This window comes from Lissotriton vulgaris, unplaced genomic scaffold (assembly GCF_964263255.1).
Source record: "Lissotriton vulgaris unplaced genomic scaffold, aLisVul1.2 SCAFFOLD_2582, whole genome shotgun sequence".
Taxonomy (NCBI): Eukaryota; Metazoa; Chordata; class Amphibia; order Caudata; family Salamandridae; genus Lissotriton; species Lissotriton vulgaris.
In genome coordinates this window covers 198,171-342,349 of record NW_028254948.1, presented here as the reverse complement: position 1 = coordinate 342,349, position 144,179 = coordinate 198,171, and the positions used below count along the sequence as shown (strand labels likewise).

The 144,179-nt window shown below is 45.9% G+C and overlaps 1 protein-coding gene and 1 pseudogene across 1 annotated transcript; one reads left to right on the top strand and one right to left on the bottom strand.

Annotated features, from left to right (window-relative positions):
• Positions 1 to 28,176: 28,176 nt before the first annotated feature.
• Positions 28,177 to 130,630, bottom strand: LOC147659366 (alpha-1,2-mannosyltransferase ALG9-like; the record flags this gene model as incomplete). The annotated part of the gene is made up of 8 exons (XM_086951797.1): positions 130,514 to 130,630; positions 127,837 to 127,975; positions 100,614 to 100,748; positions 85,245 to 85,315; positions 72,768 to 72,856; positions 64,069 to 64,204; positions 57,891 to 57,978; positions 28,177 to 28,282 (listed from the first exon to the last, which is right to left on the bottom strand). Coding segments are annotated over exons 1-8 (838 nt in total), but the record flags the coding sequence as incomplete, so codon positions are not given.
• An 11,201-nt stretch (positions 130,631 to 141,831) lies between these two features.
• The window catches only part of LOC147659365 (uncharacterized), a 2,388-nt pseudogene continuing 40 nt past the window's right edge, over positions 141,832 to 144,179 (top strand).

Here is a 144,179-nt window from a genome sequence, read left to right as displayed (position 1 = left end):
TGTTGCATGGCTATACACTTATAAGGTCCCAAAGGCGAGACCTATTGGCTATGCCAATGCTTGTTTCTTCTGCTTTGTTTTACTAGATGAACAGTGATATGCAGAAGGACGATATTAGGGCAACATGTTTATTTTTTGTGTACTTCATGTAATTAGTGTTTTTTTTAAAATTACTTATGTTAAACTGATATAAATATATTTTGCAACAAATATCTAACTGCTTTTTAGTGTGTTTAATTTTACAATACAGATTCTACTTTTATTCTCCACACCTGCACCCATACTATCTATTTCATATGAAAAAGCAAAATACCAAGAATATTTGAGTATTGTGGGAAGGCGAGTATGTGACCATGTATTATAAGAAAAAATTACACCCTGGCATTCATTATAGCGATATTGTAAGTTACCTCCACAACCTTATAAAGAAACTTTGCCTTCAGCCTCATTCTTCTATATAGTCATGGCACTTGTTTGTAACTTGCTAAATCCTTAAAATGTATAGTACTGTTATTTAAGCCATATGTAATATACCTACGTGTAAGTTTTCCAGCCAGCTTTTTTCATTCATCAATCTGCTGTTGTGTTATTCCAAGTTTTACTGCACCCACTACAGCTGTCAGCCCAATTCAGCCACAGGATAGATTCATTGTGAACAATGGTATTTGTTCATTTGACACGGAGCCTAAACTCACCCAAAGTAGTTCTGTTAAGTGCCAGCGAACTGCTGCGCAACTAATGTGTGCTTTCTCAGACCAAACATTATAGCTTTTAGCCAATATTATTATTTAAGACTGATGAGGACCTGCCAACTTCCCCAATATTAGTTTTCGCACAATTATTAACAGATCCCTTGAAAATTACAGTTGAGATTAAAATTATTCTGCCAAAAAAGATAATACAGCGACTAGGACAAAACAATTCGGAGGCAATTTCGCTATTAAAACGAACACAGGATTATAAAACGGTAACGTCCATTTGTGATGAGAAATGTATCTTATACTGCGCCGACTTATTCACGCATATGCTATAAAAAAAAAAACAGATGGGCGAGCCCAAGTACTCATGGGACAAGCTGAGCCAGACCTGAGCGGGGGGCATGGGGGTCGTTATGATGAGCTAAAAGGTAGTGCCTTCCTTCTTGGGTGTTTTTACTGTTTTAGCTCAATTCTGCTTAACAGAACCTGTGAAAGTGTTTTGGGCCAATCTGCTTTCGTGGCCTCTGAAAACCAGCATTTCATTTTTTCTTCTATTTCTTTTGTGCAGTTTTATTTAGCGCGAACTGGGCCTGAAGGTATTGGAGCTTTTTTCATGAGCATTCGCAACATTAACACAAGGCCCCATTCATTTTTAAGCACAGAGCGAATAGGTGATTTGCCCAGAATCACGGGACGTTAAGTGACACCAAGACTTGAACCAGGTTACCAAGGTCCAAAGTCAGCACTTCTGGTCATAACACCACATCCTCCCACCATATTCTGTTAAAACTTTTTTTTTAAATGCCAAGATGGGTCTTTTAGACAGAGCTGCTGAAGGCAGTGTGTTCCTGTTGGTGTTTTTAGAGTTGCGGCACAATGCTGCTTTTCATTGCTCGTGAAGACCAGCAAGCTGGTACAACTTTAAAAATACACCAACACAGGCACATTGTCTATTGGTAAAAGATGGCACTAGGCAATGTGTCAGTGTTTGTGTTTCTTGACTCAAGAAGGGTGTGGGCTCGGATCGTGTTAGGCTCAAGGGTCTATGAGGACCCCGAGTCAGAGCCAGGCATCTGTCTCGATCCAATCTCGAGCTTTAAGGGGCGTCCACCAATATGAAAATACTGGCGCAATGGGCGTTTGATAACCAAAATTCACTTTGATTTGTTTTTTTACACTAATGAACAGACACCTACTTGGGTAAAATACAAACCTGGGCACTTGTTAGAGTGAAACGCAGCTACCCATGGGATCATCTGCCTTGCACGAGAGACCTGAACATCACTCCGGGAGCTGAGAACGCCCCGTCAGTTTATAACAATCACTGCTCCAGCACACACATCACCACCCTGATATACTCTAAATAAAAAGCTGTGCATTCAGTGACCCCATGCAACCAAGTGAGGAGTGGGATCCCAGCATGCAACTGACAACTTGGGTTAGATGCACTTTACTGTAATGTAAAGTGCATTCTGAAAGTGCTTCAGTGCAGGCACAGCGCATGCATAAGGTGCTGTAATAGGCCCTTTGGTTCCCAGCTCCTCTAGGAGTAAACAGATTTTTAGCATCAAAATCAGGGACGTTCCACAACAAAGCAGGAGTACACCTGTGGTTCGTTCGAGGGGTACAGAGTGACACCTGGCCGCCCACATAACCACGGAAAGCACAAACAACGAAGATCCGGGTAATGATATTTAACGTTCACACAGCAGCATCTCTTAACTGAACTGCTTTCTGATCAGGGCTGCCACCTAATCCTCCCCAGGAAGGTATGAAAACTTGCCGTCCTCGATACTGCGTCGACCTTCTGCAAAAAAATGACGACGTGATACATTTACTGAAATTTACTGAGACAAAATGGTGAAAAAATGGTGGTGAAAAACGGGGAGTGCCCTTAAACACGGGAGTCTCCTGGTTTACCTTTGTTCCACCTCTAAATGGAAAACAAGTGCTACAATCCCGAATATATTTTACACCACAAAAGGAATACCCCATAGACCTGCCCCGAATTAACCTCCCATGAAAATAAATGTAAACAAGGCAGGCAAGAATAAGCCTGCGAGTCGTGCGAGCGAGAACGTGCACCAGGCAATCTGTTTTCAATTATCGCACCCGCCTCTGGGCACAATAATTTAAAACAAATGGTGTCCTTGCACGTAACCGCAAGCCTTAGGCTGTGGGCTGTTACATTGGCTGGGAAAGGTGGGACATGCGCCCATCTTTACCCACTTGCGTGCTGTCTTTTAAGGAAGACGCACGAAAACACCAATAGAAATATTTGTGGAAAAAATGCCACAAGCTTGTTAAAAGTCCTGGTCAGCTGCAAGTGGCCGTTTTCCTATTGCAGCGCATGCACGCTGCTATAGGTTCGACCTAAAAAACGATCCCTGTTGCAAATGTTGGGAACATGCCAGAATAGATTGCAAAAAAGGTCCTAGACTTATGCAGATGACGCTGTGTGCAAAATTAAAGGTGGGGACCATGAAAGCTTGGTCCTGGTCGAACGGGACGAAACCGTTTCTATAAATATATGTACCCCTTCTCATTTCTATCAATTTCAACCAATTCAAATTGTTCTGTGTTTTTATTTTGTATGTTAATTGTGTGTTTCCCCAAACACAAATTCGAGTACAAAATCCCAGTACATTGTAAGCATTGAAGAATTTTCACCCCTGATGTGAATAGCCGCCTTGTCTATACATTCTATATCAGCCTTCTGCATTTTTGCTTGATGATTTGCCAGAATCCTCCCACCCGGGGGTACACTTACTTCCTATTACTTTACTCTTCTCATAATCTTAACGTTTTCACCTCCTTGTTTATATCCCCTTGAACACGTTGCTATGCCTTGGTGACCGCTTCCTTGACTGATTTGTTCACACTGACGATAGCAAATGCTCCCAAACACGCCCTGCACTTTTGTACTCGCTCAAATACCACAAATTCTGACTGCAATCCATTATTAACTTGGTATTATCAGTATGTTATTCCCGTCATGGTACCTATTTCATCACTCTTGATTTTGTTAATATTACCCGTTAAACTCTTTCAGTGTTTCTGGAATGGGTAACTTAAAGTTGTGGCTATGTTCACAGTTCAGTCCAGTTATGTTCAAAAACCTATATTCGAATTTTAAATAAAATCATGAAAGTACATTAGCAAAATACATATATGTCTATAAAATAGAATTGCAGGAATCTTAATAAAGTTCATAAAAAGTATACAAGAAAACGGCCTACACAGCAGTTCAAAAGAGCCAAATACATTTGGAGGGAATGCAACAAATCCCTCCATCAGCAACAATTAAGACGTCCAAAACCAGCAAGTCCACAATGAACACGGATGTACCTTAAGATCTAGTTATTAAAAAAATCATGCAAAAAGCCTTAAAGCCGTAGGGAATAATTCGTTAAAACACCAAAGAAATTGCAAATAACCAATTGTCCTTCCATAGATTTGCGTACTCTTACCTCAGCTTTGAAGAAAAAACTGACTCTAAAACACACCTCTGCATTATCTAAAAGTTGTAGGTGGGGTAACGATATTCTGAACAGCCTGAACGCTAAATGCTTTAAAAGGCTTTAAATAAAATTAAAATAAATCTTAAAATATTTACAGAACACATAAAATGTCATGGATATGAAGGAAGCATTATCACATGGAACACTGGCAGGCTGCTACTATACACGCCAGGCCCTAAAGCGAAACACAATAATAGCCAAACTGCCCCAGCCCTAAAGCGGGCTGACAAGGACCTTTCCCATCGAGCCAAAGGGAGATCGAAATAAAGAACCCTAGCACTAACTTCTCTGAGATGAATGTAATCCCTAACTGAACTCTTGTCCAGTTTATCCCTTAACCTCTCAGGCCAGCTGAGTCCCAGAAAACTAAGCTCAACCTTAACCAGCCGTTTATCTTTTTGCAGGCGTTTCACAAAAATTCGAATACCAGGCCTGTTTACATGATTTAAGCAGGCCACAGTATCCTCAATCCATGCTCACGTGATAAACAGTCCTCTATGATATTCCTATTAAGACCTGCCTCCCAAGAGGTCCAATGAGATACCCGAACCGTCAAAAGAGCAAGACCCACTAAATCTGAAACATACAGAAGTGACAACAGGGCCGGCCCTAGGCATGTGCAAAGTGTGCACCTGCACAGGGTCGCCAAACCCCAGGGGCCGCCACGACGAGGATCGTCGTGGCGGCCCCTGGGGTATTTTCATCCCACTTAAAGCCCTGCTCTTCAGTAAATGTCGCTAATGCTACCTAAAAAGCGGAGGTACAGCAGATAAATTTGAAGAATGGGACGCATTCAACCAGAGTAAAACAATTAAAAAGTGCAGTTGCGTGCTAATCACTAACAAACTCTTCAAGTCTCCTTAGTTGAGACAGACAAACAGACAGTTTTTTGGGAGACGCCTCAGTATGTTCATCACACTTAAAGCCCTGCTCTTAACAATCCGTTAAAAATAACAAGGACATGCAAAAACATGAGGGCACAGCACTTCAGTAAATGTCCTAATTAATACAAGTCTATGCAAGGTAAAGTGCGAGTGCATACACTCTTCAGCAGGGCTTTCAGTGGGCCGGGTCCTGCCTGTGCTCAGCACCTTCGTTCTAACAAGCAGGTGCTGAAACGGGTTCCTATCGGGCTCTCCATGTTTACCCTCGCCCTCAGGAAGAAAAAAAATCTGAACTTTGCAGCAGTACCACTGCTTAAAGCCTTTGATGTCACTTCAAAGAGACTCATTTTATTTCTTTCTGTCTCATCATTTCAGAACAGAAGCATTTTCAATCTTATATACCATGAAGCCATAGTTCTTGTTTATTTATTTTATGCAACTAACAACAATTGACAAAGCCAATAGCCCTAGCTTGTTGTAGTTATGTGACTTGATGTATCATATTTCTGGATGCAATCACAGAAACAGCATAGAAGCAGTATAGGAGAGGAAGGGGTCCTAACTTCCCCTAGACCATCTCCGATGTTTTTCTTTGAATCCTATCCAGGGACTCCAGGAATAAAAACAATTGGAAAGGTATCTCTGAGTTCGTTTTACACTCGCACAATCACTGTCTTTTCATTTTTTCAAATGACTGCATGGATCCCGACACATTTTATGCTTGTTATGTCCTCCCCTCTCTTTGCTCCATCCCAGACATTGCATGGATGTTGTAGCAGGCCTCTGATGAAGCATGCCACTATTTAGTGGGTGAGAGCAGTCTATTAATGAACCCCAGGTTTTATAAAGAGAAGGGTGTTATCTTGGCCACCGTCCTCTCCCTCCTTCTCATTTTATGGTTACAGTATGAGCATTACAGGGAGGATGGAAAAAGAGCAGTAGCTCTCTCCCCTTCCTATTTGAGTAATGATTTAGAAACCGCAAAATACCAGTCGGACGGCACACTATGCTAAGCACAGATTTTTAGCGTAGGTGTTTTTAAGCCACGCCCTTAATTACATCGGCCACGCCCTTTTGAGAGACGCCTCAGTATTTTCATCCCACTTAAAGCCCTGCTCTTCAGTAAATGTCGCTAATGCTACCTAAAAAGCGGAGGTACAGCAGATAAAACTGAAGAATGGGACGCATTCAACCAGAGTAAAACAATTAAAAAGTGCAGTTGCGTGCTAATCACTAACAAACTCTTCATCAAGTCTCCTTAGTTGAGACAGACAAACAGACAGTAAAGCGCTGGTGCATGGAAGCGCAGATGAGTAGCCTTTAGGACAGTTCCTCCATTTGATGGTACGACCTCTTTAAATTGTTGCTCCACAGTGATAGTAAACTTTACCAGGCAAGCTATTACTTGTGGGCTCCGGCCTTGCAAGCAGAACAGCGAGGCTTGGCAGCATGTTCTAACTCCATTAACATTAAAGGGGTTGCGTAAAAGCTCTCTGCATGCCTGTTGCAAAATGGGCCATATGCATAATATGTGCAACAAAAATCCGTCCGGCCCCTGACACAGCCTGCATGACGGTGAAGTCGGCTCTGGGGCCCAAGGAGGCATTGCATCCCATGGCATCGATATTACTGTTTCCGGGCAAAGAGCCACTGATTATTTCTCTGTGGGGGGTTGTGGGGGTCCGGTGCCCCTGTCATGGCCCTGGCACTGCAGCTGTCTGTGCGCCCAGTCCCTCATGTCGTGTGTCACAATGCCCTCCTCCTCCTAAATTGTATCGTTCTGAGATGAATTCGGAAGGGTAGGAGCAGCCGCAGGTGCTGGTCATCTAACGACTTTTCTGGACGTATTATTAAAACACCTTCCTGAGCTCCGCCCCATCCGGACCCCCTCTTACGGGGCCCCCACCTACGCTCCCTGCACAGGGCCACCATGAGCCTAGAGCCGGCCCTGGTGACAACTCCAAGTGTGAGCTGGCTGGTGGGAGGGAAGGGACTCGATGTTCCTCATACTGGAGCGAAGAAGATTTAAAATAACCCCAAACACCTGCCCCATACAGGGACGCTAGGATACATTGAGCTTTATAGATTTTAAGAAGAGGCTGGAGGCTGCAATGATGCGCGACCTTGAGGCTGCAGCAAAGGACGCCTGTTGATTTTGACATTCTCAAACAGGAATTCCTAACCTGAGCATGCAAGTACCTAAGGAGTCGAAGAAAACTCCTAGGTATGGAAACTAATAAGCCTGGCCAAGATCTTACAGCCAATGGGTGCATTTGGAAAATAGATTCTTCCCGCGCCGCAGGCCATGCTGTGAGACATGCTAGAATTCGTAACCAAGCCCAATTTACATATAAAAGATACAGAGGAGCCCACCAGCTTGCGGAGAGCATTAGGTGTGAGGGCCATAAATGCATATATCAATATTATAATATGTATGACGTTTTTAAATGGTTGAGCAGAGGCGATAAATACATACATAATAAATAGATACTGATGTACATAGACATTGACCATTATCAATAGTATTGCTGTCATGCTGTTGCCTGGTAATCTCTGGGAACAATGTTCAAGAAATAAAAACACACTATTGATATTAGAGTTGTCGCTGAAAAGCTGTATACATATTTCTTTTATTGGTATAAGGTTCAAATAAAAGTCCTCGTTCATACCGCTGCGTGTTTTTTTAATAATCGAAATATATAGTTTTCAAACCAACCTTTCCAATCAATATTTTACGATTCAAGGACTTCAACGTGAAGAACTTAACACGGAAGCTTGGCATTATTCGAAACGCAAGACTGACATCTTGTGGTGAATGCCATTAAGTGCATCCATTTTTATTTTGTGAAAAATGCTCATTACGCTTCAAACACAACATACCATCATTTAGCTTGTAATTTGTTATATCAAATTATGGAGGTGCACTGTGCGAGTCCAAACTTCATTCTTGCTTGGATATCTGAGCACCTTTGAAAACATACTTTCCAAGCCAACGGAGCGGACGGACAGACAGATGGGCCGGCAAATAACCTTTTTATCGAGCTTCTCTAGTTATGATTAGGTCAGCGTTTCCGGAGAAAATACGTTTTCTGGGTTCACACAAAATTATGGAAATGCACACTAATAATATTTGAGGAAAATGAGCTGAAAGATATGACCAAACATGAATCAGACCATTTTAACATCTGACTGCCATTTTAGTAGTCAGATATCTGGTGCTTTTCCTGGAAATAGACACTTCACTCAAGAGGTCCCCTCTACGTGGAGTATGATTTTTTCCATTAACTCTGGGAATTTCTGTACAGTTAGCTATCCTGTCCATACTCCATTGTTTGCCACCTTCTAAGACTACTATATTGCGTCTCTCTTTCAGAATTCTTAATAGTTGAGAAAAGTTGTTGAATATCGTTTGACTAATAAGGGACTTTTAATACAACCCACTGTCCTACTCTCCATATCTCTTATTTCACACCCAACTTCCTATCATACCAATCTTTTGACTTGATTTGGTGAGTTTTACCAGACTTGGCAACAGAATTAATGTCTACCCATACTGGTCGTCTTCCATCCAACCTACTGGGAGTGAGTTTGGATCCTGGTTTCCCGCCTTTCAGTGAAATTAATGGAGATATCCCTGTTACAGAATTAGGTGTCGTGTGGTAGGACCACAACATATAAACAGGTTTATCTGTGGCATGTGCTAACTTAATGGAATATTTCATCAATATATTTACTATTTTAATTAGTTTATTAGCCTTAGGTCAATATAGGGGTGTTCTCATGTGACTGATGGCTAAACGTGTTAAAAACATTTTCATCTCATCTGAAGCAAATTGTATACCGTTGTCAGTTACACCGGAATTTAGGATACCTTCCTCTGAAAACATGTGCACTAGAAATTCGATGAACAATATAGTGTTTATACTATTCACAAACCTGTTGGGAAAGCCAGTGTGAATGATAGGTAACCAGGACAAATACAAATTTGAGATGAATTAGGGGAGAGGAGTTGGCCTAACGGCTCGGGCGGTCAACCTCGCATTTGGGGAACTGGATTCGAGTCTCGGCAATGATGCTGAACAACCTGTGATTCTGGGCAAATCACTTAATCTCCCCGTGCCTAAGAAAAATAAATGTGTCCTTATGTAATGCAACTGGTGCTATGTAAAGCGCTCGGATACCCTACTCGGGTCAAGTTTGCGCTATATAAAACTTAACTACATTATTTGGGCCTACCATGTCTAATGAATTTTTAAACATTTTTCAATCATTCCACAAGCATGACAATCTCTTACTTTAGTTTATATGATATTGTCCATGTACGAAAACCAATAATCAGCTCTGATTTTACTTTTAGTCAGGATTCTTCCTAAGTGTCCTTCGTGGCCTATATCCAGGATACGTTCTCTGATATTTGCCAGAGTTATGATTTTATTGGCATTTAACAAAATGTCACTGCTGTTAAAAATTCATTTCTTACATTCGAATATGGCTGTAGACACTCAGATAATACCTTGCAACTTTATGGCCAGCCATGTAGGATTTTCTCTTTAATAGATAAAAGTGTTTTGTCCATTTCCATGTCCTTTTCCCACTTTCCTTTTAGGGTTGCAGGAATGTGAATAGATAACATGGTTTCCTCTAAAGGGGAGATATTTTGTTTAAATTCTGTAACCGGTAATCTGGACAAACAGTCAGCCACGTGATTTTTAATTCCTAGTACATATTTCATCTTGAAATTGAATCCTTGCAGGCCTAAAATTCATCTAGATATTCTTTCAGTGGTGTTTTCTATATTTTTGGTGGATAACACTGGGATCAGTGGTTTATGATGGGTCCTCCATCGAAAGGGAAGAGTCCACCAATAAAATTTGAAATGATGGATACTCCAGAAGCAAGCAAGTGCTTTCTTTCTACTGTAGAGTAATTTAACTCCGCTCCTTTAAGTATTCTTGATGCAAAAGCCACAATGTGTTCTACTCCATCTGCTGCTTGAGACAATGTGGCACCAAGACATGTATTAGTTGCATCTGTAGTTAAAATAGTTTTATGAATCACACTGAACTTTGCCAATGTTTGGTACATTAACAGTGGCTTTTTTTAGTCTGATAAAGGCGTCTGTATGAACAGTCTTCCATTCAAAGGTGGTACCTTTTATTGAGCAGTAATTGTAGGGGTTCAACAATATCAGATTTTTTTTGTGACCAACTTGGACTTGTATTCTGCCAACCCTAGAAAAGATAATTTTTTTCTTTGCTAAACTGAACATTTTATATAAAGTCAATTAAGTTTAACTTGTGCTTTATTCCTTTGTTAGATAGTGTGTGTCCTACGTAATTGACACAAGTCACACTTATCTTGCATTTTTCTGTTTAATTGTTAACCCCATCGCTGCGGGGCTAATTCCCCCGCGATGCAGTGGGGAGGGGGGCAGCGCGCAGCGCTGCGGTGCTTGTGTCGAGCTTGGCTCGTCATGCAGCACGGTGGCGCTGTGCTCATGACGAGCTGAGCTCGTCATGACTCCGCCCACTCAATGGAACGCCCCGCACAGGAGGGGAATTATCCCCGCGTGGGCGTTTGGCGGCAGTCATGACAAGCTCAGCTCGTCATGAGCACAGCGCCACTGTGCCTGAGCACCCAAAGTGTTAACTCTGCCCCGTTATGGTTTGTTAATATTGTCCTCAAGATATCATAGTGCACTATCTTACATGATAAATAAATCAAAATGTCGTCTTGAAAGCACATGCAGCCATGACAGTCTTTTAGAAATGTGTTGTATCACCTTCTGAAACACTGCCGCTGCATACACTAACCTGAAAGGCATTCTGCAGTAACAATATGCCCCAAAAAGAGCAGTAAAAGAGGGTAGGGATTTGGAATCTGACTGGAGGGTCATATGATGGTACACAGAAGAGAAAGCTAGTACAGTAAACTATTTAGCATCTTTTATAAGACTTTACATTTAATTAGTTTTGGAAGTGGATACCTGCCCACCCAGATGTAGGAGTTAAGATCTCGCAATTCAGCACATAAACACATTTCTTTAGAAATATTTTTCATTGCTATAACAATAGGAGCTAACCACTTCGAGCGTTCAATCTTTTTGTTGACTCCTTGAGATTCTAATTTATCCAGTTGCTTTTTAAGAAAAAACCTAAGGGTACTCATCAAAAAATATCCCTGACCACAATGGATCTGTCAATAACCAGCACTTGCTCATCATTATTTGAATTGTATACCTAATCATTATGGTGTTTTCATCCTAATAAACTTGATCCTTGTTTAGGTAGGCATTTCCTTCCAGAGGTATGGGGTCTCTATAGTGACCCCCCCCTTCCCCGGTATGATGTTGGGAGTTTCCAATACATAGTTCTTTCCTGCAAATGTGTCTTGAAATGTTTTCTTATCTATAAGAGAATACTGACAGCACGAGTCTGCGTAAACATTGAAATGTATTCCATCAAGAGCTATCTCACAAGTGGAATAATTTACAGCTTCACTCTTCTCCATGGAATGAATTCACACAGAAAGTTTTTTTTGTCTGATTTCTCCTCATTAATCAAAGACCTGATTACATCTATTTCTTTGCTTTCAGATCTCTACATACCTTGGCAAAATGTCATTATTATTGCACTTCCTGCAGACTACACCTTTTGCAGGACATTTGGGCTTATTAGCTAACCTATAACATTTAAGTCTGTCAGATCGGTTAGATTTTGTTTTAGCCTTTTGTAGTTGTATATTCTTTATTTTGTTGACTTCGCTAGTAACCTGTATTATATTGACAGCATTTTTATAATTGGGACTTTCTCGAAGGACTTTCATCTCTTTTATGCACACGGCAGTGTGTTCAACCCCTAAGCTAAACCTATAGCTTCTTGTAGATTGGGATTCATGATGAGGAGTTTTTCTTGAATCAGTAATCATTAGTGCACCTTACTAGTTGGTCCCCTATTAATGAATCCGTAAAATGTCTAAATTCACTGGTGGAGGATAGTCCTCTTAGCACAGCAATATAATATGCCAGTTTTTCATTCTTTCCTTGAACCCTTCTAAAAACGTATGCCTCTCCAACACTGCATTAATCTTTTCCCTGAAGTAGTTTTCAAGAGTCTTGAAGTTATTTAATATATTTTTTGTAGGGCTTCTCCATCTTCCCCTCTTTCCTTTATTGTGTATGTGGAGAGATTTTCATATATCTTTCAACCCTGAATTCCAATATTCTGTAACAAAGCATATTGTTTTCTAATCAGACTAAACATTCTTTCCTCCTATGGCTATTAAATAGGTTCCGAACAATTTAATACATCTTTCCTAGGGTACATCTGTCTACCCTACTTCATTGAGAAAAGGTGGAGGTTGACTCATGCTAGCTGCTGTCATGACAGGGAGGACTGAGAACCAGAAAAAAGAGGAAACATAATGAATATGCAATGTACAATATTACAGGATTCCAAGTTGACAAAAAAGTAATGAGAAATACAACATTATAGGAGTAGTTATATAAAGGAGTGAAACTCCAATCAGCAAGTAGCAATGCTACAACAATTAGTGGTATCAATATAGAGCTACTGATTATATTGAAATATGTAATTAAGAAAGTTCCAAGTATACGATTACTAAAAGTTGTAAATGTACATAAATTGGTATAGGGTTGTTCGCATATACAATATTGAGATTAAGACAAACCTGAAAAGTAAGTGTTACACATTTATCGTTTAAAAGCTATACTGGCATACAATACGTGGCTGTCAAGTTGAAAGTTGAAGCTGCAGCTTGTTAGTATATAATATTCTGTGATATTTAGGCAAAATCTGTAAAGTTAAACAAGCATTATTTTAATTTATTCGCATACAATACTGAGATGTCGGAGAAGGTTAGGGTAGCAGCATTGAAAACACCTACAGAGGAAGAGGCTGTCCTTTAGAAGTTGCTGCAGCACGTTCTTCCGATGAGAACACCCGAGAAAAAGAGATCAGCATTACCTCAAAAAAATTTGCGCCACGCTTGTAAATGCAGCTGAAGGAATTGGCAAGAGTTCTTGGCCACTAGAGATTAACCAAGAAAGGGAAAATTCAGGCCAACCGCAGCAGCCCTTAGGAAGAAGCCGTAACACACTCCTCTGCTGGAGAAGACCTGGGGAGAGAAGAGGGGCGTCCCACCAAGAGAAGTGAGCAGCACTCCTGTGACACCGTAGATTGAAACATTGGGCAATTTGTCAAGAGAGGGGAATCCAGATGAACGTAAGAGGCCAAGGAAGTTGACGCCACAGGAGCTCCAACCCAGATGAATTTCTAAGGGTCGGCGAACCCAATGCAGTGGGAGCGCAGAAGAAATAAATGTCTCAGATGGAGATATTCCAATGGTGCAACCTGCAGGCAGTATCAGTTTGACCGTAAGTTCCCATCAACAAAGGGTCTAGTGAAGGAATCGACAAGTACTTCAGTCACTGGCTCCCAACTATGCTGGAGAACAACTCCTGTAACCACGTTTGCTGTGCAGGCTGCGAAGGTGTCTTGAGCAGAAATGCAATCCACCAAGGCAACAGTTCTGTACCAGCTCAGAACAAAGAATGAACGAGGTGCATTCAAAGAGATATGACCGCGAGTGGAGGGCAATTCAAGGACCCCAAAGGAGACAAAGAATACTTCCTTGGAGAGGTAGAGTACGGTGAGGAAGTCAGATTATAGGGGTGAAGACACCCCGCTGTCTCCCATCTTTGTTGCCAGTGAAGAGAAAAAGCAAGTAAGCCAGATGAAGTAAGCAGCTTTATTCAGTATTTAGGTTAAGTGTCTCCAGTCTCACTATGCAGGGTAGATTTACAGTCCACCAACATTTTAAAGCAACTCCAACAGGAATGTTCCAATACAACTGGGAGAGGGGTGAGGGAAAAGCCAATTAAATGATTTGCAGGGGACGAGGATTACTGCTGTACAGATAATGTGAAGATAAAAAGCACAACTGTTCTGAATGGCAAAATTGTGCATAGTTGTAAGAGGCCGGGTTAAAGGTGGGGTCAAGAAAGAGACTAAAAAAAACAATGAAACACCATTGGACAATGGAGCTTTATCTTCAGTCTGTGGGTCTCCAAAGGGTAGCCTGCTCTACGTGCAACATGACCATCTGTACACACACTTAGTTTAGTAAAGTCACCATGAGAATGGTCACTTTGCTACCTCCATTCAGTCATGCAAAGTATGTGAAAACAGATTCACAAAAGAAGTGCTAGAAATAGCCTGGAGTCGCTAGACTGTGTAACCGCTAACGACAGAGAGGAAGTTTGTTATAAACATACATTAGCAACCCTGTAGCCAAGGAGAGCAAAGGCTGGAATGAGAGTAAATAGAGGAAATGGTCTAGTTTGTTGCAGACAGTGGGAGTAGTGTGTGCATGTATGTAAGTGTATTTGTTTTAAATTTCAAATCTGTATACGTGCATGAAAGCATGTGTGTATGTGCCTGGCATTGCGCCCCTCCTTGAAAGTCATTCTTTCAAAATGAGAGTTATTCCTGGTGTCAGAGAACAAAAATCCAAACACAAACCAAAAAATGCCCCTTGGTACTCACAGGAATTACGTACCCTAAAAAGAGAATGTAAGAAACTGGAACGGAAATGGCGCCTTGATTATTCAAACACCAGCAAAACTGAATATCGAGCGTCTATAAAAACCTATAAAATCGAGATAAAAAAAGCTCAAGCCACTTTCTTTGAAAATAAGATCAACGAAGCAGCATGCAAACCCAAGGAGATCTATCAGATCGCTAAAAGCTTGCTCAAACTCCCGGACAAACTACCAGATCCTCTGACCGCACAAACCCGCTGCAATGAGCAGGCTGACTATTTTTATAACAAAATAGCAACGATCTACTCCTCCTTTCCCCCACTTCCTCATCCACTTCCAGAACAGCAATACCCCAGACCCACCCCTCCTACCTCCCTGGAATCCTTTACACCTCTGGAGAATACCAGCCTAGAAACTATAATGCTGCAGGTAAAGTCTGGATCCCCCAGTGACCCAGCCCCAGCTCGCTTCCTAAGAACAATCACGCCCACCATTCTCCCCACTATACAGAATCTGATTAACAACTCCCTCTCAACAGGACTCGTCCCCCCGAAGTGGAAACAAGCTACAGTTAAGGCCCTCCTGAAGAAACCTAACTTAGATCAGATGAACCCAGGAAATTACCGTCCGATCTCCCTGCTACCATGGATTACAAAAAGTGCAGAAAAACATGTAAATAAATGCATCACTGAATTCCTGGAAACAAACAACTCCCTGGATACCTCGCAGACCGGGTTACGTCCCATGCATGGAACTGAAACTGCCTTACTAGCAGTAACAGAAAAAGCTAGAAGGATTGTGGATGAAGGTGGCACCGCAGCCATTATTTTACTGGACCTCAGTGCCGCCTTCGACACTGTGAATCATGACATCTTATGTCACAGAATGTCAGAGCTAGGGATAACCTCCACTGCGGCAGCCTGGCTACACTCCGTTCTCTCTGACCGCTCCTTCCGAGTCTGCGAGGGCAAGACCACATCGCCCAGCAAACCTCTCAGTTGTGGGGTTCCTCAGGGCTCGTCCCTGAGCCCCACACTGTTTAATATTTACATGCTCTCCCTCGCAGAAATAATACGCCCTTTTGGCGTTCAAGTCGTGTCTTACGCCGACGGCACGCAATTGGTAGTTACCCTTACCCATCCCTCCTCCTATTCCAGTGATCTCAGAAGCTGTATGGAAGCAGTCTGCACCTGGATGAGCCAGTCTTACCTAAAGCTCAACGGCGACAAAACTGAGCTTATGGTGCTGGACAGCTCCCCTCAAAAATCTATTGACTCACTGTGGCCGCCAGCACTAGGCCCTGCTCCCTTAGCCAGAGATACCATCAAGAGCCTGGGTATCTGGCTGGATAACGCATTAACCTTCGGCCACCAGGCAACCAAATTAGCAGCCACCTGTATGAGCATCATTAGACTCATACGAAAGATCCTACCACTCCTCCCTTTCAAGGCCAGACAGATCATGGTCCAGGGTCTAATCCTCTCCCGGCTGGATTTCGGAAATGCCCTATATTTAGGAGCCCCCGAATCCACCCTGAAAAAACTGCAGGTTATTCAAAACTGCGCTGCTTGGACTCTTCTGCGCATTCCCCGCCGGCAATCAGTGAAAACCGAACTAAGAGCCCTGCAGTGGCTGCCAGTAAAAGATAGAGTCAGTTTCAAAAGCATGTGCATCGCCCACAGTGCTTACTGGAGAAAAGGAGCAATTCTCAATCATACTCTGATTACCCCCTACCACCCCAATAGGCAGCTGAGGTCGACCCTCGCCTTTCAAGTCACCATTCTCAGGTTCAAAAGAGAAAGAAGTGGAGGAAGAATGTTCTCAACAAATGCAGCAAGGCTCTGGAACTCCCTTCCACTTTCCATCCGTTCGGAACCTAACATCTTGCCTTTCTGGAAAAAATTAAAAACCTTCTTCTTCAACAGATAACCTCGACCCGCCTCACGCTTCTGTATTTCAGCTAGAGCGCTAGGACGCCTGCGGGTAACTATCTCGCTATATAAAAATCTATTCCATTCCATTCCATTCCAATATAAGGAATACATTTCTGGCACAATTAAGTGTATTTCGGACATAACGTTTACACTGACACGTTAATTGTAAATCATGACATGCGCTGGCCATCCTTGGACTAATCATGCTCCTGGCTGACATGGTGTGGGGGTTTGTAGCATTATGGTGGGCACCAGTGGAATTATGTAGACATCTTTAGTATTATGGTGGGTATTCCTGGCATGGCATGTGGAACAGAATCTGCCTATGTGATGCATTTGTACTAGGGAAATCACAAGTGTACGTTTGGAAACCAGGCATGAAATCAGATTTATGTTTTAGGTATATTTTTTTAGAAAATTTACATTGAGTGTGCTAGCCCAAAATGAAAAGTGAATATTCGATAGAAAACCATGTATTTTGTGAAACTGATATGCTGATGTTGGAAACAAAATGACCAAAATTTTAAAACATATTTAAGCTGTGATTTTTATGATAATTTCTATAGAGTTGTGGGGAATTATAGCTTTTAGTATTTCCTGTGTGCCACTGGGAACATGCTGTGTATGTTGTTTCATTAGTCATGTGGAGGCACTATATTATGATAAATCACTTCCTTACAAAGCTATCAATAACCCCAACTTATGCTTTGGGGTTGTTGGTCTTCTAATACAATGTTGAATAAATATAGTCCAGCGAAAATATTGTATCCAGAATAAAGACTACCACAATATTAGAAAGGTAGGCATACATAATTAAGTATATTTTGATTGAATTCTTAACTCCAAATATATATGTGTGTGTGTATATATATATATGTGTGTATATGTATATATATATATATATATATATATATATATATATATATATATATATATATATATATATATATATATATATATACATACATTTATTCACATATGGGTGAATCGCCAGTCAATTTGACTAAGTGGCGAGAAACATGTCGACCCAGTCACACACCAGGTTAGCCTTGTATTAGGATACATTATTTCCCTACAAGTCTAGTCCTTGTTCAAATTTTAATTGGAGCCTAGGGACCTCCAGAATAAAATTGATCCTGGTACCCTTGCGCCCATTTTAATCCACTTTCACGTCTACATCCTCCTGGCCCCTCACCCGCACTTCACCCATACGGCAGTTGGAAAAAGATCTCCGCCAAAGAGCCCCTCTTTGAGGTGTTGCCCGTTGGGTATTGCACCGCCGACCCAACGAGGAGCATTGCCGATGATGAAGCATGACACTCGCAAGGGTGTGTGAGGCCATTATATCCAACAAAATGGATGCCCGTTTGTAGGCACCTCTTGTTGCCCTACAAAATCCCTAACCTGTCTCCGACTAACTAGCACTCCTTTAGGAACAGCCTGGTACCCCTCTTATTGATGGTCAGTGACATCACTAATGACATCACTGATGACATCTCAAATAACATCACTGATGACATCATCCAGTGACTGTGTGTTTCTGTAATTTTAAAATATGTTTTATATATATTGCTAGGTGTATTGGAGAATGAGTGGGTGTATAAGTGTCTGGATGGAGGATTTAGCAGGGGTGTGACTGATTGTATAAGAGTTATTAAATGTGTCTTACTGAATGCATGGGTTAGTGACTAAACTTTGTGAATGTCTGTATCAGTCTGTTTGTTGTTGTGTAAGCTGTTGCATGGGTTGGTCAGTAGCTACATGAGTGCCTATATGGGTTATTGATTGTTTGCCTGAGTATTTGTATGGGAGACTGAGTATGTATGTGGGTGGGTTGGAGGTGTGTGACTGTGCATAGATGTGAGAGTGGTTGATTCACTGGGTGTATGGGTTCAAGAGTGCATGTCGAAACAGCAGTATGGGTGCGCAAATGTGTGTATGGGTGTGTTGGTGAGTGAATGGATGTCTCAGTGGTATATGTCCTAGTAACTACATATGTAAAAGGCAGTGTATGTGAGAGTTGAGGTATATAAATGACTCTACATGATAGTCCGTGATTGTGAGACTGGCTTTATGCAGGAGTATGTACTTGTATCACTGATTATATAAGAGAGTAAGTATGCGTTAGTATGAATAAGTGAGGTGGTGTGTGTATAATTTTATAGGTGAGTAAATGGGAGTGTGATTGACTCTTGGCATGGCTGACTAGGTGTGTGAGTAACTGCATGGATGAGTGGCGTTGTGCGAGTGTCTGTCTAGGTGTATGGCTACATATGATAGTGTTGTATATAAGAGTGACTGCATGTATGAGTGATTGTATGGATGAATGAGTGGATGTGTGAGTGCCTATGTAGTAACTGGTATTGGTGTGTCAATGATTGTGAAAATGGTAGTCTGTGTTGTACAGTGGCTGTATCAAAGGTTATATTAGAGTGTGAGGAGGTGCATCAGATTTTCACGTGGATGATGTCATCAGAGATGTCACTGACCATGTCATGAATGATGTAATATGTGTCGTCATGAGCAGTGCATTGCGGGTGCGCGAGTTATAATTAGCTGAACTAACTATAATTGTGGAATTTCTATGATTTTGTAAGAGTGAAATGTCCAGCTAACTATAACATCCCTGAAACCTAAGGTTTTTTCAGTAAATTTCTAAGGTTTTTTAAATGCTAATTTCTAACTATAACGTACCTGAAACCTATGGTTTTTTCAGTGAATTGCAATGGTTTTTTAATTTTATTTATTTATTTAGGAAGTTTTATATAGCGCTAGCCTGACCGGAAGGTATCGGAGCGCTTCACATAATTACAGATCAGAAAGCAAAACACAATACAGTAAAGCGAGACATTCAGGATACGAATCGTAGTAAGGAGAAAGAAGAAGAGATCCATTATAGGGTCTTAGCATTCCGCATCCGGGAGGGGAGCAATGTCACTTTAGACTCTCCAAGCTGCTCTGATCTGTTGGATAAGGAGCGATCAAGGAACAGGATTTTGAGCTGACTTTTGAATTTAGGGAAGGAAGGAATAGTTCTGATGTGGGGGGATAGAGTTCCATATTTTGGGCGCATTTTCGGCAAAGGACCTGTCCGCGGTTTTTTGTTTTCGAGCTTTTAGCAGAATCAGAAGTAGGGTATTAGAGCTTCTCAGGTTCCTGTTCTGACCTGCTTTTTTAAGTTTAGACGCCAGATATTCGGGTTTGCCTGTGTGAAGGGCTTTGTGGGTGAGGCAGGCTGTTCTAAAGTCCGCCCGCATTTCTATTGGTAACCACTTGAGTTCTTTTAGTGCCGGAGAGATGTGGTCACTTTTCTTTATTCCAGTGACCATTCTGGCAGCCGCGTCGAGGATTGCTCTCAGAGGAGCAAGATGTGTTTTGGCTATTCCAGAAAGGATTGCATTTCCATAGTCAAGTCTTGACAGCACCAATGCTTGGGTGGCTTGTTTGAGATCATTGGATGGAATGAAAGGTTTTATTTTGCTTAGTAGCTTCAGGTTAAGGAAGGCGCTCTTCGCCAAGTTCTTGATGTGTTTGGTCAAGTCTAGTTTAGAGTCAAGCGTGATGCCTAATGATTTGACGGAGTCAACTAGGGTGAGGTTCCCATTGAGCGTGTCAATATCTTTTAACCACTCGATCATTTGTGGGTTCTCTTCTTTGTTCGAGATGAGGAGTAGTTCCGTTTTGTCCGGGTTCAACTTTAGGTGCTTGCTTAACAGCCAGCATTGCACTTCCTTTAGTGTTTCATTGAGTCTGTGAATATCTTTAGAAGAGGAGATTTCCAGGTAGATTTGGGTATCATCAGCGTAGAGGTGGAAGGGGATGTTAGCTGTTCTGAGTAGAGTGGATAGGGGTTCCATGAAAATGTTGAAGAGTTGAGGGGAGAGCACTGATCCTTTGGGCACTCCCCGCTTGACTGGGTGCAGGTCGGACTCAATGCTTCTGATTTTGATTCTTTGGGATCGGTTGTGCAGGAATGAGGAGAACCAGTTGAGGACCACATCGTCTAGACCAGCCCTTTCTTCGAGGGCTTAGAGGAAAAGATTGTGATCCACTGTGTTGAATGCCGCCGATAGGTCGAGGAGAATGAGGAGGCAGCATTGGTCTGAGTCCAGTGATTTGTGTATGTCATCAATTATGCTGAGGATTGCGGTTTCCGTGCTGAATCCTGACTGATGTGAGTCGAGGAGGTTGGTAATGTCCAAATGCTGAGTTAGTTGTTGGAGTAGACATCTTTCAAGGATTTTGGAAAGGAGAGGAAGGTTACAGACGGGTCTGAATTGTTGAAGTCATTTATGTCCAGGCCGTTTTTTTTAAGCAATGGGGTGACTTGTCCCACTTTCAAGCAGTCTGGGACGATTCCGGTTTTTAGGGAGCTGTTAATAATCCTGCACCACAGTGGGGCTACGGAGAGTTTCAGTTTTTTGTTAAGTTGAGCAGGAAGGGGGTCTAGGGTGTGAGATGAAGGTTTAGAGGGTGTGATAAGTTTGACTATCTCTTCTTCTACAATGGGCTGGAAGAGTGAGCAGGGTTTAGTAATGGGTGGGGGAGCGCTACCAAGCACCCCACCCAGGCTGCTATGGGGAGGAGGAGAGCAGTTGGTAACAAGAGAGCGCTCGATCTTGGAGATCTTATCATTGAAGAAGTTGGCAAAGTTGTCGCAACGTTCTTTGGAGGCCTGCCCCAGGGAGGAATCCGGTATGGAAGTTTGCTGTCTAATAATACTGAAGAAGTCCTTGGGTCTGTTTTCAGTGCTATCCAGAGCAGAGCGGAAATACATGACTACCACATCCCTATTAAGTCTCCTTGAATCTTGAAGGTCCCTGGTGGGCAAATAGCCCACCAGGTACATCCAGTAAGCGCCACAGACCTGCGTTTCAGAGAGGTGTTCTGAGGCCACACCCCTTTTTACACCACGCTGCTAATGCTGCTTCTGGCGCACTGCTGCTCAGAGGATGAAGTCCACTTGTGTCTTGAGGTACTCAGGACACAAGAGGCCCTAATTGCCCCACCAGCAGTGCACCAGAAGCTGTGTTTGCAGATTGGGGTAAAAAGGGGCGTGGCCTCAGAGCACCTCTCTGCAACACAGCCCTGTGGCGTTTACAAGAGGTACCTGGTGGACTAGTTGGCCCCCAGGGACCCTCAGGATTGAAGGTTAATTAATCCCCCAACTTAAAACGTGCCACAGGGCGCATTTGCACTGTGGTGCAGGGAGAGGGGCAGGGCCTGATGTGACAAGTGTACAAACGCGCCCTGTGGTGCATTTTAAGTTGGGTGATTAAGTCTCCTTGAATCCTGAGGGTCCCTGAGGGCGAGCTAGCCCACCAGCTACCTCCAGTAAACCTCACAGAGCTGCATTGCAGAGTGTTATAAAAAGGGGGCGTGGCTTGGACCACCACTCTGCAACGTAGCTCCCTGGCGCTTACTGGAGGTACCTGGTGGGCTAGTTGCCCGCCTTTATTTTTTTAAATGTTTAAAAAAAATTGTGAGGGGCGCCGCGTGGCCCCCTCCCGGGCCACTTCTAGCCCCAGGGACCCCATCCCCAGGCCCTATACGTTGGGAACCGTGAGGGGAGCCCCAATTCCCCCACAGTCCTGCCAGTTCCCCGTGTCCTGCAGGAGCCGGCATTGCTTTTCCACATGGGGAGCTGCTGATATGCAGCTCCCCATGTGGAAAAGAAATCTGCTTTGGATTTTGGAAGAGAGAGCAGGTTTCCCTGCTCTCCCTTCTAAAATCCAAAGCAAGTTTGCTATGACAGGACGGGAGCCGCACAGCTTCCGCCCTGTTATAGCAAACAGCAGTGTTCCGGCGGGTGGGCATCCCGGGACACTGCAGGAGCCGGCCCTAGGGGTGGTGGTCCCCAGGGTCACCAAGGGCTCCAAGAGGTGGGCCTCGCTGCCCCTCTCCCTAGGAATGCGAAGCCCCAGGGAGGTGGCGGTTCCCGGGGCATGTGGGGGGGCTTGAGCCCCCCACACAGATTTATTCATATTTTAAATGTAAAGCCCCTGGGGGTAGCGGTCCCCGGGGCGTGTGGGTGGGGCTTGAGCCCCTCACACAGGTTTATTCATATTTTAAATTTAAAGCCCCGGGGGGTAGCGGTCCCCGGGGGTAGCGGTCCTCGGTTGCGTGTGGGTGGGGCTTGAGCCCCCCCCACAGGTTTAATTATTTATTTAAAAAGCCCTGGGGGTGACAGTCCCCGGGGCAACAAGAGGCCGTGTGCCCCAGCAAATAATTAATAAAAGCCCCGGCGTGGCGGTCCCAAGGGCTTGGGGGGGCGGCCCCCACACATTTAAAAATTAGCCCCAGCAGAACCCAATCGGGTAGAACTTTCCTGTTTTTTCCCCACACATTACTTACCTGGTTATGTTGCCTTCTGGGAACTGCAGTTATTATGCAAACACGAGATCTGGGGCCAAAGTCACTCCCACCAATGAGAGGGAAGCAGGACATTCAAAGGCGGGGGTGGAGCAGCATTCCCGTTTAACAGCGGCATCAGATGAAGGCTAATAAGCCGAAATGCATAATGCCGGAGCTGTCATATTAAAGGTCTTCCAATTGTTTCCCCGAGTGGCCTCTAACTGCTTCTTTTACTGGAGGAATCCCGGAGAGGATATATATATATATCTATATATGTGTTTTCATACGTATATATAAAACACGCCACAGGGTGCGTTTGCCCCCTTCCTGCGCCACTGTGCAAACAAGCCCCCTGGCGTGTTTTAAGTTGGGGGTTTAAGTCCCCTTGAATCCTGAGGGTCTCCGGGGTCTAACTAGCCCACCAGGTACCTCCAATTAAGTGCCACAGACCTGCGTTGCAGAGAGGTGTAAAAAGGGGTGTGGTCTCGGACCACCTCTCTGCAACGCAGCCCTGTGGTGCTTACTGGAGGTACATGGTGGGCTAGATTGCCCCAGGGACTCTCAGAAACTAATTCCCCACCTTAAAACGCGCAACGGGGAGCATTTGCACAGTGGTGCAGGGAGGGGGTGGGGCCGCCGGCGATTTGTAGGTTCTTTTTTATTGCTTTTAAAAAAATATATTAATTGGGAGGGGGGCTGCGTGGCCCCCTTCACTGGGCCCCATTCACCGAGGGCCTGGCAGCCTTGTTTTTTTTAAATTATGCCCGGGGCCTTGCCATCCTTTTTATTTTTATTTTGGGAGGGGGCTGCGAGACCCCTTTTCCTCTGGGCCTGGCCTCTCCGTTGGGGACCGTGGGGGGAGCCCCAATGCCCCCTCCAGCTCCCCGCCTCCTGCGGGAGCCGGCATTGCTTTTTCACAGGGTGAGCTGCTGACATGCAGCTCCACTTGTGGAAAAGCAATTCTGCTTTGCTTCATTAAAAACCTGCTCTAGCTTCAATGTCGCTTCAATGTCAGAGTGGGAGTCGTGCTCCCACTGCGCCATAGCAAATGGAAATGTCCCGGGGGTGGGTACCCTGGGACATTGCAGGAGCAGGCCCTGGAGGATGGCGGTCCCAAGGGCCAAGGGCCATGAAGGGCTCCAGGAGGTGGTCCGTGCGGCCTCCCACCCACTGTGTGCAAAGCCCCCGGGAGGTGGTAGTCCCTGTGGCATGTGGGGGGGGCTGTGCAGGTTTATTTTAATAGATCAGAACTAGCTCACATTATAGACAAAGTTGGAGACCCCTGATCTAGAACGTGCAGTCAGTGGTAACATGGGAGATGTTGGCTCTACAAATGAATTGAACAACATTTACTTTATAGGCTATAGTCTCAATTTAGCGAAAAACGTTTGTAGCTAAAAGAATGGCCAGAGGCTTTCAACATTCAGCTTTGTAGATTAGGTATTGTTAGATATACATTAGGTTAAATTAAGCTGCAGACCAGGAATGCTGCATGGAATGCTTTCTTGCTTTCTCACACACTTTCCTAAGACAGCTGGCGATGCTTCCTGTGACAACAACAAAGAACATGTACACAGGCATAAGCAGACAGCTTTTATCTAGGGTTGTTGGTAACCTGGATATATTGTATGATATTCTTCAAGTAATCAAATTTATATCGATTAGCACAAATGTGATTTTACTATCACTGACGCTCGTTGGGCTATCTGCTGATAAATAAGTGTTTGGAGCATATGAAAGAAACTTTCTTTTCGGAGTAAAAGACCAGAGAAGAAAATATATTCACTGAATAAAATAAACACAAAGGAACAGTTTTCGCAGTCTTACAGAAAATTATAAACTTGTATGTTATCCAGTAAAGGTACTGCTGCTATTGACATCAAGGGGGTCATTAGGATGGCCCCGAGGAAGAGGGACCGTCCGCATGGGCAGCGGCGGTCCCTCCATGCAAATTAGGATGTGACCGCCACCCTGGCGGTCACATCCTGTTCCTTTAACCTCGCGGCGGGTGCTGCTTTAAGCAGCACCCGCGGTAAGGTTAAAAATGCATGTTTCACATTTACATGCACAAAGCGGCAGGCACCGCGCGGTGCCTGCCGCTTTGTGCATGTAAATGCTGGGGAGTACCACAGGTACCCCCCATGTGCACCCTCCACCCCCCGACACCCTGGGGGCCCGCAACGGGCCCCCAAACACCAAAGACCACATGCTTTTCCACAGCGGAAAACCCGCCGTGGAAAAGCATGTTTCCGCATAAATCCTAATATGGCTGGCGGTGTCTGATAGACACCGCCACCAAATTAGAGCTTTTCCGCCGCGGGACCGCGGCGGAAAAGCGGCAGACGGTCTTCACGTCCGCAGATGACCCCCCCTCTGCCATCCTAATCTGGTGGGGGGTCTTTGCAATCACCGCAGCGGTGAATCCGCATCCTCCGTGCCGGCCGTGGCTTGGGACGGCCCGGAGGATACGGATTCACCGCAATCTGGCAACGATAAGCTTATTAGTGAAGCAGACGTTTTGCACAAACAGTACTGGACTGATCAACTAGCTACTCTTTATGGAGAATGCAAGATTGAGTCTCTATGTGAAAGATTTGACATTGGAAATTGAAAAACTATAAAGGCTAAAAGGGAATATAAGGACTCTGGATGAAAATGCCAAAGAGCCTCTATGAAGAGCTTTAGATAGCTGTAAACACAACTGACTTGTTCACTCAATTTCATTTTATATACACGTCTACAGAGCACCTTTGCTGACTGATACATTATCTTTGCTACAGAAGAATTTGAATCATTCACCCCATGTTTACTCATGGTGTGTGAAAGGACAAAGAGCTTCGCTTGAAAAAACAAGGAAAGAGACAGGTATACAGATCACAGAATTTAGAGCGAATTGGGGATTTTATGGACAAGTAGAGGCCAGTCCATTACATTTATAAATATATGTGTCATTGGAATATCTGCAATAAATTAAAAAGCTAGGCTTCAGACTTTTGGGTTTGCATTTAATGTTATTCTTTATAAAGTCATTTATTTTGTATTCGTAAAACTTAATTTTAAAATGCTTTTTTATGTTGTCTTCATTTGCATTTGTTCGTATTTTTAATTTATTGTTTTTCTCTTGGTGTATTCTTATTGAACTGAGTGCAATTTGCATTTTAGAGGCATGTATCTACTGAGATCAGGTCAGGCTGTGCAGGTAATACCTCATTTTTGGGCAAGGTTATTTGTTGGGTTCATCACATTATTTTCAGCTGCGGACTCGGAAGTAAAAATCTCAAATTAATAAATTAATAGTTTGAGCATGAGCCTTTTGTAATCTTTATGTTGTGCATCTGTGTAATTTAATTCAGAGATGCATTTGGAAAAGCAAGTTAAGTTCCAGAATTATTTTTATTCCTACTGAATACGTTCCAGAGGAAGTAAGGAATAAGAAGGCCAAGTAAGTAACCTCTGAGGGGATAATCCATCCATCATCAACCAACCCCCACCCACGTATTTTACAAGTGTTTTCTTAAAATACATCACCAGATTTTGCTCGGTTTAGCATGCGTTTTTACTCCATTTTGGTCTATTCTGTCACATAAGATAAGTAAAGGTTTAAGTGGCTTTTCACACAGCCCAGCCCTGGCATGACAACCAACCATAAATGAACTTGGATAAACTGTGGCTTCTCGCAAATATAACTGAATGTTCCAGTGTAAAATTGACTAATTGAACCCATTTTTTAAACTTTTCTCTTGGGGAGGGCGTGATAGGGGGCAGCAACTTTCCAGACCACCCTTTAGAAAGTTGCTCAAATTCATATCACATACTACACTTGACATTAGCCATGTGATCTGCCCTGGAGATGGAGGTTGGCGGCATGGTGAAAGTGGATGACGCCAGTTGTGAAAGTAGACTATGGCCTGCTAAGAAATATTTCGTGCACCTGCTTTTCTTAACCAATTAAGCACTGTACATGCAATGCATTGCTTTAGACATTCAGGGCCCGATTTAGATCTTGGCGGACAGGTTACTCGTCACAACAGTGACAGATATCAGTTCCGCTGAAATGGAAATCCCATTATATCCTGTGGGATTTATATTTCGGCAGACGCAACATCCATCACTGTTGTGACGGAGTAACCCGTCCCCCCAGATCAAAGTCAGGCCCCTAAGTCTTGTTTATTATTAAGTAGATAACAAATATATCTGATGAAATATTGAGTTATGTGTAAGTCCTGCCATTAGAATATCATAAATGACTCTAGACATAATCTGGCACATGGCCAAGGTACAAGGTGCCTATATTGAGAAGAGCAGGAGGAAAGAAACGGTGTGGAGGTGCAGAAGGGGGAGCTAACATAAAGAAGCGGGGAAGGTGGAGAGCAGAAAACCGTTCAATGTGTGCAGCCCCTAAATAGGTAAAGCAACAGCTAAGACAACGATTCAATGTTGAATGTTCAATGGCAAACTAAAGGAGAAAGAAACTGTAAAGTAGAAACAGGAAAGTGTGTAAAAGCTCCAGACAGGGAGGCCAGCATGAGGCAACATTTTAAAGAGGTTCAAAGAAGACCGAAATAATCTGAAATGCGAAAGGTGAAAAAAATACATATATATTGAAAAATAATGCAAAAATAGAATTTACCAGTCTTCACTTATAACTATCGCTCCTGATAAAATACAATGGAAAGACAAAGTATGCTTGTCTTTCTGATTCAAATCCAAAATATTAATTTCACAATTTTAGTGTCGGGAGAAAACTTTCATCCTTGTCCTGTCTAACCCTTCAACTCCTCTGTGTGTAAAAAGGATGGTTATGAAAGGAGTATGTTTCACTAATACTTTGCATTGCTTTGTCAAGCGGAATTGTAAAAGAAGTTAGAAATAAAGTTCAAACAACAGCAGTGAAATACACTGTTGGTGTTGTTCCTAACCTAGCACCACAGCTGCGCTGAACTTTCAAAATCTTTTTACCCTACTGTGAGTTTTGCAATCACACAGAACAGTGTAAACCTTTAAAGGATGTAACAAGGATCGAGAGAATAGACACCAAACCATTTGTGACTTTTGGGTCAGAAAACTGTGCTGTCTATTAATACTGCAGCTACTTGCAATGGCAAAATGTCAAGTACAATTTTTGAAAATTGCTCTTCATTTCATAATTCTGTCTATACTTAGCAATAACTTTTGTATTTGTTCACAGCACATCATAGTATTGCATTAAAAAATGTGCCTTACCATACAGATCAGGTCCATGCGGTGTGAGGACATTATACACAACAATGTTGAGAGGTGCTACTACCAATTTGCCATAATAGTAAGAGTCAATAGCAACAAGTGGGGCCTAGAAAGAAAAAACATGTTTTTCAATTGAGATGTGCAGTGAATTGGATATACAAAATAAAACACAAACACTGATAGAAATTAAATTGGAGTGCATTCGGCTAGAAATCAGTGAATGTTATTTAAGCTTCTGTATTTATTTTAAACTTCATGGCCACTATAACCATGACATTTTGTGGAACTTGCATTCGCCTGTCTCCTTATAGTAATACAATGTTCACAATTCACCCTTATTTTCTTACTTTAACCCCTTCGATGCTCATGACGAGCTCAGCTCGTCATGAGGCACGGTTGAGCTGTGCTCATGACGAGCTGAGCTCATCATGTAAAAGGGGATTCATAGATTATCAGCACAGGAGGAAAATATCTCTAGCAGCCAAGGTGTTAAAACCATTCTTTAATGCTCCAACCACCTAAGGATCTCTAAATCTAAAAAAAAAATAAACTAAATAAACAGAACCCAACATCCTTTGTTCATCCTCTCAGGGTAATGTTCTCAACATTGTAGTCAGTGACACTGTAGGAACATTCACCTTTTTTTTTTAAGGATTTGCTGGTCTACTCGGACCTCTGACCACTATAGTCCAGGCCCCTTGATATACCTCCGTACAAAAATGGTTGTCTAGAGGTTTTAATTTTTGTTTAGATTTTTTGCATCATTAGTGAAGTAATTTAGCTTGGCTAGACATTGCTAATCCGGGCTGAAATTTTGTAGACGAAATTTTTTTAAACGGCAGATGTGTTGCAGTGATGATGTAATATTTCAGGAACCATGAGATCTATATACCTCATTTTGGTTTCAAAACATAGGTTTTGGGGGTAAAGTGGTCTTATAGAGACAAAAATAACTTCCCCAGAGCAACCCTTCCGCCATTTTCCAAAATGGTGGCTATATAATGATTTGTTTTAGTCATCATATTGGTAATTAATTTTAATATTGGTTTTGTTTCAGGTTTTCCATTGATTCAAATGCGTAAACATGAGCGAAGCATGTGGTAGCAGAGGATCTTTAACTCTTGACAGAGTGTTGCTAACTACAAAATCTGATGACTCCCTCAACAAAGAAAACTGTGTCATATGCCAAACTAATCTAAAAAGAAAAGCTATCATCAACTGTGGAAGGACAGAAGAGAGTTTGATATGCTTGAGAAATATGGCAAGACAAAGTTCACAAAAGATTGAAACTGATAGGTGAAGAGAATCAAATACTTTATCAACAAGTGCTACAAGTCGTATACAATGGACAATGACCTGGAAAAAATGTGTCAAAAGTAGCAGAAACTTGTGAATCACCACAAGAATCCGAGTCTTCTGAGAAAGTGATGACAATCAAACCCAATGCCCATCTACTTAGAAGATCGATGGCTAACCCTCGTCCACCTCCGACAACTGATCAGAAAGCAAACGATCTGCAATGTGGTATTTGTGGTTTAGCCAGAACAATGGCCAAAGAGATTGAAGAACAAAGTACAGAGTATGTGAGTCTCAAAGGACAACGTGTTTTTATCTGCAGCTAGTGTTTTCCAAGAGGAAGCTTTCCGTCGAGTAGCTGGTCTAAACAGTGAGGTGAATGTATTTGCAGTGGATTTGTGTGCCCGCCTGAACTGCATGCATGCATTCAAAAATATGAATGTACAATGAGCTCCCAGCAACAACGTAATTGCCAGCCTTCCGTTATGTTTGCACTCTTTGAACAAGCAAATTACATTTTAAAGCCTCTCTGGCTACGGGTTCACACCCAGTAAGATCAGAGAAATAATGGTCAACATTGATGAAACTGTACTGATCCATAATAATGAAATTAAGATTTTTCTAGTGAGAACGTACAATGACAGAATTCGTTTTTGTCAGTCTAACAAAAAGAATGAGTCACTTATAGTGTTTTAAGTTGATTTGCCTCCTGAACTTCTTGCTGCCAAAATAAGATCAGAGGGTGCAGTAAAATCAGCATCAATCATTTTAACACCTTCAATGCTATAGCAATTCCCCCCCGGTGCTGTGTGTACCTTAAATCCCATTGTTCATGACGAACTCAGCTCGTCATGAGCACAGGAGCACTGTACTGCATGACGAGCTAAGCTCGTCATGAGCATGGAAGGGGTTAAGAAAGGTCTTGCAAGATTTAGATTTTGGACTTAATGACACATTTTGTGAGGCACCAGAGATCCGCAAATCATAGGAGTCAACAAGAATGCCTGATGTTGTCTTTACATTTTTACATTATCATTTTATATCAGCAATGCAAAACTAAAGTTCTTGAGTTCGGAACAGAAGCCCACAACATTGACGATGGCTTTGGAGATATAAGCGAAGAAGTGGAAGACAATCCCATGGACAGGGTTATGCTATGCAAATGTACTGTCTTTTCCAAATCATGTTTTATGGATTACATCACAGTAAAACGAAAATTCTGCTACACATGATGACTGCCCACACAATCAAGTGCAAAAGTAGAGAGCTAGTCACTTCAATGAATAGGATTGGAGTATCAACAATTTATAATAACATAGTACAGAGCTGGAACTTATTAGCAGCTCATGCTGTACAATCTTGCGAATCCGACAGCACACCACTTCCAAGTCACTTTACCAGGAAAGGATTTACAATTGCTGCTCTTGATAATTTTGATTTTGAAGACAGCTTTCTTTGTCTGGAACATCAGCATTCATGATACTGCCATGGTGCTTTTTCAAGACTGTACCAATGCTATAGCTGCTGGAAAATAAGCTGTAGGCATAAACAAACAAAGCTGCTAACTTATAACCCAACTGCCTTGCCAACATGTGCAAAATTACAAGCCATCAACATGTCCCAGTCTACCAGAAAGTTTTAAAGTGGCTGAGGACATGGATCTACCTGATATTGGGGTCCGCAAAGATGATTTAACTGAATGTATGAAATCGCTTATTAGATGAGGACTGTAGAATGAAGAAAAGACAGTTCCTCCATGGGCTGGAATTCATGCTAAAATCTCCCAGAATACCGTACCACTGAAGAAGGTTGGATTTTTACCAGTAATACCAGCTCCAGTCACAAACTATGCAACAGTATATAAAGCTCTGAACAACAATCTGTTTATTACTGCATTTCTTAACCATTTATTTATTTGTTCATAATATATAATCAGTCCCTTACATTTGGTACCATACTGATAGTACCATGCTTATTCCTTACAACAACATGTTATTTTTTAAAAAAATTGTTTTGATACAAAATAGAACATAAACGTGAAAACGTTACTTTTTATGCACTACATCATTTTTTTTTGTTCTGTTCATTTTCATGCCCAATGCATTTTTGGACTGTAAGGTCCCTTCCTCAGGGGCATATCTCGGTGTATTCTATGACTATAGGCAGAGAAGCTCGGGAAGCGAAGTCATTGTGTATACCGAGTCCATGACTGTGTAAAGACCAGGTTTACATTCTTGGTGTATACTCATATCTTGGAGATTGGTTCTGATTGATTCTCTTTATCATTGACTAGCAGCCCGCCACAGCGTTGCCTGGGGCAGAAGGGGGCTGCATTTTTAGCCCGGGGCAGAAGGTGGCTGGGGCAGCATGTTGTCGAGCGGTGCACCCGCCCCCTGCCCCGACTTCCTCCCGCCCCCGCCGCGACTCCTTCCCGCCCCTCCGCCTCCCGCCCCGACTCCCTCCCGCCCCGACTATTTCCTTTCCTTACCTGACCCGCCGCTCCTCCTCTTCATGTGGCCGCCACACCTCACTGCACCACTGCACCGCCGCCCTGCCGCTCCTCCATGACACCGCCGCTCCTCACTGCACTGCCGCTCCTCCTTCTTCGTCATGACGCACGTAGCGTCGCGACCAGCGCTAGGTCCAGGCTGGCGCTACTTTCAGGGGACTACTTTGTTTTGAAAATTAATTTTTTTAATTTGCTTTTTTTTTTTATTTATATAGCCTATGTCCATCTACACACCCTGACATTTTCATCGATGTATCGGGTGTGTAGATTGGCGCTGTGGTTGCCGAGATTACCTTGCCAAAAGGTGCAAGTTCTCTCTTTACAATAGTAGTATAGATATAATAAACATCTTGAAGGTTGGATTCGTTTTTTTCCCGCTGCCTCTGCTGATTGATGGATGACAGTAAGTCTTGTCATTTGTTTTTCATCTGCGAGGTACAAATATGCAAAACTTGTTACTTTCAGAATTTTTTGTATTTGACCCTTATTTTTTTTGTTAAGGTAGTTCCAGTGGGTTCTTGTTGCTATAATCATTGTTTGGCCTCCAGAATTGTAAGAATTGGGTTCACTCGCCACATTGCATTCAAGACGGCAATAATTTAGGCCTCCCACTTTAACATGACACCAGCCACCCCTGCTTCTAAATTCCATGACTGCTTTTTGTTTTTCCTCCATGCTGACATCATTCTACTTATTTTTATGTCTTTCGACTCTATTTCGTGGTGTTTAGAATTACGTCTGCACACAATCCCTTTTTGATTCACCTAACAAATAAACAAATATGAATGACGGTCAACGATAACAGAAACTCAATGATCATGTTCCTCGGTTCTGGCAACTTCTGTAATCGGACTCCTAACCCCATTCCATTCACCACGCCCCTCTCGGAGCTCCACGGCTCACACACTTATAATAAATTCACTCTAGTCGGCAGGTATTAAGTACATTGAAAGATAACGTACGGGTGACCGATAAGATGGTTAATTCAGGCTGGCTTTCACAGACACGTGTTGGCATGTTGCTGTTAAAGGCCACAAGGTGGCAGCACATCCCTAGTTCTGGATGGGGAAAGCTTGCGAACAATGATATAACTGCTGCCCGATTTTCAGAATAAATGAGATCCTAATATAATTTCTGGCCAATTTTAAGAACAAACAATGTCCTCTTAGTATCGCCGCTCCTCCATGACGCCGCCGCTCCTCACTGCACTGCCGCTCCTCCTTCGTCATGACGCACGTCGCATCGCGGCCAGCGCTAGGTCCAGGCTGGCGCTACTTTCAGGGGACTACTTTGTTTTGAAAATTAATTTTTTTAATTTGCTTTTTTTTAAATTTATATAGCCTATGTCCATCTACACACCCTGACATTTTCATCGATGTATCGTGTGTGTAGATTGGCGCTGTGGTTCCCGAGATTACCTTGCCAAAAGGTGCAAGTTCTCTCTTTATAATAGTGGTATAGATACAGATCTTCCATTTGCATAGAATACCACAAAATGTGCTGGTTGAGGACATGAAGACAGTATGTCTTGAACAAAATAAGTAGGGCAACATACTGAAACCTATTTTTAAAAATATCACGGAAAGTAAGGTGTCCATTTCTTTACCTCTGATCTGGATTACACAATAACTTTCACTGTTTTCCATACTGCTATTACAACGAAGCAGTGCCTGAAGCACCAGCCACAAACTAGAACATGGGCTGAAATAAAGCATGCAGAGCTTATTGGTCATTAACATGCAACTTCTTTCTCTTTAAGGATATAGAAAGCTCGAAAACGGATTTAAATTTATGGCTGGTTTCAGCCATGGATCAGTCTGTGCCAGTAAAAAAACAAAAATCAAACAACAAATCACTGCAATGAAGGAGCTATGCCAAAAGCCCCAAGGTACTCAAAAGAACTTGTCACATGGGAGCACAAATCAATTCTTGCGCACTCTTGGAGCCTCAGCTATTCAGCTGCATCTAAAAATAAGTACAAATGCACCATTAAAGTATATCTGCTCAACCAGAGCCAGATACTATGCCCTTAAAATAAAAAGCTGCTAAAAATTATACGAGAGAACTATTCCAGATTCTTCATAGATTCACAGATCCATCAGCATGCAAAAATGTAAACCTGTCCTCTCAACATGAATAGGAAAGCTGGCTGCATGCATCCTCACCTGCTAATAACACCTCAAGAAAGTTAACAATATTTCAAAGCTTAGCGTTGATTACCAATCAATGCACAGGTTAATGCTGCAGACCTCTTCAGGGTTTCCATTAGATCTCTGTCCCATCAGTATCTTTTTATTTGCTCAAGACCTGCTAGCTATGTCTCTGATGGAACTGTGCAATCTTTCTATTTTTATCAGGCAATGTATAGATCAGTTGGAAGCATGCTGCGGTCCTTCCTCTACTGAAGAAGCACGTTGCTACACCTTGGGTTTAGGCTAACTACAGACCAATATCAATCCGGCCTTTTATTTATAACCTTTTAGAAGAAACTTGTTAATTTTATGCGAAAAGGTTATCTGGAAGCCAACAACTGTCTGGAATGCTCACAATCAGGTTCCAGAGCCACTCATAGTACAGGAGTCTGCACAGCATTTTGTAGCGAGGGAATCAGAGGCTCTGTTCCTCCTTGATCCTTTGCTGCTTTTGATACCATACCTCATTCAACCTTACTTCAGCAGCTTAACAACTCTGGCCTATGTAACGCATCATGGTTCAATTATTTTCTAGTCAACTGATCCCAACACATTCCACTAAATTATTTTTAATCAGCTACATTTCCATCAGTCTGTGGGTTCCCCTCTGAGCCCTACTCTTTGCAATGTTTTTCTTGCTCCTATTCTTAATTTGATTTATTGTTTTGATTTCAGTTTGAGCTCATGTACAGATGATACTCAAATCATTGTCTCTCTATCTGAGAACAATAGTGTCACACAGACCCGTTCCAGGATTGCAAGCTTTACTCTAACAAAACAGAGATTTTAATTTTCAAAGCTCCATCTCGTCACCTGCATGGTGGCCAGCAGAACTCGGCACTCCACAAACCTCTTGCACTTGCAACTTAGGCATCTTACTTGATGTTAAAATATCTTTTGCACTCCAAATTGCTAAAGTGACTTGCTTGTTTTATGATTTAAAAATGCTTCATAAGATACTCACATTTTTCACAATATCATGGTGAAAAAACATTGTCTAGGCTTTGATTTCTTCTGAACTCAAATAATATCTTCCCTTATAAATAGCACAGATTGAGGACAGAGAGAAATCTATACTTCACCACACTTAGAGGTGGGAAGAGGAAAAAGCCTATTTTTTATGATTCAGATTAGCTTTATTCGATTTTCATAGTATAAAATCATAAAAGCAACAATACATATATATATATATATATATATATATACACACATCTTAAAATTTTGTTTGATTATAAATAACATTTAGGATAAAAAATATTAAATCAGCATGTAATTAGTCAATCATATATCGAAATTAGCTAATCATTAAGTTGCGTTTCCTCAGGACACTTTTTAAAAAGCCAGTCATAACCATGGTACATATAACATTTCCTAACTGTTGTAGACTAAGGTACGCAGGCCTGCATTGCCGCCATGCTCTATATATCAAGTATTGCTTGATCCATCTACTACGTTCCTTCTCATACAGTTTGCAGAATAACACCACATGAAAAGTAGATTGTGCTGATATATTATCACATGGACATAAATCTAAGATTCTCGACCAATCGTTTTTAGTTGGAAATGTAACCAGACGGTGAAATAAATCAAACCTAAACCTGGTCAGAATAAAACGGTCAAAGCCCATGGTACAGAGGGTCAGATAAGGTTGTATTGCGTAGCAGGACAATGACAGTTGTTGTTGAGTTACAGTTTTCTTTATGAGCTCCGCTGAACATCTTAACAAGACAAAATGATCCATGCATAACCTTTTTAATACTTTCTTTGGAACTCCACGGATAAGGTCCGGGTTACTGAATAGCTCTGGCCTTTGCAGGTCAGTTAGCGTTTTCCTGACATACTCAAGCCAACGAATGCGCTTGGCATTGTCCAAGCCCATGACATCCCTAATAATATCCTGGTTTAGGCCAAGGATTTTGATACCCATACTCTCCGCCAGAGCAAGACAGGTTGCAGTTTGATCAAATCTGAAATATAGTCCATGCCTAGTTCTGCGTGACAATTAAAAACAGACGTGCCCTAAGGAAGAGCTAGCGGGTATCTAAAAAATGTGTTTTCTGCTATTTGCAGACAAGATGTATCCTGATACCCCCAGATTCCTGCCCCTTATAAAGCGATGCTTCTACATTTGGCCACATAGATATTTAACATGATTTCAGGGGGTCTTTTGCCTAGTTTGGTCGCAAAGTGCATCAGTGCCGCAATAGATCGTTTTAAGGATAGAGTCCTGTTCTTGACCTCAGGGCCCCATGAGCCCGAGCTATCGATTGTTACCCCCAGGTAGGGAAAGGTTTCAGTATGTTCAATTTTAAGTCCTGTCACTTTGAGGTGCTTACAAGAGGCGCGACCTTTACCACAGAGCATCACAAACAACCTTTTAGCGTTAATTCTAAGGCCCCTATCTTCCATAAATTCTACATACTTTAATAGAGCCTTCTGAGCACCCACCTTGGTTCTGGCCATCAATACCGCGTCATCCACATAGAGAAGGAGACAATCTGTTTTTTGCCATATCTCGGTGAATCAATTTTACTGGCCCCCAGTACCTCCTCCAAGTTGTTCGTATATAGGGAGAAAGGGGGCCAGCACGCAGCCTTGTCTCACCCCCTTCTCTATGCGGAAAGACCCCGTACACTCCCTCCTCATCCCGTGCCTCACTTTAGCTGTTGCCCCTGAATAGAGCTGCCGGAGGAAAAGCACAATGGCAGGCTCTACATTCATTTCCTCTAGTATTTGCCACAGCTTGACATGCTCCACGCAATCAAAAGCGGCTGAAAGGTCGACGAAAATTGCGTGCAGTTGGCCTTCCTTGGCCCGGGTATATTTCTCCTGCAACATTACAAAGTTTAGGACCTGCTCCACGGTGCCCATGCCCTCACGAAAACCATACTGAACGGGGCTTAATATGCCATGCTCCTCAGCCCACGTTTGCATTTTGTTTAATACCACTCTACCTGCAATTTTCATGACGTAGTCTAATAGGGATATAAGTCTATAATTAGCTGGACTCTCCCTATCCCCCTTTTTATATATCGGTATTATAACCAATTTGGACCATGCTTTAATGAAACCTTTAGCACAACAGGCTTCAAGAACCGGTGTGCAAAGTGGGGCCCATAATTCAACATTTGTTTAATATATATCATTAGGGATCCCGTCAGGACCCGGAGCTTTGTTGTTTCTACTGGCATGTATTGCTAGTTGTACTTCCTCTAGAGAGATCTCCATGGCTATCAGGCAATGACGGTCTACTGAAAGATACCCATTTACCACAACCTCATTTGCTATAGTCCCACCTGTATTCTTATATACATTAGAGAAGAAATCTATCCATGTTTTCTCATCTATTGCAATTTCAATTCTTGCTATATCTTTTTTAGTAAAGAAGGGGGCATTTTCTGCCTGCCAAAAGGATTTGGGATCTTTGGACTGTGAGGCCCTCAGCAAGTTCTGCCAAGCTTGCTCTTTAATTTCCTTTTTCCGTTGGCATCTTGCAGAGTTATATCCCTTTCTGCATGTTCTAATTGCGTCCAGGTCCCTTGGGTTGTTACTTAGAGCGGCCTTGAGGGCAGAATATGCCTTAGTGCATTTGGAATCAAACCAGCCATTACTTTTATTAGTCTTACTGGTATGTGCCCTAGTTAATGTTTCCTGAATGACAGTTGTAATATGGGAGAAAGCCTTCAGAGTTTCATCCTTAGTGGAGTTGTCATCAAGACAAACCATAATATGGGGTAGAGCCTTTGCCACAATTTCAGTTGATTTTTTCTCGGGGTCTACGATGCTCCATTTTAGAGCCAACCCTTTTTGGAGTGCCACTGCAATATCTTGAGTCCATACCAAAGACTCAATTGTGGAGGCATTATTACTCTCAGGAATGGTTATAGTCACGCTAAGGGGGGAGGTGATCTCTCAGGCCAATTATATGGGTCTCGAATTTTTCCACCCAATTGGAAAACCTGTTGGGTACGATGATAAAATCAGTAACAGATTGAAACCCCCTAGCTAAGAAGGTAGAGCTAAGATCAACCTTGGGGGAACACATCATGTTAGCAAAGCTGAGATCCAGATTGGCCATAATACTATTAATTTTCTCGCCTCTATCAGTGTGCGTAAAGTTTATTTATTTATTTTATTTGAGTCTTATATAGCGCATGGTTACCCATTGGCATCCCAGCACTTGTCAAGGTATCCGTCAGTCCGTTGCAAAGCCTAATCCAATGTATTAAGATGGAAAGAGATGAGTTTAGTAAAATATGTCCAAACCAAAAATCCCCTATGTGATTATGACTACTGCACACCCCTTTGGGTCCGATCCAGTCCGTGTTTTACGGAGAGCAGAGAGCAAGAGAGTAAGGAGAAGCTGGGTTCGAGGTGAGGCGAGCGGCTGACGGCCAAGCGGCTAAACGGCTGCAACTAGGAAAACTCTGCTGAAAACCCTGCTGAAAACTCTGCTGAGCTGAGACGTGCCAAAGCCTGCAGAAAGCTGCTGTAGCTGCCGATTGAAGCCCGCCCGCAGTCGCCTGTCCGAAACCGCTGCACATCGACCGCAATCCGGTGAGCCAGTGAGCCAGGGGCTGAACTACCTTCTTCAGCAGCGGTAAGCCCTGTGGATTTCTTGTGACATTCTGTGTCATTCTGTGCCGCGGCGGCGATTAACTCAGGCAGGAGAACGTCAGGATCACGTCTCCTCACCGCAAGCAGCAAGGAGCGGTGGGGAGAGAGGGTTGTGAGTGGCTGGGAGCGGGCTATTTTAATGAAAGTGAAAATCGGGTATTAACCCGGTATCTCTACCTGGCTGCCCCCCAGGCCCCTCCAGTGGCAGCATTCAACCCACCTGACCCTCTGTTCCACTGTGCCGGCTCCAAACACAACGGGAGCTAATTGATTGCGAATCCTTGCAAGTTCCGTGGCTGGTCACTGGAGGGAGCTCACGAGCTGGAGTTGGATTCAGAAAACGCCATATACGAAAAGACGACGTTCACGAGAGGCACATCATTGGAACACTCTCGCTTCTGCCCCCAGTCCTCTAGCTCTCCCACAACGGAGGGGGCCACGGCGGTGTAGCCTGCCTGTAACAAATGAGGAAGGGGGGACGGGGGAGATATTTGCCATACCAAGCATCATCAAACCAAATTAACGGCAATATCCTTCTGACATTCCTTATCATTCATGGCAGACCTTTGACAGAGTCCTGACTGAGTCCTGACACAATATTGGCAAACTAACTCCAGACACAGGGCTCCACTTGACCTTACCAAATACCAAATACCTGGTAAAACTGTCTTTCAAAAGTGTCTTTCAAAGCCATCAGTTACCACACCTTGCATGATACACCTCGCTAGACTCCGCAAAATCGTAACCGCACCTCGCTTTCCTCCCTGACGGCAGCTGATCCTATTAGAGGGATAGATAGGCTTGGGAGGTGGGGGAGTGCAGGTGGAGTGGGATTTGGAGGTGTAGTGGTAGAGGTGGCACAACGGACACCAGGATACCAAGTCACCAAGGTACCAGTCTGCCAGGTTTTCTATTTAATAGATCTAAAGAATGAGATCTGGAAAACTGCGTCTCAAAATAAGTGCAAGATCAAGAAAAGACGAAGAAGACCGGAACCAGGGCTCAAATAAGTCAAGTAAAAAAAGGAAGAGGATGGCACAACAAAGAGAGAGACTAGTGTCGGCACCTGAGCTATCAACCCCTAGCTCAAAACAACGTAATATAGGGATTCAAAAATTCTTTTCTCCAAAGGACCTCATGACGTCAATTTACGGGCGAACGCAGGAACAAGCCCTCCAATCAAGCCCAATCACACCGGCACCATGTGTAAAGGAGAATGTGCAACTCCAACCAAATAGTATAAAGGAGAAGAATAAGGATTCACAGGACACTCACAGTGAGAGTTGTCCAATTAACAATTCATCTGACAAGAAACAAATCTCTCAGTCTCCAGACAAGCAAAAAAGCAACATTGTCTGCGGCAATCTCATTGTGGCAATAGCCCAAATAAATAAGAACGCCTCCCAATCTCATGAAAGTGATAAGGAAATAAAGTCCATGGACAAGGGCAAGGTGGAAGAAGTAATACCAAGGAATAAATCGGTGGCGGGTCAAATCGCCGCTCAGGAAGACTCATGGCCAACTTCCTTCTCCCTACCTGACGACATAAGCTTGGACATACAAACAGGAATGGAAAAAATCACCCAATCCCAGTTACAAGTACATACAAAGCCCAGCCAAGGTCCACATGACACCTACAGATCACAAGAACATGTGAAAAACGGACCAGGGTGTAACGGAAGACTGGAATCTACACCTTTGCACCCAAGTGTCGACTCCCATGAACGGGACAAAGACCGAAACAAAAATATAGGATGGACCAACAACATCCTAAACCAGGAATCTCCAATTACGATATCTTCAATGAGCAGGACAGACGAAGATTTAAATGTCCAGGAAACATCGCCCAAAGAAGAAGACAAGTCCCCATGGAGTAAAACACTATTAAACACCTTAGACCAGGCAATCAAAGCACTAAACTTCCAGTCGGATAAAATGGACGTTCAAATCGACTTAATAAATCTCATAGCGAGCCATATCTCTGGCATAAACATCAGGCTGGACCACATGGCAACCCTGTTTCAAGGGAGGGCTGAGAAGGGTCTTTGTACAGAGATTATCCAGCCAAGCTGTGTTTGTGGCAAATTAGTGGATAATATGTCAAATTTACCATTAATATTAAATGACATACTAAGGGCGGTCCAGTCATCAATGGATACAAAACATAACACCAAAACTATGAGCAATACTGAGACAATAAAATCAGATGTGGAAATTGGAAGCCAACACATAGTAAGAGATTCCACCCAAAACAGCTATGTATAGGAAGAAATAAGCAAGCAGTGTAAAGAAAAACCTGACAACGAACCAGGTCAAAAAGAGGAAGCACAACACACAATAACCCAGACTAAAGTCAAGTTAACAAAAAGACAAAGGAAGCGTGCAAGGAAAGGGAGGGTTCAACTTAAATTCCAACCTTCAACAGATATTCATACCTATCCCATCTTTCATCACACCGCTAATAGGAAAGAGAAACCAGCACCTGAAGTAATTGTCTCAAAACATATCAACACGCCCCCGGTCCAATCAAACCAGTCAAATGCTGTGAATGGGACCAGCCTGAGCATAGAATCCTCACCCCTCCAAACCTCCTCAAAACCAAACCAGATACAAGGGATTACACAACCGAAAAGTCAGATAAAGAAACAAAAAAAAACCCCAGGAACACAGGACAAAGACAAGACGCAAGATGAGTCTGATGAAAGGGTCTTAACTAAAGAAGTCAGTGTAAATCAGATAGTAATGATCCACCAGACAGACGAAACGCAATCAGTCCAGGTCAAATCGACAAACCAGGAATCAAAGCACCAAAATGGCCCAATCTTCGTGGATACCGAACAAAATATAACAGATAAATATAATCAAAGTCAATCCATAAAAAGAGCAGATGAAAAGGTAAATAAAAGAACAGCAATAAAAATAAATTTAAACGAAGATGGACGAACCTGCAGTATTCATCAAACAAACAAACAAAGAAGGTGCATACACATACCACAAAACTCGAACATCGATAAAAATACGGACAGGATTAATGAACCAACCACCTATTTGAAAAGAATAGACGGTCCATACGAAGATCTAATAATAAAAACACTAAGCCAAGGGAGAAGAATAATCATAAAAGGGGAAACAACAGAAAATACAAACCCAGAAGAAGACACACAAGCTAAAACGAGCTCACAATTACAAGCAGAAACAAATAACAAACTGACATTTATACCGGAATACCAGACATCAGGACCCCAAGATTTTCTGAATAGAGGTAATATAATGAGGCTATTAAGAGAAATCCCAGAATTGAACGACATAGAATCTCAAGATATTTTGTCAGTAGAATTTAGGTGCACTAAAAATATGTCAGAGGTGGAAGAGTCCTTAACCACCTGGTCAACTAAAGAAATAGTTGATAGAATACTTGAAATGAGTTTGTCATTTGAAGACTGGGGCATTACACTGAGGCGAGACGATCGGAAAAAATATCCATTTCCACTTTTAAAAACTTTAACCATATGTAAAAAGACAAAGGCAGAGGGGAACAGCCAAAAATCATGTTTAGAAGGAGCGTGTGCGGTATCTCCGCAAAAAAAAACACCACAAAGTAGACACGAAAATGCAGTGGCTAAAGGAGGCGCCCATGAACAGGCAACTGATTGGACCTGGGTGGCTTCGGCTTTGAGCAAAAAATGCTCCTAACATGACGAGTCATTTAGAAAAAGATACCATGTTACACCCACGGATAATAGCTGATAATCAAGAGGAATCCATTGCTGCAAATCCGCACACGATCAGCCTCTGTTCCTGGAACGTCCACGGTTTCAACAGCTTGTGTCATGACCACGAAACTGCAAACTTCTTGGATCAACACGACTTAATACTGCTACAAGAAACCTGGAACCTGCGCCAAATCTCCATCCCGGGATATATCGAATTTCACGTCCTCGCCGAAAAACCCTCTAACTTTGGTCACCCTAGAGGAGGCTTATCAACGTATATCGCCCAACAACACAGATGGCATACGGAAGAAGTAGACACTGTGGTAAACTGGATACAAGTAATAAAACTCACGGAGAAGTTGGTCGCCGGTTCAGGTTCTTGTAATCTACTATTGCTCAACGTTTATGTTCATCCGGAAAAGAAGGAGAAAAATGAAAAACTGATTACTTTACTAACCTTGATCAGGGCCTTGCAAATCACTCATTAGACGTACTCCATGATTATATCAGGTGATTTTAATAGCAACCTAACAAAAGATGACAAAATAACGCAAGCTCTTGAAGAACTGGGCCTTTTTATCCTAAATAAGGAAGTCAGCGGGGATAGTGGTATACCTATAACCTTTTTAAGCGGTAACCGAAAGTCAACAATAGACTTCACAATACTGAGCAACAGCCTGTTATCAACGGTGAGTGCATTTTCAGTGGAGCAACGTGTGGAAAGTGACCATTTCCCTCTAATTACTAAAATGATAATGTAGGTTACCAAGACGGAAAAACAAAACACCGTCATCCAGTATACTGAAAAATTCAATCTACGTAAACTAAAATGGAGAGGAAAGGATATAAAACCAACAATGGATAAACTCAAAAATGAACTGCTTAGTTTAACACCGGAAGAAAAAGAAAATCTGGTAAAAACATGGGAACACCTATGTGAAGCAGTAATCCCCCACGTACAAATCAAAATTCAATATGATTCAATACTGGCAAAAAGCCTTGGTACACAACTACCCTGAGGGAAGAAAAAAGAAAAATTGCACGAGAAGTCCGCAAGCAGGCATTATTGATAAAAAGTGGAAAAAAATCAAATAAATCGGAATTGAAAGCTATGCGAAAAAAATATAAGATCATGCTAAGTAGCGCAAAATCACTGTACCAAGAGGAAATGTGGACTAACTTACTAATCGCTAGTAAACACAAAAATGCCAGAACATTTTGGGGTATTATCAATAAACTGACAAGGGGGAATACCCTAAAACAGGAGGCAGGTATCGGAGAAAGTATATGGACCCAGCATGTTGAAAACATGTTCAGCGATAGGACGGGAGGTGAAAAAAGGCACTGTAAACCGGAGTGCAAAGTATGCACTAGAAACTGCGAACATGCAGAAAATTTGCTAGGAAAAGGAGTTAATGCACCAGGAGACAAGCTGAAGCAATCGTTGGGTAGTGGAAACGAGAACAAACCTGAAAACTCACAGTTTAGCAAATCAGAAAAACTAGTGAATGCCGTGACCGACACCCTAGTAACAACAGACCAGCTTAAAGACAAGATAAATCGCCTGAAAAAAGAGGGTGCAGCGGGTCCAAACGGGCTTCCAAATGCTATCTTTAAATATTCGCCTGAATTTTGGGCAGAATACTTAACTCCACTCTTTAATGCAATCTACAATCAGAACAAACCACCAAGGTCCTGGAATGGGAGCATAATTCACCCCATTTTTAAACAAGGTGACCACAACGAGCCGGGGAATTACAGGCTGATATCTCTAATGGATGTCGAGGCAAAACTATATGGATCATGCCTATTATCACTCCTTCAGGACTGGATGGAAGATACGAACATAATACCAATGTTCCAAACTGGTTTCCGGCCAAGGACGGGTACACTGACAAACTTGATAACCCTGGCGCTCTTAAAAGAAAAAGCTGCAAAAAGGGGGACGAGACTGTATGCTTGCTTTATAGACCTGCGAGCAGCCTTTGACAAAGTGAACAGATCCCGGCTATGGGAAAAACTAAGATCATGGGGTATCCCGAAGAAGTTATTGGAGGCTATTATAGTCCTGCACAGCAACACCTGGGCTCGAGTAAAACTGGGAGACGGTAGCAGCGTAACGGCCGAAATAAGAACACAACAGGGCCTAAAACAAGGCTGTGTACTGGCCCCAAGTTTATTCAACCTGTACATGGCAGATATTGTCAACCACATGGAGATCGGGGAATGCCATCCACCCCACATGTCAAAAATCCCTATCCCTCTCCTGCAGTATGCAGATGATATTGTTGTTCTGAGCCAAACACCAATAGGGTTGCAAAGATCGATCAACAATTTGACAACTTATTTGGAGCACGAATGCCTGGAACTGAATAAGTTGTCCGCATTGTGGATCCAAAAAAACGAATATTCAAATGGTATGCAAATAGTTCCCCAATAAAGGAGGAAACATCATACAAATACTTAGGTTTGAAATTGGGGCGAGGGTCGACGAACAGAGAACATAAAACTGAGCTAAAAGCAAAAACACAGTCTTTGATCTATGCATACCGGCAATTACAAAAGAAACTAAGTTGTCCAAATTATACACACCTGCTGAAAGTGATAAAAGCTCAAACCCTACCATCCTTGTCATACGCACTGGCCACCTGGTGTGGCAAAGAAGCAGGGCTGTTAAACAGCCTACAAACAAAAGTATACAAGGCAGTTTTAAACCTTCCAAAATCGTCGGCACCGGCGCAGGTTCGTCTAGAATTTGGCCTTCTAAATAAGAAGTTTCGCAGTATGGGAACCTTTGTGAATAAAATACGCATGTCGGAAGCCAATTCATTGGACAACCTGTGCTGGAAAGAAATCGAAACCCAGCAGAAACAGCAAGTTCCAAACAGTTGGGGAGGCTACCTGTCTCAATCCCTAATCTGCATAGGAATTGAAGAAACTTGGGACACGAAGCCAGATAGATCCACTTTTGATAAAATTGTAAACAATGCGGTCAAATGGGAATCCTACCTTGAAGACAAGATAAATACCGCAAAAAGACGACACGGGTGGACCGTGATAAATTCATATTCCGGGATAAAACCACAGACCTATCTAGAAAGCCACTTTAACAGTTCGTTAAAACAAAGATATATAAAACACCGACTAGGTCTACAGTTCTCAAAGGACTTGCTACCAGCCTGGAAAAACTGTCACACCGACCCCCATTGTCGTCTATGTGGATACCGAAATGAAACACTAACGCACTTACTATGTGTGTGCCCGGCACTTAAGGTCTTGAGGAGACGGCTTTTAGGTTTAAAGCATTTTTATTAAGACAAAAAAACATGGGGAAGGGGAATAGGAGGTTAAGGTTACATACAGCATAGTAAGGAAGAAGCGCATCTCAGGAGCGTGAGCGAAAAGTAGTCCGGTGGTCCAGAAGAAAAATACAGCAAATGTAAGGCAAATAAGTAGTCTGTGTAACCCTCGCGCGTACCTCAACACCCCATCTAAAGCCGAGCGCGGATAGCCATCAGCGATTCATCAAAGCACAACCCAGTCCCTCCGATCCCCCCACCCCCAATAAAGGGAAAAAAAAGAAAACAACACCCCAACTCCCCCGTCCAATGGCCCTGTACTAGGATAACCCGCCCCAATCAGCCCACACCCCATCCCCTAAGATCCTGTCCCCTGTGCAGTCTAATCCACCGGGGTCGCCGGTGGCGTCAGCCTAAGAAGTCGAAGGTACCTCGGGCAGGTGAGCTCCCGGAATTCCGTGGACAGTAGTGCTAGGAAGGGTTGCCATAGCTCCTCAAATTGATCTACATCCCCAGCCACTGTAAGCGACATCTTCTCCATTCCCAACACCTGCCAGAGCCTATGCAACCAACCCGTAATGGAGGGGACAGTGGTGGTGCGCCAGTGGACAAGAATATTCTGGACCGCTGAGCCTAGCGTAATCGCAATCTGTCTACCCCTGCATGACTTCAACGGGTACATTAGATCATTAGGAAGGCCCAACAAAACATACGATGGGAAGCGCGGCAGCTCAATCTCAAAGTGCCTATCCACCTCATCCAAGACCTCCTTCCAGTAAGCGGTCAGCACCGGGCAAGCCCAAAGAATGTGTGAGAGGGTACCTTCCTGTCCGCATCCCCGCCAGCACCCCTTGTCAGTGTGTCTATGCATTTCATACAGCCTCTCCGGGGTGTAGTACCAATAAGTAGACACCTTAGTGAAGGTCTCCGTAAGTCCCGTGTGATATGCAGAGTGCCGCGCCCGATATGCAATTTTGTCCCACTCCTTATGGCTAAGTGTCCTACCCAATTCTCTGTGCCAGCGCTCCCTCCCCGGGTTATGATAGTGGAACGTCGGGGGCTGAAGGAATTTATACAAATCGGTAATTAGCTTGGCGTCCGAGGTCCGGGTCACCAACCACCGCTCATACGGTGTGATTTGGCGAGCAGCGGTGTCGCGCACCTGGGGTTGGAGAGCCCAGTGTCGGACCTGCATATAGCGCAGTCTGTCCATCTCCGTCAGGCCGAATTCCTGCCGAAGTTGTTGGAAAGGAATTACGCCGTCCGGCCCGTAGATCTGGAAAAGCGCCCTACAGCCCGCGCTCACCCAAGGGGAGAAGGCCCCCGGCTCCATCCCTGGGGCAAAGTCCGGGTTACCCACTATGGGTGTGAACGGCGAGGGGAAGGTGGTCAGGTCATGGGCTTCGCAAACCGCATCCCACACCCTCAGGGGGACCCGCGTAACAAAGGAGGCGTAAAGATTAGCAGGGCGATGCGCGCGGCGTAAGAACGGAACCTCCTGGAGGGTGCGGCCCGCCACCGCCTGGTCTTGAAAAAGCCAGTGTTTGTCGGACTCCCATCTGCTCCACTCCACCAAGTATCGCAATTGCGCCGCCTGAAAGTATTCACGGAGGTCCGGGATACCAAGACCCTCCGCCTCCGGAGCAAGCGTGGAGAGAGCCCTCTTCATCCGCGGCTTGCGGCCTTGCCAAACGAAGCGGGAGATGTCAGCCTGCGTTTGCCGTATCCAACCCCCAGGGGGTTGGAGAGGTAGAGCGCGAAAGAGGTACAGAATCTGGGGCAGCACCGTCATCTTAACCGCCGCGATGCGACCCAGCCACGACAGAAGGCCCTTGCTCCAGCGGCCAAGTTCCTCCTTGATCTTCCTGCCGAGGGAAGTGTAATTGGCTGTCACCATCTCAGGCAGTGTGGGCGCCAGCAGGATCCCCAGGTATGGCACCGTAGACGAGGACCACTGCATGGGGAAAAGGCGCTGAAGGTCCCTCCTGGTATCCGCCGCCAGTGACACATCCAACGCCACCGACTTGCTCATATTCATTTTAAAGCCGGCCACACGCGCAAAGGCGTCCAGTTCCTGGACGCAAGCAGGGAGCGACCTCTTGGGGTCGTCTAGGGTCAGCAGGACATCATCCGCGTAAAGGCTGACCGTGTGGACATATTGGCCCATCTTGACCCCAATAGCGTCCGGGTTGTTGCGAATCCTCTGAGCAAACGGCTCCATGTAGAGGGCGAACAAAAGCGGCGAGAGGGGACAACCTTGTCTCGTACCGCGTTCGATGGCAAAACTACCGGAGCTACACCCATTGACCCGCACCGACGCCAAAGGACTTTTGTAACAGTTGAAGACCATGGTGCGGAACTTCTCGCCGATACCCAGTTTCCTGAGAACCAGCTCGAGGTACGGCCAATGAACTCTGTCGAAGGCCTTCTCCGCATCAACTGATAGCAGCATCCGCTCCCCCGGGATCTGCGAGGCCTTCTCTAGTACATGCGTCACCCTCTTGGTGTTGTCCACCGTCTGTCTACCGGGTACGAAGCCAGCCTGGTCTGCCTCCACCAGTCCCGGTAGGTGTAGACCAAGCCTGGACGCTAGAATCCCCGTATATAGCTTGAGGTCGACATTTAAGAGTGAGATGGGCCTGTACGAACCACACAAGGCCCGGTCTTTCCCGGGTTTCGGGATGACCGATACCGTTGCGTTCAGGAGGTCCGGTGGGATAGCGCCAGGCTCGGAGAAGGAGTTAAACAGTCGAGCCAGGATTGGGGCCACAGCGGTGCAAAGGGTCTTATAAAACAAGGATGTGTAGCCATCCGGGCCCGGGGCCTTACCATGCTTCAGTCGCGCTATAGCGGAAATGACTTCCTCAACATGTATGTCTCTCTCCAGATGGTCCGCCTGGGCGGGATCCAGCACCGGGAGGGCCACTGACTCCAAATAGTCCTCGGCGTCTCGCGGCGAGGAGGGCTCCCCAACATACAGTGCTTCGTAGAAGCTGCGAAAAGATTCCGCCACCTCTGCGTCGCCAGAAATAACAACCCCGTCCGAGCCTACCAGTTCCTTCACGACACTACGATGCTGTGCGACCCGGAGCCGGTGGGCCAGGAGCTTACCGCACTTGTCCCCCCCTGAGTAAAAGGCATGCTTCAGGCGTAAAGCGGCATACTCCGCCCTATCAAGATCCAGTGCCGACAGGAGCTTCCTCGCCGCTTTCAATTGCCTCCAAACTCTCGGAGCCCCTGTGCGGCAATGGACCTGCTCAAGCTCCCGGACCTGCGCGGTCAGTTCGTCCCTCTTACGTTGCCGTTCCTTATTTTCGGCTGAGGAGATGGAAATAAATTCCCCCCGGAGGACCGCTTTCAAAGCTGCCCACTGCGTTGCTTGGGACGTGTCGGAGTTGCCATTGTGAATCAGATAATCCTGAATGACCTCCCCTATGCGCTTCACAACAGACTTCTTATGTAAAAGAGTATCGCGAAGACGCCACGTCCCCCGAGAGGGAGAGGCCCCCGGCCACTTGAAAATGCCGGAAACTGGCGCATGGTCGGACAGAGACAGGACCCCAATGTCCGCCGCTGTGGCGGCAGTGCACAGTGGCCCACTCACCAGGAGGTAATCCAGCCGCGAGTAAGTGCGGTGCGCATGGGAAAAGTAGGAGTAGTCCCTATCAGTGGGGTGCATAGAGCGCCAGAGGTCGTGCAGATCCATCTCCACAATCCGATCCTTCACCGCGCGGGAAAGTTCCCCAGTCTGCGGAAAGCGTTGCGCGGACCTGTCCATAGCAGAGTCGAAAACAATGTTAAGGTCCCCCCCCAGGATAACATGGCGGTCGGGAGAGGCAGTGACGTCTACCAACACTGAGTCTAAGAAACGATCCTGGTGATCATTCGGGCTATAAACTGAGCCAACCGTAAAAGCTATTCCCCCTAGTCGCATGCGATATGCAAGGAGCCTCCCCTTTTGTTCGGCATACTTGTACAGAACCTCGCCTCTAAAGGAGCTCGCTAAAAGAATGGCCACTCCCGCAGTCTTGGTCGCCGCTGAGGAGAAGAACTGAGTGGGGAACTTGGCAGAGCGCAGCCTATGGCAGTCCCTGGGCAGCAAATGGGTCTCCTGCAAGAGGCATATATCCGCCTGCGTCCCCTCCAGCAATGATAGGATCGCCCTTCGCTTCACGGGGTTATTCAGACCCTTAACATTAAGGGTCACTACCTTTAAGGACAGCATTCCTCCCGGGGATCAGAAGCGCTATGTAGCAAGCAAGGGATCAGCGGGCGGGGCGCATGGGGCAGGCGCGCGGGAAAGGCCAGGGCAGGCCAAGCGTGGGCATGGACAACATTGGACGGGACCCCCCCCCCAACAACAAAACAACCCTTACACCCTCCCAAAACACACTCATGGCAACTAGCCAAAAACAAATTTAAACACCCCATTGTCTCAGTCAAGCCCCAAAACGGGCAAGTCGGTAGAAAACAGCAAAGTGGACGTTCAGCCACTCACCTCCAACCGCCCCCCCCCCGACCCCCGGCCCCAAACCCAGCATCGTGGAGGCTAAGAATCTCTCCCCCCGGAGTGAATTTAGGCCGTCATGGCCACGCCATTGGAGTCGGCCAAGTCCCTGGCCGCCGCCCTCAAAGCATCAGCCATGTCCGCCCTGATAGTAGGGGAATCAGGACGACCTGCACTCGCTGGCGACTGTCTCCTCGTTGACCTCCGTCGGCTCCGTCTCTCTGGGTGCCTCCACGACGGTGTAGCTCCGTCCTCCTCTGTGGCCGTGAGCCCCAGTACCCCACAGATGTCTTGTAGGGAGCGCAGTTGGTGCAGCACCCTGTTCCACCTAAAGATCAGACGGAAAGGGTGTCCCCAGGAGTAAGGCGTCTCGTGTTCGCGCAGAAAGTCAGTGGCGATCCTGAAGGACCTGCGCTTCTGCAGCGTGATGGCGGACAGGTCTTGGTAGAGCGCTACAGGCCGCTCCCTGAAAGTTAAAGGCTGCTTCTTTCGGGCCTCCGCCATGATGCGTTCTTTCAGCGGGAAATCGGGCAAGAATGCCAAAATGTCCGGAGGGGGCGCCGATGACTGGCGCTGTCGACCAACCCTATGCGCTCTGTCAATGCGGACAGGGAAGTCTGCATCTTCCCCCAGGATCTCTCGGAACAGGTCCTATAGATAGGCCACCAAGTCGGTCCCCTCGTCCGCGGATGGGACACCCCGCACCCGGATGTTGTTCCGCCGGGACCTGTTCTCAAGGTCTTCAGAGTGGGCCTGGAGCTCGACACATTGCTCCCGGAGGCGGAGAACATCCTGTTGAAGATGGACTATCTCTTCATCCCGGCGCTGGGCCGCCGTCTCTACTGTCTCAACTCGCTCGCCAAGGCCCTCCACCTCCCTGCGTACTTCACGGACCTCACTGGCCACTTCTCTCTTCAGCGTTTGAAAGTCTTCCTTGAGGGAGCTAAACAGTTCCTCCATAAAGGACCTCGTGACCGGTGGCTCGCCCCCAGCCGCATCTGCCAAGGCCCGGGAGGATCCCGGCGACGGCTGTGTTCTGTCCCGCAGCTGCTGGGCCCTGCCAAGCATATCCGGCAGAGTGCGGTCCCCCTTCCTCGAGCCGCCCCTCCCAGTCATCGTAGTCGCTGCAATGGACGAGCGGGCTCAGGTCCGGCCACCTCAGAGTTGCCCAGTCGCCGGTGGGCGCCAGATGTGGGGACCGCTCCGCAAGCAAGGGTGTTGCGCCACAAGCGACAAAATGGCGGTCCGGTCCGGGCACTACCAGTCGCGACGCCCTGCCAGGGCGGCGATCGGGAGCCAAAGCAGGGGTCTCCCTTCAGCACATCCCACAGGAAGTTAGTTCAGTAGCGGAGGCGACAGCAAGCGCCCGCCAGCCAAAGGCACCGACGGAGGCCACCAACACCAGCCCTTCGGGGACAAGATGGCGGCAGGGCGGGGCCAGGTAGAGCGGCCCGGGCAGGCGACACCGCCGGCACCCCCTCGGAATACAGCGATCAGAGAAAGTCCGCAGCCAATGTCACACAGTTTTACCGAAGGGCCCAAGTGGGCCGATCCCAGCGTTGAGGCCCCTGGTTGTCGTTCACGGGGCCGGGGCCTGCACAGTGCAGTGTGTCGCCGTCGCTAGTCGGGGGGCCAAGGCACAAATCTCAAATCCAAAGTCTTCCGTGTCACCAAGACCCCGCCCGTAGGGCTCCGCTATCCTCCGGTACGCGGCGGGTCCGATCCCCTCCGGATCGTCAGCTTTCAGCACCAGGCTTAGCCGAGGCGTCTGGACAGCACTGCAGATCGCTCTGCCTCCCAGGCTCTCCTCCGTACCTCGATCTTTGACCAAACTTTTGAAGTGCTTCCTCCGGGGCGATTAGGGCCAAAGTGACCTCAATGTGCGCGCCAAGTGCTCCGGCACACTCCTCTCACTCGCTGAGCATCAGCGGGGGGAGAGAAGCGTAAGAAAGGGGGCTCGAGCTGAGCCGGGCCGGAGGAGCTACGGGAGGAAGCGTCCGCTCACCCCGCCATCATGGCCACGCCCCCGAGGAGACGGCTTTTAAAGAACATTTTTAACAAATTGAACATTCGGACTTGTAGGCAAGCCGTAATCCGATGGCTAGATGGATCATGTCCTATGTTGGCCTGCAGGGGGGTCACATATATGATGAAAGCCCAATCTCTCTTACAGCAAGCTGACCTTGGAATTATACCACCAAACTGAAATATTTGACACTTACTTTGCCACTTGACAAACAGTTTTATTTGCCAATATTTTAAAAAGAGTTTTATGTCCTATGATGATCTAGATGCATTTTGTAATGATTTTTAATAATTTTATACAATATAATTGACTTGACTTGACTACTGCACACCCCTACTTCCCGACCGTATTCCTGAAATCCACAAGTATCAAGATCACATATGTTAATATTAAAGTCGCCCACCCAAATCAATATAGCGTCTTTTCCTTTCAGTAAGTTTAGGCGATATAATTCCACTTGTAAGTTGGTAAGTACTTCTACATAATCTACGTTTTCAATGTTGTTGTAGAAGTTTACCATAACTAGCTCTACACTGGGATTTAAAGTAACACAAACCAATTGGTAATAGTGAGAGCAATTTCTACTGGCAATCTTCGTTACCTTCAGCAAGTTGGAAATGTAAATACAAATGCCTCCCTTGTGCCTACCATGCAAAGAGCATACTGAAAGGTCTTAAAACCATCTAGGTGTTTTTCATTTAGGAGCCAGGTTTCCTGAATACATAGAATATCAATATTCTGCAAAAACTCCCCCCAGATGGTGTTAGATATTTTACTCTCTAACCCACAAACATTCCAGGACACAACCCTCACTTAGACGCCCTGCTGTATAGGGGATTTTTGGTTTGGACATATTTTACTACACCTCTGCCCCTCTACCATCAAGCCCCCCCATTCAGCATCGTTCTTAGCCTTGCCATCGTTAATTTCAATGCTCACCAATACAGTACCCCTTTCATTCCCTGGTGTTGCCCTGGTCCTATGTTTATCATTATTTGCTATATTGTGTTTGGGCGTATGAGATATCATACGGCCCAGTTTGCACTCTATTGGTGGTTCCCATGCAGCATTTTTCGCCCGGTCAGCCTGGTATTTGAGTACAATCTGAGTGGGCAACCTCCAGACCGGGGGGGGGGGACATAGCTGAATTTATAGTTAGCAGTTGCTTTGGTTTTACCAGCACCCAGTCAGTCGCAGTCGTTCAGATCTGAGAGTACTGCAAACCTATTTAATCCTTCAAACACTGGGGTAGGGCCCTCACCCCCCTGGTTAATTTGATACGGGTGCCTCGTTATGTGATATACCCAGCCCTGCCGTGCTTGTTGATATGGTATCCTATTTTGTATCCACATATTCCATCCATTGGGTCTTGGTCTATTCAAGTCCCTATGAAAGTACTCTAATGGTAGAATCTCAATTCCTTGGCTCCGTGTCCCTACATTAAACATAACCTCCCTTAATATCCTCCCTACTGGTTCTGGGTTATCGAAGTTAATTACTACACAATCCCCAGTATTACTTTTCCGTGTCCTGCCCAACCAGGCCACCCTTCGGGCCATTATGACGTTTTGCCCTATCCTGCTATCCACTGTCGTGTTTTTTGCTAGCCAATAACCCACCTTGTTTTTTAGTTGGCCATAATTCTCCCTTGTTTCCTTATTTAAAGGTGGGACAATACCCAGCACCAATACCAGTGGTGAGCTTTCAGGGGATAAATTAATAACAGGTAAGGGAGCCCGATTATCCATACGTTCTGAGCTATCGCCACCCCCCTCGCCCTTGCTTTCTCTTAGTGTCGGTAGTGGGGTATACTCGGTGTTCAGGGTGTTTGTAATGATTTGTTTCCCTGCTAGAGGTTTGTGTACTAAACCACTGGTCAGTAACCTCTTGCTATTATCATGTGTCCTCAGATCATCAGGTACAGCCTTGGGCGCTGGGCAAGTGGTGACCCGTGCTTTAGGTCCTGGGAGTTTGCCACACTCCAGCTTCGTACCCCTATTTTGCACCAATGGTGCTAGATTGGCCAGCTTGCGTGTGTTCTCTAGGGTAACTTCACTCAGGACATCCAGTTTTCTGTTAATTTCCTTCAATCTTTCAATCAGGGGAAGCGTACATGATCTAAGTAAGTGTATCATATTGCTAGCAGTCAGTTCTACATCATTTGATATTGGTTGGGCATTAATTTGGGGCGGGTATCCCGGAGTGTCGGGTACTAAGGAGCCCATTGCTGTAGTAATAGGCATGGTGGTGGCCTTTCTAGGGGCAGGTATACCCAAATTTCCTAATAGTTTAGAAACTTTTGGTTTCCTACCCAATTGGCGGCCCCCTCCCCTCTTTCTTTTACCCAACTGTTTGGGACACGTGGCTGTTTTTGTTTGTAGATCAGTGGCCTGTATACTTTTCCTGGCTACAATGGGATAGAAGCCCTCCGAGGACATACTAGTACAAGAAGAAATGTTCAGAGACATTGTATCAGCTCCCCATATTAATGAATTTTCTTTATCAGGTGTTCGATTCTGTGGGCTAGAGCTAATCGTAATTAGTCTTTGGGGTTCAGCGTGATCCGGTGTAACAGCATTTTTCAGGTTGCCCAGCGAGGATCGCTTCGCACTTGTGAGTTCGAGGGATAGTCGTTTTTCCGTAAGGGCAATTTCCCTCTCGAGGACCCCGTCAGCTCTCGTAAAGAAATTGTCCAATGTCCCAGTTAAGCTTCCCCCCGGTTCGCGCGTCACACATTTACTCCCCTTTCCAGTATTGCGAGCCATAATCCGTAGAATGTAAATATTTCGGGTACAATACTGATATCTTGAGGAGCTCCACTCCCAAGCCACATAAACAGTCTTACCAGTCTTATGGCGGATTTTAGAGGGGTGGCCCAGTCCAGTCTTATACAGCCTTTGACGGCCGTAGACGGTCTGCCCTTTGCCCGGGCTTCGCCCGGCGCACTCCCGCGCGCTCCCAAGACGCGGGGGTGATGACGTGCTAAGTAAGCGCGATGTTCAGGTAATGCGGGCCAGGTGTGGACTTAGCAGCGTGCCCCCCTGGGAGTTGTAGTCCTCCAGTCCTTTGTTCCTCTGATGGCGGCAGCAGTGACCCAAACGGCGATGCGGCTCCCGCTGCAGCGGGAGCGGCGAGGCGCTAAGTAAGCGCGAAGATCAGGTAATGCAGGCCAGGTGTGGGCTTAACAGCTTGCCCCCCTGGGAGTTGTAGTCCTCCAGTCCTTTGTTCCTCTGATGGCGGCAGCAGTGACCCGAACGGCGATGCGGGTATTTTTTATGTATAACCCTCACCCACTCTAGTAGTGGCATGCTTCATAATCAGGTACACCCTGACTCCTGCAGGTCAGGGTGGGTTCAACTGTGTTCCAGGGAGCTCTTATAGAAGTCTTGAATTTTTAGGGGGGGGTTTACATATAATAAAAATCCTTTCTTCACCCCAAGGTATCCCGTTATTGGTGGGGTGAGTGGGAATAATTTAAAACTATGGGAAGGGGCATAAAGAATGTTGTGGTCCTATGACTCTAACTTAAAAGCGCCAACATGCGTCTGCCCCACTCTATTGGCCTATATAGGTCCTAGGCATTCTTCAGGGCGATACTAGAGAAAAAAAATCCCCTAGTGACGCAATCCTGCAAATTATACAGGTGAATGCGTAATGTGCTGAAGGTCAACTTCAGCATGCAAACAAAAGAAATGTGCTTGCTGTGTAAAGTAATTACCGGTGGACAGAAAGCGCAAAATGAAATTGTAGTGTAATTACGTTTATAGGTTGTTCATAACTACTTAAGCATGAAAAAACATCTATATTTTGTCATGTGTTGAGCCCTGTTGGACATATTCTCTACAGGCTAACAATTTCAAATTTCGCACTATACTTTGTTTGTGTGAGTGAGTCGGAATTTCAGACTAATCTCATACGTAGGCATCAGAGGATGCCATAAAAGAAAGCGAGTTTTAATCGTAATGGTATTCAATGTAACTGCTAAACAAAGACAGAGAGATCACAATTGTTGAAGGCGGTATGGCCGTTGACATGCACTATTACCACAAGACACACGTGAGGACATTAACACAAACATTTACTTGTATTCCATTGTTGGCTCACCCCAGCTGTAAATAAATTATACTTTCAGGGGTCGGAAGGGGCGGGCCCTGTTGTCAAACTAAGGAATACAGGTGTTTAGCAAAGAGAGATTTCTTCTTGCCTGGACTATTGGGAATTCTACTGGGGCTTACCCAAAATGTTAACAAATCATACTAAATGTGGCAGCTACGTTAATTCTATGAATATATAAGTCTACACAATCATAAAAGATTCAATGGCTCCCAATTAAGAAAATGTGCCGTTTTAAAAGCACTGTGCCTGTCCCATAAGGTCTTCTGTAGCTCAGGACAAAGTTATCTCCAACACAAACTAATTCCTTACATACCACCGAAACACCAGAGGACCAGCTAGGCCGCCCATCTTGTGGTACCTTGCATCATGCGAGCTCGACTAAGTGGCAGATTTTTTATTTTTCTTACAGCTAGGTCCTCAAACACTTTGTCTTTTTCACTGAGAGATACAAATTGGTTGATTTATTTCAGAAAATAACTGAAAACCTGGTTGTTTAATTCTGTGTAATTGAGCCATCAATGTTCTGCAGATCCATTTTTAGCACAAGGACACCCTCATGGGAAACAGTGCTCCTTATAAATAATGTTACTTCATCACAACTATGTAGTTTACCTAGTCCCAAACTGGACATCCTAATGTGCAATGTAGGGCACCTTTTGCATTCAAAACATGTTTTGTTTGATGTATAGTCATCAAAACAAATACACAAAGAATAGAATTATATCATATCAATTGGTCTTTGAATAGTTGGCAATCAATTGGTCTTTGATTATTAGCATTGTACAGCTCAGTTCATACAGGTTAAAAATGCAATGTGAAAACTATAATTTTGTTTAAGGTGAAACATGAGGACAGAAAGCAAAGGAAAAGAAAGTTAAAAAGAAATAAGGTAGTTCAGTATTCTGAAATAAAATCTAAAAGACAATAACATATACATTTCATTGAGCTGTAGAAAGATAAAAGCACATCTTTCGACATGCACAGTACCGAAGATAAATGTGTTATGCGCCCGGAGACCTTCATATATAAGGTGCTTTATAAACTAACTTTTTTAGTTTCTCACTTGCTGGAATTGTAATTAGTCTTTGGATCCAATGCTCACATAAATTATTTAACTTCCATAAAAACAATATCCTTGTCTCTTATCTAGCACCAGACAATACCCAATGTTAACCCCACCCAGGACCCAAATTCAACACCATTAAGACAGTATATGCTCTTAGCATACACATAAATTATTTTTCCTGTGTAGTGAATATAGGCAGCATAAAAACAACCTTCACTAACCCAGATTCAAATACAATATAATTACATTTCTCAAAAGTATCAGAGTTAGGACTTATTTCTTCGTATATTGGAGGCTACATTATGAAACACTAATGCAGAATGTCTTTTTTCAACAGGTTTCATACAGAGGGATAAAAGGTATTTCCACTTACCAAAAGCAATATTAGCGCCACCAAACACCAGTTTATAAAGCTCTTCCATTTCCTTTTCATTACTAGTAAATCAAAAGCGATGGGTAACCTAGAAAACACGAAACGTTACAATGCATGTTAATAATAAAAGGTACATCAAATGGAGAATTAACATTGTTGAAGCCACAGAAGGGAATTGATCATAAATTAAGATATTCTAGTTAGTGAGGGATTTCACACACATCAATATTATAGCAATTCTAAAATAATTCAACTGTAAGAAGCATTGTATTTCCATTTTGCAATTAACCATGACTTTTAATTGAATGTATCTACAGCAGCATGTATCTATTACCATGTATACATCTCATCTACTCCATACAGAAAACTAAACTGCAAATGACAAAGAAATACTATTTCTGAGGAAGTTAACCAGAAAATATTACATGTGTTTGGGTGGTAGTCATTTTCGCTTCCACTTGTGCAATCATGTTCACGATCCAGCATGTTTTGCAACTTGACCTATCTTCTAGGTAAGAACTTCTCTCTATCATTCCCTATCTCATTGATTGCTATTTCTAACAATACCGTTCTATTGCAAACTTGTGCAAATCTAATTTTCTTTCATAAAAGGGGTATTCTGTAAAAAAAAGTCTACCATTATTTACACACAAGCTTTGAGATTTGCTTACACTAGTGTGAAATAAGAAGGTAGAGGTACCCCTCTTCTTTTTTCTGAATAATTTTTTCAGTGTCATACTTAAAAGTAGTAGTCACCTTAAAAAATTTAATTTTTCATGCACTCTATAAATAAGGGAACGTTTTTACATTCAATGCAGGTCAGGTAAGTGTTTATTGTTACAGTGTTAAAGTGCTGATGTAAAGAAAAGAAAAAAGCATGGTGTTATATGAAACAGTTACTGTCTCAAGCTATGGATTAAGCAGAAACATTTGGGGGCTCACCCTGCTTAACTAAGGTTTCTACATTGGGGTAAAACTGTGCCACAGTAAAATCAATAGAAAAAAAACTCCATATCAGAAGAGGTTTACGCCTGCACATCACCCAAACAAGGGTGTGAGCTTCGCAGAAATAAACAACCTATAAATCCCCTTTCTATACAGGGTGCTTAATATTTCCAATAATCAAGCGATCAAACGTTGGTAGTCTAAAATATAGAAGATATCATATGCAGATAGCACAGCAATTTTGGTCTTGACCATACATCACAGGGAATACAAATGATGAGGCTAAAAGAGCACAACAGAAAGTACACCGAGTGTCAACCATAATGAAGTCCATGCTGTTCCCTTTGACAAGAAAAGGAAATAGGCTGTTTCAATAAATAGGCAGGCATAATTAGCAAGAGGTCAAATGGTGGAGTACCTGGAGGAACTAGTATTCCAATATCCACTTTTACTGTTAATCTGGCAGGAGCGTACAGCCATATCATTTGCCCAACTACCAAAGCGCTCAAATAGATACACCAAGGTAGCTGGATTTGAAAGTTTTACCAGACATTCCTGCAGTGTAGTGAACTACAGGAATATTGTAAGGATCCCGGGCTGCACTCTTTGGAAGCAGTGTTCCTCTTCAGGGTAGTTAATAAAAAAAAGACAATTGCCAGGAAGAAATAGTAAAAAAAGCAAACAAATACTCTTTGCAACCGAACATAATCGTCAAACAGATGAAAGGAACCTGGGTGGTTGAAGATGGAAAGGAAGACAGAGCAAGAAGTGCTCAGCGATGAAGCAAAAAAGCTGCAGGTACCACAGGAAGCCTGCTACCCAAAGTAACCGTTTGCAGCCCCCAGCACTTGATGTTTCTAGATACAAATGGGAAAAGGGCAAAAAAAGGACATTCAGTCAAAATTGTTAAACGGATTGGAAAGCATTCACACACTGCAGAATCTGGAAAACAGTGAACTATATAGAAGATCCATATCACGGAATCAAACAAATCCCAAAAACGTAAAGCCTCCATTAAGTGAGTTACCGATTGTTAGATTTATCACACAATCAAACTGGAAAGAGCTCAGACAGAAAAAGACCTGTTTTTCTTCCTTTCCCCAGACCCCCGAAAACTCAGAATATTAATTATTTTAAAAATTCATTGATTAATTCATCCAGACCTCAGTAAAGGTCTTCTAAAACTCTTCTGAAATCATGTATACTTCTATATTCAATGAAAATTCTGCACTTGATGTCCCTATCAAAACTGCAGAGGGAAGGAACATCTCATTCTATAAAGGTCAATGCCAAGCAAACCCTTAATTTCAGGGCAATGATCGTTGAATGCTTGCAGAATTAGGTATCAATGGAAAAATTGTACCCTAGGGAAGAGGTATGGGAAGGTTCCCTTCATTTGTACCTTTCGGTTTATGAGAAGGTTATCCCTATTCTACTTCTCAGAGAAATACCCTAAGACCGTCCAAAATATTTAACACAATCAATAACCTTGGAGTTATTTCACCAAAGGGCATGCTTTCTCTTAAAAAATCAAATGAATGTGAGTTGATGAACAATGAAAAATCAACTAATTTAATGTAAAACTATTCATTGTTTAGAGTCACTGGGATATGCACTCATGACTGAGACATAGGTTTAAAACCCAAGAACTATTTGGCAGATCTGCAAGAACAGATGCTGTAAATTTAAGGATATTCTCGAAATTGATTTACGTTGTTACGGGTGAATCTGTCAGTAATGGAGGTCAGACACAGAAGATATTTAAGAGTTCTAGAGATTGGCTAACTTTTGTGGATTCTGTTGAAAACTTCTGGGGGAAATTGTGCGGAGACATTGGATGGTGGAGACAAAAACCTAACGATTGGATGTGGGGGCGGAAGTGCAACACTATTAATGACAGCAGAATGGTGTTAATGCACTCATAGAGATGCTTTTAGCCTATATGTCAAATTTTTGTATGGAATAAACTGAGGAAATTTTGGTTAAATACATCAATTTGTGGAGTGATGGTCTTTAAGCAACTCAAGAAACAAAATGATGCCTTTGGTGCACAATCCAAGAAAGGGCAAAACTGCTAATGACTGCTGAACTCTGAATCTTAGTTATTGGGTGGCAGCCTGATAAACGTTGTAATGGCCTGATCTGTATTTGGTTTATAAAAACAATTTCAAAGCCTGCTTAACCAATACAGGAAAGTGCTATGACTGAAAGTGTTATACGCAAGAAATAAATCTAAAACACTAAGGCCCCCATTAGGATGGCGGGTGGACTTTGCCCGCCCGCCATCCTCGCGGAAAACGGGACCGCCCGCGAGCTGAGCGGCGGTCCCGCCTTGCATATTATGATGTGCCCGCCACAGTGGCGGGTGCATCATGCATTTATAACATTGCGGCGGGCGGTGTTTACACCAGCACCCGCCGCAATGCTATAAATGCATGGCATGCATTTGCATACACAAAGCGGCAGGCACCGCGCGTGCCTGCCGCATTGTGTATGCAAATGCAGGGGGGTACCACAGGTACCACCCATGTGCACCCCCCACCTCGCCTTCACCATGGGGGCCCACAAGGGGCCCCCCAAAGTGAAGACCGCCTGCCTATCCGTGGCGGCAATGCCGCCACGGAAAGGCATCTCCCAAAGCCCAGGCTAATAAGGCTGATAGACACCGCCACCATATACACCCTTTTCCGCCCCGGCCGCAAAGCGACCGGGGCGGAAAAGCGTCGGACGGTGTTACCATCCGCCACGGTCCCCCCCGCCATAGTAATATGGCGGGGGGAAATGGGCGGACAAGGATGTCAGGCAGATCGCCACCGCCCGCATGGCGGTGGCGATCCGCCCGACATCCTAATGGGCCCCTAAGAGTCCACACATTGAGGTCATTAACAAGTATTCTCAGATTACTGGGAGAGGTATGGTGGCCCTCCAGTATTGGTGGACTTACGCAAATGGATACACAACCCCCACACGATGCACGAAAGGGAGCTCAGGACACTATGGACTGAAATGTACTCGACTCTCTTCTTCTGATACAGAGTGCCCCAAAGGTGTAATAGATGTATTGTTGTTACTTGTACACAAAAAAAAGAGTCCACACTTTGAGGCCATGAACATCTATTTCTCAAGGTAGCCGAGAATTGGTTAACACCATCTTGAATCTAAATTTCCTCCTATACATGCATGCCAGCTTGTGTTTGATCCAAAAGATGCCTCAATAAATGTCTCTGGAGCAGCCATCATAATCAGTCTGACTCACAGGTTCTATGTTAGTCAATAGTTTGGTCCATGGAATCCCAAAAGGTTTTTTAATGTGTGGAAACAATAACACTCTTAAAAGGGCAGGTTTTGTGTATGCACGTCAGGTATTACAAGGCTTGCTCGTTGGCGGTGATCTGGTCATATAGGCTGTCAATGGAGACATGCGCTCATTAATAATGTTACATGCCTTAAGAAAATGTTTGCATGGTGCCTTGTTCACCATGCTCAAAGGCAAAATTATCTGTTCACACCGTACTTGAACGTATGTTATTTACGATGTTAATGACAGGCGTGCGTAAAGTGTCCTCCTTTAAAATGTAGATTACATAAATAACGACAGATAATAGTCAAATAACAAAATGCTGAATTTTAGATGGGTCTCTATCCTTTTGACAAAAAATGTCTCCCATACAAAAAGAAAAGGGTCCATTACGTTTGTTTCTTTATCTTTTTAGTATTTCATTACGGCCCAGGATCTCTCCCTTTAGTCTAATCTCTTATCAGTCTTCTGCTGTTCCATCCCACTCACCAATACGTGCCCTTGTTCGATGCTCAGACAGTTTGTCTCAGTCAATACCTTACACACAACTCCGCCACCACCAGTGGACTCTTGATTGTCTGCTGTAGTTCCAGTTTTCAGGCATGAACCCAAAGCCTTCAGCTTCTTTCTTGGGCACATAAAAAAGGTACATTTATTTAGAAACAAACTGCCAGAGTAGCTGGGCCTGCATCTCAAAGTTATCTTTCCGTTTGGTAGCTTGTTGCCCCTTGTTTTGCTTGACGAGAGCATCCATATCTGAGAACTCTATATTGCTGGTCTTGCAGTAACTTGTTGAAGTACGACAACTGATTTGAATGTCTCATTTTAGTGCAGTACAACTTTTCTACTGCAAACCGTTCCCGTCTGAGGTTTTATAGTTGAGATCTCAGCATTTAGAAAAGGGCTTCAGCTCATTCAAGATGATGCAATATTAATATAACTCAAACATACTCTAGACTGAAGTGGAAGAAAACAGCTGTAGTAAATTGAAAGAAATTACAAACCGACTACTTGTGAAGCCTAAGTATCTCATACAAATTACAAGGCAGCTAAAACATACAGATTATGTTGCATTTTTTAATGTGAAAGGGATTGAAAATTAGTATTGCTTGGTTGCAGACCCCTCAAAAATAATAAAAGACCCAACAACATGCCTATTAAAATCCATGTCAGGTTCCAAATAACAAAGAGCAGGTACACCTCTAGTCAGATTTGCACCAATAACAGAGAACCCTGGCATTGGTCAGGCCAATCAGATTTAAGATGAAACAAATTCAACACAGCGTCAAACATGTCTTGGCGATGGCTTATTGGCCTTACCCTAAAGCTCCACTGAAGGGATTAGAGGACCCAGGATTGTGCTTTTACACAGCAACATTTCTCTTGAAAGCGATTCATATTAGGAAATCAATGATCTTTGACTTTTGATTGTATGATCCATACGGCTTTTACGTAATTTCTCCACTTGCACTTTCTGGATATAGAGTATTTAAGTCCATACCGATTCAGGGGGAGCACATGAATCATATACCCAGGCTGTATTATTCCTCTTGTAAGAGATTCATATGAGGATATTAATGCTCCTTTGATATTTGATTGTATGATCAATAGGGTCTTTTAAGTAATTCTCGCATTTGCACTTTATGGATATGGTCTACTCATGTTTGTACCAATCTAGGGGGAGCATAGGAACTATGTATCGGGGTCTATTGCATTGTTCCCGCCATGTTTAAGATTTTACTTGATCAATATTTTAGCATTCTATGTATGGGTAATTCCTTTACCATTATTGCCTATTGTTGCGATTTATGATGTATGCTGTTTTTGCTTATATGGTTGATTCATTTAACCGAATAAAAGCTTTAAATCGAATCGAAGATGAAACAAATTCAACGCAGTGTCAAACATGTCTTGGTGATGGCTTATTGGCCTTACCCCAAAGCTCCACTGAAGGGCCAGCCCCAAATGGCTCCTGCGGCGATCCCCAAGACTGCTACTGACGTTTCCTCCATAAACCAGCCGGTCATTGCAATCATTGTGGTGTACATGCAGAAAGTGCTGGGGAGGTATGCTGAAACAATACAGGCAAGGTATTACTGCAGAACATGGTCTCTGGGTAATTCCAAATGTTGCACCGTTATTATTAATCGCTTTGCTCGACAGACGCAGACAACAGCAAGTGCCTTGATAGGCAAGAATAGCTGCCAAATGCATTACTTCTCAATACGCACTTCCATGTGATTTAATTGCACACATTTCCTATAAAATAAAAGCCAATGTGGAAATTTACAAGCATGCAATTTAAGTTAAAAGTGAACGTAGCATTAACTTATCAAATTCAAAACCATCTAAAATGTTTTGTTATTATCCAGGAAACGGCTTTGAATGGCCTCAACTTCACAGGAATAATGTACAATGCAGACAGATGTATACTTAAGGACTTTGTTTACAGCAAGGTAGGTCTGAGGTATCATAGTACACAAAGGATCTCCACCAATTGAACTAAATGGATCAGGAGGACCACTACACGTGGAAACACCACCTAACAGAGTACAGTCTGATCATGGGTAACAGATATAACAAAGACGGTTAAATGTACCGATGGTGGTGGCAATAATCGGCACCTCCAAAACTGATCTCAGGGAATGTCAAAAAGAAAGCACAGGTTTCACGTCCCACAGATCTAACAATTGGCTCCAATGATAATTATCTAAACAATTCTGGAGCAATCCTCATTAGAATTGGTTAATATACTGCCACAAAGACTTCAACTGCATTTTAACACACTGTCTTGAAAAAGCAGGCCTACCCTGGGAAACAGATGCCAGCTGGTTCTGTTGCATCTAAAGTGGACTGTTGGTACCTATACATGTATACAGAGATATGGTATATTTATTATGTGATGGCATGTACGGCTTACTCTCCAAAATAAAGTCTGTAGGAAAGACTAATCTACTACTGATCCTTTGATACTACTATAGAATGATGTTTGTGTTTAGGTGCCTGTAAGAAATAGTCCGTGTTAAATAATTTAGTAGCACCAGTCGATATCTAGAGCGTTAGTGGTGCACATATGTCAGAAGGCCTTGTACCCAACTACCGATCAACGTATGCGTATTGCGAACCACAGTTTTTTGGGTTTTTTATTTAAAGTGGACTCACAGTTTCAACAGAGACATTGAAATGCTTTTCTCAGGATTCATGCAGTAAAAACCATATCATCTTGTGGTCACGTAAATGTATTTTCCAGCTACTAAAACTTTATTGAAATGTCCAGTGACATGTGTGATAAAAGTGAAAAGACCCAAAGGTTGTACGGCGAGGCTGGTCAGTTCTCTCGGTTCTGTATTCTACCAACCTTGTTAAATCTTGCAACATTAACCAGAAGGAGTGATGGCTCAAAGTTTTCCAACAGCATTCTTACTTGTATGTATACATTTCTTATGGCATACAACTTTTTTTTTAGTCTTTACTACTTTTCTTAATACGGCGTAAGCCTACAATATTGAAAACATTTGCTGATTTATCCCTGAAATCTGTGTATGAATAAAATGTGCAGGAGAATGCTGCATGGTCTTTCGTTTTGCTTGTGTCATCTTAAGAGCAGTCACGAGGTGGGGAACATTCCGAAGTTAAATGTCCCCCGCGGTCTGGGTCAAAAGCCACTTCCTGGCTGTCACAGTGCGCCTGAACAAGACATTTACAGGTGTTTTGTGAAAAGCAGCAAGTAGTTGATCCCTGAAGGGATGAATGGGTGCGTTCCAGATCATGGAGGCGAGGCCTTCCGATGGAGCTGCATCCATGTTCAATTAATAGCCGCTTATTTTAGCAGATTATTATGGTCTGCACATACGAAATGCCTGATGGGGAGAAAATGGGAGCCAGTGTCTAAAGATAAACTGGACACTGTACCAAAAAACCTTATTGAAAATCCGCAGCATTTTGAAAGGTCTCTTAGGTTTCACAACCAGCCAATTGGGTTTTATTTATGGCGGGGTTTGTGTGTTCTTCTGTGAACACAAAATCACACTGAGACTAGTCATGTAACCTGTAGCAGGGATCTTTAACTAGTGATCCCTAATAATTGCACCAAATGTCCTCGCCTCACAGCGAGACCAGGGCTGTATTTGGGACGTGAATTTTCTAAACTGCTGTGAGCCGAGCTCCATGTTCATACAATTCAGACTTTCAAAAAACAGAGTAATGACGTCTTTAACAGCAATTGCATCATTACACTTTGAGGGTGTCTAATTTTGTCCACTCTGAATATTTAGCAGGGCAAAATCTAAACAAATCTCAATTAAATACGTTCCATCAGATGGATTGTGTATACTACTTGTCAGAAAGATACCTTGGGACCTAAGCACTGCTTTTAACACCAAAAATAAAGAGTGCATATACTGTGATGTCAGGTTGCTCTGTAGCACTAAAATAAAGAAATATACTTCTGCTTTCTCGCCTGTCAGAACATGTTTATTAGATGAATCTATGCCTGCCTCAAGTATGAACTCTAGAAGGAACAACTCAGGATTTTATCTTTTGGGGTAGAAAAAAACAAGTACCACTGAGTTGATTAAGAGAAACACCTCCAAGAGATAAGGCATGGTATAATATGCAACAGTGAGCTAAGTCCATGGATCAGAAAATGGGGTTCTGATGCATTCCCCATCAGTGCTGATTGCATTCCATTTAGGAAAGCTCTAGATAGGAGTGTACTAGAATATTTCTTATTTCGAACATCTGTCTAACTAGTCTGCTTTAATATTCCCATCTGTTTATGCACCGGATTAATAATGGTTCCTGGCGCTATCTGAATGTTAATATCCGAGTGGAGGGTTCCAAGATGTTAGCTGGAGCGAGCGCAGAGTAAAGGAGCTCTGCACCGAATGCCAGCCCGGCATCATCCTGCAGGCTCTTGAGTGTGGCAACGAACAACACAGACTCCCCTTGGTCTGGCTCTCCTGGTGGCAGTGTTTCCTCTGGCACCTCTGCTACTGAAAAGCCTGCTGAAGTGTAGCGGTCTGATCGGGCCTAAAGCCACAACCTCACACCATGCATGCGCCCACAATGGAAGGGGACTGCATGCATGCCACTGGCCGCTCCACCATCGACTGACTGAGACATGGCTGCACTGCTCGGATTTGCTGCAGCACCACACGAGGTGCACTACTGACGCACTAGGAGCCTAGGGCCGACGACAGAGGGCCCTGTTGAATCAGAGCGCAGACTCCTGCAGACTGGGCCTGCGCTGGCTGAATGTCATGGGAGCGCCACAGATCAATTAACGTAGCGGTGCGCTGTGCAAAAAACTCTGTATGACTGCTAATGAATGGTGCGTCGAGAGGAGCGTTGTGCCGCCTGGATAGCGGTGAACTGAAATTGCTCCACAGTGTCCTGCGAGATAGCGCCGAGAGCTGCCTGTGGTGGCCAAGCCAGTGTTCCTCACTTCACTTCTTTAACGCAACACAGCGATGACGAAACAGTGACCCACCAAGGCTAAAGGAGGGGGGTGCCTCCAAACTGTTCCCACCATTACACCTAGGGTGGATGGGGTAGGATTCTCTGCTCGCCCCACTAAAGCAAGTGGGATGCTTTGACGAACTACTAAGGGCCATTAAAGATGTGAAATCCACCCTAGACACCAAACTGGGCGCATTAGTGATTGAAATGGGATTCTTGCGAGCCGACCAAGTTAAACTCAGGGACAGGGTGGAGGCGAACTAGGTTGCCCTAGCTGGAATGAGCCCTGCAATGACCGAGATGCATTCACAAATCAAGGCCCTGCAATCAGAAGTAACCCAACGGAGCCAAAGATACGGAGGGCAGGTCGTGCCGGAAAAACATTCATCTGGTCGGCTTCCGGGAGGGGGCTGAGGGCCCCAATGTGGAACTGTTCTTGGAGACCTAGCTTCTGCACATAGTGCTGAATAGAAGAGGGTCAGCTTTTTCTATGGAGAAAGGGTCCATTGGGTTCCAGGCAGGGCTCCGCCGCCGGGCTCCTCGCCCAGGTCGGTGGTTGCGTGACTCTTTAACTACCGGCATTATGACCACAGAGTTCAAGTGGTAAGGGCAAAGGGCCAATGGCAGGTCGAAAATGAACCAGTGAACATCTACCTGGATTACATTGCAGAGCTTCAAAGGGTTAGCAGGTCCTTCTTGGCAGTTAAACAGAAGTTCCGACAATTGGGACGGAAATACTCTCTCACGTTACCAGCAAAATTGCGGGTCACAGACGATACTACCACTTTCTTTTTCAGCTAAGCTGCAGATGCCTGGGCAGGTCAGTTCGAAGGGGGTAATCCCGATACCTTGAAATGTACATCCAGAGGGCGGCAGGGCCCTACAGCGCCCATACACATGACAGCGAAGACCGTCCAAGGGTTACCTCACAAACAAACAGGTGGCGCACAAGCACGCCAGGATGGTGGAGCTTGAGTTGTGCAGCAACATGTCTCCAACATCGACTAATTCAGAGGCCGACTCGTCGAAATGCAACTTCTCCTATGCCCTGGAAAACATCCCTGAGGAAATATGATTTGGCCTAGACCTAACTCTGATGGCTGCGGATCAAATGACATGACACCTGGTGTAGGACAATGCCTTCCATAACTTCCATCTCCTGGATTGCAGAGGCGGAGAGTCAAACTCTCCTCGCCCAGCCCAGGGGAGGATCCTTCTTACAGTCATATACAGGCTTGCACTTCATGCAGTAATTATCAGTTACTGCCTGTTGAGGAGATCTCCTCCCTACTTTCAGACAGAACATGCTATTTTAACTCTAGTTATGGTTCATTATTGGTTGCAGACGTCTTACTGTTCTGCCCAGGGGGAAGGAGTTGGGGATTTTGTGTGGGTTTTGTTTCCATGAAGATGGAACAGCATGTTGAGCAAGACACAAGGGAGGTGATATTACTTTGGGACTGCCGTGGGTGGGTACGTGGGAGAACATGGGTTGGGCTGAGCGCACACTATGACAACACGCCCATTCGCCTACATATGTTATCACTTGGAACGTCTAGGGATTGGCTACCCCCAAGATGGCGTCACTTGACATACTTCTAACTGAGGTACAGACAGGCCCACATCGCCTCTTCACAGGAAACACACATAAATTACAAAGAGATGGAGAGGCCACATTTTTGGCACCATCTTCTTGGGATTCGCAAGGGAGGGGGCTCATCTAGATAGCCACAGGAGTACCGTTAACAGAGACTCTCACAGTGGTAGACCCCGGGGGCAGATATGTAGCGGTGATGGGGAAGCTGAACTGTGCCCGACTACTCTTCTAGTGCTCTATGCGCCTAACAGCAACCAGCAACAGTTCTTAGCAAATCACACCTCTGTGCTGATACACAACCTGATGGCACCTAGTATTTGGGGTGAAGATTTTATTATGGTGCACAATATCGCCCTGGACAGGTCATTCCAGAACAGACTAGCACGCCTCCGACGAGACTGGCTCACACATGGCCACCTACTTGACATAAGGCGATCTATGCATCCCAACACAAGGGAGTACTCGTTTTTTTCACCAGTTCACCAATTGCACACTAGAATAGATTTACTCCTTTGCAACCCCTATATGGCATCCTAGGTTGTAGCTACTGAGTTTCTTGGCCGCACTGTCTACGACCACAGCCCCCTGAAGATGAAGATAGACAGGGAAAGGCGGCAAGGACCAGTACCCTCCTAGCCACTATTTACCACGGCAATAAAGGACAGGTTTTTTGCGATACCTTGGGCACATACATCACAAATTACTTCCCTTCACAGAGGGGACCGGCACAGGATCGAGTGGGAAGCTTTTTCGAATGAGCCATAAAAGTGGTGGAGATACGTGCAGGGTACGCCGCACTGAACAAAGATGAGGTGAACCCCCGTAAAATGGAACACAGAGAAGTGGCTGCTCAACTCTGGAAACTTGACTATGCAGAGTGAGTGTCTAGGCAGGATACAGAGAGTAATAGGGCCTAAGGAGTCTTGATGTGGCTCTTGAGGTCAGAGACCCCTAAGAACCAAATGAATGCTGTAAGTTCCCTGACAGGGCAGCAGCTACACATGCAGACTGATATTAACCAAGCCTTTTTTGAGTACTACACCTCGCTTTACTGAGCGGAGGTGAATAGTGAGGGCCCCTCCAAATGTGAGTTCCTGGATAGGCTCCCTATCCAGTGGCTTGACCCCCCCACAGTGCCACACCTTAGATGAGGCAATGACAGTGGAACACATCTGCATTGCAACTGACCAGATGGCCCAAAACAAAACCCCTGGGATGGATGGTTTGCTGGAGGAATTCTGCACTACATATAATGCGACCCTCATTCCAAAATTGCATAAGAAGTACCAATGGGCACGAGACTAGGGCATCCTCCCAGCGTCCATGCAGGATGCAATGATTGTGGTTTTACCCAGGCAAGTACCTCTTGGATGTGCAGTCATAAAGACCGCTATCCTTACAGAATTCAGATTAGAAGATCCTAGTGAAGGTCATTACAAATAGATTACTACCCAGACCAGAATGGGAACACCTTCTCAAACCTTAGGTACCTCTTCCAACTGATGGAGGAGCACCCTGAGGTAGTGATGCCATGCACGGCCCTATCTTGAGAAGGCCTTAGATACTTTGAGCCCTACCAGATGAAAATGAAGATGAAAATGTTGAAGTGCATGAGATTAGCGCAGGAAATAGTGCGCTGGATAGCACTGATCTACGCCCTTCCAATGGCCTGGGTGCACACAGGTAGAGAGATCTCAACCACGTTCGAGATCCACAGGGGCACCAGGCAGGCTGCCCTCTGCCATCGATCATTTTTGCCTTGGCTACGGAGCCTTTCTGCATACAAAGCCCACAGTGGAGGATACAGAGTGGTAAATCCTGAGAAATAATCTTCCTATTCGCAGACGACGCACTGGTGCATCTCAGGGATGCTGAAAGAGACCTCTAACGTGTCATGGGAGCACTGGATGAATTTGGAAGTATATGAGAACTGCGGCTGAATTAGGCGAAATCTGGCTTGTTCCCTGTGCAAAAGCTAAATCAGCGGGAAACGGGAAGCATTGCCTAACTTGAAATTGAAATGGCACCATGACACCTTTTGATACTTGCCCATGAACATTTACCACTTTGATGAAGATCTTATACAAGGGAACCTGGGGACAGTGGAAACCAGCATATGCAGCTCATTGGCATTCTAGGGCTTCCTACCGTTATTGTTCATGGGCAGCGTGAAAATAGCCAAAATGCAGGCACTGCCCAGATTATTGTACCACTTCTCGGCTCTCCTTGTTAGCCTCCCTATGGTCTTCTTTAAAAAGCTAGACTCCATTCTCTTGGAACTGATTTGGGGAACTGGCTGCAGGAGGGTCACACTTTGCAACTTATATGTTGCCCTGGAGTGTGGTGGTCTGCCTGTGCCAAACTATGAACTCTAATATGCAGTGGCCCAACTGCCGTAGGCCTATGTGCTGGCTCTCGGTTGCTCCCAACCCTGAATTGTCGATAGTTAAATGGGACCTAGGGGGCGATATAATCATAAATTTGTTGATTGACTACGGACAGGCCACCCTCCTACCCAGCTGACTGATGGGAACTAATAAAACCTTGCAAAAGTATGCCCAGCTCTGGGCCCAGCCAACCCTACGCAGGGTGGCTAGGCTTTACAATGTCAGACCATGGAGAGACGCAGGCCTTTCCACACTGGGCAATCTATAAGTCCATAAAACTCTCCTAACTTGACAAGAACTTCACAATTAATACAGCATAGATGCGAGCCAATTCCTGTCCTATAACACGCTCTTGAATGCCGTGCAACACCTGTGGGGACCGTAGCGACTGAAGCTCGACCCCTTTCAGCCTCTGCAGGCACTGCTCACCCATGGGAATGCTAGGCGGGCTATTAGGGTGCTGTATAAAGCCATGTTCGACACTCAAGTCATGAACTATCCCATCCTTAAAGACAAATGGGTGACCACTATAGGTCAGGAACTCAATGCCAGACAATGGACCGTAGCCCTTGAGCAAGTACACAGGATATCTAGAACCCCAGGTTGAAGTACACACAGTTTAACTACCTGCACCTGACCTACCTCACACCTGTGCATATCCACTGCATGTCCCCGACCATAGCCCCCGGGTGCACCCGATGCCCATATCTTGAAGCGGACTACTACCATATGATATGGATGAGCAGCTCTAGGAAGAAGTAACTGTGGCGGTGTTAGACATTACTGGAAGAGCACTACCCGCGGACCTCTTACAGTGCCTATTGGGAATCAAAACGCGTAAGTACACCTCGAAATTTATAGATCGCCTGCCCCCCCATCCCAGACCCCTCCACGGATCCAGACCTTAGGTTGTGATATCAATATCTTTCCGTTGCGTAATACAACTCACCTCCAATTACTCCTTGTGGGAAAGAGAGTTGATTTACCAAACACACGAAGGACAAAGTAAGGCTGTTGTGTGAACATTTATGCATAGGTATTGCAGTTTCCTGTTCATATAAAACTCTCATTACATGTGAACATTAGTCTTTGGAAATAGCATAAGCTTCATTCTTTAATATAGCTTCTCTTTGAACTGCAAAAAGACTACACTCGCCCACCAACTGCTTCATCCCAGTAATCTTACTCACCTGCAGATGAGCAGTACATCCCAGTGCTGAGAACCAGGAAGGCCAGCATCAAACGGCCCACGTGCGAGCCAAACTTTTTGCACACAGCTCTATGAAAGAAGTAAAAACAAAAATAAAGAGCGCTGCATAATGAAAACCAACGTGCACATATATAACAGGACTACAGAACTTTAAGTACCGAAAAACATACACCAAGATTTATAGAAATGTAGTTTTATTGTTTAAATTCTTGTCACTTGGCTTTTTTTGTATTTTCATAGCACTTATATTGTTCAGTTTTTTAGTTTGTATACAAAAATTATTGTTTTTTGTTCACAAGGCTTGCATGACAAAACCACTTGTTACCTCATCACTAAATTCTGTATATTATGGGTGATAACATTCTTTATTTCAATGATGACAGAAGTACAAAGATAGCATAGCACATATACAATTTTCGCTGTCATTCCTCACTACAACAGAATCGTTTCTTTGAATGATCTGTTAACAAGCAAGCCCATGAAAAAACATAATTCAATAACCTCTCTTTAGTCCCCTCAAATCCACAGAAGCCAGTCTGTATACGATTTCGGCTTGACGCAAATAGCCAGATTGTCACCAAAGCATATTTTGAGCCCCAACAGACCTGTCCCAAGAAATATTTGCATTTTTCTTATGTACGAACTGAGCACTAATCAAATGTGAAAGACACAATCTGTTACACCACACTCCACACACAAAATGCGAGTAAGTTAAACAAGGTGGGAAAAAGAAGGGGTGTGGAAGTCAGTCCATATCATTTGGGTATGTAGAGCTGAAGCAACGGGATAGACCTATCAAATTAGGCGAAGCCCACGGAATATTTACTAATTCACATATGTGGCAAAAAGGAATTAGTTTTTGTTAATCTCCTGAAACGGACACAAAAACGTATTTCTTTGGGAAACCGGTGCTGTATGGCTGACATCAAGTGAACCTTTATCAAGACGGAGGTCCTAACTTGCATGTGAAATGACAACATTCAATTTTGACACCTTTGCAAAACTTCCCCATTTATTAAGTTGCAAAGATCCCCACCTTTCTCAAAAGTCAGCCCATCAATATTCTTTCTTGGAAATAATTAACTGAAGAGAGTTTTTCAAGGAAGATCATTTTGGGGGGAAAAAAGGGAGAACCCTCTTGCAAAACCTACTTTTGGGGAACGTCTCACCTAATATTAAAGAAACTTATACAAAACAAATGTGAGAGAATGTCGATTAGAAAAATCACAAACTGGAAAAATACAGCCAAAGCCTCCTTCCCCCATTGGCTCAACTGGGTTTCTAACCTCAGGGGTGCCGATACCATTGCACTTGCCTCTCACCCCTGGCGCCCACAACACAGGAAAATATGGGTCTCACTTGACGCTCACTTTGATCTCTTCAAACCTCCGTGAGACACCTAAAACTTTGTTGTGGCAAGCAATTTCTCAATATGTCATTTGATGGTTGTGATTCACCCTGCTGTGCTATATGACCGATCTGCCTGCTGACATATGCCTTCGTGTTGTACGGACTTGATGCTTGATTGTCATTTTCTTTATTTACCTGTTTACTTTTTTCCCCCTGCATGTTATGTTTACTCCATATTATGTTACTTCACCGCTTCTCGATTTATTATGTACTTGTACCATGGACTTTATCTGCTATTATTTGTTCTGTTCATATCAATACCAAACTCTCTCAATAAAAATTTTGTGAAATAAAAAAAAAGAAAAATCACAAAGTTCAATTTGATTCATTACCATCCGCACAGATGATAATAGAATGTCTATTGATGCCAGCTGCAGAAATCTGTCTTTTGTGTTTCTTTGGTCTGCTAGGAGCACATTAGGCACATGGAGCCATTGCTCATGGGTCGCTGATAGTCAAGGTCAATGTGCTTCAGGTGGACTTGGACAAAATGAATGAGCACCTCTGTTTACACAATTAAGGTGCCCATGTGCAAATAGCACACACAAAGTCCTTATTCAGCATGAAATGACTAGCTTTTCTGCTTTTTTTCTTGAATGTTTTTGGAATTAAAATCAATTGGAAATTTGGGCACTAAGCAAATCCAGACTTTAGGATCAACTCAATCTACCATATCAGTTTTCTTTGAAAATCAGGTTCAAAGCTTGGGGTTGCAGATCTTGTCTATCCAGACATCAACACTCAGGTACTCGCTCCCTTTGCTAAGCATGTAACAGATTGTCTGCAAAGTTTATAGCACTGGCTAAATCCCTCAGTAGCAGCTCATCATTTTTACTTGGCCACGCCCCTTGTGAATTTTACATCTAGCACCTTTGGGACTGATCCACCTAAGCCTTCTTCTTCTAATACCTCTATAAGTTTCGCTATATGCCAATAACTGATTGTTTTGCTTTGTGCTGTCCAGCTCATGGGGTATGCAGTGCAACAGTCTCACCATCAACTAAAGAATGTTCACAATTTAGATATCTAATCAAAGATACAATTGGACACAAGAATCCACTTGTAGGAGAGTAGGGTCTGCAATCCTATGATCACCCAGATTTTTTGCTTTTGTTTCACTGGTTTACGACTTTCTCTGGCTGTGGGCCTGCCAATCAGACCCACAGCCTGGCTGTTCTCTCTCTAAATTACAACGTGTACCCTAGGTGCATTTACCAATTGGTACTGGGCCACCTTATCAGACCCTGTAACTCAGGGCATAGGTGTACCCAGGGCCTACCAGGGGCTGAAGCATGTATTATGCCACCCCTGGCTGGCCTCCTAAATTTGACACAACTGGCTGCATGACAGCTGGGGCAAAGTCGTGTAATCACCCTTTGCTGTAGATATAGTATACCTATATCTAACCCTAAAATGGACACACAGATTCCTATCAGTCACTCCTATGGCAGGCCATGACAATCCTGAAGGCAGAGTGCTTGGAATCGTGTGAGATGGTGCTCTGGCATGAGCTGAGCCTGTCTGCAGCTTGCGGAACCAAGTCCTAATAGCTGTTCCATGATATTGCATACCATATACTCTTAAGTGCATTATAATCCTCGCGGTTAAATGCTATCTTTGGTATTGCTTTATCAAAACATGTTGAGTAAGGTGTCATACGAATTGGAATACTAACCCCTCGCCAATTCTGGCGACGGGGTTAGCATTCCACCCTTCTAGAGGGACACGACATGTATGTAACTGTGAACCCCGGTTAAAGTTAAACGAAGCCTCAGCTCCACAAAATGGATGCTGCCACCACAGACACGAGTCTGACCCCCTGCAGCTGGGAGTCCTTCCAGCGAGGGGAGCCTGGACAAAGGGTTTCCTGTCGAGGGCGGTGCTAGCACCGTCCCAGACAGGGTTTTGTGTATCCTGGGTAGGCAGGGCTTTACAGGAAGGTGACTGCTGAGTGGCACCCCGGTGCTCACTATGCACAGGCCGGTCAGAACCAGTTCCAGGGGCACACCAGCCCCTGGCCTGGGGGAAGTCCGGCATGGGAGAGGGGTGTAACCACCCCCCTCCTAGTCCCACCCATAGGCAGGACCTAGTCACCGGGTCAGCCCCTTTTCCTAGTATAAAGATAGGAGCGGGCCCCCTGTTCAAATTAGATCATCTTTGGAATCAAGACACGACTTTCTACGAAAGGACATCAAGATTTCTTCTTCAAGATTCTCCCTTGTGGCTAAGGAGTAGTCACCCTGCATCAAGCGGGCACCATCCTAAGAACACTGCGGTCTGCTGCAAGTCCTTCCTCCGGAATCCGACTGCCCAGTTCGACGAGACCCGGCTTCCCTGGCACCTCTGACCTCTACTCACCTCTACAGCCAAGCTGAGCAGCGTGAGTGCGACGAGACCTCGAGGGACCGACGATCGCCAAGACTGCACGACTTCTTTGCAACAAGCCCACCGTGTGCTCCACTGGTGAGTGCTTTGGGGTCCGAGAAGCCCCAACCCTGAGCAGCTCCAGCACCGAAGATCAGCCCTCCAGCATCTCCACGATCTGCGTGGGGCCCTTCTGCTTTTGCCTGCTCACCGCGCTGTGTGGCTACTAGCCGGCTGGCTTGTGGCCTTCTTCACGACGCCCGACGACATCACTGCTGCTGGTCTGGTTGCTCCAGACTGGCCCTTGCTTCCTTCTTCAAGAGAAGCACCCCGGACCCTCCTGGTCCACTCCAGAGGCCATTTTGAGTCCACCGCGTGGGCTTGAATTTGCCAAGGCTTTGTTGCCCAATCCTGGGTCCAGCGACGCCGACAGCTTCATCCATCGTGGGACAGCTCGCTCCTCCATCCTGGTCGCCGACAACGCCTCCTGGTCCGTGAGATCTGCGAGCACAGCGTCACCCACTCACCTAGTCGAGGTGGCTACCATCCGGTGCCCTCCTGGTGCCCACTGACTACTGGCTAGTAGTCTCGAACTTGGTCCCCTCTGCTTTCAGGTGTCAGCTGTCTTCAAGATCCAGGCTTGGATCACTTCGAACTCTCTTCACTGGTCGCCTGCCAGCATCTTTCTTCCAGGCTCCTGGTCCGTCTACGAGGATTCCCGACGTCTTTTGAGACCTATGCAGCTGCAGCCCCTGGGCTAGGTAACTTCGGCATTTCGGTGCCCCAGCATAGCCTCACTATCCAAGGGTCAGGATCCACTTTCGTTTTCCTCCTACCAGGTCGGGTTCGCCCGAGAACACTAACTTTGTCATTACTAGTTACCATAGACTTTGTCCCGCATCACGCGTGAGAGTGCACACTCTGCACCAGAGTCCCCTGGGTCTCCTAGAAGTAATCTAACGATTCTATAGTCAAGTCCTAGCGATTCCAAAGGCTATTAGTACTGTACTTACCTGCTAGTAATTTCGCATTCCACTTTCAGAGTATATGGTTTTCCGTGCCCCTCGGGCATTTGTATATACTGTGCTAACTTAAGTATTTTCGTAAGAGTTTTGTTTTGTGCTTAGTACCCTGTCCTCATAAAGAGTACAGGGCTGTTGTGATCTTAATAAATACACTGTTTATTTTCATAACACTTGTGTGGTGTCCTTTCACTGGGTGTTCAAGGGATATATGTGTGGTATAACAGCTGGCTTAACACGCCCTCTCGAGTCTTTAGCCTTAGACTGGTCGTATCCATGCTACTAGGATAGCTGGTCTATAAGGTTGACTTACAACCAATCATCAATAAGGGTTGCTGGACTGATACATAGTGTTCACTAGAATAGTGAGCACTGCATATCAGGCCACCTTCTCACACCACTCATCTCTTTAGTGTGGCTTTACCGTAACATTGTATGAAGTTTGCTACTTCCATTTGGGGTATGTTTGCCGCCATGTATGAGATGACAATCAACAGAGAAGGAAGTGTGGGCTCAAAGGCTTGGAAACAAAAACCGCTCAGGGCTCAGAATATCTTGCTTTGTATAATGCTATGCCCCATGCTCAACCCCCTCCTCCCTCGAAAAAATCCATTGTAGATATAAGAGTTGCCAAGTGGCAAAAAGACATGTTCGAAGCAACAAACTATGTAAAAGAAAAGGCATTTCTGTCGCTTTGAAGCTACAGAATCAACCAAAAATTAGAAAACTTCTTAATCACTCCATACTTTTTTTTTTTTCTGAAACAACATAACAATATTTTAAGTCAGTATTGTCCCGGGAAAAGCAGAAATTGTTTTAAAAAATACAATTTAGTAGTGCATATATATGTTTTTATACTTCCATATATGTATTTATATTGTTAAATGTTTTAGTGAAATTATGCTAGTTTTTCTCACTGCCCTACGCTGTGTTCGCTTTACGCGTCACTTCCTGTTACCAAGGGAAGGAGGGGGAGAACGAGAGCGCGGCCCGAGATTTACATTCTCGCGTGGACAAGGTGCAAGCTACTAAGGTATTGAAATCACTGCTCACACGCTGAATTTGCAACTGAGACCTGGGATTGACACAGACCTTCGACCGCCGTACCAAGGAACTCCACGCCTCCCCACCAAACCGCACTCGCTGGTGTGAGCGTCTTCTGCAATCGGCAGAAGCAGTCACCGCTCCCAGCTGAGTGCTCTGTGGGTTGAGGCTAGCGGGGATCTACAGGAGCAGGCTACCGACCGGGGGACTGCGTGGACCAGCATTCCCCAGTTAGCGCAGCTGGTGCCTCTTCCCCCGGCGGCCACGCCCACCGCCACCGGCTGAAAACCTTTCGCGACACCCGCTTCGCGGGTGCCGCTCACGCGCTGAATTTGCAACTGAGACCTGGGATTGACACAGACCTTCGACCGCCGTACCAAGGAACTCCACGCCACCCCACCAAACCGCACTCGCTGGTGTGAGCGTCTTCTGCAATCGGCAGAAGCAGTCACTGCTCCCAGCTGAGTGCTCTGTGGGTTGAGGCTAGCGGGGATCTACAGGAGCAGGCTACCGACCGGGGGACTGCGAGGACCAGCATTCCCCAGTTAGCGCAGCTGGTGCCTCTTCCCACGGCGGCCACGCCCACCGCCTACACGGTCATAAGCGACCAGAACATCACCGCGACGCGGGACGGAGCTCGGGGCGAAGACCGGGCAAAGAGCGGGCCGTTTGAGGCCTTTCGAGAACGTTAGAGACCGGACCGGGCCATCCCCTTAACATCTTGATTGTCCCCCTCTCTGCCTCTCCCCTTCATCTGGCCCCTCCCTGCATCCTTAAGACATATTGCTTATTATGAGTAAAATGGAGACGAGGAGCAAATCAAATTTGACTGTCACTGGACCCACGACGCCCGCTCCTACCCAAGGTAAAATTGATAATTACTTTTTAAAGGCGGGATCTCTGTTGATCGATGACATCACTCTCCTAGAAAGACGCATTTCGCAAGAAATCGAGTGGGTCCGGAGATCATCGATGGGTATCCTAGCGATGGCAAAAACCCCTGAGGATAGGCGGAATATAGACAGCTCGCAGCTTGGAGCTTGTGGAGGGGTCCAGCCACCTATCAGCATAGATCTCTCTGAAGGAACCCTAAGCAACCTCAAAGACATGAGTCTTCTCTCACTGCCATTGACACAAATCACGCAACCGCCTAACTTTACAAACACGGGAGAAGATACTGAATTAACTGTACAAAGCCCCGTTCCACCGAGGGAAGAATCTCCACCTATAACAAACACCCCAAACTTAACAGGGTTGTTAAACACAGATCGGGGCCTAAGGGAGGGTGCAATTCAAAAAAGAAAAATTGGGAAACAGAGCAATAAGGAAAAGAAGTCAAAAAAACCAAAGCCAGGGGCAACACACAATACTCTCAGCATCGACAACACTATACAGGATAGTTCTCCACTAGTGACAACGAAGGGCCCTCTTCTGGAACCACCTAGTAACACTACCACTGAGCTGCCACCTCCTGCACTAGAACATAACACAGAGACAGCTGAAGAAGACATAACACTAGCAGACATAGGAAATCTCCTCAAGTCAATCCTAAATCCCCTAGAAGCCCGCCTGATCAAAATAGAAGCGAGATTAATTAAAATTGAGAAAACCGCTTCACAGCTTATGGAGAGCTGAAAACCTGGGGTCCCTTGTCCTATAGTCTCCAATACAGACCCGAAACATAAAAAGAATCCTGACCCCCAGAAACCTGCAAAAAGCAACGAGGTCGCAACCACATCAACCGGTATTAAAAACTCTAAACCTGGCAGTTACCAACCACCCAACCTAAAAGTCAAACCATCTATACCAGCGACCCCAGCAGGTGCCTCCCACAAGCAACCCCCTGGTGCACAACAAACACCTGCAGTCACTGATACCACACATTCCCAGCTACAACACACAAACGCACCAAAATCTTTAACAACTACCAATCAAAATTCTCAGAATTTTAATAACACAGTGCCAAAATCACAAAAAACTGTTACTGTTAACCTCCTGCCAGTGGTTGCTCCATATACCGTTATTTTAGCTGGGGCACCTGAACTAAAACCGGCGGCAAGCGAGACAGGGGCCTCACTAAAAAACAAAGTAATCAACTGGTTATCCACGCATAGACCACTTCCCAGAGGTATGACCAGCGACATTCGCATGGTAAGAAGAGTCTCGTGGGTAGGAAAGAGACCTAAAACAATCAGTGGCGACTGCATACTGGTGAGTTTCAAAGAACCAGGAACAGTCTCATATATCTGTGGCTCCTTTCTAGAGGATGAGGGAAATAACATCCACCCACTCCCTCTTTCATTCTTTTACCCAACAAACACTCATATACCCAATGACCAGAGACGGGGACACCATCACGACTCACTGGGAAATTGGGGGGGTAACCAGGGAGGGAGGAGAATCCCCTATAACCAAATGCGAACACCTTTTGACTACTCGTCAACTTATGATGACCCCCAAGGTTGGGATACTGTAAATAGAAGAGGAATGGGAAGGGGTGGATTCGAAAGAGAAGTACCTTGGCCCCCTAGACACTACCAGCCACCGTTTCTACTGACCTTCAACCGATACGACTGTCTTGAAATGGTGGACTGACAGTTGGCCATTGAAGAAAGGGCACCTAGGCACACAACAAGGCATGACGATGGCACTCAAAATCCCCCTAACTCTATCCATGGGGAGCAGAACTCTCCTAACAGAAATCTAGGTTCTTTCCAACAGAGAGAAGAAAGTGGAACTAACTTAGAGGGCTCATGCATGGGACAAGGGCTGATTCAAACCATGAAGGGGATTGGGCATCTTGTCCCCCAAACATTAAAACTGCTTTCATGGAACCTGGCAGGCCTGGACAATAAAATAGACTCGGATTCATGGGCCGAACTTATCAATTCTAAAAGTGCCTGTCTCTTCCAAGAGACCTGGGCAAGGGAGGAGTCCATGTATAGGGGTTTTGAAACATTCTCGATACAAGCTACACGGGGAGGGAGAGGCCGACCATCTGGAGGTTTGGCAATCTGGGTGGCTTCCGATCTAGGCTGCTCAGCTTCACGATATACCGTGGATTCGGAAGACATACTGGCAGTTCTTCTCGAATGGCCGGGACTTTACAAATTACTTGTAATAAATATTTACTCTAGGCCAGTCTCAATAGCTGCCACCTCCAAAACCATTGAGGCACTGTCCCGGTTTCTAGAAACTATCCCAGAAGGCATACCATACCTTATAGGGGGGGACTTTAATTCGCACTTCGAACCGTTACCTGGATTACTTGATGGACCCTCCCTAGAGGAGGATTCAAGTTGGCAGGTTCCTCCAACAGAGGCTCCCCCTCCTAAAGCATGGACACCGCTGGCCGTACAAATAAATACACTAAATCTCACCCACGATCTGAGAGCTTGTAACGGCCGCACTAGGTCTGACATCCCAAGCAAATGTACTTATAATAAAGTCGGGAGGGAATCTAGATTAGATTACTTCTTGGTACAATTGCATGCCTGGAAAAGGGTGGTGGACTTTAGAGTAACACCTAGACAGGACAGTGATCACAACGCTTTAGAACTAGATTATGCCATCCCCTGCATGGAGGAGAGTGCGTCAAATGAGCAAAAGCCTAGAGAGGGACACCTCCTAGACAACAACAGAAGGAGGATTAGATGGGAAAATCTTGCTTCCAGCGAAGCAAAGCTAGCCACCCTCTACGCTGGAATCATCCCAATTCTAGAGGAAGCTTTTGATTTATGGAACTTGGACTCCATGAAGGAAAATAGTGAGGATCTCGCACAAGTACACGAGCATTTAATCAGAAAGCTCGAAGCTGACCTCTTCTGCACCAGACCACCTAGAACCCAGGGATTGAACAAAGGCACTTGGTTTAACACTGCATGCCGAACTGCAAAAAGTGAACTCATATCGGTCTTAAAAGCAGGAGGCCCGAGGGAAGAGATTTGTTCCAGAAGGAGGGCCTATAAAATACTTCTAGCAAACGCCAAGATAGAGTGGGATGTGCAGCATTGGGAGAATCTATCAGAGTCCTTAGCAATAAGAGACTCCCGTAGATTCTGGAGAATAATTAATCACGGATGTGGAGATCTTCCCACGGCAATTGAACCCAACATTGCCGCAAATGTCTGGCAAAAACATTTCCAGCTGTTATACTCCCCTTGAAAACGGGGAGACAGAACCATCATCGCCCACTATCCTTGATAGACAGACCTCTGATCCCTTTAGTGTGAAAGAGATTACGCTGGCGATAGCGGGGCTGTCCACTGGAAAGGCACCAGGTCTGGACGGGGTGCCGGGTGACCTATTCAAGCATGAACCCGGAATCTGGGCACCCTACCTCATGGTGTTATTCAATGCAGTGCTGGGGGGAATGAAAATACCAGATACTTGGCTGGGGGCGGAGGTGGTCCCGATCTTTAAAAAGGGGTCGCCCCTGCTCCCAGCCAACTATCGCCCAATCAGCCTCATTGATGTATCTCAGAAGCTGTTTGGTAGATTAATACTCAACAGGCTTCTGAGTTGGATGGAGGACACTGACATCCTAAGCCCTCTCCAGGCGGGATTCAGAAAAGGATTTTTCACAGTCGACCAAATACTCAGACTGAATATCATCTACTGGAAGACGGTGCTCATCGAAGGCGGGACATTGTATGCGGTCTTTGTGGACCTCCGTGCCGCCTTCGATTTAGTCCCGCGGGCTAAACTGTGGGTGGTGCTGGCTGAGCTGGGTGTCCCAGGAGATATTCTCCATATCCTAATCAGGCTGCATACTGACAACTATGCCCGAATTAGATATGGAAAGGGCCGCAGGCTCACAGACAGATTCCCCGTTCGTAGAGGGGTAAGGCAGGGCTGCGTATTGGCGCCGACCCTGTTTTGCTTATTCGTGAATGGGGTGATAGAGCACCTGAGCAGGATCCCTAACATCGATGCACCACAATTGAACAGCAGCAGGGTGCCAGCGATTATGTTCGCGGATGACACCCTGCTGCTGTCCAAAACGCCAATGGGGCTCCAGAGGGTCCTGAATGGGTTTTTGGGGTTTTGTAACGAAAGGGGCCTAGAAATAAACCCCTCTAAGACAAAATTTATGATTCTCAGCCCCAAACCCAAAAGCTGCAAAATCCCCGCCTAGGATCCACAACCCTGGAAAGAGTTCTTGTAATAGAATATCTTGGCATAACCCTCAATCAGAACCTGACATGGTTGCCACACAAAACAAAAGCAACCACAAAATTAGTTCAGAGGGCAGGTGCCATTACAAGAATTGCCAAAAAATCCCCTCTTCGCCCACTGGCACCCACCATCCACATTTATAAAGCGCAAGCCCGGGGGGGGGGGGGGGTATTACCTATGGGGGTGAGCTATGGGGACATATCCCGCTACACACCATACAGGTTGCAGAAAATAATTTTATAAGACAACTAGCTGCACTTCCCCCGAGCACTCCTCTTCTCCCCCTAAGAATGGACTTGGCATTACGACCAATCACGGAGGAACTGGGCCTTAAACCCTTGACCTACTGGAGGCGTTTGTGGAGCAGCCACGATCTGGTACACTATAGAAAGGAATTGCAGGAACTTCTCAGATCAACCTATGCCACCAAAATCCCGTGGATAAAGTACATCAGGGACATGTGTACGATCCTCGGAGACCCAGAGCTATGGTCCAAGCCGGAAATAGTGTCCGTAAGGCTCTCTAGAAAAGAACTCCCAAATCTATTCTACAGCGTCATGCTTCAGAAGTCTTTGAATTCTATCCGAGAAGGATCCCTAACTGACACATTCATTAAGGCAAAAGACTTTTATAGCCCTGAATATGTACTAGATGGCATGACACCTGTGTTCGTACGGAAGATCTACATGCAATAGAGGTATGGCTCTTTACCCTTGAGGTCCCTTACCAAATCCTGGGAAGGCAATCTGGACTCAGGGATGTGCCCAGCATGCAACTATAAACTGGAATGTGATCTCCACGTGGTCCTGTTCTGCAGAGCCTACAACAGAATCAGGAGTTATTGGTTGGTCCCTTATCTGAGGAACTTGGGCTTTCGATCTTATGCTCCGGCCTACAGAGTCCTCAAGACAGACTTATCGGCACCAACAGTGTTTGCAATGGCAAAGTTTCTGACGGCAATGTGGCGATTACGCACAAAAATTATCAAGGACACTTTCGTTGCATGAACACTCTTCCTTACTATTACCTTCCATATTAGTCTCGTTGCAGATCCCTCCTCTTTTTAATTAATTTGTATTTTTAGCAACCAGATTGCAATCATGTCTTTGGGGAATTCTTTTTAAAATGTATAGCACACTTTACAAAGTTTTTATTGATATAAATCATCTGTACATCTTTTATGATCGAAATAAAGATTATTTGAATTGAATTGCTTGATAGAATTGGTTATCCCTGTCGTTTCTGCCCTGAAGTGGTCTTCATACAGGATGCTGGCATGCTACAAATAAGAATCAAACAATCTTTCTTCGAGTTTTTACTTTATTTTCCTCAGCGAGAAGCTATTTTGTTAGTTTGTTCCTGTAACATATCTTAAGACCATCTTCCATAAGCTGGGCCACATACAACATTGGATGTTTAGTTAACAAAAGCGCACTTACTTATAAAAGTAAAGTTCACAAATGCAGCTGAAGAAGGCCAAAAGACTCCTTACAAAGTAAAATACAAGCACCTGGGAAGAAGAAATACCAGAGTGTTTAGTTTGTAAGTATTAAGGTCAAATCACAAGGACAATAGATGCATTTCTAAGTTACTAACAGCTCACATGTCAACCACAGTATTTGGTTTACAGCTTGCAAATGAAATATATAGGAGTGCAGACTTCAGGCATTTTTCAGGGGAAGGTGCATTGGAATGACTAAACCAGAAATCAGGTGTCAAAGGAATGAAGATTCACATGATAATTTCTTTAAAGTAAGTAATCAAGGCAGAAAGACATCATGAGTAACATTGTGAAAAACTGTATATATGTATTAGCACTGGTTAGAAAGAAATGTAAGAAAAATATTTGAATTACATATATCAATGCAATATTAATATTTACGCAATCCAAGACTTTTTAGCTGCATCTAAAAATTAAGAAAACCTCCATATGCAAAACAAAATGGAAAACCTAAGGCAGGGAATATATATGTTTAATGTCAGATGCAAAAAATGGCAACTAATAAGGAGTAGGCCTGATTCAAAGAGATTTAAATTACAAATGTAAACTATGCCAGTCTTCATTAGGTTGTGCAAGTGCATAATATATTGCTTTGTCAGTACTCCCTACAACTGCATTGACTTGTACAAACAAGCATTGGAAATGCAATAGGTCTCGGATTTATTTGAGTTTGAGCTAATGGCATTGTAAATGGCAATGTCTTTTCGCCATGCGTTATGGAGTGTACACATGTGGTGTGTAGTGGAATTATGTGGGTTGGATTTGAATTGTAGCAATGGTAGCATGCTGCGCTTTAGATGAATATGTTTAAAAGTAAAGCGTGCCTTACTGTGATTGCTACAATAGTTAATTGTGGATGCGTTAACAATTGATGTGTGTACTGATAGCTGGTGGTGTGTGTGCCTGTAGAAATTGTGCACTGATGGCTGGTGGTGTGTGTGCCTGGTGGAAGTGTGCACTGACAACTGGTGGTGTATGTGCCTGGTAAAAGCGTGCACAAACAGCTGGTGGTGTGTGTGCCTGGTGAAAGCGTGCAATGACGGCTGGTGTTGTATGTGCCAGGTGAAAGCATGCACTGACGGCTGGTGGTGTGTGTGTGTTCCTGGTGAAAGCGTGCAGTGACGGCTGGTGTTGTGTGTGCCTGTTGAAAGTGTCCACCGACGGATGGTGGTGTGTGTGTGTGCCTGGTGAAAGTGTGGTAGTGAGTGTGTGGTGGTAAGTGTGTGGTGGTAAGTGTGTGGTGGTAAGTGTGTGGTGGTAAGTGTGTGGTGGTGAGTGTGTGGTGGTGAGTGTTTGGTGGTGAGTGTGTGGAGGTGAGTGTGTGGTGGTGAGTGTGTGGTGGTGAGTGTGTGGTGGTGAGTGTGTGGTGGTGAGTGTGTGGTGGTGAGTGTGTGGTGGTGAGTGTGTGGTGGTAAGTGTGTGGTGGTAAGTGTGTGTGTGTGTGTGTGTGTGTGGTGTTGTGTGTATGTGTGTGTGGTGTTGTGTGGGTGGTGGTGTGTGCGTGTGGTGTTGTGTGTATGTGTGTGTGGTGTTGTGTGTGGTGTGTGTGTGGTGCTTTGTGTGTGGTCTTATGTATGTAGTGTTATGTGTGTGGTGTGTGTGGCGTGTGTGGTCTTATGTATGTAGTGTTATGTGTGTGGTTGTGTGTGTGTGTGGTGTTGTGTGTGTGAGGTGTGTGTGTGTGGTGTGTGTCTGTGTGGTGTTGTGTGATCCTCTGTGAGACACCAGGGTCTGTCGTCTGGAATGGAAGCTTTGGTCAGATGAAGGTCCATGGAAATGTTGCGCTCCTGTGAAAGAGCTGGCAGGTGGTTGGGGTCCCCCTTAGGAGTCAAAGACTCTGAAAGCAGTGCCCCTGTCTTTAACACCACCACAACAGGGTGCCTCAAGTAACATGTGCCAGGTCTTCTAGGTGCCTAGAATAACGTCCCAGTGAAAGCACTGGACTTTACTGGCACCAAAGCACGTCATTTGTTCTCACCCTGCACACTCACACACTGCTCACCCTACACACTCACACACTGCTCACCATACACACTCACACACTGCTGGCCCTGGACACTCACATAATGCTCACCCTGCACACTCACACACTGCTCACCCTGCACACTCACACACTGCTCACCCTACACACCCACACACTGCTCACCCTGCACACCGACACACTGCTCACCCTGCGCACTGACACACTGCTCACCCTGCGCACTGACACACTGCTCACCCTGCACACTCTCACACTGCTCGCCCTGCACACTGACACACTGCTCACCCTGCACACACACACACTGCTCACCCTGCACACTTACACACACTTCTCTCCCTGCACACTCACACACTGCTCACCCTGCACACTCTCACACTGCTCACCCTGCACACTCACACACTGCTCACCCTGCACACTCACACACTGCTCACACTGCACACTCCTGCCTGTGTTGCCTGTTTCTATGTACTGTGTATATATCAGGCCAAGAGAGAACATAACTTGGCCTGGCACAGCCTCGGCGGTGGGGGTTGTTACGCAGGCGGATTTCCTAGCCATTCCGAGGGGCTTAGCACTGCCCGGCTCTGACTCAAAAATCCTTCCCCGTTAATCCGGGCACATTCTGTGCACTCCGGAACGGAAAGACCTCGCTTAGGTGCTCTCTGGAACCCTTCATGTCGGCGGCAGTTGCTCGGTCCCGTTGCGTTGGGTATAGTCGGTGCACTGATTTGTTTTATCTGGGTACCCTAGGTTTGCAGTACACAGTATGGGAGCAGCACTGTGGGTACACACGCACTGACAGCGGTGGAGGCGGGAGCAGAGAAGGGGCAGCCAGTTTAAGTGCCAAGGTCAGCATCAGGCTAGAAGTAGGCACGGAGGGAGGGGCCAGGATGGCGCTGTATATGGCTGAGACAGGACCTGTGAGAAAGGGGGGTGTCCAACAGATGCTGCTGGGGTTCCTAGCACCTCTGCTCTGGCACAGCGGGTCTGCCGGAAACTCCCCTCGGGCCATGGACAAAAACTGCACCCGCAGCAGAACATCACAGAACATCCTGCCTCTGCATCTCTCGCCCGCCTCACTTTCGGCTCAAATATCAGAATAAACACGCCCCTGCTCCTAAGAAATGTGCGCGAGTCCAGAGCGGGTTAACCACCGGAGTCTTTTCACAAACGTACGGAACTGAATTAAACAGATTAAGAAGTTGCTTTTTATAACATATTCATTGGTGATGGAGTACTTGAAGCGAAATCAATTATCGAAAAAACAGAAGATGTCATTTTAAAATAGGCGCTCTGCCTCCGCTCAAGACAATTACTGGAAACGCATCCACTGGAAACCATAGAAACCACAAGAGTTCTTTAATTCTATTCTATTCTATAGTTTTGGTAGAGCGCGAACAGCTGCCCCAGCACTGAGGCGTCCCGGCGCTAAGAACCAAGAACCTGGCCTAAGCGGAAGACGGATGAAAAGGGACATTACGGGAGAGGGAATAGATAGGTTTTTACTGCTTTCCGGAACGCCAGTAGGCTTTCTATGGAGCGGATGTGTTGCGGCAGATCATTCCAAAGTTTGGCTCCAAGAAACCTGAAGGAGCGGCCGCCCATGCGGCAAAGTTTTATGCGCGGGACGCATAGAAGGTTTTGATTAGAAGATCTTAGGTTCCGTGACGGCGCATAGGGGGTAAGAAGTAGTTGAAGCAGAGGGGGGGTATCGAGTTTGAGGATTTTGAAGGTCATGATGAGAGTCTTGAATTTGATTCTGGAATCAACGGGTAGCCAGTGTAGTTTTTTGATGGTTGCTCTGGCTGAGCACCTACGGGGGAGGCCGACCAGAGTTCTGGCCGCAGAGTTTTGCACACGTTGGAGTCGTGCAACCTCACTTTTGTTGGCACCAAGAAGGAGTACATTGGCGTAGTCAAGACGCGAGAGGATGGTGGCTTGAATAATAAGTTGGCGAGTTTTGGTGTCGAAAAAGCCAAGTATGTGGCTAAGGCTCCTCAGCAGGCCAATACAGGTGCCAGCCACTTTTTTGGTGTGGGCCTGAAAGTTGAGTGAGGCATCCATCCAAACGCCTAGATTTTTCACTAGGGATTTGGGAGAGGGGATGGTGCCTAGGGAGGACGGCCACCAGTGCTCATTCCAGAGGCTGGTGTTTTTGCCAAGGAGTAGCACCTCTGTTTTACCAGCATTGAGTTGTAGACAGTTCATTGTCATCCATTGGGCAACCGTGGAGAGGCCGTTTTTGAAGCTAGAGGAAGAGTTGGAAGGACCTTCTGAAAGAGCGATGGCCAGCTGTGTGTCGTCGGCGTACGACACTAATGTCAGGCCCCACTCTTTGGCCACTGCCGCCAGAAGCTGGACATAGAGATTAAAAAGGGATGGGCTCAACGCAGAGCCCTGCGGAACTCCCTGTGCAATGGGATAGGGTTTGGATAAGAAGGGAGGGGCAGAGACTCGGAAGGATCTGTTTTCGAGAAATGATCGGAACCAATCCAAAGCATGGCCAGATACTCCAAATGTCTCCAAACGACTGAGAAGAATGTCATGGGATACCGTGTCAAAGGCTGCGCTGAGGTCCAGAAGAATCAGCGCAGCACTTTGACCGGCGTCTAAAATCGTTCGGAGGTGCTCTGTGGTGGCCAGGAGAGCAGACTCAGTACTATGGCCTGGTCTGAACCCGTTTTGAGATGGGTCCAGAACGATGTTATTGACCATGTGCTGGGATAGAGTACTGTTCACATGCGCTTCAGCGAGTTTGGACAGCCATGGGAGCAGGGAGATCGGTCGAAAGTTCTCCGGTTTTGATGGGTCTAGGGTGGGTTTCTTGATGATGGGTGAAACCCACGCTTGCTTCCAGGCAGATGGTACACACGCTGAAGTAAAGGAGAGGTTCAGAATAGAGGTAAGTGCCGGTAGGAAGAAGTTGAGTGACTCTAAGAATTGAGCCGGGGGCATGGGGTCTGCCGGGGAACCAGATTTGACTTTTTTGCATAGTTTGATGAGGTTATCACCGGAGATTTCCGGGATGGAAGTCAGGGTAGAGTAGTTGGGAGGAGGAGAAGGGCTGCAGGTAGGGCTAGGGGAGTGCTGAGGAAAAGAAGTGTAGATTTTCTGTACTTTGTCGACAAAGAACCTAGCAAGATCTTCACATTGTTGCGCGGAGGAGATACTAGGGAGGGGAGATTTGCTGCTCTGAAGTTCTTGCACGAGTTTAAAGACTTCTTTAGCAGGGGTGGGACTAGATTCGATTTTGTCAGCGTAGAAGGCAGTCCGCGCAGCACGGATGGCTTTGTGGTACGTTTTTTGTAGAAGTAAGTAGTTTGATTTTTCATCCATGTTATATCCCCTTCGCCAAAGGCGCTCCGCCCTTTTGCAATCTTTGCGTAAGGTTTTAAGGGTGTCGTTGTACCAGGGGTTGGATGGAGAGTTACGTCCTTTTGACTATTTTGCTGGAATGAGGATATCTAGCCCTCCCGTGATCCACTCATGAAACGCACTGTAGTTGGCGTTGATGTCCGAGTTAGTGTCATGGTGGAATTCTCCTAGGGTGGTGTGGAGGTCATTACAAGACAGTTTGTGCCATGGTCTTTTTAGACGACTGGTCGAGGCGGTATTGTGCCTGCTTTTATTGATCAGTATGGCCAATTTAATGAGGAAGTGATCAGTCCATACCATCGGTAAGGGAGTCTCTGAAGTAAGTTTTTCCAAGTTTGAGAAAACTGGGTCTAGGATGTGGCCAGCTAGGTACGTTGAGGTGGAAATAAAAGAATTAAGTTGCAGTGCGGAGAGATCCGCGAGGAGATTTTTGATCGTAGCGTCGTTTAGCAGGTCAAAGTGAAGATTGAGATCTCCTAGGATCGTGAAGTTTGAATTTTTAGTGATTAAAGAGGTAGTTGTCTCAAGGAGAGCATCAATGAATTTTGAAGCGGGGCCAGGCGGGCGATAGATGTAGAGACCCGACACAGTGAAATTGGGATTTATGGTGATTTTAAAGTGGGCGCTTTCACAATCTGGTATTTCTTCCTTGGCGAATGAGCAAGAAAACATTTTCTTGTAGATTATAGCGATACCGCCTCCTCTTCCATCTCTATTAATGGTCGACATAAGGTAGTCGTCAGGTAGCGTAAGGTTGGGAATGGTGGAGGTGCCATCCCGTAACCATGTTTCACAGAGGAAGAGGATGTCAGGGTTTTCTTCCAGAATGAGGGTATTGACCTCAAGGTGGTGTTTGGCTAGCGACCTCACGTTGAGGTGAAGGATCGTGATGGAGGTGGTGCTATCAGGTTCTAGTAGCTGTCGAATAGAATGGGGGTTAGCGGTAGTAAAATCGCAGGTTTGACATTGTAGGCAAGTGTGACCAGGCCTACCTATGATGTTAGCGCAGGACCGTCCAGGGTTCCATGCAAGTAGTTGCTCTTTATCGTAGTGGAGGGGTGGTGACGGGGTACGGCCAGGGTGACTGGCGAGAGGCGATGACTTGGCGAGGACGGGCGCAGACGGGCTTGCCTTAGGCGCGCCTTCGGCGCGCAAACGGAGCTCCCGCTGCGCTCGTCCACTGCGCTTGCGTGGAAAGCACATTTAGGGAGAGGAGGGGTGGGCGTGGCCTGTCAGGTGGGCGTGGCCTCGCGACTGGCGATGGCGGCCGTCAATAACAATTCCACGAAGCAGCGCTAAATCCGCTGAATGTGGGATGCTTGTTTGGCAAATAGCCCAGCAAAGAGCTCAGGGTAAGGAATTAAAGTTTTAAAATATGTCCCAAACACAAGATAAACAATTTTAAAAAAACAGCGAGTAATTCCTCCGGCTTCCGCCTCAGAGGTAATGGTTTCAGTGTTGCAGCATTCAGAGCTAAGTGCATCATTAGCCGCTCGTTTATCCTTAATACTTCTGCAGTTCAGAGAGTAGCAATTAGCTTAAGACGAATCTGCGAGAAATGAAAGCAATTGAAAGCGATAGCGAACTACAAAAAAAAAAGCCCACGAGTGGTGCATGCGCGCGCGCCACTGCAAGCATATGTTTTGAATTATTGCGACTGTCAAGCCGCGATAATTCAAAACATATGGCCTCTGGTGCGTGTAACAGACACCAATAGGCCATAGGCGGAGCTACGCAACCGCCTATGGCCTATTGCGTGTTCTGCTAAAAAACACCACGCACGCGAAGGCCAATGAAAATGGACCTTGGAAATAACACGCACAAGCTGAGTGGAATTTCCAGGTCCATTTTCAAATCCCTGGGAAAAGGACTCTCGCTGTGCGACACTGCATGCGCAGTGTACGCTAGGCCCGAGCCCTAAAAATGAAAGAGGGGTTCTACTGTCTAGGCCGGAGATTATTAGCAAAGCCACGAGCTGCCGTTCGTGCAGACCTCGCCGACTCCCGCTGCAGGCCGACTCTTACCTGCACAGGACGGGGGGACAAGGGAAGTGGGTTCTACTCTCCATCACATGAATAGACACACACTAGAGGGTCACAGAAGGAGGTGGGGAGATTCAAGATAGGCTCTGGATGTCCTGTAGGGCTGGAGCAGAGTCAGCAGCAGCCTGGGCTTCGGGGTGCATGCTGGGATTAAAGCCCCTTTGCAAGACCCAGGGCGAGCGATGACCAGAAACACTGCTGAAACAAGAAGAAGGCATGCTGCTGCAAATACCCCCACCTCATCCAACCCCCTCCTTCAATGAAGCTGCGACCACACTACAGTCCAGCTCGCAAACAGACTTTGTGTATTTCTGTCGCAGTTCTAATGTTTCGTTTTCGACAAGCCACTTTATAAGCATGGGGAGCTGGCGAAAATTGGGGAGGGGGCTGAAAGCAAGAAGCAGTGGTTTTAGGAAAGATGTTGAAAAGTCAAAGGATGTCAAACGTGGGAAATATTTAAGGAAAGTTTATAATGAAGCAGCAGAAACAAAAAAGTTGGATCATTTATGTCGCATAACTTCTGGCCAGACTAAAACTCAAGAGTTTTGTTCATCTGTGGAGAAATACGTCGGTAGCGTGTCTTTTGCCCCCACTTTTGGAAGGCAGAAGCACAGTTTCTGTCAGGAGGGACATGTTATAGATAAGAAAAAGTAAACATACAACACCCCCTATCCACACCCCGCCCTATAGTAAAGACTGGACACAATGAAGAAATTCTTCTTTTCATGCAGTTTTCTCTCCACTAATCCCGCCATTCAGCAGTTTAGCTAGCTTGCTAATTCAAGTTGCATGCTGCCTTCCATCCTGCCAAGCCCCCCCCTCACACCGACACCCCCTCACACTCGCTCAAAAAAAATCTCGCTATTCACCGATGGACACCATCTTCAGTCCCGAGCAGTCAGGCTTTCAGAAGAGACAGTTTGTCCCAGCGGTACGGATAGCTCAGCAGGCGAATGCACATGCTGCTGCAATCTGTGCGACACTGTATCTACGCACAGAAGGACTCGCTCATTTGCTGTTCCTTCGGAGTACGACACAATGGTCCCCATTTCCTTGGGCTGCAGCAGCCCAGTTCATATTTGTTGGCCGGCAGGTCTGGGGCAGCAGTCCAGAGTCACTGCTCCGACAGACACTTCTGTTCATTGTGCAGGGTTGTAGTTTCGGGAGGTGTGGGGGACACTGTGCCAACACCCCTTGCCCCAGCCCACATCCTTGCACCCTAAAGTATGTTCTGAACTTTCATGAGGGGACGGCCGGCACCCCGTCTTTTTAAGTTTTGTAAAAACAAACTCGAAACTATAAAAACTCTTACAAAAGGCCCTGGTGACTACGTATAGCGATATTTTCATGTGGGCTAGCGTCGCAAATGTACAGCCTGTGTTTGTGCTTGTCGGGGCATATACAGTAACACCCACAGAGATAATCTGAATGACTGCACTTGGATGCTGTTTTTCACTCTGAGTACTGTTTCTGTAGCGTCAGAGGGTGAAGAGCATCACATGTTTGACCTGGGGGCCTTGGGTACCCTAGAAAAGTAATACTAATGTTGTTAGTAGTAATGGGCCTATAAAATTGCACAGAAACACCTGCAGCGGGAGCATTAACCCACTAAGCTATCTTTCTAGCACTGATGCAGTTAGGAAATGGAAATAAACTATATTTAGGGTTATGTGAAAGTCTCCCATTCTCTGCCCAAAATAAAGAAAAAATTGAGGGGATACAGGCACACAGAAGAGTTTAGTTTGCCTCTTTCTTGATTAATTTGAAGATAACAGGATTAGCAAGTGCCAGTGTGAGTTCTGCACTATTATACAGGCTTGATGTTTCAACAGGCCTCCCACTTCGAAGTGCTGCGAGCCTTAAATTATATAGCGCTACATACCTCCGAAGAGCGCCGAGAAGTATGTCTTTGCCTCCCTCTGCCACAATTATACAACTGCCAACATCGGAGGATTCATAATGCAAAATAAGTAACTATGAAATGTAGGTAAAAAGAAAAACACGTGTTCCGCTGAGAAGCGTCTAGAAAGCGACTCGAAATGCATCTAAGTGGCGAATGAATTCCCTATCGACTGATGTGGTAGCACTGGGCCCTTCAGTAGAGTACAGTAACTACGATACTACGTGCCATAGCAGGAGCAGGGGAAAGGCAATATATTGAAATGTTTGGGAACCTGCGTTGGAAAAACGAACTGTCGGTGACCCGCTCGCTCCCCCAACAAAGTCCTCATAAACAGTCCAAGTACCTCCGCCATCTACCGGGGAGGCTGTGGTACTATTGTGAACCCCGGACAGCCCCTCTGCTTTCTTTGTTAAGCCGCTCATGCATGCACGGAGTTTGCTACCTTTCATCGCCCCAGATTTCAAGAGTTTAGGCTGAATAGCACTAAAGACACGCACAAAGCATAAATAAAATAAATTTCACTTCCCCGCGTGCCGCATTATTTGCATGCATTATGCGGAGGGCGGAATATTAAACTTAATAAACTTCCCTCAACTTGTGGTCAGGCCGGGGCTGAGTTTACGGAACTCAACAGCACTCCACAGCTCCGAACACGAGGGCACGACAGCTCCAGGCTGCGAGCCGTGCACGCTGCATGCGTGTCCCTCAGTCAACACATGTCAGAGATCACGTGGGCACATCGGGGCACCTTTAAAACAAGACGGCTGCTATCCATCGAATCTTCTCTCGTTTACTGCCTGACGCTTCGGTGCAAAAACGGCAATAGTGTAAAAGTAAACGAGCAGTGGTGCGCGCCCGTAGCCCCGAGCCCTAAAAACTCGAGACTGGTGCACGCGCGCCCAGCATCTGTCTTCAATTACCGCGGGTCCTGACAGCCGCGATAATTGAAGAAATATGCCCTTGTCCTGCACGTGTCCGGACAGAATATGCAATAGGCGGAGCTACTCTACCGCCTATGGCCTATTACGTGCTCTCTTCCGAAAACACACGCAGGAGAAGGCCGATCGGAATGCAGCTGGCATAAAAAAGGCCGAAAAAATCACGAGCAGCCAGGAGTTTTTAGGTAGCTTCTCGAAGACGCTATCTACAGGACTCTTAGGCTCCGCCTACACTGCTATGCAGTGTGACGTAGGCTCGAGCCCTAAAAATACTTCACAACAGCAAAGGAGCGTCATATAGAAAGGAATAACTACAGGTTGAAGCAACAAAAAGTGTATTAACTATGTTGTTTGAAGGAAAACCATAATAAGTTTTGATGAAGGCCCTCACTCACCGACCTGGTCGGTGACATGTTTCATCATTGGGCCCCACCAGGAGTGGCCGAATGCCACCCTGGTGTGCTTCAACGCCAGGTTACTGCGGAGCTGGTATTGTGATTGTGAGGGGATAGATAAAATGGCCAATTGAGTCGAAAAAAATGGTTTTATTGGTTTCGCCAAATGGTCCGGATAAAAAGTATATGAAGGATAACGGACACAGATTAAAGGTCCACTGTTAATCTAGTATAAAGAGCGGTCAACATGTTTCAGCCTAAGTGAAAAGTTCTATCAGGCATTCATCAGGACCAGTGTGTGTAAGTATTTACAGTGGTGTGTGTAGCTGCCTCAGCGGTATGGGCGCGCTAAGGCCCACCCTACCAGAGGACAGTTATGTTAAAAATTGCCTTCAAAAATATTTTTATACATCAGATTCCTTTGGGAGTGGAACCGAGTTTATTCTGTGTGCAACAGAGACATTAACATAACAAAAACAAACAACATAAAGAGAAGGATGACATAGATTAAACAACATCCAAGAACGTACAATGCTTGATAGCTTTGTTTAAGATGCTTCTAGAGTGAATAAGGTAGTCAGACCAATGCACGAGTGACAGTTGTGATATACTCGTGCTCATAGCAGATTTAGCTGTTACCAAGGGGAGACCTCAAAAAAGTGGGTCTCTGTGTGTAAATACATCAATCTGGGCAAAAACGAAGTGAAGGGCCTATGTCTATGTATTACAATCAGTAACAGAGTCTCGAGATACTGGGTCAAAATATCTTCAAACATATCTCCAAACATACTTAAACTAGATGATAGTTGCAGGGCTAATAAAAAAAACACACTATTAGGTTGCTCAGAGGGCGAATATAAGAAATCCTTACAAGAGTGCTTAGTTACAGCACATCATGGGTCTCGGGAGGGGGGTGATAGCTAATCGGCACACCCTGTTGGGAGAAAAAAGGAGAAGAGAGGGGGGGGGGGGGTTCAGTATGGCCAGCAATCTTAGCCTCGAGGGAGGGAAAGGTACTTATCTTAATAGTAGCGCGCTGTACTCACGCCCTGGAAGCTAGGCACCCTCTTGGTACCTAGAGACGCCCTCATCAACCGGAACCCGAGGAACAAGGACTCCTGGGTCTCCGGGGTAGATATAGGCAGAATGAAGAGAGGAAGTTAAAGTTAAAAGCTTTCTTTGAGGGGAAGGAAGAACAGACACAGGAAGGTACGGTAGGGGACTCAACACTACGGGTGAAATCATCTTTCACCCCCCTCCTTACACCATACCAGTGGAGATCACTACGTTTGACCAGGCTGTTTTTAATGATATTGAGAACTGGGAGACCCCACTATCTTTAAAAACATGATAGCAGAAGAGTTCAAAGCTATTGACAAGCTACGCAACAACTATAAAACCAGCAGACAAAGGGGGTGCGGTAGTTGTCATGAATACCACAGACTACGAACTTGAATGCAATAGGCTGCTAGATGATAAAAAGAACTATCTACCATTAACCCACGACCCTTCAAAAGACCTTAAGCAAGTGATCACAAACCTGGTAAAGTTAGGACTCCTAACTTTACTACTCCTAAACTGAGAAAAATCCTAAGTTTAAGACTTTCGGTATTCACAGAAGGCATTTAGGAGTCCTAACTTTACTACTCCTAAACTGAGAAAAATCCTAACTTTAAGACTTTCAGTATTCACAGAAGGCATTTAGGAGTCCTAAAGTTAGGACTCCTAACTTCTGTGAATACCGAAATGAGTAGGTGCCTTCTGTGAATACCAAAATGAGTGAGTGCCTTCTGTGAATACCAAAATGATAGTAAGTTTAGGATTTTGTCTTAAGTTAGTTCTGTGATAGGGGCCCGTCATGACTTGCAACTATTTCCCAAAACCTATACTTGCCTACAGTATGAAAATAAGGAATTTATTTTACTTATTTTTTGTCCTACACTGCAATTACTTTTCCTATCCAAGTCCCCATCCCTTACACTCCTCCTTAAAAGCCTGCCCTTTTGCCACATTTTCTGCTCCAACTATGCTAGAACAACGTGGGTGCCAAATGGTATCCACATGGCTCCTGGACAAAAATTGCAAACATTTGTGTCTACTAAAGAACTTCCAATTTTGTGGGCATTTATCTAAAACCTATTGCATTCCTATGACCATTCTGCAGAGAGATGCCTAGGTCTCCCACATTAATAACGTCAGTCAAACTTTACCTGTAAGTTCCTCACAAATGCATTCTAATTGATCTGGACACTTTAGTTTCAACTAAGTACTTTTGTTTCACGGTTGTTCTCCATTCTGAAGCACATGTAGCACCACATGCAGAAGTCTGAATGAATCTCAGAAAAGAGGATTGTGAACTGCTTTCCATACATTATGGAGTCTCTAGGAAAACTATTGTTTTACGGTTAGACTAAATGATTAAAGTACACTTCATGAGGCACCTTGCCCCAGAGATGAGCAGTTATGTCAAGATGTATGGCCTTAATTACGAGGTCAAACAGGAAACATTTTTATAGAATAGTCATAACATGATCAGATCACCTGGCACTTAAAACAGTTGATTGGAAATAACCATTGAATGTAGCCAATAAAGATTTAGCGGTGTCGACCATAACTTCATTATTATCATCGATAATGGAGGAGAACAGAAGCTTTCCCCACTGTGCAGAAATTATAGACATAATAAATAGAGTGAGGTGAGAGTCAATTACAAAAACACTATGGTGAGCTTCTCAGGATAAGAATCTAGAACTAGTCAAATTCTCCATCACTCTGAAATTTTCACAGGTCCAAGCACAAATATTTCAACTAGTATCAATCCGCATTCAAAAAACGTAACTTTCCGCAGCTAAAGAAACTGGAAGTTTTGTTCCTTATAAATAAAAAAAATCATAGCTGTATATATAGTAATTCTTCTGGTGACTAAATTTTTAGCAACGGCTGTGCATTGACTGCTCATTGCTAAGGAATGACTGGTCAAAAGGACCCTGAACAATTACAAATATAAAACTATCAGCAATAGAATCTATCCATTTCGGAAAGAGTATGCAAAGAGATTCCACAAAAGCAATATTGACACAGCACTGGCACTTGACACAACTGTTTGTAAATGCTACTCCCTGGTTAGTTGCAGGCCATACTTCCACTAATCATGCATTTTCCCTTGTCATGGCTGAGCCTGCTGCTCTGGTTTCATTTCAATATCTGAGCACCATCCGACAAACCATCTGCAAGATCTAAGGCACAGATTCACACGAACATGACACTGAACAATCTATGAGTACGTAGGCTTGTGAAGGACAATAGCACACATTGAATATCATCCTATGTACTCCCAATATTGATAAAGAGTCATGTGAAGACAAACCCAATTTCCTGGAATATTACAGTTTTGGTCTAGGAGGAATAAAAATAACTCTGACTACCATACACATTCTCTCGCACTGGAAACTGCTATTCTACTCAACTGACAGTAAAGGATATGTCTTATTAAACACTTCTTTGAAGTGTCAAAATTAAAAAACAAATTTGCTTACTTCTGATTTTGAAAATACCTAAAGCCAAACAGGACAACTAAAAAGAGTTTACCAAGAAAACTATTCAGAAATTCAGTTAGCGGACACTCAAGCTACAGAGGAACCTCAATAAAACTCTGACCATTGAAGCCAAATAGACTATCTTTCCACCAAAACAAATGATGTCTCATATTCTTCTAAGGAATGGGTTTGAATTTCAAAACAGACATTGATTCTGTACAAATAGCAGATAATATTGTTATCTACTTTACTAGTTCAACATCATCCGAGTGTACTTCCAGTGCAAAACAAAAATCAGATAGCTCAACCTTTCATCCACCAGCCAAAGAGATGTCAGAAACCAATACTGGTTACAACAAGGGGCTTAGTCACAGGAACATGACATTTTAGAATTTCTTTCTGGAAGACACAATTGAGCTAATTAAAGATTTAAATCCCACATTTTACCGATGTGACTAGTCTACAAATGTAAAGGCAATTATGAAGAAATAGCACTTTCACCAGTTACGTCAGCATTATGGAATAAGTGTGGATTGTGGTAGTACAACTGGTCCTGACAAAACCCACGAGCATTTAGGAAGATAAGTGCCAGAAACAGGTTGACCCTAATAATCATACTAGCTGGCGTCAGATTAAAATGTAAGGGATACCAGGCAGGTATTTTTAAAGAGTAACCCTACCCCAAGTCTCCACCCTATTCCTTTTCCAACAAAGTGCTCCTATGCATCTCATAGGTTTTAGCACGACCTGTTCCGCAACGGAATAGGAAGAAACTCTATGATGAAGCATGCCACCAAGGTGGGTGAGAATTCTTTAAAGATTGTTTTCTCCTCAGGTCAAAGAAAGGGTTCTTAGATTGATCCAATCGAGTTGGGCTCTATAGTTTGTGTAAAGTTATGAGTCAAAGGAGGGTTAGCCCATGCTATACAGCACCTCTTCACTCACCTTAATTTGTTTATGGGTATCTTTCAGAAGGGTCAAAATAACACTTGTTATTTGTGTGTGACCTACATTCACTTGTATTAAGTAAACAGCTAATGGTATTATATCTAACATTTTTTCACCCTCTCCCAGCAAAGAGCTTAAAAAGAACAAATTACACCAACAGTGACAAGCAAGAGAAAATACCTGTATTACCTTATTAGATTGCAAGACTTTTGCATTCAACCAGGCAGGTAAGGCATGCAGCCAAAGGTATGCATAAGAGCGAATTGCAAAGTCCGGGGAGTATTCCCATGTCTGGAATCCTTTACCATAAATTAGGTAGTGTGTCTGCAAAGGTAAGAAGAATAAACACATTAAAATAGAACAGTATTATTCTTCTGGAAAAAAAATCATTCTATGCGCACACTTTTGTGCTTTATACTGTTGACCTTTGAGGATGCAAGGCACCTGTCCAATTCTCCAGGTTTCCACCTATCTAAGACTTTCTCTCTAGAAAGAGTACATACGTGTTTGAGAGATCCAACAATCTGACATTGGTATGATCTGAACAATAATAAAAAAAGAGTTAGGAAGAGAGAATGAGACCTCACCATAGCAATTTGAATAACTTGAAAAGGTTTTATATAGTTGCTGACAACTACCAGCGCCCATACTCAACCAGCAGACCAAGGGACTATAATCCCCACGGTCCCTTGAGGCGGTGTGGCACCGCCCTGAAATTACGCGTACCCAGTCAAACAACGAGGTTAATATGGAGACGCGCTCATCTGACTACCTGTACCTGCAACTGGATGAGGACCTCTTTCAGGTAGAACGCACAATGTGTCTCTTGACGACGTGAGAACAGAGGGGGCACAGGCGTTGGGGGACATGCTGGGATAAGGATGATAGTTCGAGCCATTGTCCTCTCGCTCCATCGCATAGTTGTTTTTAGAAACACCAAAGGCTCACAGCATTAAACATGAAAACTTGGTTACCTCTAGTAATTTTAATCTGATCTGGATCCCTTGTTTGTCCAAAAGCATACCTTATCTAAGAACTCCCTCCATCAGATTCACCTGGAGGTCAAGTCTGCCCTGGTGCTATTACCCTACCAGCGTGAGGAGAGGTGGCCTATGATGAAGCATGTCAGATTACGTGGATGAGGCCTCCTCTCCTAATGGATTAGTCTATCTTCATATACCTCCTTCTGAGTAAGGACCTCTGTTAAAAACCCTACTAGGGAAGCAGTGAATTGATAACACTGACGGAAAGGAATTCACATAGCTACCTAATTCTATTGTGCTTTCATTCATGTTTTGGCAACAACGTCAATGGGCTCAGGTTGTTTTGGAGATTAAAAGACCCTGAGGGATTTCTTAAGGCTCTTCAGTCATTTTGAACTCAGTCTAAAATATTGGGCCAATGAAGATTTCCTGGTTACCAGTTTATCACAATTTGTCAGGGAATTAAAGCATCTCTATTAAAGCCTGTGCAGAGTAAAAACATTATACTACCAAATGGTTTGATGCACCTTGGTCACTTGGTAGAAGGCACCTATGGGTAGGGTGACAAACTACTACTAAACTATCAGTGTGAGCGATGGCACAAAGTCAGAGCCACTGTTCATATTTGCATAAAAATAGTTATCTTATCTGAAACTGCAAAATAGGTTAACAGAGTACTTTTTAAATTAAATTATTTTTTATTAATTTGAAATACGGGCTAGGTATATTTGATAGACTTCTTTTGAAAGAATATGGTCTGTGTGTCTCCTAAAGCTCATGCATTCCTGCTGTGGTGCCCTAGGCCGATGCAGGCACAGTCACACCACATGCTGTAACTGCAATATGGCCCATTGTCATTCTGTATGACAGAATTGGCCGCAGACAGAATGACAATGGGGCTAATTTACAAGTCTGCGAGGGTTGGGAGGAGCTGTTGAAGCCTCTTCACTTGAAAGAAATGGCTCCCAACAGTGACTGCCGTAAAACCTCGGAGACGTTTCACAGGGGGCATCACAGATTCCTGCAAACCTCAGAATTACAGACAAAAGGCTTCCGTAAAAAGAATTATAATGGATGACGGACTAGACACTGAAATAACAGACGGTCCTTGAAATTTATGGATGGTTGGTCACACTATCTATGGGCAGCCTTGAAATCTATACTGAGCGATACTAGTCTAATTGCTGCATGTCATACTTCCAATAAGACAACAATCAAACTTAGAAAGAAGGACCTCAAAAAACAAAAGTGGGATCAGATGTTGGCAGCATGTGAAAATAGGAACATCAACTTTTTTTTTAAACACAGTGAGAGCTCTAAGAGCAAGTGGTGAGATGAAGATTAAAAAACGTAAGCGCTCACATCGCATCTGATCCATGGGTTACTCACATCTCTAGTGAATATATATGTATATCCCTCCAAAGGATTACAGAAATGTTAAGTTAGGCTCAGATTTCACTCGTACAGAACCATAGAAATTCAGCTGTTATAGTTACCTGAGCTAATTATAACTTATGCCCCACAATGCAATGCGTATGACCCTCATATATTACATCACTCATGGCATGATCAGGGATATCACAGATGACATTACTGATGACATCTTAAATGACATCATCCACAGAACCAATCACAAACCCACTCACACCCCTATACAACCTCTCATATACCCACTCGCAAACACCCACTCACATACCCATTCACAGAACCACAGGTATGTATATATTTATACAGGAATTCTGTCACAATAACAGTAATATTATCTGTGTCAAAGATTCTTCACGTCATTCATTTTTTATTGAGCTGGGGAAGGTTTCTCTAGCCTTGCGTGAATGCCCTGTTGGAGCCTTGCGTGAAAGCGCCTGGGCCGGATGGGGTTCAGATGGATATTTTTAAGTATTATAATGGCTTGTGGGCCCCTATGTTCAATATAGTTTTTAATAAGATAACTGGGAATCGTATTCCAAAATCATGGTTTTCCCCCACCATTGTGCTCATATTTAAAAAAGGGAATAGTTTACAATCAGGGTGTTACTGACCTCTCTCTTTTATTGACGCCACCATCAAGATTCTGGGTAGAATTATTTTTAATAGGATCAGAGCTTGGATGAAGAATAAATACATAATCAACCATTGCCAGTATGGGTCCCGTGAAGGCCTGGGTATTATGGAGCAATCCCTGAACCTCCAATTGATCCCGGGTAAATAAGTTGCAACTAAGGGTTGCCACTTGTACCTGACCTTCATGGACATTTCTTGTTGTTTCAATCGGGTTAACTGATCTAAACTCTGGAAAATCCTTTTGGATCTTGTTCAAGATATTCCTTTGGGGCACTTTCTTGTGGAACTACATGGAAATTAGGGGCTAGAGTGCCCTATGAGCTGAAGGTGAATACTCTCCAGATTTCAAGTTGTAGCGAGGAGTCCATCAATGTTGTGTAATGGCACCCATTCTATTCCCTCTTTATATTAATAATTTGAAAAAACACATGATTTTGAGGTACCCCTAATTAACTTTATGCAGATTCATGCTCCACTCGATGTGGATGTTGGAGTCTTAAAGACGTGCACTCTGAGGAGCTTGGAATCACTAGTGCTATTCATTTCAATGTTCATGACTGAGTTAGATTTAGAAACTAATTTTTTGAAATTGCAAATCATGATTTGTGGGCCACACAATTCCACTCTGAGAACTTTCAGTATTAAGGGTAACAAATTATAGTGGTATATATCTTTCCCTATTTGGGGATCATATTTGATTCCTCGTATTCTTGAAACAGAAACCTTTCAATACGTAGCATATATGTATGCAGTCTGTGGGCGCTCTATTTAACATCTCTTTGAAGATAGAAATTAAGTAACTTGCCCCTATGTTAGAAATGTATAAAAGACAGTGTGTGTCTATGTTTTTATATGAGGCTGGGGTCTGGGCATATGCAAATGCCAGCATCTTGCAAACAGAGGTGAATTGATGACTTTGTCTTCTGTTGTGCCTTCCTCCTTCCTGCCCCAGCTAAGTGTGTCACGAGGAATTGGAAAACCTGTTTTGGAGGGCTTTAGTAAATTGGCACCCAACCCTTTGGCTCATGGTATGGCTAAATCCTCAAGCAAATATTAACTGCCTAACCATTACAGAATGTCTAGATTGCGATAAGGGCATTAATATACCTTGGCTCTCATATGTCAGAGGAGTTTTGTTTTTGTTGTTGCCTCACCTTTTTCATAACTCATCTGTCATTAGTAAAACTGACAGATTTAAGGTTACATTTTTGTTTATGGATAAAAAGCAAACTAAAAGAGGGCAGAAAGTACGGAAGAAATGTTCAATAAGAGAATTAGCACTGCTCCGAATGTCTCCTGGCCTGGATTCCTACTTGCTAAAAACAACTGGGCATTGGGAAAGGGCTATTCTGGAACATCTGTCCAAATTTGTTGACCACTTCATACAACCCTTGGTCAGGGCAACTCCCTCCTTCTTCAGGGTCACCACAGATGTCCTACGTTTGCTTGAGGGCACTCAACATCTAGAATCAGTAGACCTACTGGTCACGCTGGATGTTGAGGCCCTTTATACCAACATCCTGCAAAGGGCAACACTCAAGGTAATTGAAGATGCACTGGCCAGTAGTGAGTGGAATTCGCAGACTCCAGTGTCCTTCAAATTGGAATGTGCCACTTTAGCACTAACAGAAAATTTCTTTGAATGCGACACCCAACTCTACCATCAAACACAGGGCACGTCGATGGGCAGCATGTTTGCGCCGAGCCTGGAATGTATGTACATGTCATCGTTCGAGGAAAGAGTTCTTTAACCCCAGAAATCCATACATGACAAACGTGCTCATGTGGAAAAGATTTATCGATGATATATTGATTCTTTGGAAAGGAAAAAAAAACAAATGCGATGAATTCTACACATGGATTAACACCTTGAACCCTTTTCTGAGCTTTAACAGCACCATCTCAGAGACAGAGATTCCGTTTCTTGATTTATTGATCAGACTAGAGGGTGATAAGATCCCCACCACCCTCTATCGCAAGCCGACCGACAGGCTCTTACTTTTTAGTAGTCACCATCCTAGGGCCCTGAGACAGAACCTACACTTTGGTCAGTTCCTTCACATCAGAAGGAACTGCAGCACTTTAACTGACTACAAAAAGGAGTCGCTCACACTGAAGAAAGACCTTCTCCAGCGGGAGTACCCAAGACAGGTTGTTGACACCGCGTGCAAAAGAGCTCAAAACAATAATCGTGAGAACCTGTTGGAAGACAGAATTGGAGAACCTGATCTGACAATCGCATGTGTCACCACATATACTCCAGACTCTAACCGAATAAGGAAAATAATCTGCAAACATTGGAATATCCTCAAAACAGGAACACTAAACTTACCCATACCAAGGTTTGCGTTCAAACGTACCAATAACATCAAGGGTATGTTAATTCACACAAGACCCAAGATACAACAGAGCAATTGGCAAAGAACACTGTGAGCTCTTCCTCTGGTCATTGGGCATTAGCCGTGCGGCTCGTGCTCAGTGTGCCACCTCACGAAAGTCACCAAAGAACTGAGGTTTCCTAATGGGGTTAGTTGGAAGATGACCGCGCATACCAATTTTAACACCTCAAACTGTATTTATATACTAAAGTGCAGGTGTGATTTGCTGTACATCGGATGACCTCAAGGCCAGTGAAAATCCAGATAATGGAACACAGAAGTAACTTCAGGTGCCAGAAGAACAACACCAAAATGACCACCCATTTCAAAGAGGCGCAACACTCATCTGATTCATTTGAATGGGGGGTACTTGAGACACACCCTGGGATATCCAAAAATGCCCCGTTTCGCATTGAACAACAGTGGGTCCTACGACTAGCAACTGACCGGTCAGGACTCAACGAAAATATCTCTTGGAGTCTTCTGACCTGATCACCATTATAGACCCACCCCATCTATACCTCAAGTCAAACGCCCCAGTAGCATCTTAACTACCACGGCTGTCCTCAGAATGCCAAAAGGCATATATCTTATATTAGGGACATCCCCTGGCCTGCACGTCTGATTCACACTAACATAAACCATATCGTACTTGTAGGTTCACACGTGTACGATTTCCCTCTAACCCTAGCAGGTGCAGATGCTATTTCCATACACTCGCTACCTTGCAACATAAACCCACCCATGGGTTAAATGTAGCTCCTATCTGATCCAATCCTAAACATATTAAGACATTCCAGGTCGATTTAAATGCCCAGTAGGACATCTGTTTACCTTGCGAGCAACATGACTCTTTGCCATCAGCAGCAATATCATACTCCTTTTCGTGCACCCACCGCCTCCTCTGCCATGAGAAATGCGGCGATCTTGTGGTTACATGAAGCGTGGTGCAGTAAGTCCGTGGTGAATAGGGGTTACCCAAGATGGCACCCACTATCAGGCTCGCGCTCAAGTTGTTCTTCTGGGCATCGATAGCTGCACCGGAAGTATCGCCTACCGCCGCCGGCTGTGCACGGGTACTTAGACGCTAGTACCTGGTGTTTGGGAACACTGCCCGGACCGGCTGTGTGAGGGTAGGACAAGCGCCGTCTGCACTCCTGAGGAACCATGAGTAACTAGATGCTGTACGACTGAGCATGTGACCCTTGCTCGTGCTCTGGCTCCTCTTACGACCGGCACACTTCCGATCTAGTGGGGTGGAGCCTGGTTGATGCTGGGTACTTCTGGACCATAGTGCTCCCCCCGTTCCCGGTCAGCATACCACTGATTACACGCATTGGGGCAGTACAGGCTCCTATTGTCCCACGCATTTACCACTGCATTTCCACCTCACAACACTGGGCTAGTTTGCTTCCTGTCTAGATTCCTGTGTGTATGTTGGCTGTGGGGTCCCCCAATGTTCGGCGGTTGCAGGCCTGTACTCACCCCGGCGAGTGTCAGGTGTGCTCCCCGCGCCCTGACTGGGGTACCTGCCACTTTACACAGTATCTGAGCAGTTTTAACAATTGGTGTGTCTCCAATTGGAGAATGAATACTGCTGCGTGAAGTTGGATACAGGGTAATCCTGCTGGGTGCCCTTGTCCATTATAGTCAAAGAATCAAAAGAGGGCCTTGACTCATTACTCAGTATGGCTGAGTCCAACTAATACTAATAACCAACACAAGAGCCAAAACTGGGGTTTCAATAATTAAATGAGCTGGTTTCAATGAAGGTTGTTTTGATTGAATCAAACAACAACCGGTTAACTTGTTACACCGAGCAATTTTATTTAATTTTTGCAAGCGGTCTTTTTTTCTTTTTTCAACACATTATTCGTTGTGCGTGGAAAATACAAAATGAACAACCGCTCACAGGTAAGTTTACGCGCCCCTCTGCAAGCGGTATGATTGATGTCTGATAGCATGGCACCACACTGAAATGTTGTCGCGTGTATTTTGTTTTCTCGCACAGCTGCTGTAACCGAACCTGTTGGGAAATACGATTTTGATCGGAAAATCTCAAGTTGTCTGTCTAACTTTTGGATTGAGGTAGGGAGCGTCAGCTGGACTCTGGTAGCCGATCCCTTGTTAAATCCACTTGATAGTCGCTCCATGACACCTTGCTCAAGCTAGTTATCTTTATTATTTCAGAACCAAACCCGGTCCTGAGGAGAACCCCACCAATTCCTAGGGGTTTGAAACGCGTCGACCAGCTTTTCAGTCCCGCATCTGGCTACCATTATCATGTCGGAATAGTGATTTCATTAATTTGGGTTCATGAGGGATCTCATGATAATTACAACAACATTGTAAAATATGAAAAGAATCATTTTCCACTGATTTTCTTACAGATGCCTGGACACAGTGTTCTTTGTATTATTATTTGCTTTGTATGGTCTGTGTATGAATGTATGGCCAAGTGTGTATGAAATGTTGTATTTATATGTTTGTATATATTGTACATAAAACGTATTTCATTGTTCATTTTGTATTTTCCACGCACAACGAATAATGTGTTGAAAAAAGAAAAAAAGACCGCTTGCAAAAATTAAATAAAATTGCTCGGTGTAACAAGTTAACCGGTTGTTGCTTGTCCATTATAGGGCTTTCTTCATCTCCAGGCCATGGAACCTGGGATTTGTTGTACATTTACGTTCACCTTTTGATTGATTTCTCTCCTTACTTACCAGGACACTACACCATAGTGTCTACACCAGCCGGTACTGATGCCGTGCAACCTTGACCCTAATTTTTTTTTGTTTGAATATGTTTATTGCATTTTTTGTCATTTTGCAGCAGTGCACATGTGGATATGTAACCATGCCGTTGTACAGAAAGTTCATTACATGTCGCTTCAATGTTACATAAACATGAGTGAACTAGATTATAAGGAGCGAAATAAAAGCTAAGTATTTAGAACAGCATGTCACTACCATCAGTAACAGTTGTGTCAATGAGAGAATATAGAGCAACAGTGGCAGTCCGCAGAATAAAAGAAAAAACAACAACTGTGTCCTCGCAACACACCAGCGAATTGTTCAGTGCGGCGCACAGGTTATACTATGGTAACATATCAAAGGAAATTGAGTACATCAGTAATGCAATATATATCAAGATCATTAATACAAATAAGTGCAAAGAACAACCTGAAAGTTCAGGAACGAGAGACTGGGTGGTGAGAAACGATGAATGTGTGTGTACATGTGGTGCTCATGGGGCAGGTAGGGGGCAGGTATGTATAGTGCTATGTCAGTAGCGTTTGCTAGTCAGTGCAACCAGCTAGATATGTAGCGGGAGAGGAGGGGGGGAATAGGAGGGGATGAGGGGGGGATGGGGCCGGGGGGGAGGGGGGAAACTCGGCCGGTAGTATGCGGAACATGGCATGAGTGTCTAAAGAATGCCTCTTTGCAGGCACACCTGGTGGTAATTAGCCAAGGCACATCCCAGTCTTGCGCTATGGGATACATGCGGAGCCCCACCGTCTCCTCTCGATGCAATGCTACACTTTCCGCCCTCGCCCAATTGTCGAACGAGTTACGCCAGTGTATCGCCTAGGGGGTGCAGCATTCTTCCAGCACTTGGTAATAAGGCGTTTCGCAGTTATCAGCCCCAGGTCCCAAAACCTCGCCTGGACCTTCGTCTGTTTCGTCCTCTTAAACAAGCCCAGTAGACAATCCTCCCATGTGTGTGGCATGCTACCTCCTGTCGCCGCTGCCAAAGTAGCTGACACTGAAGTCCAGTAAGTGTGTAAGGAAGGGCATGCCCAGAGTACTTGTAGGAGCTGTGCGTCTACAAGTCCGCATCTGGGGCACGCCGATGAGTCAAGCCCAAAATAACAATTGAGTTTATCCAGAGATAAATACGCACGGTGCACAATATAATATTGTATGATCTTGAAACGAGCATTACTCAGAACATTCTGCACCCCAGCTAGCACCTGCGCCCATTCTATATCAGTCCAGTCCTGGCCTCTATCGACTGTCCATTTGTCTCGCAGTCGCTGTGATGAGAATTGTGTGTGTATGTGTAACGCTTGGGCGAGCCAATGTACAATGTGGGAGCCGTTTCCCATCACATGCAGGTACTGAATGAGCAGATGCGTCGGAGGTTCTTCTGTCAGGGTCCCCCAGGCACGCGGCAGTGTGTGGAGGAGTGTCGCGTGTGTGAGAAATTGTCCGGCAGGTAGTCCTGTATCAGCCGCCAGGGTCGCAAAAGAAAGTAGTGTGCCCTCTGTAAACAAGTCGCCCAGGCTATCTAAATCTACGACCGTCCAACTGCCTAGCATAGGCTCCGTAAGTGCGCCTCCCTCCAAAGGACTCCCCAGTAGTGGTAGATTGGGGCGTATGGTTTGGTAGAGTTTGTAAGTTTCAGGCTCCTCATATAGCACTTTCTCGCTACTGCAAGGTACAATTGATCAGGGCAGCGGATCTTAGCTAAAGGGTGAAACAGCGCGTGTATCTGTGCGACCGTCATGACTGTGTCGTCCAATGCAGTATCACTCAAGTTCTTCCCACTCAACCAATATGTGACCCACTGCAGCTGCGCTGCCAGGTAGTAAAGCTCGTGATTAGGAACTGACAGCCCCCCACTCTCCGTTGCAGCATATAGCATCTTCAATGCAACTCTGGGACGCCCCGCATTCCAGATCAGTCGCCTGGTCAGGGTTTCCAACTCCCAGAAAATTCGGGTTGGGACATATACCGGAGGATTTGCGTAAAAGTACAGCAATCTAGGCAGTGCGACCATCTTAGCGAGCGTAATACGACTTGGGACATTCAATGGAAGAGAGTTCCAAAAGGACACCTGAGACGTAAGTGACGAAATTGTTCTCGTGAGGTTACCCTCCAATAGGTCAGCAGCTCACGATAAATTTGAATCCCCAAATAGCGAAAAACGGTTGGATACCAAAGGAGCCGCTCGCCCATCACTACAATATCGCACTTCGGCGTGTCTGCGGCGAAAGAATATACACCTGACTTCGCCCAATTAACGCGGAGTCCTGACATGTCACCGAAACTGCTTAATATGGCAGTGAGTGCGCATGGGAAGCAGGTCAGGTCTCTAATGTAGATCAATAGGTCATCTGCATACAGTGATACTGAGTGCACTCCGTCAGCCAAAGGGATACCCCAATCTGCACCGGAAGCACGCAGCTGCGTCACTAAGGGTTACATCATAAGTGCAAAGATCAAGGGGGAAAGAGGGCAACCTTGTCTAGTGCCTCTACGAACACGGACCGGGTCTGAGAAAAGCTTGCCTGTGCGTACACGCACCACAGGGTCTAGGAAGAGGAGTTCCACCATTTGAAGGTAGGCGGCACCCAAACCAAACTTCTCCAGCACCTGCATAAGGTAGGGCCATTCCACAGAGTCGAACGCTTTCTCAAGATCGAGAACCACGCACCCCGAGCGAGGCCATCGGGATACGGCCAGGCTTTGTACACGAAATAGTCGTCTGATGTTATAAGACGTGCTGCGGGTAGGCACAAAGCCGTTCTGGTCGGCATGCACCAGCGCAGGGACCAGAGGCGCCAACCGCTGAGCTAGCGCGGACGCCAGGATCTTTTAATCCGTGTTAAGGAGAGCAAGAGGCCTGTATGATCCCATGTTGAGCACATCCCTGCCAGGCTTCAAGCAATATCACATTTGCCTCGTTCAGGGTTGGCGGGTTGCATCTGCAACGGTCGCCCCGTACATCCGTAAAAGTTCGGGGATGAGGATGACGGAGTATGCCTTATAGCACTCCGCAGGTAATCCATCCGGACCTGGGGTTTTACCATTGGAGAGGGAAAATATACCTGTCCGAAGCTCTTCCGCCGCAAGTGGTGCGCCCAGTTCTTCTCGCTGCGCATTAGTAACCGTTGGTAGGGGTAACTGACAGATACCCTGAGATATCATCCGCAGTGACTCGCAGACGGGAGCGGTATAGGTTCTCGTAATGACTTGCAAAAGCTTCATGTATAGCCCTCTGTGTGTAGACAACGGTGCCCTGAGCTGAGCGGACCAACAGTACCGGCGCCGTTTGGGTGTCTCATCGTATCAGCCAAGTTAATAGCCTACCTGGCTTATCTCCAATGTGATGCGTGCGCGCCGAGTGTGCAGCATAATTTAAGTTCTTCAATCTATCTAGAAGTTGAGTGTGCTGTTCTCGAGCCACCACCAACCTCGTATCGTTTCCCCCAGCTGCCTCCTGTTCGCCGGTCAGCAAGGTGGATTCTATTCTCGTCAAGTCCCTTTCTACCTGGCGTCGCATTCCCGCCTGCATGCCTAAGCAATGACCTCGCGTGACCACCTTAAATGCGTCCCACTCAATCTGTGGGGTGGCTGCAGTGTCATTGTTATCCTCAAAATACTGTAAAATGCGAATCGAGTGCGCCTCCCTGTATGGGGCGTCCAATAAGACATCCGGCTGAAGTCGCCACATGGGGATCGGCGGGTGCGGGCGTTCCCAGGCAAAGTCAAGGGTGTGAGGGTTGTGGTCTGAGTGAGTGCGATCCAGATAGCAGGTGTCTGTGACATGGGGCAGCAAATCGCTCGACAACATGAATCTGTCGAGTCTGACGTGCATTGCATAGGCACCCGAATAGTATGAATAGGTTTTCGTGTTGGGATTGCGACTGCGCCAGGCATCATGGAGGTCCCACTGCGTCGCCCAGTCTACAAACATGTTCGATGCTCCAACCACCGGCGCACTGGCCAAGGGGTAGTGCGATCAATCTAGTGTAACATCCAGGACACAGTTATAGTCGCCTCCAAGCAAAAGTGGCACGCCTGGCCACGGCTCCATCACCGACGATAATCGCGAAAGTAAACTCCCCTGTTCAGTGTTAGGAGCATAGATAGAGGCTATGACTATCTGTTGTCCATCCAGCCTACCCTGAAGTATCACATATCGGCCCTCAGCATCTAGTCTACTGTGAGTGAGTGCAAAGGGGACCCCAGGGCGAATCCATACTAGAGTTCCACGTGCGTCTGCTGAGAAGCCCGTGGCATACAGTTGCCCCCTCCACCTGCGACGCAGTGGGAGTACCTCCGGGTCAGTCAAGTGGGTCTCTTGCAATAACGTTACTTGAACCTGGTGTCGCTTAAGATATGAGTAAACCTGGTAACGGCGTGAAGGGGTGTGCATACCACGCACGTTCCAGGTACAAAATGTAACCATAGTCATTGCATCTCCGCTTCCCCGTGTCCCATCCCAACCACCCACCCGCAGCACCCAGCTCAGCAGATCAGACATCCACTTAAATCACAGCAAAACGTTCGCATTCGTCCGCTGCCACGCAAGCACACATCAGGGGAAAAGGAAAAAAACACCAGTTTCATAAACATGGGAAACATAACCATAATACCAAAAGGTCGACAGTGAGCACTAATAGTCCGTAAGTCCAAGGGGGGGTCACTGAGTACTTAGCTCTAGTTGTACAAATGGTTCATGCAATCGGGGTGAGGGTGTAGTCTCCCCCACCACAGGCAACCATCGTCATGTCGCCCATCCTCAGCAAGAGTTCCCGGTGCAGGATGCATCCAGTTCAAGCAGTTCAGGAATCAAGTGGTCGGTAGCAGCGCTGGGCAGGGCGCAGTCAGCCACTCACCTCTGAGGGGCTCGTCCACCCCCCTGATGTAGTCTCGCAACTCACCGGCAGTGGGCCCTCCCATAACATGCCTCAAGTGTCGGGTTCGGCACACGGACCCACAGTAATCAGATTCAAGTGTCGCCTGAGAGCTAGATCCGTCCTTCCAGTTATACTTCAGCATCTCATGAACCCAGCAGCACGTCAGTTGCAGATACCCTTTGCATCCAAATGGCAGGTCGATCGCACTGGGGCGTGCTCAGTGGACTATGTCAGCAGTTTGTGGCGTAACAACTAGGAGATCCACTGATACTTGGGAATCCGGCAGTCCGTAGAGGTATTCATCATCACTCACAAGTCCTTCGGGGCTAGCCCCCGGGGCGGAGTCCGCTGTCAGCGAGCCACTGGTCTCCGCCACCATGCGGAGGGCCTCCTGTTGTTCGTTTTGCATCAGTTCAGAGTAGGGCCCACTTCCGTCTCCGCGCGTGTCGAATTCGCCAGCGAGGGTCTCCTGCGCCGACGCCGACGAGCTCCTCGGTCATGGCGCATCTTCTGGGGCATCACACTAGGTTCGTTGTCAATGCCCGAGTCGAGCCAAGTCTCGACTGCCTCAGGGGTATTAAAAAAGTGTGACTTGTCCTCGGCCACCACTCGCACGCGGGCCGGGAATAGCAAGGAGTACTTGAGAGCCAGGCGGCGGAGTCGCTGCTTCACTGCCATAAATGAGTGGCGTTGCACTTGTACCGTGTAATCCGGAAAGAACATGATTTTTGCATTTTCAACCCTGATGTCGAACAGCTTCCTAGCCTCGCGTAGGATGGCGTCGCGATCCCGGTAGTTCAAGACGCGAATGAGCATGGGTCGCGGGTTCGAGCCTTCAGGGGGAGGTCGGGTCAGCACGTGGTGGGCTCGCTCCACAACAAAAGTGCTGTGAGAGGGTACCTTCCGGCAATATGTCCATGAGCCAACGCTCCACATGTTCCGGTGCTTCTCTGGGTTCCCATCTCTCCGGCAGACCCACTATGCGGATGTTGTTTCTTCTCGCCCGTCCTTCCGCATCCTCTGCGCGGTCTTCCAGGAAGTCCACTCCATTAAGAAGATCTTGAACGTGTTTGTCCATCTGAGTGATCTTGGGGGACAAATCTGTCAACGTGGTTTCTAGGGTTGTCGTCCGTTCAGAGAGTTTTTTGTGATCAGCACGAAGGTGTGTCAGATCTATGGCCACACTGTCAATTTTAGTCTCTAAAGAGGTGCAGGTCAGCTGCATCGACTTCTCCAGCCTTTCCATTGCTGCCAGCATCGTGTCCAGTTTGGAGGCGGTTTGGTCCAGCTCGGCCGGCTTCGCAATCTTCGCCCTTCACCTGCAGGCCGCCAGTTCCAGCTCTCGTCTTGGGACCCCCAGACATGGGAGGCTCCGTAGCGTCTAGTCAATAGTATGGCCTGAAGAGTCGCTCCAGACAATCTGTAAAGAATGGATTGCCTCAGGGGTGACGCGGTTCAACCGTGAAGGAGCTTAGGTCGTCCACTCCCTGCGGGCACGCAGTAAGTATGCTCACAGGAAGACCGGTCTTGGCTGGGGGGGGGGGGGGGGTACCAGGCCTGAGCCGGTCACGCTGTTTTCCCAAGCGCAAATAGTGGCTAGCGGCGTAGTTGGTTGGCGGGTAAATGTCTGGTGTGGTGATCCAGTTCAGGGGGGGGTGCAATCCAGGGGGGGCGGCCTTCTCCGTCAGCCGCACACGTGGCGATGGCAGTAGTCAGCGCCCTCCACCCACAAGTCAGGACAGCTGGCGATTGTTACCTCATCCTCTCCCGCTTCTTAGCCCATGTGCCAACTCCCCTGTGGAGCTAGTAGGTCTGACATTATTCGGGCACCTGTACTCCGTAAACCGATGGGATGGTCAGAATCAGACACACCTCCGCTCGGCTCAACCAGCGCCAGTGTCAGGAAATATTCTCGTGAGGGGTCAAGGGTGTTCCAACAATGGTCAGCACTCCATCATAGTCTCCGTTGTTACTGTCAGGAGTGAGCAATAGAGGACCAGTTGCTTTGCTTGTACTCCAGAGCTCCCCGCATCGATGTGGAGGACCGCAGTCTTCACGGGTGGGCACCACAGCTGCTCTACAACAACATCAGGCTCCGCTTCTGTGGCTGCTGGACCAAAGGTCAGTGAATGTGGCGTATAGAGAGTGTCCACGTTCCCCAGGCGGGTTAGGTCTTCAGTGTACACTGAGGTGCAAGCCGGGCTCTATGTAGTGGAGCTTCTCAAAAGTGCGGTAGGATCAGAAAGGGGCAAGTGACAGGGCGAGGCCGAAAGAGTCCCAATTAACCCCCCGCGGGTGGTCCGCTGTCCGTATCACCAGTGTAGCCGGAATTCCAGCGGCAAATCCGCTCCCGTAGCAGGTGGGGAGGGGGGGGGGGGGGGGGTCAGGCGCAACACTCACCCAGCGCAGTCTCCCTCAGCATGAACCTCAGGCTTCGCTCTGGCTCTGCCGCGGCAGGGGTGGTAATGGCTGCTTACCGTTGAGCACAGCAGCTAATGAGGCTCCGCTAGGAACGTTGTGGCATCAAGGGCTTCCCGCCACCTTCCGTCGCCACAGGGCCTAGCAGGCAGGGCGCATCTCCGAACTCAGGTGGCTGCCGATGCCGGCCGGAAGTGGCTGCAGGCGGGTGTATCTCATCCCTAACTCAGTAGGACAGCCCGGGGGCCAGCGGGTGGCTCCAAACCGCACCAGGCGAGGGAGGAGCGCCACAGGCCCCCTCGTCAACGTCGTTAGGCAAGATCAGGTAGGATCATCAAAGTAGTGAGCTGCAGCAAGGAAGTCGCGATCACAAACCCCTCTACGAGGCAGGGGGCCAGTCGCAACACGCCTCCGACGTCGTCGCCCTCGTTCTCCGGTGTGGGCACAGCAGGTGGTGGGGTTCCTCCGGTAACGGTGGGACGCCAAGGGCCTCCGGCCGCAGTTTGCTGCCGCGGGGCCTAGCAGTCGAGGTGAATCCCCGACCCTGGGTGATTACTTGCGCCGGCCGGTAGTGTCCGCAGGCAGGGCGTTCAGATTCTCTCTCTGCCGAGGTGGTCCGTTAGGAGCAGTCAGCCCCAAACTTCAGCAGCCGAGGGAAGGGTGCCTCGGGCCCCCTCGCTGATGCTTTCAGGTCATAACGGATGATTTTGGCGGAGAAATGGCCTCTGGTAGGGGAGCTTCTTATGGAGCTCTACCCAGGCACGTCCGCCACCATCGCGTGCTCGTGCAACCTTGACCCTAATGGGGTGATTTTTTATGATGAGTGCTCTCCCGAGCTGCCTAGTTTTAATATGTTTTAATATGTTCGAATGTCTCAAGTGATACTGAATGCTCACTTCACGCATGCCACGAGTCACTTGTGTGTAGCATGCTTGAGCTGTATCATGTACACTGTTTGATGCTCCTGTCTCCATCTCAACAAGAATACCGTGACTTGTTACGTTAATGTTGTTTATATGTTTTACTTTGCAGGTTGTGTCTTTTTGATCTACAGGTACCGCTTTTTAGGGTGCTGTAATGGTGGTCACTTTTCCACTTCACTTTACTGTTGACCACCACCAAAAAGTGTAGGTAGATCCTATTTGGTCCTGATGAATTGCCATCTAATAGATTTATGGGCAAGAAACATGTTGACCTTTTCTATAAGCGCATAACCTTCATATCCTTAGAGTGGAGAAACGCGCCTTTTTACTTTTAACTAGGGTAGGGGCCACGTTCATTAAAATTATCTTGAGTGGACCACCTCCCCTATTTTAATTTACTTCCCTACACACCACTATCACCTACACTGATCTAGGGCCCTCACAAGCACTTCACCCACCGGCATATGGAATAAAGATCTCCGCCAAGAAGGCCCCACCTCGGGTGCCCATTGGGTATTGCAGCGCCGACCCGATAAGGAGCAGACCCACTGATGAAGCAAGACACCTAGCTGGCTTGGTGTGTGAGGGTCTTTTTCCAACAGGAGAAGGATTCTTCTCCCCACTTCTGTGACGTGGCTGCAGGCGGGTGTATCTCATCCCTAACTCAGCAGGACAGCCCGGGGGCCAGCGGGTGGCTCCAAACCGCACCAGGCGAGGGAGGAGCGCCACAGGCCCCCTCGTCAACGTTGTCAGGCAAGATCAGGTAGGATCATCAAAGTAGTGAGCTGCAGCAAGGAAGTCGCGATCACAAACCCCTCCACGAGGCAGTCGGCAGGGGGCCAGTCGCAACACGCCTCCGACGTCGTCGCCCTCGTTCTCCGGTGTGGGCACAGCAGGTGGTGGGGTTCCTCTGGTAACAGTGGGACGCCGAGGGCCTCCGGCCGCAGTTTGCTGCCGCGGGGCCTAGCAGTCGAGGTGAATCCCCGACCCTGGGTGATTACTTGCGCCGGCCGGTAGTGTCCGCAGGCAGGGCGTTCAGATTCTCTCTCTGCCGAGGTGGTCCGTTAGGAGCAGTCAGCCCCAAACTTCAGCAGCCGAGGGAAGGGTGCCTCGGGCCCCCTCGCTGATGCTTTCAGGTCATAACGGATGATTTTGGCGGAGAAATGGCCTGTGGTAGGGGAGCTTCTTACGGAGCTCTATCCAGGCACGTACGCCACCATCGCGTGCTCGTGCAACCTTGACCCTAATGGGGTGATTTTTTATGATGAGTGCTCTCCCGAGCTGCCTAGTTTTAATATGTTTTAATATGTTCGAATGTCTCAAGTGATACTGAATGCTCACTTCACGCATGCCACGAGTCACTTGTGTGGAGCATGCTTGAGCTGTATCATGTACACTGTTTGATGCTCTTGTCTCCATCTCAACAAGAATACCGTGACTTGTTACGTTAATGTTGTTTATATGTTTTACTTTGCAGGTTGTGTCTTTTTGATCTACAGGTACCGCTTTTTAGGGTGCTGTAATGGTGGTCACTTTTCCACTTCACTTTACTGTTGACCACCACCAAAAAGTGTAGGTAGATCCTATTTGGTCCTGATGAATTGCCATCTAATAGATTTATGGGCAAGAAACATGTTGACCTTTTCTATAAGCGCATAACCTTCACATCCTTAGAGTGGAGAAACGCGCCGTTTTACTTTTAACTAGGGTAGGGGCCACGTTCATTAAAATTATCTTGAGTGGACCACCTCCCCTATTTTAATTTACTTCCCTACACACCACTATCACCTACACTGATCTAGGGCCCTCACAAGCACTTCACCCACCGGCATATGGAATAAAGATCTCCGCCAAGAAGGCCCCACCTCGGGTGCCCATTGGGTATTGCAGCGCCGACCCGATACGGAGCAGACCCACTGATGAAGCAAGACACCTAGCTGGCTGGGTGTGTGAGGGTCTTTTTCCAACAGGAGAAGGATTCTTCTCCCCACTTCTGTGACTCCACACCAACATGTGGAGCCCATAAAAAAAAACACTTTCTCCTGCTTTTTACATTAGGAACTGCATACCACTTTTGTAGAGTCATTGGGAAAGGGCCCCTTTGACCCGCCTTAGGTTAGGGGTCATATGCTCTTAAATGTGCTTCCCTTTGGATCAATATGGTCGGACTACTACTTGTGCTAGGTTTTCGACTCAATCATTATTGCACTTTGTTTTCTTCTGCAGATTTTATAGTATTTATTCCATTTGTTTTTAATATCTTTGTTGAGGTGGCATAATTTCATTTATTGCGAACCGGTCCTGTGCTTTCTAGAGCTGTCTGTTAAATGAGGATGAAGATTGCTCTGCAACAGTATCTTTTTTTCATTGGTTTAGAAATGACGGAGCTCAATGTCTTTTAAAATTAACAGCCAATTGGGTGTCTATTGTATGTATTTGTACTTTTTGCATCTATATATATAAAAACGAATGTATGCCTGTCTGTCTGTCTGTTTGTCCTTTATGCATTACTACACCATTCATCCGATCGCCATGAAACTTTGGGAAGTTGTTGAGTACACTCCCGCGAAGGTTTCTGGCATAACATTTTTTTAAATATCGCCCCCCCAGGGCCCACATAATCTTTTGAATATCACGCAGAATTACAAAAATCATCAGTGGCTCAGTACACGTACTATATTAGGAGTTACGAACAACGATGTAAATGACATCAATTTCAGCATTCAAAACGGAATACCAGGCGAAGCGACAACGTAGAAGTCCATCGATACTGTGATGAATCAAGACGAAGTTGTCAATTACCCAACGGAATTGTTGAATTCACTGGTTTTGCCCGGTATGCCACCGCACATTTTGACGTTGAAAATACTGTTGCCACGTATTCCAATGATCCCAACAGATATGCCATTTGTATTCAAATGTTTACAGTTTCCGGTGCGACTCGCTTTTGCAATGACCATCAACAAAGCACAGGGACAATCACTGCAAGTGTGTGGACTCCATTTGGAGAATCCCTGCTTCTCACATGGACAACTGTATGTGGCCAGCTCACGCGTCGGAAAAACTTCGGATTTATTTGTGTATGCATCAGACGGAAAAACAAAAAATATTGTGTATCCACAAGCACTCGAATAAATAAATAGAATTAAAACGACACTTTGAAATGTTTTCCATTTTAAAATGAATAAGTTTCAATAAAAATGACACAATATAAATTGAATGTTATCATAACAAGTTTCCTTAAATTTCCTTTCTTCTGAGATCGAAGCAACACGCGACGGGTAAGCTAGTTATTTATATAAATCAAATATTGTCTGTCTGTCTGCGTCACTGGAGTGAGGCCTACAGGCGCATTCATTTAAAACTCCGCTGCTGTGAGTTTGACTTACCCCTGGCCTACATTGGTTGGGTGTATAGTGCTGAGCAGTGCTTGTGTGGTGTATATGTGCTGGATGTATGTGTGCCTGTAAATGGTACAATACAGGGCTAATGCAGTACTGTGCAGTATGTTTACCTTATTTGTATGTGCTGGGTGTATGTATGCTTACAAGAGGTACAATACATGGAGGATGTAGTTCTGTGCGCGGTGTGTTTGTTATATGCATTTGCTAGATGTATGCGTGCCTGCAAGTGGTGCAATACATGGCTGCCTCTGGGTTCCATTTTGGGAGACCCAGGGCTGCATAATGAAACATGAGGAGAGGGGGTACCAGAATCACCAAATTGCTGAATTGCTGCTTTCTTGTACGCTGAGTGGAATACAATGAAGAGAGGGAGAGCCAGGCTTCCCCAGTATGCTTCAAAGGTTTCTATATGATTCAAAGAGAGGGCAAGGTCACAAGGTCACAAGGAAGAGGCCTGGGCTGGGACTGGTAAGAGATTCATAAAGAGTAGGGCTGAGGACCTAGGATAACCTTTTGATACACATATCACTGAGGCTGACAACCAGGTGTGAACGCCTCATCACTCTCATGGCCTGTGTTGTGTGGCTATCAGCTTTAGAGTCGCGTCTGCTGTGACAGGCCCCTGCCTGCTTGCCAAGATCTCTGGTCACTGCTTGTGTGCAGGGAAAGTTGGTGACCCTCGAATGCCAGAGGAGGGCCGCCGTGAATTGAGTCGTGAATACCGCTGTGCTGAATAGGTCATCACCTGAGTACAGTGAGGAGTAGGCTGACCCCGTATGCCATGAGGGCCGCTGTGAATAAATCTATGCCGGTTGGGTCAGAGCCCTGTGCAGTGGGGAGACGGTGAACCCCTTATGCCAGAGGAGGCCCCGGGACCAAGCAAGAAGTGTGACTTGGCTAAGAGACATCTAAAGGAGCAGGCCTCACTGTTTACTGCTTCACTTACTGACATGTGAGGAGGAGGGAGGTTTTCTTTCTCTGGGAAGTGCCCACCTTGCATTCCCATGTGACTCACCCGCTCAGTCTGGGCCCAATTCCATTCCTCCAACTGGGAAATGTCCACTGTCCACCACAGGGGCCTTTGTAGGGGACACACGATAATCCTCAGTTGTGACCCTCCCAGTCACCCTATCTGTACTGCTCCTCACAAAGATGGAGACTGTACTAGCGTCAGAAGAGTCATGGAAGATCGCCAACACCCTTGATGCTTCAGAAGCAACCACAGTACCGAGACAGCTCTCCTCGCCACGACAGACTACATCCGCACCCTCCTCAGCTGAGGCGAGAGTTCTGCACTTGTTCTCCTTGAATTCTCAGCCACCTTCAACACCATCTCCCATCACACCCTCCCATCAAGGCTCCACGACGCCGGCATCAGCGACAAAGCCCTACAATGGATCTGCTTCTTCCTTACTGGCCAAACGGAGAGAGTCAGGCTTTTGCAGTCAAACTCAGAACCCACAGAGATAAGCTGCAGAGTGCCTCAGGGATCCTCCCTGAGCTACACCCTCTTCAACATGTATATGGCTGCGCTTGCAGCCAGTCAGAAGCCACGGACTTAATATCATTGCAGACGGCATCTCCCTCACAGACTAACCCACAGCTGCCAAGAGCAACTTCCACAACAGGATGAAGGCAGTCGCAACCTGGATGAAGGACAGCTGCCTCAAGCTTAACTCAGACAAGATCGAAGTGCTCATCTTGGGCTCCTCCCCCTCCATCAGGGACAAATCCTGGTTGCCTGCAACGTCCCATACCCACGAAACCTCTGCATCATCCAGGACTCCTCGCTCTTTATAAACCGCCAAATCAACGACTTTTTGTCCTCCTGCCTCCACACGCTCCATCTGCTTCATAAGAACTTCAAGTGGCACCCCACCAAGTCCAGGAAACGGTCACCCATGTGCTCGTCAGTAGTAGACTCGACTACGGCAATGCACTCTAAGCCGGCACCACCCAGGATCTTCCCAAAAAGTGGGGACACGGACCAAGCAAGAAGTGTGACTTGGTTAAGACTGTCACGGGAGGAGTGAGTCCGCGTAGGGGGGGCCTACAGACCTGCACCATGACTGAGGACCAGTCGGGATCTTTACATGCTCCCCCACCGCCTATTCGCTTTGGGAAGTATCAAAGGGCTTACCCAGCTTGGAGGAGCCACGAAGAACCTCTGATTGCAGCAACCACCCAACTTAGTGTGAGGAACTTATGGATCAACGAGCGCAGCCCGTCTGGGCCACGTCCAGAGAACTTATCAGAGACAGCCCCTGCAGCTCCTGTGCCCGTGGAGGAGGTTGCGCTCAGAGACTCCAATCACTCCGATCCTGCAGGTGCAGGTAAAAATGATTTAGGGCCCGTCTGCCCTGGGGCAACTTGCTTGCCGGATAACGCTTTGGCAGTGGAATACTTTTGGCTTTAAATATAGACTCGAATACTGGTGAGGCTTCGCCTGAATGTTGCCTAGAGTGAATGGGGAAAAACCACTATCGCTAGAGCAAGGAGGGAGTGGGACTCAGTGAACCACCTAAAGAAACACTACAGCCCTGACCTCATGGGACTGTGGAATTTATTTATCAATTTCCTATTTCCCTTCATGTTGATAGTGGTAAAGCAGTATTTGGCTGGACAATCATTCATTGCTGCTGCTGCACTTATTTGGAGTCATTATTCACTCCCTGTATCCGCCTCCCCCCCTCACCCTAATCCCCCCCTAAGGCCCCCCCCCCCCCCCCGAACCCTTATACTGCTCGACCCACGGTATTACTGAGAGTCAAGTGCTGAAGGGGTACTTGGCCCAGCTGCACAGGATCCATAATAGGTTGGGCTCAGTACACCAGGAGTAAATGTTGTCAGCCCTCATGGCTGGGCCCAGTAACTCTTGCTTGCCCCGTGTGACTCCAAAAGGGGCTCTGACAACAAGCAAAACGCAAGGCCGAAGTAAGTGAGGTGAAAAGGCTTTTTGATAGAAACAGCCGATACCATCAATTCTCTTCCTTTTGTGTAAGAGTTTAGCGATATTGGAAGAGAGCATTAGAATGTGAAACCTCCCCTCCTCTTTATTCTTTTTCCTTCCTTCTAAACTCTGACTGGTGTAGGCTTGCCCACAGGCAAATCCCCAGACTAGAGTTCAGGCAGGAAAGCAGCTTCAATCCTGTAGCACTGTGCTCTGTCACCCTCACAAGGAAGGAACACAGAAGCTCCAACCGATTCCATAGACACTAAATCATCATCATCAAGACATCATGGCAACGATATGCTTGGCCCAGTTTCGGAGAACACTTAATTGCTGGCAGAGTTTAATCACTTTGTTCACCTGGGGGATACTTAAACACTTCAGGACTGTCTACAAGTGTTCTCATGCCTTAGTCACCCCAGGCACATGGCTGTGATTGACAAAGTCAAAGGCTGTCCACAGGTCTAATAAAATAAAGGCTAAGACATAGCTTACACCTATCACCATTCTTAAGGAAAGATTCAAGAACAAACTCTCTACCTTAATTTTGAAGGAAGCCCTCCTGGTATGGGTCAAGGCAGTTTTTCGTACAAATCAAGAACGAAAATATCCTCGTAAGAAACAATGTTATCGATTAAAAAGGTACTAGCAAAAAGATATTCTCCAAAAAAACTAGATGGGTGTCAAAAGCTGAGCAACAGTCAGGAAGGTTATCCGCTGCTTCCTTTGATAATCTTAGGGATACGGCTGTCTGCAGGGACACGTTAATGATATCAATTGCTCCAAGTAAGGTGGAAGCTCCTTTTCTTTTCTGGAGCCTTTTGCCTGGAATAATCTTCCTCTTCACCTGCGCCATGTAGAGTCGGAACAGATCTTTATGAAAAAGTTGATAACAGCTTTTTGCTCAGGTCTAACTTCTTGCCCTTGAGTCTAGCGCTGGGATACTCTTCTGAGCATCTGTTGCACTTTACAAATCTCCATTTAATCCCTTCATTCATTTTCATCTCCGAGGGCTGGTCCTTCAAATGGGAAGGGTGTGTCATACTGGGCATGCTTTCAGTCTTAATTAATGTCAAAATCTCAAGTAGTGCAACAGAATTTAGGTTTACGTTGTCCGGTTTTCCCACTCAAGAAACATGGTGAAAAGCTTGTATATTTAATGTCAGTGAAGATCTGTGCACCACATATGAATACCCTGGGTCTTCATCTGCTAAATAAAAATACCTGGTGTTGGACCTGGACCTTTTGCAGGGTTATCCCCAAACTTTTTTCCTTCCTCTCCCTATTTTTCTGGCATTCTTTTTGTTGCTTTAGTACTCTGGTCACTTTACCAATGCTATTCACTGCTAAAGTGAAATACTCTCTCCTCTAAAACATCTTGTGATTGGTTTACAGCTGTTTGGCATATTTAATTTGCATGTAAGGCCCTTGTAAAGTGGTATCCCCTATACCCAGAGCCTGCAAATTAAATGCTACCAGTGGGCCTGCAGCACTACTTGGGCCACCCACAGACGTAGCCTTTCAAACCTGTCTCTGGCTTGCCACTGCAGGGCCTGCAAGCGCAGATTACTGCCACTTTATCTTGGCATTTAAAACTACTTGCCAAGCCTTAAACTTCTCTTTCACTACATATAGGTCAACGCTAAGGTAGGCCCTAGGTAGCTCTTTGGACGGGATGCTGAATAAGTAAAAGGTAGGACATGTGCTTTTATAGTGTGGCATGTTCTGGTAGTGACAAACAGCCTATTTTGTTTCTCACTACTGTGAGGCCTACTTCTCTCGTAGGCTAGCATTGGAAGTTTTCTTATACATGTTTAATTATGTAATTCCTGATCTGAAAGGAGCACATTTGCCATATTTGATAGGTTTAGAATGGTAATGAAAAATCCTACTTACTGGTGTAGTTGGATTTTACATTACTATTTTAGAAATTACACTTTTAGAAAGTAGGCATTTCTCTGTGCTTATGAATCTTTGTGCTCTGCAGCCTGACTCTAATCCACGTCTAGGGCTGAGTGACGGCTACACTTTCTGTATACTTTCCAGACAGCCATTACACAGGAAGGGTTGGGTGTGACAGGGTACCGTCTGCATTCATGTGCATTCTGATAGTCTTCCCGGGTTGGGAAAAGGGCGTTCACACTTTACATTTGTATAGTCTGTGTCCTGCCCTTACACAAAGAGCTGATCTACCTTTCCACTGATGTCTGGAGCCTCGGCTGAATTGAAAGGGGATTGTTCTACACTTGTTCCTTCGAAGCTCCCCCTTGAACAAAGACATTTTTGAGTTTAAGTACCAGGGCTCGGACTCCATGTTTTAGATACTGCGTGGGACTTGTAACCAGCTGCAGCTGTCCCTAGTTCTGCACATTGCGAGAAGGAACTGCTGTGCTGCCAGGAAAGACTGTCACTTTGCTAACTGCTTTGCTGTGTTGGCCTGTTGCTTGCTGTGCGCTGCGCTTCAGGAGGAACTGTCACTTTGTGTTGGCCTGCTGCCTGCTACCTTTTTGGACTTTGGATACCTCCACCAGTGTTCCCTAAGTGATTTCTGTACTTCCCCCTGTTGCCCGGAGATCTTAAGGACATCTAAGATCTCCCCTGTGAAGCACTCTGACCCGAGCAGTGCTGTGGGGATTTAAGGGCAGAGCACTTTGGGCCTTCTAGCACCGTCCCCTGCCAGGGAGGCCCTGGCTACCTGCGAGAGCCCTTGGCGGCCAACGAGTTTGGGGGTGCCATTGGCTCCATGCGCCCTTAATTAAGTAGATAACGTTTTGTGTGCTCCAGTAGCATTTCACACTGCAAAGTGCAGCAAGTGCCTGCAGCACGACCCGCTTTGCCCAAGGGGCACTGCCATGCTAGCCTGGTTGACTGAATATAGCTTTGCATTTCCCAATTCCCACCGCACAAGCAATGCAGGCTGAATCTGAAAGCCGTCTCTCTCTCGTTGAGGAAACAAAGAGACTCCAGGTGATAACGAAGCTGCCGGCCCCACCCCATGGATCAGCACAATTGCCGAGAGGACAACGCAGGCGGCCCTGGTTTTACGAAGAGTTGCATTCGTGCAGCTTCATTCTTCGCAATTGTGGTAGCAGGTCTAAGTGGCTGAAAGGGCCCTGGACTTATAAAAGCTTGGTGCAAGTCTTGGGCCTGCATTTTCTTTAAAAAGAGGCTGACGCTTTGAGGAGTTGTTGGCAGCTTCACAGCACACTCGCAGGCAGCTGCTTTTGCTGATTCTGCATGCAAGGTCTCCCGTCTGAGTTTTGGAATGTGTGTGTACCACTCTTTAGTGGACATACATTGGGGCACTTTGTTTGGGTGGCATTACAGGGTGGGTCCTCGATGAAGGCCTCCTGATCCGGAACTTACCGCCTTGCAAAACATTGTAATATACCTATTCACTGCAATAGCCAACACAGGTGCTGCAATGCCCTATCTTTGAAGCCTGATTACCACAAAAAGCTTGATTGGAGTGCAGGTGCACTGCACCCTATACCTTTAAAGTGGTTATTGGTGATTTATGTGTTTTACTTCTAAACTAATTGTTGCATTTCTTGCCCTGATTTACAACGAATGTTGTTTTGATTCTTGCATGGACAGGATAACAAGTACTATCTCAGGATTTGCTTAGTATGCGCAGTAATAATTGATTTGTCATTTTTGGTCTTTGTGTTTTGAACAATATACAAGATATACTTTTATATAATGCTGTGTGAAGTCTCTTTTGTGATGCATTAATTGGGTTAGTGGTGTGAGTGTGCTGCACAAACGCTTTACATATTGCCTCTGATGTTAAGTCTTCATCTGGCAACATTAATGAGAGAATGGCATTCAGTATTCCTAAACCCGATCAATTTTACATCCCAGCTAAAACCCAACACACAAAGGATGGGAAGATGTGTATGTGATATTATTTGGGCATGACGTCAGACTGGGTACTGAAGGTAGCTTTGGTCAGAAATGGTTGTGCTCGGGCATTGTGTTATCAAAACAGCTTGATACAAAACCAATAAAACTATATTCTTGTTTATGAACATGTTTCGGGGATTTGAGCTCGTTTACTGATGTCCATTTTTAATTTGCACAAAATCACACCTAAAGAAGAAGCCATGTAAAATCATATGAACTGAACTGAGAAAGACATTCCTGTCACACTGAATGCATCTTCTGGAAGATTTATTGCAAAATGTTCATCAAATGTTTTACAGCTTACTTCTGACCTCAATATACCTGATATGTTACTGTAAATTACTATTGGACACCTAGACCCAGCCTCCATCCCAAATGTATGCGCTATCCCTGTCCAATAACCACTCAAGTCAATTAGTGACCGCAAAAGGAAGTTTTAAGAGCGCCGCTCTGACCTCAACATGAGGCAGCACATACAAAAATGCCTGCAAATCAAAACAGGAAATTATTTTTGATAATAGATAGGTCAATTTTACTGAGGAGGTCTTTCCATTTCCACCCAAATGGTAACGGAGCAGGCAAAATACAAGGCGACTACAATACAGAACTTGAAATCGCAGTTGCATATTTTATATAAGTGACTTAACTATCACTGTTTGGTTCCTGTTTTATTTCGTGCTTCTGTTAAATCTAACTATATCATTAACTAGCAGTTGTCGAAAAGGTAAAGATACTTACGGGTTCCCAGTAGTTGAAAGTCTCATCACAGTCTGAGATATTACTCAACAGCGCTGCACAAAACCTTGCTGATAGAAGGCACTTGAAAGCAGTAGCTCCTTCAGGCGCCCAAATGTGTCCAGTCGTAGCATTCGAGGAACTGAAAAAACCAAAAAAAAGAGCGTTACCAGGGATATGCATGAGGGACGCAAAAACAATGTTTATAAACGTTAAACGCCCAACAAGGGATCAGTACACATTGTTATGCACATCAAAGGTGTAGCTAATGATGTCCTGGTGAAAAAACAACTTTTCTATTTTACCACAAACCACTGCTTTGTTTAGTAGTAAATACAAGTAACAAATTATACATAGTGTGTGCATCCAGGAATTTCACTGATTGACATTTATTGTTGAAGAACCCCATATAGATTGCCCATCCATACTGCTCTGCGTCTCGAATGAAATAAGCCACTTGGAATGATGCCTCAGACGTCTACTATTGGTCTACAGAAATAATGTTATGTTATGATACTGACCATTTATAAAGAGCACATCCACCAGACGGTCTCTTTGCGCTAGGTAACAAGTCAAATGAAATTGCTTCATTGAGACCACCACTTTTTGCAATATCACCAATGGAAAACAAAGATATTTTTACCAATCAGGACCTTCCCAATCACTGCCAGGCCCAGGAAATGGCAGAAACAGCCCATGCAGCTCCGGACTGGGGTGGAGTCCTCAGCCTCTCCAATCATTCCCGACTACCTCCAACTAGCCTAAAAGAGATTTTATTTATTTATTATTGAAATTTAAAAAGCGCGAACGTATGCCCGAGGGCGTCTTGGAACACTTCTCCCCACCTATGAGTATTGCTTAAGTATTAAGTTATGGTCTCTCTGTCAGTTATTGAGCTTAATGAAGGTTGGATAACAACTGAAGCATTCTCCGAACTGGTATAAGAAAAAGCACATTTCAGACGTCAGAGACTTCCAAATGGTGGTACAAGCTGAGCTGCCGAAAAGGCCACAATGATCTGGCACATGCCTTGCTTTGCAATATTGGCCTGAGCTTGTTTGAGAATCCTTCTGGTGGTTATTCGGACATTCATCGTTCTGTAGGAAGCATTTAGTTAACAACATATAAAGCAGATAGGAGTCTAAGAACTGTTGGATGACGTAACTGGTCTTAAAAATGGATTCCATGCCAACTGAAAAAGATCTTGCTGTTCAGAGATTGTCAGGTTTTTCTTAAATTAAAAGCTCAGAAAATGAGCTGTAGGTCTCATTAGCCATACGTCTCATTAGCCAACTGCTTTGGGTCAAGTTGTCCAAGAAAAAAAACCACAAGTATTCCTCATGTAGTGTCGTCGCCACAAAACTGTATGCAAATTAACCGATGTATCCTTTCAGCCAGATTGGTTTCCATTATCAAGTGAGACCCAGTATCTTTACCTCTTCCAGTTCAGCATGGTTTGAAAAATGGACTAGAAAAACAGGAAATGACCTAGCTGCCAGACTGAATTCCAAGTTTAGCACACTTATGGAGGAGTATTTCCCTGCAATGAGCAATAGCCTAATATGTGATGGTGCAATTTCGATTGGTGACAGTTTAGTCTTTTCCCACCCCTTCATAATTAATTCTCATTATGATAACTATTTGCCCCTCTTCATGTCCACTCAGAATTGTGACAGTGTACCTGTAGTTTATATCTCATTGCCCTTTCCCACTAAGATTGTTCTTCTTGCTATTGACATATGAGTGAAAAACAAAGGTAAAACCCTTTGTAGTTTTTGATGAACCACTCTTATCACTAAAATCGTTTTGAATGTTACTACTTTAAGCAGCTTATGTATGAATGGCAGCACATGTAAGTGACATAACGGCCATATGACGAAGCCTCCACTGAGCAGTCTCTCCTCAATGACAGCCATTCTACTGAGGGAGCAGCTCCTCCTTTACGGTTTAGGGCATTCTACGACACCGAAAGCCTCCACCCCACCCCACTAGCAATCCTTTCTCAACTACATTCCGTTCTTTGAGAGTCAAGCTTTCCTGCGAGAGAAAGTCTCATCTGTGTGACTGTCAGCCCTCCTCTTAAGTGCCTAACCCTTGTTTTATAGACAGTGTCTCCCTGATGTACCGCCTATTTTGAGTGAGTGACAGCTCTTCACATCGGCAACAGTACCTCCATTGGTGACAGACACTCTAAGAGACAGCCTCTCGTTTGAGTCAGGATCTCCTCTGAGTGAATCACCCTCTTCCCAGTGACAGTCCCACGTGTGAGGAATTTGCACATTCAATGACTGACAGCACCTCTGTTGAGGGCAGTAGGGACAGTATACCTCCTTTTAGCGACTGTCTTATGAATGATATACCCTCCTCTGAGTGGCACTGGCAGACCATACTATGGGTCACAACCCCTTCTCCGAATGAAAGCAGCTGTTCTGCTGTTTGCTCACCGCTTCCATCAATGAATGGGGCAGTCAGTTATCCGCTGGGTGGCAGACCCTCTTCTACGGGCAGTACCTACTACGAGGGACTAATAGACACTCCTCTTAGGACAGTGCCTCGTCTGAATGACAGTCTATCATTTGAGTGACTCCCAGTCCTTCCCCTGAATACTGACAGCCCCTATGTGGTTTTCCTACACCCCTTCTTCGAATGACATGGAGCTCCAGTTAGAGGCAATTCCTACTTTTCTGTTAAGTCCTTCTTGTTGGTTTCAGCCATCCTGACATCTTTCGAGTGAGCAGGGAACGGCCTTTGCATAATTTCCCTGGACAGTTCCTTTCGTTCCGAAGAACTACAGCTGTGGCACGTAAGTCCTCAAAGCTAATCAGCATGACGAAAACATATTTTATCAGTCGAGAAAAAGTATAACGACTCGTCATTGGATGGAGAAGCTCCTGTTTGAGGGACTAGGCGTGAACGCTCTCTCATCAGTTACTTATTGGCTATGAAACAGCAAGGGCTGCATTGTGATTTGGGATTGGTCGAATAAGCTCGATGTGTTTGTTCATTGGGCGTAGGATCTCGCGGTCTGCTCTGTAGGTTTTGGTTGGCTGAACAAAATCTTTTTTTTATTGTTTTTTCCAGCTCCAGGCAAATGCTTTGGGAAGCTGGCACGGCTAGACTGTGAGCGCTCGTCATTCTTTCATTGGCTGCTTATGGACCATCACCTGGTACAGTAATCTTGAGCGCATGCGTAACGTTATGCCTCCCTGCCGAGGGGTGCACTGCTCATTTTCTTAAGTTTATTTATTTAGGCGATTTTCTATAGCGCGAACTTTACCCGAAGGTGTCAGAGCGCTTTACATAAGCACCAGTTGAGAAACATAAGGATTTAGGATTACATGTGTTACAAAAAGGATACACACGGAAAAAAATTGCAAATGTACAAGATGTAAAGTCACACAAGGAGGCGATACACGTTGATATACTCTAAGATGGTATAAAGGTCTACTGCATATACTAGTGATTACTCTATATACATAGGGAAGGGATAGCATGGATATACTCTAGGAGTCACATAGAAATGGAAGAGAGCACAGCGGTCTACCTCATATACTAGTGATTAGAGTTATCTCTATATACATAGATAAGGGATACACATGGATATACTCTAAGAGTCACATAGAAATGGAAGAGAGCACAACGGTCTGCTGCATATACTAGTGATTAGAGTTATCTCTATATACATAGGGAAGGGATATACTCAAGGGTCACATAGGAACGGTAGATGGTACAAAGATCTACTGCAAATACTAGTGATAAGAGTTATCCCTATAAACAAAAATAAGCACACATAGTAGAGATCCTCAGGCAGAGTTCCCTTATGTGGGGTTGTAGGGGGGACAAAGTCACAACACCAAGGTAGGGTGGGAGGGAATCAAGGGTAGGGAGAGAAGGCAATGCATAAAAGGGAGGAAACATTTGAGGAACATCAAGGGGGAAACGAGGGAAAAGGGTAAAAGAAGAAGGAATGGGCAAGAAGACAAGCCGTGGACAAGAGAAAAACGGCCGAGAGCAGTAGCAAAATGGCGGGCAGGAAAAGTGAGGAGGTCCATGAGAGTCTGTGGTCCACCAATACAGTGCCTCAAGTGTTTCCCGTACCAGGGTGAGTAGTTAAGGTCATCCGGCACTCCAATGCATCTTATAAGAGTGCCCCTGGCCAAAATGAAAGAGCCCTGTTCGGCCTGATGCCTACTTGTAGACAGAGCCGGTTGGTATGAAACATTGTCCTGCAAGGCTTCGATATTCCCTACCACAGTCATGGTGCAGGCATGTGGTATTCCTCAGCACGCTGTGTGGTAGGCTGGAGCGCGCACACCACCATGAAAAGGTCCGTGGAAATCCAGATCAGTCTTGCGTGACCCCGGGGCAGTCTGGTTATGTCGACATCCTCAGCGCTCCAAGTGGAGGAATCCAGCAATTCTTAAGATCAGGGGCAGCTTTTGGTGTGTGAGGGCAGTGAGAGTTGGGTTCAGAAGCTCAATAGGGGGAGCCAATCGCCAGTTGCAGGTCGCCGCCAGCCGCCATTTTAAGGTCAGGCATGTGCGGGAAGGAATATCGTTATTAGGACTGCCTCCAGTGAAATGCCGCTAATGAAGCACCTGGGTTTTGTAAAGCTTGTGTCAGCCTCTGTGCTGCGACCTTCAACCGTACCTCCTGTTTGGGATAGCATCTGTCGGCGCTCTCGGCAAGGTTGCGACCGCCATTTTGTACGCCGCCGCCTTCTCCCCTGCACTGCAGATTTTCACCGCTCCCACGGCACCAGCAACGATCGGAGCAGCTCTGCAAGTGCCCCACATTCTCTGGTTCAGGTAGGGAGCATGTTGCTCTCGACGTGAGCCTGCTGAAGGCATTGTATGTCTCTGATCACTTACAACTACATCGCTAGATTTTCAAAAAGCTAAGCAGAAACAACAGACATCAAAGTAGGACTATACTTTATCACGTATCATTAGGGCCACTGGAATTATGCGACAAGGGAGGGTTACATTCTATGGCAGTCTACGGAGGCTCAGATTATGCTTCTCTTGCTTTACTGCAAAACACTCAGGGAGAAAATTACAAAAAACAATTTGATGGACAGAATGTAGATCAATGTCTTACATTCACCCCAGTACAAGGATCTGGGCCTAAATCCATCGTTTTTTGCACTCCACACCACCCTGGGTTAGATAATGGCTTTATGCAAATCAGCTCTGACCCTGTGCCCCATGGGAACAGTCCAGTCCGAACTACACAGCCATATCTTTCCCAGACCGGAATCAAGCATCCGAGGACCGGACCGGTTTCGAGGTAACACCTCTCATCAGCCCGGCTAGCTTGACTCCAGTGGTGTCGAGGCTCTGGGACCCACGTCTGAGCTACCCCAGTACACTCAGGGAGAAAATTACAAAAAACAATTTGATGGACAGAATGTAGATCAATGTCTTACATTCACCCCAGTACAAGGATCTGGGCCTAAATCCATCGTTTTTTGCACTCCACACCACCCTGGGTTAGATAATTGCTTTATGCAAATCAGCTCTGACCCTGTGCCCCATGGGAACAGTCCAGTCCGAACTACACAGCCATATCTTTCCCAGACCGGAATCAAGCATCCGAGGACCGGACCGGTTTCGAGGTAACACCTCTCATCAGCCCGGCTAGCTTGACTCCAGTGGTGTGGAGGCTCTGGGACCCACGTCTGAGCTACCCCAGTACACTCAGGGAGAAAATTACAAAAAACAATTTGATGGACAGAATGTAGATCAATGTCTTACATTCACCCCAGTACAAGGATCTGGGCCTAAATCCATCGTTTTTTGCACTCCACACCACCCTGGGTTAGATAATGGCTTTATGCAAATCAGCTCTGACCCTGTGCCCCATGGGAACAGTCCAGTCCGAACTACACAGCCATATCTTTCCCAGACCGGTATCAAGCATCCGAGGACCGGACCGGTTTCGAGGTAACACCTCTCATCAGCCCGGCTAGCTTGACTCCAGTGGTGTGGAGGCTCTGGGACCCACGTCTGAGCTACCCCAGTACACTCAGGGAGAAAATTACAAAAAACAATTTGATGGACAGAATGTAGATCAATGTCTTACATTCACCCCAGTACAAGGATCTGGGCCTAAATCCATCGTTTTTGCACTCCACACCACCCTGGGTTAGATAATGGCTTTATGTAAATCAGCTCTGACCCTGTGCCCCATGGGAACAGTCCAGTCCGAACTACACAGCCATATCTTTCCCAACCCGGAATCAAGCATCCGAGGACCGGACCGGTTTCGAGGTAACACCTCTCATCAGCCCGGCTAGCTTGACTCCAGTGGTGTGGAGGCTCTGGGACCCACGTCTGAGCTACCCCAGTACACTCAGGGAGAAAATTACAAAAAACAATTTGATGGACAGAATGTAGATCAATGTCTTACATTCACCCCAGTACAAGGATCTGGGCCTAAATCCATCGTTTTTTGCACTCCACACCACCCTGGGTTAGATAATGGCTTTATGCAAATCAGCTCTGACCCTGTGCCCCATGGGAACAGTCCAGTCCGAACTACACAGCCATATCTTTCCCAGACCGGAATCAAGCATCCGAGGACCGGACTGGTTTCGAGGTAACACCTCTCATCAGCCCAGCTAGCTTGACTCCAGTGGTGTGGAGGATCTGGGGCCCACGTCTGAGCTACCCCAGTACACTCAGGGAGAAAATTACAAAAAACAATTTGATGGACAGAATGTAGATCAATGTCTTACATTCACCCCAGTACAAGGATCTGGGCCTAAATCCATCGTTTTTTGCACTCCACACCACCCTGGGTTAGATAATGGCTTTATGCAAATCAGCTCTGACCCTGTGCCCCATGGGAACAGTCCAGTCCGTACTAGACAGCCATATCTTTCCCAGACCGGAATCAAGCATCCGAGGACCGGACCGGTTTCGAGGTAACACCTCTCATCAGCCCGGCTAGCTTGACTCCAGTGGTGTGGAGGCTCTGGGACCCACGTCTGAGCTACCCCAGTACACTCAGGGAGAAAATTACAAAAAACAATTTGATGGACAGAATGTAGATCAATGTCTTACATTCACCCCAGTACATTACTGCAAAACACAGAAGCCAATAAACAACTTTAAACACCGCATACCCCAGAAGTACAACCCCCTCCATCGTATGCACCAATCTGTAATGTTATCAATGTCCTCAATAAAGACGCTGCAGCAGTGGTGAGGTTAACTGTATTTATTTATATATATAACTCCCTAAAGAGCGCCGAGCCGATCTGCCGTATCATCGGCTTTCGCGCCTCTAAATGCGCGGTGCACGCGCAGCCGCAATATGGCCGCCAGCACGTCACATCGCGGCGTGACGTGCAACAACTAGAGCGCGCCACCACATATCTCCCCTTTTTTCCCAACAATGAAACTGTTAACTCACAGTCCGCTGTTCATGTCAAAGTCTCGGAACCTTGCCGGTTTAACCACCGCTCTACCCATCCGGGTCAGCCTCACCGGGGTAGGCAGGGTATCCCTCTCCTGAGTCTCTCCGTCTACTCCTCCACTTCCAAGCGCAGCCGCGCTTTCCTCTCGTCTCCTCATGTCTCTTTCCCTCGCAGCCCCCTTGCTGCCATCATCAGCTCTCTCCTCCTGCTGTTCTCCTCTTCTCCCATCCAGTTCCACATCTGCTTGTTCCTGCTCCAAGTTTCCTTCCTCCATGTCTCCTAGGTCAGCTCCACCTTGGTTCCATCGTAGAACCCTGTTGCATCTTGCCATGCGATCCTGGGACCACACGTTTCCATCGCTTAACAAAGCCGCTCTGCTGAACACTTCCTTGACCTGCATGGGCTTACTGTACTTGCTGTCGCCCTTTCTTTGTAGCCTGGCCAACTTCACTTGTACCCACTCGCCTTTTTCCAAGTCTGTCTCCTTCACGTTTTTCCGGTTGTTGTAGTGTCTAGCGTAAATGGCCTGTGCCTTTTCCAAATTGGCTTGCACTACTGCTGGGGACCACTCGCTCGTTATGGTTTTTTCCTTCCATACGCGATTGTCTCGAGTGAATGGTTCACGACCCCTCAAAATTTGGAAGGGGCTGTATCCTGTCCCTTGTGGGGGTAATTCTGTACGCCCACACCATGTGCCATATCTCTCTTTCCCAGTCTTTGTTGTTGGAGATGGCTGCCTGGACCGACCCCATCACCACTCTGTTAAATCGCTCTACCAGTCCATTTCCGGCCGGATGGTAGACGGACGTGTGTTTGGCTAGTATTCCATTCCTCTGCATGAAGTTGCTCCATTTTTCTGACCTGAATTGGGGGCCGTTGTCGCTCAGGATGGACTTGGGTATGCCCTCTCTCACAAAGGTCTCCGACAGGAACTTTAGGATGGTCTCTGTATCCATCGCTTCGTCCACCTTCAACTCTGGCCATTTGGAATATCTATCCATGAGGACGCACACATATTTTTGAACCCCGTGTTCATCCAGGATCGGGCCCAGGATGTCCACCGACAACTCCTCCCACGGGTTCTGTGGGGGGTCAAACTTTCCTATGGCTGGGCGTAGCAGTTTGAGTATTTTGCCTGCCCCTTGGCACTGTAAGCAGTCCCTGACGTGTCTTTCAGCTCGAACATCCATGCCTGGCCACCAGTAATTTTGTTTGGTCCTCAACTTCATTTTCCCTATTCCCAAATGTCCTTCGTGGAGCATGCTTAGTAACTTGGGGATGATGTTTGCCGGGGGGATGACCTTCTCTCCCCAGTACACGAACACTCCTTGGTCGTCCATCGATAACTCCTCCCTGATCTCGTAGTATGGTTTGAGGTCCTCACTGGTCTGCTTTTTGTCTGGCCATCCCTTTGTGATGAATAATTTCACTTCCTTTATGATCTGGTCTTCGTCATACGCTTCCTTCCATTCCTGATTTCCAATTACTCTTTCTTGGTCTTCTGTGAGTGCTACCAATTCTTCCATCCCTGCTTGGTCTTCCTCACTCTGTTCCATGGCCGCCGCCCTACTCAAGTAGTCCGCTACTCTGTTCCTGCTGCCTGGGATGTACTCTACATCGTATCTGAATTCTAGTAGTTTTAGGGTCATTTTCGAGATCCTGGGCGTGGCGTTGGCATGCCCGCTGGATGTTAGTACTTTCAGTAAGGGCTTATGATCCGTTTTTAACCGGAACCGTGTGCCCCACAGGAATTGGCTGAATCTCGTCATTGCCCACACGACTGCCATCATCTCTTTTTCTATCACGCTGTATTTCTTTTCCGTTTCGCTCAGTGTGCGGGATGCAAAGCTAAGTGTCTCCATCCTACCTTGTCCTCGGTCTTGCATCAACACCGCACCCAACCCCTTGTCGCTGGCATCGGTGGTGAGCACTGTCTTTCCCTGGGGGTCGTATCCTTGGAGTGGTACTGCTCCTACTACCTCCCTTATGATAACTTCAAATTCGCTTTGTGCCTCCTCCGTCCAGCGGAACTCAGTGCTGTCTCTCGTCAGCTGCCTCATGTTATGTGTCTTGGTGGCGAAGTGCTGCACAAATTTGCTGTAGTATTCTGCCATGCCTAAAAATGACCTGACCTCCTCTTTGTTGGGGGGCGGTGGTGCTTCACAAATCGCTTTCACATTCTCCGCTTTCGGGGTCACTCCTCGCGCCCCAATCTCGTGCCCTAAGTAGGTCACCGACTCCATGCCTATCCGGCACATGGCCCATTCTGCTGTGAGGCCTTTATCCTCTAGGATCTTCAGTACTTTGCTTAGTTTCACATCATGATCTGGTTTGTCTCGCCCCATTATCAGGATATCGTCCTGAAAATACTGGATACCCTCCGTGTCTTTAAACAGTTGGTGCATCAGTTTCTGGAACACCGCTGCTGCCGAGGCTAGCTCGAACGGCATACGGCGGAACTGATAGCACCCGAATGGGGTGATGAATGATGTTAATTTCCGGCTCTCTGGGTGTAGTGCAATCTGATGGTAGGCTGTGGTCAAGTCTATGGTGGAGTACCACTTGATTCCTCTGGTCTTGGCTAGCATTTCCTCGATTCTAGGTAAGGGAAACTTCTCCACCACAATGTTCTTATTCAATTCGCGTAAGTCGACGGATAGCCTGACCTTCCTGCTGGGTTTCATCACTACCACCAATGGCGCCAGCCACTCCGCGCACGTGATCGGTTCAATGATCCCTTTTCTTTTTAAGTCCTGTAGCTCTTCCTGTACAGCTTCTCTCACTGCCAAGGGCACATTTCTCACTTTGTGGGCGACTGGTACTGCTTGCTCCTTTAGGATTATCTTGTGTGAGAATTTCTCCATCCTACCCACCGTGCCTCCAAATACTTTGGGGTACTCACTCTTCCATTTGTCAAGATCTGGCCAGGCTTCTAGTTCAGTGAGCAATATTTGTTCCTTTCCCCCTGGATCCAACTTGATGCCCAGGTCGCGTTGGTCCAGCCATCCTAGCACCGAGGGCCTTCTCTCCGATATGTAAAGTTTGCAGACGGCGGAACGGCATCTGAACTCAAATTTTAATGGTCTGAATCCTGCCATGGGTATGCGGTCCCCATTATATGTGACTGGACGAATGTCCAGCTTCTCCAGTTCTGGGCCTAGATGTGGCGCAAAGCTTTCATTCCACACCGCTCTCTGGACGATGGTGTAAGGCGAGCCCGTGTCTGCTACCACGCTTATCGGTACTCCCCCTATTGTCATTTCCAGTACCGGTTTCGTCGTTCTTCTGCCATCCACGCTCAACACTTGGCCGTCTACGCTCAGCACTTGGTCGTAAATGCAAAGCACGGTGACGACGTCCTCCTCAGTGCCTTCTTCCTGTTCTTCGCCCTCTTGTCCAATATATTTTACCATGCTTTAGAAGACTTCCTCCGACATACCTTCTCATAGTGGCCCACAATGCCGCAGTACATACATTTGGCGCGGAACGCTGGGCACTTCCTGTCGTGCGCCTCGTGGGACCAGCTCCCGCATCTGTAGCATGATTTCTTGTTGCTCCCCGCCTGTTTTCCTGGGGGGCCTGGGTTGCCTTGCCATTTGTTGGGTCCCTTCACCGACGACCCTTTGTACTTGTAGTCCCTGAGGGGCTCCTCTTCGTCGACTTTGTTTACCATGGTGCTGGGCGCCATCTCCTTCTTCGTTGCCTCCGCACACCTGCGCTCCAGCTCTGCCCTCTTGACGATTACCATCACCTCCTTTAGTGTGGTATCCCCGCTGGCCCATAACTTGTCTTGCACAGCTGTGCTCGTGGTGTGCATCACCACCTGATCTTTGAAGAATTCCTCTTCCCAATTGTCATATTTGCACGTGGACGTCAGTCTCTTCAGGGCCGCCACGTATTCCTCTACTGTCTCACCTGGGCGTTGTTTTCTTTGCTGGAAATTAAACCTGTCCACTGACACACACACCGCCGGCCTGTAGTGTTCATTCAGGTCATCGATGGCGTGGGCATACACATCATCATCAGTGCTTCCTCTCTGTTTCGGCACCAGGCTCTTATAAATTCTCAGTCATTCCGGGCCTAGGTTGAGCAATAGGATGCGCTTTTTTCTCTTGGGGTTGAACTGTTCCTCGTTTTCGTCTTCCAAAACCCCTATGAAGTTTTCAATGTACTCTCTCCAGTCCTCCCACTTCATTAGTGGTTCACCTGGTCTGGGCAGAAATTGCACTGGCGCCATTACATATCCTGTTTGCGCACTCATCCTCTCGCTTTTGATCGTGGGTGGTGTGCTGCCCTTGACTTCTGGGACTGCCCGGTGTATTGTCTTGCTCTTCTTTACCCGCGTGGGACTGGGGACTACCTGTGTCAGCCCCCTCGCCCTTTTGTTAGGCAGCCAGCGCGGTTCTCCCTGTTTTATGGTTTGTTGCGTGATCTGGCGCGCTTTGCTTTGTTCCTCTGGGGTCTGTTCACTCCCCCTAGCCTAATTGTCCTTTCCCTCCGGGGTGATTCTGGGCTCTGCCACGCTCCTTAGGGTAGGGTATCTGTGTGGTAGCTTGTTGGTCTCTTCTTGACCATGTGCTTCCCTTGGCCACCTGGCTCCGTGGCCCTGCTTACTGCTGTGTGTCTTCTGTTCACCGGTGTGAGTGATATTTCCCTCGGTGACTTCTTGTTGCTGAGTTCGTCCCCTATGGTGTGCAGGGGTTCAGCATCCCGTCCTCGTCGCCATTGTAATGTTATCAATATCCTCAATAAAGACGCTGCAGCAGTGGTGAGGTTAACGGTATTTATTTATATATATAACTCCCTAAAGAGCGCCGAGCCGATCTGCCGTATCATTGGCTTTCGCGCCTCTAAATGCGCAGTGTGTGCGCAGCCGCAATATGGCCGCCAGCACGTCACGTCGCGGCGTGACGTGCAACAACTATAGCGCACCACCACACAATCAATATCAGTCCATGAATGTATATAGTCTGAAATGAACTTCCTCTTCCTCTTTCTTTGCTGCTGCAGCAGCAGCAAGATAAGTACCTTTCATGTCTCTTTCTTGGGGATTTTGAGGGGATTTGTGTTTGGGATTTGAGATGACTTTAACTGTGTAGCGCTCGCTTCGCTAGCACATTCACTGCCATGCGCTCGATCGTGCTGTTGGTTTTGACGATTTGATTAGTTATGGTGATTTTTCTTTAGGTGTATTTCTTCTGGTGTGCACTTTTAGTTAGCGGCGTTTCAGCACCTTGTGGGCAACTTTTGAGCGATGTAGAGCGGGAGCGGGATGCGCTTTGTGTGCTCAGGGAGCAGTCCTATTTCTTAGCCCACGCTCTGCGCGAAAAGCCGATACTTGTAGTTTTACCGATCGGCTCTTCGCGCATCAACTAGAGCAGACTACAAGATCCCTGGTCTCTTTGAATGCTGACCGGAGCGTGTTACCGGAGTAGGGCTCTGCCCTAGGGGAGAATAGGGGTGCCTCCCTCCACTTTCTAAATGCAGTGAGACACTGGCACAGGGCAGTTGGTTACTGTGATACACTGCTGTAGGGACAGTGGAGCACTGTGAGTTAGGGACAGTTTAAACCGTGCCTATGTCTATTGATCACCCCAGGGTTCTCCCCCCCCCCCTTTAAACTCCTTCAGCCCTCTTGTAGCAAGATGGCGTACTACGCCGAGGAGGAAGACCAGTGGGTGGAATTCAATGAATATGCAGAGTATGAGGAACCAAAGAGCACCAGATGGAGAAGCAATTGGTTGAAGCCCTGGATACCCACGTCCAGAGCTCTGCAAACAGGGCATTAATTAAAGCGCTACAGCCTTTTACCAAACCATTAAAGAACTATGGTAAACGTAAGTTTGGTGCTGCCCAAGGGGAGACCTCTGGTCGCACATCAGCGGAGGTCCTGGCTAGGATGGCCCGTAATGTGCTGCATGACCATGGTGATGTGAGTTCTTCCAAGGCGCGTAAAGCGCCTGTGCCGCAGGCGGATGAGACTGACGCGTCTTCTCCCGCCGCACCTGATACGTCTGACTCCGATCATGAGTCTCAAGCTTCACAGACGGGGAAAAAAGCGGAAATGAAAGTCCCACAATGTCGAAGACAAGCCGGTCAATAAGAATCTTTTGTTTGACCCCAGAAACATTATACACCCAAGATCCACTGAGTGGGTTCCCTTTGTCGAGGTGGCACACTATGTGCAGGACAATCTTTGGAGAGGTTTCGAAAAGGAAGTCCGGGACACCCTGCGTTCGAAATGTCCCAGACCATCTCTGCTGGGTAAAGTGGCGGACACCCCTGAAATAGACCTGAACATGGCCACTTTCATGAAGAAGTTCGCAAAGGATCCCAAAAAGGGACTCAACAGCGCTTGGAGGGGTTGTCAGGATAAACTCCTTGACGTGACCGGACCCCTGACCAAGATATTGGATGCCGCGGTTACCGCTAAAGATTCGAACACTCCATTGGACCCCACAGAGGTTCTAGAATGGGCGCAACGGGCTATGTGTTTTCTAGGGAACACGAACTGCGCCCTGTCGGCGGAATGAAGAAGGTCTTTCCTCATGCGCATTGAACCCCAACTGGCCGAAATGGCAAATACGAAACCAGGCACGCTTGCTAATGGCATAATTTTCGGAGAAAAATTTGTGAAGGAGATGGTGAAATATGTGAATACGTTTTCCGCCCTAGATAAGGCTCAAGCGAACATCAAGAAAGTTTTCCACACTGGCCTTTTTAACAGGGCCGGACGCTACAGGGGTCGAGCGAACGGCCGTGGTTCTAACCAGACCTCTCGAGGTTCCGTACAACGTGGCAGAGGTGGTGGCCAACGATCCAAGTTCTACCCTTCCTGCAATCGCGGTGACAGGGGGCGACAACACAGGGGTTACAGAGGACAGAATTATTCCTCCGGAGACACCCCTTACTCAGGTAAGCTTATTGCAAATCGGGGATACAAAGGTGGGAGGTTGGATTGCTTTGTTCCACCATGTGTGGGAGAATCTCACACAAGACACTTGGATCCTTCAGATGGTAAAAGGGTTTCAGATAGAGTTTTATGCCTCACCCCATCAGGTTCAAGTTCCCCCTCCCCTAAGTTTTTCCCATGCAGAGATGTCTTTCACAGACAACAACATTCTTTAATTGTTGGGAAAAGGGGCAATGGTGCACACAGTCCCTCATCCGTTAGGATTTGTAAGTACCATTTTTCAAGTACCTAAGAAAAACAAGGGTTTCAGACTGGTTCTCAATCAAAGGGAATTCAATTCCTGGGTGGTGTATCACAATTTCAAAATGGAAGGCATACATTTATTGAAGGACATCCTGTTGGAAAAGGATTGGATGGTGCGTCTGGATTTGAAAGACGCATACCTGGCGGTGCCTATTTTTCCTCCTCACCGGAGGTTCCTCCAGTTTCGATGGAGAGACCAGTGGTTCGAATTCTCGGCCATGCCCTTTGGCCTTTCGTCCGCCCCTTGGTGTTTCACCAAGCTACTAAAGCCTGTGGTTCAGCATCTAAGAGAACGGGGGTGAGACTCATAATTTACTTGGACAATATTTTGATTGTGGCTCAGAATGTGGACAGAGTTCTTCATCTGAACTGGACAGTCCAATTGTTACAAGACTTGGGATTCGTCATCAACGCGCAGAAGTCCATTCTGATTCCAACGCAATCAATGGAGTTCTTGGGGTTTCAGGTAGACTCGAGGGCGGCTCAATTACTATTACCATTGAGGAAGAGAGTAGCTATCAAGAAGGAGTTGAGGAGAGCGCTTGCCTCTCCGACTATATCCTTGAGGACGCTGGCCCGATTGGTGGGCCTCCTGGCCGCATCAATTCAGGCGATCTTCCCAGGACCCTTACATTACAGGGCGCTTCAGTGTTTGAAGATTCTACATTTGCGCAAGGGTATGGGTTGTGCAGAGCAGATCTCGATCTCCAGCGAGGCACGGACCGAGATGGTTTGGTGGCTGGAACACATGGATGCTTGGAAAGGCAAGGCCATTTTCTCAGCCAGTCTGGAGATGGTCATAGAATCGGAAGCCAGCAGATGGGGCTGGGGAGCCCATTGAGGTTCAGTGTAGACTGGGGGCGTTGGTCCCAAGAGGAACTGGAACTCCATATCAATTGCCTGGAGCTCCTTGCGGGCTCATTTGCGATTCGGACTCTCTCCCCGCAACGAGCAAGTTGCTGTAATCTACTGCGGATGGATAATGTGTCGGCAGTATGATACATCACTCGTCTGGGGGGTACGAGATCTCGTCTGCTGGTAGAGATAGCCAAGGACTTTTGGCATTACTGCCTGACCCATCATATATCGGTGACGGCGGAATATATTCCGGGTTCTTCCAATGTGGTAGCGATTGGAACTCCAGTTTTCTGAGGGATGCCAGCGATTGGAGACTGCATCCCGGGGTGTTCAAGCAGTTGAACGACAAATCGGGTCCATGTTCAGTGGATCTATTTGCATCCAGACTCAACGCACAACTTCCTCGGTTCTACAGTTGGCGTCCTGACCCCCTGGCGATCATCTCGGACGCATTCCTTCAGTTATGGATGACGGGCATTCTATATGCATTTCCACCTTTCACCATGATTCCGAGTGTATTGGCGCAACTCCGTCTACAGAAGGCGGAGGTGATTCTAGTCACACCGTGTTGGAAAGCGCAAGCGTGGTTTCCGGTGGCGCTAACATTGTCATGCGCACTTCCCTTTACGACTACGGTAGTTTCCGAAGATTCTGGAGGACCCTCTAGGGTTGCCTCACCCACTGGTGTTGCAGGGCCTCTTATCTCTCATGATGTGGAGGCTTTCAGGCGACGATGGCAAGTGCCTGAAGTTTCACAGGAGACTCTTTTTCTCATCACAATCGTGGAAACCTGCTACGCACAAACGGTATGAGTCAGCTTGTCGTCGATGGGTTAGTTGGTGTTCTGAA